Here is a 144,179-nt window from a genome sequence, read left to right on the forward strand (position 1 = left end):
CTTCGAGAAAACTAGTTGAAACAAAACATTATATCAAAGATATTTTGTAGGGAGTAATTTTCCAAACCTCAATAGCTCTAAGCCATTGTGTGTGTCCAAGGCCATACTATTTTTGTATACGCGGTACAGTGGGGATGGCTTTTCCGTTTACCATTTATCATCCCATGTTAATCCAGATAACAAAATGTTCATTTAAAGTCTCATTTCAAATGAATTATGATTTTTACTTTTCGGATTTGGCTTTGAGCAATGGTGACACATACCATGTTTACAGAAAAAAAATGAAAATTCTATTCCAGACATCGTCAAAATGTCAAACTATGTATGTTTTGTATTATATTTAAGTAATTAACTGAAGTTTCTTTATTCAACATCATAACAGGTTCATACTTGACATATTTATGGTGAATGAATAGACTTTCATTAAATATTGAAAAAACACAAAATTACTCATGCCTAATTTACATAAAAATATCATGAATACATAATTACCTGTAATTAGCTAATTTGCATAATTAATTACTTTTTGTGTATTTTTGTTATCAATTGAAATAACTCTGTTTACATATGTGTGCAAAAAAACCCGCACCCTGATATCATGTACGGTTTTCTATTGGCATCAATTTTGCATATTAATTAGCTGAACTTAGTCATTTTTTCACCTTTAATTTGTCTGCAGATTGGCTGAATTTGCTAAAATAGTATATTAATTTTGGTTAATTTATTATAATTATTCAATGATAGATTTTTCAATTTTGTTTTCTTTAACGAAGTTAGGAAAGATAGGCATTTAACCTGTGGTATTTAAATTAACGCTGCTTTTTTAAGGAAGCGTCCAAATAAACCTTCAAAATCTCGAAATGTGCCAATTTTGTCATTATAGCCATTTGTGGCAGGTTTTAATTCCATTTACGAGCATCTTAAAATTGACACTACATCACAATGCATTGACCGATTTCAATTCCGTTTTTTGATTTTTGATGCTTTAATAAAGCTTATTCACGTAGAAACATTAAATAACGTTTTTCTGCTGCGCTTATTTTTGAGGTGATATACCTACTATTATATGCAGTGGAATTTAAGCCACGTTTAACGTTTATTTAACATATTAATTAACACATCCAATGGGTTACTGTGTGTACCCAACATTTGGGTTTTACGGGTTTGCTTGTTAAACACGCATTGAATCACACACACAAATTTACTTTGCCTGATGCGTAAAGAGATGACAGACCCATTCCATGTCAACTCCAGGGATGTGCACCGCATCACCTCTTCAATTTTTTTCTTTTTCTGTGTGGTGGTAGATATTGATGAGAAAGTAAAATTCCGAAAATTTGAGCTTCATACTCCATTTCGTTTTCCCGTGGCATCAATTTGAAATTTAGGGGGATAAGCGTAAAAATGTGTCGCAACGCGAAAGACAACGTTTGGAGGTCCATAAATGTATAAAGGGAACCATTTACTTGAAAAGTATATATTCTGGGGTACTTATTTGTGTAGAATTCAAATCTGGCATCAGAAAACTTGTAACTCCTTTACTTTAAAAGATATAGGGCCCTCAAAATGCAACTTCGTCCATCCAGGACCAACTTTGGGGGGTCAAAACTCCAAAAGTAAAAATAATTTTTTGTCCATTTTTTTTCCAGTCAGAGCCCTTTGGTAGGACATTACTCTTATCCAATATTGAGCCTATTAGAATACTTTTAGCTGAGATATTACCCATGCAAAACCCCAATTGTACATTTTTTGTACATTTTGACCCCCTGAAAACCAATGTCAGACATTTTGCCCCACCATCAACTTCAGGTATGTTGAAGATATGTCCTTGGACAACATTTCTGAGAGATATTGGCTTTGGGACTCGATGGCTTCAACACATCAGTAAGGTTTGCATTCTCCATTTTTGATTTCGCATGTATAATGACTTATGTACAACTCTATGGAGAATGCAAACCTTTAAAGTTTGTAAATCAGCTATATCTAGCTTTTCCGTAGTTAATTTTTTTTTCCGTGATGGAAAACGTTAATAAAGAGTTTATCTTTCGGGTCAAGTTATTTTACCCTTTGCAATCAATGCCACTATTTTGCAAAAGCAATTTTTCTTGCGACCTGTCATTTTCCCCTATACTTTTGCACGGGGAGTTTATGTACATCCGGGTACCTTATATCGTTTAATACGGTATGGCGACTTGTAGATGTCACGTGCGCATTTATATATGCGCATTTATATATACAACCGAAGTCCACTGTATATCATCTAGATTTTCGAATGTTGTGCATAATTGCATAAATTATATTCTTATATATACTTACAAAAAGCTATAGTTGACTCCAAATGACTACACTCTTAAATTTTTTTACACAATAATGGTAACAAAAATACAAATCAGCACGGTTCACAGGGAACAACCAAATTTTGTGGGTAAACTTTAATTTTGAATAGGTAAAACTTTACCCCATTATTGAGTACTATTTTACACAATTAGTTGTTGTAAAAGTTCACACAATTAGCTATGTAAGGTTTTACCCAATAAGTAAGGTTTTACAAAATAAATTTGGTTGTTCCCTGTGAACCGCATTTTTGGGTAAACTTTACAAATTTCAAGAGTGGTAACCATTTTACTCAAGAATTGTGTAAAATTTTTACACAGAAATGGGGTCAAATATTTTACACAATCATGGCTTTGGACGTATTTTGCCATTAAGTTGTGTAATTGACTTTACATATTATGTGTAAAATGTGTGTCATGCTGAAATGCAGAACATCAAGCTGCAAACAATTCAGTGACCAAGAAGATACAGGGTGAAACAATAACATTTAGACGCATATTGCGAGAGTTGCGGGTAAATGGGGCGTGAACGCACCTTGGATCGTCCCCTACCCCCAGTTCGATATTTAGGGTTCGACTCTAGAAATACGATATGCATGTTTTCACTCCAATGAATATGACGTGGCTCCGACCCTGACATCCGTCACATGATCATAATGATAGTCAAGATGAGATTTGGTTAGGCTTAACCATGTTAACGCTATATGGCTATAATTCATGGCTATAAGTCCCGGGCTATAGGTTTAAACTTAACTCTTAAATACAACAACAAATGGCACAAAACAATGCACATGCTTGTTTCTTTTCTTACCTTTAAATGTTTCCAAGAAGTGGCATAAGCCACTTGCTTGCAAACATTTTCGGACCTGATCATATTTGCGAGTGTCCTCCATCATGGTCCCTCGCGCGATGATGTTTTTACACCGCACATTGATAAACTTATCTGGGCTTAACACATCGACTTGGTAACTTTTTCTGGGTTTACACCTCAATTGCCTTATTGCGAATCTTACAGGGGCCCATCAAGATCTGGTACTTTTGGACAAACCCAACCGCTTTTGTGTTTAGTTTCGTTATTTACAGACTTGACATTTAATATGGAATACTTTTTCGCAAAATTCCAAGACTGATCTAGTAATGGTCTGCATAAACGGCATGGTCTAAATATTAATTGGGGTGTGTTGGGAGATGGTGTAAAATAATAGTTTGCCAGAAAATGTGCTTTCCATTAGTTCACATTATGGCGATCATAATGTAGTGAATTAGCCTAAAATGGCGGATATAAGGAGACTGAATTTGATCTTTGTTGGGGTAAAATTTCGGAATTTGAGCAACATTATTCTGATATTATCAAATTTAGTGAGGTTTGAGGCGATTTTACTGAACCTAAATACCAATAAGTGTTCGTTAGAACTGAAATGCACCTGTCATTTACCAGTTTTGAAAGTGGGAGGATCTTTAAAAATATGGCTCTTAAAAGTGGTACGCACTCAGAAAATTTGAATGGTCCCCTGGGCCAGATGTTATAAACTTTCTGTACACAAAGAAACAGTGTGAGTTCATTGGACAACCAGGAATCCGCACAGTTGTTTAGTACCGTAAGTTTATAACATTTGAACCCGGGGGGCATTCAAACTTTCCGAGTACGTACAGCTTTTAAGAGGCATATTTTTAAGCTCCTCCCCTGTTCAAAAACTTGGTACGCTGTAAGTGTATTTCAGCTGTGATGAATGCTAGTTCCTGACTAAGTTTAAGAAATATCACCTCAAACTCCTCTAAATTTGATAATAACAGAACCATGTTGCATAAAGTTCAAAATTGTGTCTCCCACAAAGCTCAAATTCAGACTCCCTAAATCCGCCATTTTAGGCAAATTCTCTACATCATGAGCATCATAATGTAAACGTATGGAAAGCACACTTTCTATCAAACAATTATCTTACACCATCTCCCGACACACCCCAATTAATATTTAGCCCGTGCGGTCTATGCAGACTCCGTCCAGACCAGTCTTGGAATTTTGCGAAAAATATTCCATATTAAATGTCAAGTCTGTAAGTAGTCAATACAATTGAGAATACACTGCACTTAATTAAAGTTACGTGGTTTTTTTCTTTTTCTTTTCCCCTTATTTCATTTTCGCTTTTGCTCAGGGCCCCTAAACCCTCGGGGCCCATGGACTTCGTCCACCCTGTCCCCCGCTTGCTACGCCCCTGGCAACCACCCTCTGAAATTGGGCAAAGTTGTTTTTGGCCCACACTGTAGATGAAGCCAATATCTCTGCTAGGCATGGTAAGAAGACCATACAGACGAGAACAGTTGTTTCATATTGTTTGTAAATAAGCCCCTTCTTATAATTATACAAAGATATATCACGAGCATGTTAGAAAGACCTTAACCCGGTAGTCTTATGTTATTGTGGTCTCATGTCGTTTGTAAAAGAAGCACTCATGCACACAAATATAATTATATCACGGACATGTTAGAAAGACCCTCTCTCATTGGTAGTGTTAACATTGGTAATATACATGTAATAAGAGCGCACAAACTCTCCGGTAGTATCATGTCGTTTGTAGAGGAAGACAACATCTCTGCTAAGCAGGGTAAAAAAAAACCCCATAATGATACCGGTTGTCTCATGTTGTTTCATTTGTGTACTTTGTGAAGAAGCTACATCGCTATATTTCAAGATATATCATGGACATGTAAGAAAGACCCTACCCTGGTTGTTTCATGAAAAGAATATATCACGGACATGATAGAAAGAATCCACATCGCAAGTTAGTCTCCTGTTAATGATATTAAGTGTCTCAAACTCTCCGGTAGTTTCATGTCGTTTGCATATAAGAAGCCCCTATACCACGATATTTCAAAGACCCCCTATCCCCTGGTAGTCTCATGATAATGAAAACTCTCAAACCTCCGGTGGTCTCATGTCTTTTGTAGAAGAAGACATTATATTTGCTAGGAATGGTAAAAATACCCCACATAACACCAGCAGTCTCATATTAATGTCTTATAGAAACCCCCTTATAACAAGGCCATGTTAGACTAAAAACCGCGGTTCCCCTGGTAGTATCAAGTTAATGATAATTAGAGGTCCCGAAACTCTCTGGTTGTCGTTGGTAGAAGATGCCCCCTATACCCCAAGATATATCAAAAACATGCTAGAAAGGCTCCCCATTCCAATGCTAGTCTCATGTTAATAATAATGAATGAACAAACCCTTCGGTAGTCTCATGGCCAAATCACGCCGCAAGTTAAAGCCATAATGTGTGATGTGCTCCACAGCGACGCACTCAATTTTTGTTGAATTTCTACCATTTTGCATGATTGTAATGCGCATTGGTGTACTAAAATACCACGTGAAAGACTATAATTTGGTTCACCTCAAGTTTGGTAGTGACGTCAATGCTTCTTCGCGGTTGCGCTGCAAGCGTGCCAACAAAACGCTCATGTACGCGTGCGTGCACACTCAGGGCGTTTAACTTTACGCGTGCGATTTGATACTGCGGCACGGGAAATACGCACTTACGTCACTACCAAACTTGGGATGAACCAAAGTATAAGCCTGAATTGCTCTAATTGCAATAATATTTTATAATTCAGAGTTCACCGATCGAGAGATGGCTAAACTCATCGCATGGATGTATCATTGAATCAGTGACGTATTAACTGTGTGCATATCGCTATTCGTCTTACGTCTTGACATACAAGTTATGTGCATGTCGCTATTCGTCTTACGTCTTGTTTGTATATCCTAGCTGCGTGAAGCGCCGCTGATAATCATGATAATAATACGATCAGCGATCTAATTGCGTTCAGCGATCTACACTCATTGTAGGCGCTGGAATGAATTAGAAATTTTTTCATTTTACCTCATTAGTTTGACTCGAATTTAAGAATTTTAGGGACAATGTGATCAGTGAAAAGTAACATTTAAATAGGAATCTATTCTTTATGCAAATCATACATTATGGCTTTAATGTCTGATACCCATTTACCATGCCTAGCAAATATGTTAACTTCTTCGGGGGATAGGGTGCCTTTCTAAAGCAGGGCATACACGAGGTAATTTCAATTGCAAGGCCCATTTCTTAGTGGGTGAGTTATGTGCTCACTGACCACGAACCTGAGCAATTGATCAAAATACACGAAGCAATGTGGGGCCTTGCAATTCCTTGAGCATGGTCATAGGTTTGGGGATATACTCAAAACATAAGTAGTGGTTAGTGATTTTCGTAATCATATCAAAATGGCTCATATGTTGTCCTGAAAGCAAAATATTGCCATCCTCTCCTGTATATCTATACAATTTTCCATAAAGAAAAGGCTAAGGAAAACTAAGATCAAAAGGGCTAAACACCACCACCAACTACAACATAGGCCTACAAGTGTATTATAATGTGCATTATCATGTTGTGGATTGTGAATCAAGCTGGTCCCTACACATTCCCAAATGAATGCAGTGACCAGCCGGTGTTCACTCAGCTGATTGGCTGGAGGAGATTAGATTGCATGCAACAACCTTGAAAGTAGAGCATGTCTCTGCTTTTGTGCCTGTTGCTAGGGGGATTAATTTGCCTGATGCTTGGGGGATTAATTCCTTGCAAATCCAAAATACACGGAGCAATCATTTTGCAAGGTGTGTGCAACAGGCAATTGCTTGGAAAATTGCCTCGTGTATGTCGGCCTTAACACATACTGGGCGATAAGGGGTCTCTCTATGATGTCAGTGATATATCTTGGAGTAGGTGGCTTCTTTATAATTAGACTACCTGAGAGTTTGGGACCTCTTATTATCTTATCTTATTATGAGACAACTGGGCGACGATAAGGCGTCTTTCTATGATGATGTCCGTGATATATATAACTGGAACATTATAGCCATTTATCACAAAACTAACGTTTTCACCTATTAAAATAGCATGTCACAGATGAGGGTCCTAACTTATGACCCATGGCCACATACATACAAAGACACGCAAATACAACATTTCGATGTACAGTTCTTGAGTTATAGGCATAAAGATTAAATGTCAATATCGGATATGTGATGCGATCAAGCAAAATCAGTCGGAACTCGGAAATATTGATTTTGAGATATAGCCAAACATAGGGAAACTTTTCTTTTGTTTCCTCTTGTTTTGTTTTGTCTTTAATTGCTTATATCTTTGGAACTGGTTGTTCAAATTTAATGGGGTTTTCTGTCAAATTTAACCTGGTAAATCCTTTTTACTATCCTATAAGAAACCGAAAATTTAATATTTCCGAGTTCCAACTGATTTTGCTTGATCGCATCACATATAGGGCAAACTCTACTTTTGCTCAATTCTATTATAATGAGGGGAATACATTGGGATGGGGTTTTCTCAGAATTGATCAATTTTGAAATTTAAGTCCTGCTTAAGGGAAAGCTGCAGTGGGATTTTTGTGAAATAAGGGTATTTTTGTCATTTTAGAGTTTGGGCTTTCATTTGCTTTTTATTTGAATCAAATCGGACATTTGGTTCAGAAGTTGCAAGTAATCAAAGGGAGCAAAATGACGCGAATTGAATTTGTCCTATACCAATACACGTAATGTTTTTCTTATGTATTGTATTTTTTTCAATGGGCGATATTTAAGGAATTTCCGGATAAAAATTAGTTTCTGCATAATGTGATATGTTTATTGCATAAAAGAGTGCTAATAATTAGTATAAATGTTATTGTTGACAGAAACATGATTTTATAATATTTGATATGCATAATTGCTGCCTAATTAACATATTAAGTATTTCTGGACTTAAAATGTAATTTTCTGCCAGATGTCGTTTCGCGTCATTTTTACCTTGCGCGTCACTTTTCTTGGTAATGGTATATCTGTTTGAGCTTATATTTTAAAAACATCTGCTAACCATGGAAACAACCTGTTTTCGTAAATGTTCCCCAAAATGCGCAAATTTACCAATTTTAATGCACCGTAGCATAACCTTACAACCTTTTTTGAACATTCTGTAAATTTTTTACTAAGACCTAAAAATTAAAAAAACAAAAAAAACAAAGAAAGACCGAAAGAAATGTCGCGCAACGACATCATGTTAAAATCCAACATGGCCGCCGTTACCGTTATAACGACGATCATTTTTTGGTTGGGAATCAACATACACATTCCCACCAATTTACAAGTGCACAGGTCAAATACTTTCCAAAATCACTTTTTTCAGTGCAGCTTCCCTTAAGCGGTCATTTTTATGCAAATTAGCATTTTCTACATACCCTCTTTTGTTATTTTTGATATGTTGATTAGATGGTGATGTCTTTTAGAGATACTTACAACAAAAACATTGATGTTCCACTTTTGTCTGGCTCAAACGTAATTTGACTTGTCTATAAGAGCTACTGTGGCTCAAGAACCACGAATATCAGGTGGTGACATCATCTTGACGTTTTCATGTTTCCTCACATCAAGGATGATTTTTACCAAGAGACAATGTCAACAACTACCGTCCAATTTCTGTTATTCCTGTTGTCATGAAAACTTTAGAACGCCTAATTCATAATCAGTTGTATGCCTTTTTAAGTGAACATAATTTGCTCTCTTCACATCAATCTGGATTCAGACCCAAACATTCCACACTTACCACTTTGATCAATGTTTTAAAAATTGTCCAGAACATTGATGCTGGCCATTTTGTTGGAGGGGTCTTTATTGACCTGAAAATGTCATTCGATTCGGTCAATCATGCCATTCGTCTTCAAAGCTTACATCGTTTGGAATTATGGGTCTGGAGCTAGGTTGGTTTAAATCTTATCTTAGTGATAGAGAGCAGGCAACTAAGATTGGTGATACTATTTCAGGAATGCGTGGAATGCGGATTAAGTACGTAGGTTGTGAACTTGACATTCACAGGTGTACTAATAGAGGGTACAAAGATTATGTCATGAAAAGGATATTTATATTTGTTAACATTAACTTAGATTATTTTCAAAAATCTACATGTAACTTTTTTTGGGACACCCGGTATGTAATGTAATGTAATGTAATGTAATGTAATGTAATGTAATGTAATGTAATGTAATGTAATGTAATGTAATGTAATGTAATGTAATGTAATGTAATGTAATGTAATGTAATGTAATGTAATGTAATGTAATGTAATGTAATGTAATGTAATGTAATGTAATGTAATATTAATTATCAGCTATGCTGGTACATAGGTTGATTTTTAGTGTTTTATATTTTAATCATGCTTTTTGGGTCTCTCCGTAGGCTATGTAATACTAATGTCTATAGGAATGGTTATGTAATATTAATGGTAATTTTATACATATTGTTGTAATGTTACATTGTTATTTGAATTACTTGTAAGTATTGTATCTAAATTTTGAATTAATTTTAATAGTGTCTATTTGAATGTATGTAGTATTTTAAAAACTTTTTGAGTAAATTATGGAAATGTTGTATTGTATTGAAGTGTCGAGTGTCGATTGAGTGTCTCAAGTTAAAGAAGAAATAAAACAACCAAACAAACAAACAAAACCTTGGGTGATTTCAGGTTGACGTTTTACGGTTTCATACTCCCGAAATGTCGGATTATTTTCAGCAAATTACAGCTCGATAGGAGCAACTTCCAATTTGACGTAACCTTTGACCTCGGATGACCTTTGTAGTTTCATACTCCCAAAGTGTCAGAGATCATTTTCCCCGAGTTGCAGACCGATCGGATTCGGAGAAACTTTGAATTTGACCTGACCTTTGACCTCAGATGACCTTTGCGATTTTGTACGCTCCAATTGTCGGGAATTGTTTTCTCGAGTTACAGCCCGATCGGAGCAACTTTAAATTTGAGTTAACCTTTGACCTCGGATGACCTTTACGGTTTCATACTCCCCATGTGTCAGGGATCATTTTCTGCAAGTTACAGCCCGATTGGAGCAACTTAAAATTTGATCTGACCTTTGACCTCAGATGACCTTTGCAAACTCATACTCTGGGGAAGTGCCGGGGATTGTTACCCCCAAGTTACAGCCCAATTGGAGCAACTTTAAATTTAACCTGACCTTTGACCTCGGATAACATGTGCAGTTTTATGCTCCCATATACCACCTGATATAATAAGCACAACAATAAACACAACAGTAACACGCGAGCATAGATACTTTTGTGGTATTATGCATGTCTTCGGTACTTCCGTTTATGAGAAATATGCATACGATAAGAACTCGCCAGTTTACGTCTACACCCAAGGCAAACATATTGATAACATACTATTATTATATACTTTATCATTAAATGCAAACAAGTGTACTAATGATTGTATTTGAGTTAGTTTTCAAAAATTTCATCATGTCGATAGTTTCCTGCTATGTTAAATGTTATTATAGTGCCAATCAGAGGAGGCTTAAAGGCATTCCTACAATACACTATGATTGGGACATTTGATCAATATAACCTAATTTTAAAGGCAAAGTCCCCATTGCCACACACACAAAATAGTAATTTTAAAACTGCAGCCAACGAGCTAATAGTTGAGACTTATAACTCATATTTGACTTTCTTACAGGAAACATTCATATTGTCCCACTGCATTAATTTTATTCATAAGTCTCGATGTTTTGAATGTTAAATAAAAGGATGAAAACACCAGATATTTGCATACAATCCCAATGCAAGGTATGGTCAACTGGGCACATGTATACAAAAGCCAGACATACCAAGGTCAGAAACCCCATTGGGTTATGGGAATGCCTTTAAACATCCTCTGAGTGCCAATTGTTAAGTGAGAAATAAGGATTTGGTAATTTAGCAAAACATACTAGGCTGAATTTATACTCCATCGCTGCGCGACGAGCGATTGCTTTCTAGCACGCTTTTAAAAAGTTGCAAAAAGCGCGCTGGCTCATTAGTCAATCGATTGTCGCTCAGCGATGGAGTATAGACTCAGATTAACTATCAGTACAAGGCGAACATATTGAAACAGGCAGTATTATTCGCCATAGAAGTGATGATGTAACAGGATTAACTACCATAGCAATAGATTAAAAGAATTTTTGAATACATCGCCCTGCACTATACAGCAGATTACACTCAGTACCTGAACATGTCTGCAATCATAAACATCTACCAAAAAGTAATTACCCCCTTAATTCGTAGGCCGTATCACATACTGGCGTATTTGCAAAATACGCATTTCGAGAAAATCGAATTTTGATTTTCATTTGCTGTATAATCAATATTAAATAAAATACGACACTATGAGGAAAGGACTAATAACAATTTCGCCGTTCAAATGATAAATAAGTCGTGCATATACGTCACTATGTGATATAGTTGCGCAAATACGTCACTATGTGAAAAGGACAAAACAGCAATTTTACCGTGCAATGACAAAGTCGCGCAGATATGTCGCGCAAATACGTCACTATGTGAAACGGCAAATTCTTCAAATTGCAGATACGACAAACTGGGCTTGTGCAGTATAGGTGATCGGTAAATACGTCGTTATGTGATGCAGACATTTCAAGGTTTTGCAAATACGACATAATTAAATTAATTAATATCTTACTAATTAAGTCACCATGAGACATGGTATTTGGTGAATATAAAGAGTAGAACATAACAAACTAATGTACCACTTTTCCCAAAAATGTGAAAAATGTCGAATAGTCAGTATGTGATACGGCTGACGAGTTATGACATAATAACTCAAACTCTATGCATCAAAACTTTAAACTGAAATAGCAAAAGGAAACCCAGTCATGCCAGTTTTGTTTTGCCAATTATGATACCTCATTTGTCTTAATAGCCCAAATTGTGTGGCATGGTGACCCTTTGAACGAATATGATCTATACATCTTTGCATGCGCTTAATCTTTCACACAGACGTCATTGGTCAGCCAATGACGTAAATAATTGCACAGTAATCGATGGGACAGGATGCACATGTTCAAGTTAAACTCAGAGGTTAAAATCAACATGAACCCCTCATGATGAGCTTTTCTCTTTGTAAACCACACCCCACTGTCAAAGATTTTTGAATTCCATCCAAATTCAACAGTTTCAATTATTCCAGATCCAGCCATTTGAATCCATAAAAAGTGGTATAAGTATGGAAGATTTTGGAATTCCAAACAATTGTCAAATATGTCTAATTCAACTAAAGTATGCACAAACAGTAACGCAGCTGTTATAAATACGCCCATAGCTTCAGAACTAATAATTGTTTCCACAATATTTCTACATAGAAAGAAGGATGATTTTTTTACCGACATTGTGATACCCCATTTGTCAAATGTCGTTCAATATTAACAACACAGTAGTGCTTAAAAATACCCGAATTTAAAAGTTGCAGTTTACAGCCATCAATGGTTATTACGCAAGCATTGTGGCACGTAAAATCCTCCATTTATCCTCGCACTGAATGCAATTCAATACAAATAGCTGCAACTTTTAAATTCGGGTATTTATCTTTACAAATACTGCTGTGTTGCTAATATTAAACGAAATTGGACGAATGGGGTATCAAAATGCGCGTAAATAAATCATCCTTCTTTCTATGTTGACATAATGTGAACACAATTATTAGTTCTGACGCTATAGGCGTATCTATAACAGCTGCGTTACTTTTTGTGCAGTCTTTAGATTTGTTCAATTTAAAAAAATTTCAAATTTCAAATAGCCCTACTATAGGGCATTTTGACCGTAGCAATCCCTGAAAAAAACCCCGAAATACCCCGAGAACTGCTGAAATCCAGTGGCCGCTCATATTTGGTACCCATGTACAGCTACGAATCTCCTCTATCCAGTGATAAGTACAAACATTCTCCAAATAATGTCACAATGACGTCATAATGTGAGCGCACTCTTGCAAAATTGACAAATTCTGGCTTTGTTTTGTACACAGCTAGAATTTCTCAATTTGATTTTCTAGGAATATGTGATTGCCATCAAATTTTAGATATCAAATGAAATGACCTGTTCAAACAAACAAAAAAGTAAAAAGTCAATTTCTCTTGGAGTAATTTTACAAGTGCGAAATTAAAATTTTACTGTAGGCCTATGTAGAAACCTATTTTGGGCCTCACCAACCTCCCTCTATGGTAATTTTTGATGGTCGGTTCTACCTCCGGGTAAGGTGTTGGGGTAAATATTTTATCACTAAAATGAGCGCAAGGGATGGATCTATACAATTAGCTTAGGTCGTTTGGGCGTTAAGACGAGCATTTTCTTAATGACGGATGGAAAACCTTGGGGTGGGGAATGGGGGTTGGTGCGCCCTTTCTGTATGGCTTATTTCTTTCTGGATTGCCCAAAATGTTCATCTGGAATTAACTCAGACGACAGGTTAAACTTTTGTCAGAATTGTACATTTCCTGACCATATTTGAAATAAGCATGAACAAGAACTGATTTAAAAAAGACCATGCCATACATGAAGACCATGTTTCATAATTTTGCATTGACTTGGAATGCTAGTAATTTTTTGTGTGTGGCACAACTAACCTGGTGGGAAATATCGGTATTTATTGGTAAACACCACCAATGACATACTACGAAATACTCAAGAATTTTCATGTTGAATTGAAGCTAAATAGAAAAATGTGTGCTAAATGGAAAGATGTTTACTCGTAGCCCAATCTCGTACATCATGCAACCAGTTTTGGTTTGTGGTTCGACATAATTGCAATTAAACTTTTGCGCCTCAGAAACCCAAATCTAGAACAATCATTATGTTTATAAAGATACAGTAAACTTTCCATGGTAGAGATTGGAACCAAGACAAATTATACCTTAATTAACCCTAGAACTACGACGGGGGACTGATCCTCTAAGATTTTTTATCCGTCATAAAAAACGCACGTTACGCCCAAACGACCTAAGCTAATCTTAGATACATGCTTTGTGCTCATAGAATTTTACCCCAACACTTTACCCGGGGTAGGACCGGGAAGGGGGCAGGGAGGTGGTTGTTGAGGCCCCAGTGATTTTGGTGATTGTCATTTCGCTCTTGTGAACTTATTTTAAGAGATACTGACTTTTACTTGTTAGTTGTGTCGACTTTTGTGTCGACTTTTTTTAGCCACAAATCAATTTTGCCTGTACTTTAGTACATAGCCAGATTTGTCCAAAACTGCATGGGCGCTCTCACATTATGACGTCATAGCGACATTATGTGGGGAATGTTTGTACTTTTGTTTGGTGTCACTGGATACCATAGCTATACATTAGTACCAAATATAACAGTATATGACGTTTATAATTGAAAATTGAGGGGGTGGGGGTTGCAACAACCCCCACTTCGTAGTTCGTGTTACAACATACGGCCCAGTAGTTCTAGGGCTAAGTGTAAATATAAGGTTAAACCGCTATGGGGATAAATACATTATAAAATAAGTACAAACAAGCCTAGTATTGGTTGAGTGGTTCATGAGATAGATCTTGATATTTTGAGAAAATATCTCAAAGCTTGGACTTCTTATGTTGAAGTCTATGGCTAGCACACAGAGCATTAATTAAGACGGCAGTGAAATGCACAGAGGGAACATGTATTTTAAATAAAATTGCCCAATTAATGACGACTCATAATTATTGATAAAATCAGACCCGTTACCACAAAACCCGGAACATAACTGCAGACCTACTGGGAGACAATGGTCTTTAAGTTTTGAGGTATTTTCTCAAAATCTCAAGAGTTTTCTTAAGAACCACTGAACCAATACTAGGCTTGTTTGTACTCATTTTAATGCATTTTTCATGATGTATCCAAATATGGTCATGAAAATTTAAAATCCACGGGCGATTATACGGGAGTCGAAGGTCAAAGTTTTCCATCCCATTCTTGATACCGATGTATTCCTCTCATCATCAAGGATTCGTAAGAAGAGTTCTCATTGACATTATCCGGGTCTTGCATCAAAATCTTAAAAAGTAATATTGTCACATATTCCGAGTCTTCAACTACACCAAAATCTTGGAAAGTAAATTTTTGACATATTCCGGGATTAAGAGGTACACCAAAATCTTCCACGTTGTGTCGGAATGGGTCAGAAATGGTTTGCCTATCGTGTGAGATCGGATGCAGATGTTCAAGTGGAAGTCATGTTCATGTTCAAGTCAACAATCGCTGATAACCTTATCATGTTTATTAGATGTTATTACTTTTCAATTGGTGTCAAAAAGTATAAAACACCCTGCAACTCAGCTTCTGATCACTTTCTGCTTGGAAAAAAATTCAGCGGACAAGCCCGAAACGGTAAGACAATACAATACTTCTTGTCTCTCTTTTACTTCATTACTTCATTACTTCATTACTTCATTACTTCATTACTTCGTTAATTAATTTTGCTCTGTGTGCTAGCCACAGGCTTCAACATAAATGGTCAAAGTTTTGAGATATTGTTTTCCAAAATATCAAGAGCTATCTTAAGAACTACTGAACCAATACTAGGCTTATTTGTACTCATTTGAATGCATCATCATGCTGATTCCAAATATGGTCATGAATATTTACAATTCTGAACTTTTTTTAAATTAAAAACAAATTGAAACTTGTGACATGCAGTTGAAACGGTAAGGCAATACAATACTTCTTGTATCGCCTTAACTCTATTGCTTTAATACTTATCAAGAGCTACCTCAAGAGCCTCTGGGCCAATACTAGGCTTTATGGTATTCATTATAATGCATTGTTCATGCTGATATCAAAGATGGTCATGGAAATGTACAATTCTGAAATGTTTGAATTATAAAATTGAAACTTGACGTCTGGAGTTACCACCCGCGCGGAGAGAGTGAACGTAAGAAAGGTTCTTTTTCAGATCCAAGTAATACTTTAATTCAGGAATCTTGATCACTCAGTCGTGGTGTTTCTAGATGTTTAGTCTTGATGCTGATTCCAAACTTCCGTGTTGCCGTTTATTAATGAGTTGATCGTAGATTTTGTCCAGTTTGTACGTCCCCTCGTCTTTGTGCATGCAAACTACTTCTAATCCAGATTGCTTCTATCAGCCAACGAGTTTTTTTATTGCTTCGTGGTCTATGATATGAGGCTCTTCCCACCCAATTCCGTGATTTGGGGCTGTTAAATGAACTGCGATGGCCGATTTGTGAATGTCTGTTGTTGAGGTTTTTGTTTGAGCCCTGATAAAACTTTTGACAATAACTGATTCGTTTTCTGCAAGCCTTGTGCAGAACTTCATTACTTTATTGTTATGTTTATAGCTACCAATCACTGGTCGTTTAATCTTGATGGGGTGCAGGTGTAAACTAACTGTCATTAATACTCTCCATACGGGTGTCGAACGCAGACGACAATTTTCAATTTCATTTTCAATGAAGAAATTTCAGAATTGTAAATCATCATGGTATTTGTAATCAGCATTAAAAGCGCCTTAAAATTAGTACAAACAAGCCTAGTATTGGTTCAGTGGTTCTTGAGATAGCTCTTGATATTTTGATAAGATATCTCAAACCTGGACTTCTTCTGTTGAAGCCTATGGCTAACATGCAGAGCATTATTAATAAGGAGTATCTCGGTAATGGATTTATTGAACCCCATTTTGTGTTCTGCATAATGATAAAACGTTTTGCCTATACTGTTTCCTAAAATGACCATAAACATTTCTTCAGAATTTAATTTATGTCAAATACTCTCCTTTTTGACTCAGGGAAATAAGAATAATGTTAAATGCTCTCTTAACACCTTCACTGAATTACTGTCTGTCTTACAACGGTTCTGATTGGTGAATTGTGCGATATTTTCATCTGAGTAACCAATCGCTATGCGGTTACGATACAATACAAAATGTTAACCCATTAGAATTACTACCTTTAAACAGCGTTTCTGATTGGTGAATTGTGCGATAAGCTCATCTGAGTAGCCAATCCCTATCCGGTTACGATACAATGCAAAATGTTAACCCACGTGAACGTCTCTGATTGGTGAAATATGCGATAGGTTTATCTGAGTAACCAATGTTGCTGATGGCTGATTGGCCTAATAAATCATATGTTGCCTTTTTGCATCCAATCATGTCATCTCTTTTATTGCGTACAGAACAAATAGGACCAATCATGAGAGTACTCGTTCTTCTCGCCGTAGTGGCTGTAGCCATGGGAGCCAGGCTCCATAAAACAGCGGAGAGGGTTCCAGGATCCTACATCATTCGTCTTCAGGTACAGCATGACCTCATTTGCTAGGTTTAAGATCAAAAGGGGACACTTTGTGCAAAAAACACAAATCTATTTCTTATGCAAATGTTACAATGTGGCTTTAAGTTAAACCTCTTTGGCAGTGTGGTCTTTGTACTGTAAAAATCATTTTTGGTCGAAGTATTTTACATGCATGTTCAGTTCCGTATCAGGGTCAGTTGTATGAGGGGAAAAGACAAAAAATTAGCAGTGTGCATCAGTCGCGGCAATTGCACCGGAAGTGTGCATAAATTGTCAATTTTTTCCGAAATAAAGATGACATTTTGTGTTTACTGTGGCCAATTTTCAATATTACACTTTTAGTTTCTTTTGGGGGTTGAGTTAATAAATAAACAAAATCATTGGCGATACGAAGAGTAACCTCCAAACCCTGCAAGGACAACACGGCCCTTTGGCGAATTCACAAAATCCATTGAAAACCGAACTCAAAATCCAGTTTAATTCAAACATCAAATGTATGGTAAAAAATTATGGCGCGAATTACATTCTCACATTATCTTTACGAAAAAATCTATAGTCACCAAAGGGATCAAGCTATACTAAATTAAAAATTATAAAAGTGAGATTCTTTGAACATAATTTCACCGGTTTATTGGAATTGAACTGATCTATCACTTACCAGTTAATATCCGACGCCAGCCTTTTGTCACACTTAAACGATAGGCGATTAGGCGCCTCTTCACACCTAACGAATGCTAACTAGCGTTACGTTGGAGATACTTACTATTATTTCCTCTTACTTAAGGGCTGGGGTATGAACGTTTGGACAGTATTTATTGTGGGACATTAGAGTACATCAGACATCGAATTGCATTCTGAATACGAAGAATGTCATTCTGATATCAAATAATTTTGATTTTTGAAATTCGCAATTTAATACACATTTTATGGCAAATCATTAAAAATTGATATTTTTGATATTTAACAGTACTTGAAGTAAATTACATAAATCTAATGATATATTCTTAAAGTGTATGTAGCAGGGAGGAAAAGCCGACGGTCAATTGAACATTTTGACCTTTCATATTGAAGATATGGATTTTTTTCCCAAAAAGACCTAATTTTTTTGGTGTTTTGGGAAAAAATCCATATCTTCAATACGAAAGGTCAAAATTTTCAATTGATCGTCGGCATTTCATCCCACCTACATACACGTTAAGTATAAATCATCAGATTTATTAAGTTTACTTCGAGTACTGTTAAATATCAAAATATCAATTTTTAATGATTTGCCATAAAATGTGTATTAAATTGCGAATTTCAAAAACCAAAATTATTTGATATCAGAATGACATTCTTCGTATTCAGAATGCAATTCGATATGTCTGATGTGCTCTAATGTCCCAAAATAAATACTGTCCAAACGTTCATACCCCAGCCCTTAACAAAAAAAAAAAAAAAACACAAAAACAAACAAACAACGAAATATGTTCGATTTAAAATTCTACCAAGTATTGACCGGGGTTTGAACCAGCAACCTATGGAGCCATATTCCAGATGTTATACCACTGTGCTACGAGTCGTACTTCTAGAAAGCCGTGCTTTTATCATACTCATTTTTACGGAATAAAGCGTATATATACACGATATACTATTACTAGTATTACCAATGAATACGTTTATAATCTCCAATCAATAATGAACCCTAACCCTAACCCCGATAGGTCGAATAGGTACCTTATCATCGCTAGCTAACCCTACAGCGCAAAAATACACTGCGCATATTTCATTAGGCACAATAGGTACCTAATCGACACTACGAAGCGAATCCCACAACACCTATCGATCGCTACGAAGCGTGTTAAAGTGGGACAGCGGGTTGCCGACGCGCAGGCGCAGCTAATTAGCTATTTCAATTGTATCAGGCCACTCCTTTCTACGTCAAAAATAAATAAGCTAGCCCAACTGTCCTTAAAATGAACATTTATCGATCAATCAATTCGCCAGCGAAGTGATACGTGTAATCCGATTATCACTAGAGAGATTGCGATTTCCAAACGTAGGTATCGGACGTACGTCGATCTATTCAAAACCACTCTCTTGTATCGAAGCGAGGTCACGTATTTAGCCAGTTTTGAAGATTTTCCACGTGCGAAATGAACGTAGATACGGATGCTATAACAAAAATTATCTCTCCCGTCACTCGTGTCGATTTTTACTTATGCGTTTAATTTATAGAACACAAATTTCTCCAAGCAAAGTTTGCCTTGCCTCTACACAGTCTGTGTTTACATTACACGGTTGAGTGGATAAAAGCTGTGTAAACCTCTATCTGGGCATGACAAGTGGAAAATGCGGCATATGTGATTGGTTTATGTCAAAACGTCGAATGTTTACTTCATGCAATTAGAAAAGTTTTTGTATCAAACGAAAGGTAACACTTTCCGCTAAACACCCCTTTTTCATTACGTCAACAGATGACGCAATTCAATATTTATAGCAAGGCGAATGTGGTAAATCTGTTGAAAATTACCTATTCACGCACAATTTTTGACCAAGTTTTATATAGGTTTGAAAGTCAAAACCCCGAATGATCCTTACTAATATTTTTAAATTTTATGTCATTAAATGAAAGAACATACCTATATTATTCATATACTGGATTCATTTCAATGAGCAATTGCTATTTCTCTTTCAATTGCAAAACTTTTGCGAAAAGATACCATTTTCGGCTATTTTGTAATATGGTTGTAAATTCAATAAAGAGCGCTTAGAAATTGATATGACAAAAACATTATTCCAGCTTAGCCACTACGAGCAGTCACCATTGACGTATGGGGGAGTTACATCCCGTGGTGATCCTCCACTGTCAGGGCCTTCACAATTGGTATTATGGGGAGTGAAACCCCTGGCAATCATAAAGGTGAACCTCATTGAAAATAAAGTTATATATCAATGGAAAGCTTATGATGTCAGGAAGCAGAAAAGAATATTTTTTATTTGCATAGCGTACCAGGCTAGACATAATCTCCATGCAAAGATTGGATATTGGCACCCCCCTAAATTACAAAACGAAATCGTTCAAATTGGGCGCTTTCGTTGATGACGTCAGCTCAGGGACACACAGTTACTTCCGGGTTTGATTGTAAACACAATGTCCGTGTATTACTGTGGCATGCATCGGGCCAATGCACGAATTCAGTCATTGTCAACTTACTTTACATGAAAACTATCTTCAATAAAATAAGAATAACATGAAGGAAATATCATGATCAAATTAAGAATGAAGTTCCTGAATAAAGTGTGTGGATTTAAAAATGGGAAAAGTGCTGGCCGAGGTGATTTGGGATAGGCCAAGCCATCCACGATATGCATAGGGAATATTACAGTAAAGCACGAAGAGCGAAGATTCGCCGAAGAACCGGAATGAAAACAGATTACAAAAAAATAACTGCTAGTGCTACCAGTACAGATCGTCACACCAAGTTGAGATGAACTTATCACAATGAGAAAATGAAGGAATAGAATAAGGTACATGTACAGGATTTTTTAATGATTTCTTAGCTTTACAACCAGTCATGGCCGGTCATGTATGATAGGCGAACTCGTATAGATACATACGGGATGAGCTCAGTGACTGCACTGAGTCTCACTACGCCGAGTGTTCAGTATCCGCGACTGTACTGCCACTTGCAGACAAAATGACCGATTTGATATTCACATTCTGATATTTCCAACTTATTGCTACTTCATCAGCAAAATTTATTCCTGTAAATGTTCCAAATATAAGGGAACGATTGATCAAATCTGCTGAAACACCCCATGAAACACAGAGGACGAAGCCCCGAAGCGAGTCGCTGTGTCTGTGTGCATATCCACAGTGGTGCATATCCGTCCCTGCAATTCAGCAGCAATTTACGCATCGTATTCGGTAATCCATAAAACATGAATGTTTCACTTTTTCAGTACCGTACACTGATTGTACTATCATTAAAGAATCATGACACAAGTGACAATATTTTAATTTTATTCAGATTTCAGAATTCCATCAAATAACGGCATACTAAGCCTAAATTGTATTTATTTTATAATAAAGTATCTGCCCAGTATCTGTTTCTTTCAATCGCGATTGTGTGGAAAGAATGTATTACCGCCATACGCTAAATATGACAACCTTTTATGGGCTGGATTTGATGAAATCGGAGGTTTTTTATTAATTTTGTAATTACTGCAAGACGATATTTTTTTAAATCAGACATTTTAAAATGGATCAAGAATATATAGGGAATGTCACAAACAACTATTTAATTTGTTATTCGATCATATTTATTCAGTCCATGACATGCACGGTAGCAGCATTTGCGCATGGGATTGATCCCAGCGCGAAATTCAAACTCAATTACCCAGTTATACCCAGCCAGTTATGACTGATTTTGTCAAAAATGTACGGAAAATTTATGTGTTGACAATAATTCTATTATTTCTAATATATATAGAAGGAACCAGCAATTTGAAGATTCCTCTAATTTCAAGCTTTATTGTGAAAATCAGACTTGCCGGGCAGCTTGCAAAGTACAGGAAGCAAGTCTTGTTTACATGTTTCCGAGTAGGATCACGTGACTGCGAACCCTGAGCTTACGTCACGAGCATTCCCAAGGTCATAGACGATTGATTTGGGTGCTTTTTGGGCGCCTTAAAAAAGACCAAAAATTCAATCATTTTTTTAATTTTTCAGCTTTATTAGCCATCAAAAAAATCGGAAAAAATAATTTTTAATATCCTGACATCATAAGCTTTCCATTGATATATAACTTTATTTTCAATGAGGTTCACCTTTAAAACGAGATAGAGAGGGAGACAGAACGTAGTAAATTACTGTATACGCCCTTTTTAGACATGACTTTAATCTCCCACACAGGGGTGTGAATTTCAAACAGAGTTACCCGAATGGGTGTTGGAACTCATACCACAGTGTGGGAGATTAAAGTCATGTCTTGTAGGTATAGTGGGTGTATGGAATTTAACTGGAATAGCCCAATCATGTACATTGTCTATATGATAATAATTTGTTCTTTTTATCTGCCATGCAGGAAGGTGTAAATCAAGACAAGTTTATTTCTTCGGCGGGATTCTCTAAGCTGAATGCAGTAGTAAAATACAAGTACAGTTCCATCAATGGCCTAGCCGTGAATATCCCTGACTTCCTTGTTGAGAAGGTAAGTCAGATGCGTGAATCTCGGTCTACTCCCTTAAATCTTTATCATGTAATGTATACATGGAATAAAATGCAATGTACAGTACACTGCAGGAAATAGGTTATCGCAGTGCGTGCGCAGGAACCTGAATCTCGGTCTATAAACATGGTAAATCAAAATAAAGTCTGCACAAAAAGTAACTCAGCTGTTATATATACGCCTATAGATTCAGAACTAATAATTGTTTTCGCAATATTTCAACATAAAAGAAGGATGATTTATTTACGCGCATTTTGATACCCCATTTGTCCAATTTTGTTCAATATTGACAATACAGCAGTGTTTTGAAAGAAAAATAACCCAATTTAAAAGTTGCAGTTATTTGTATTGATTTGAAGTAAGCGCGAAGATAATGGCGGGCTTTACGTGTTTACAGTGCTGGCATTGTAACCATTGATCGCCGCTGTAAGCTGCAACTTTTAAATTCGGGTATTTTTCTGTAAAAGCACTACTGTGTTGTTAATATTGAACGACATTTGACGAATCGGGTATCAAAACGCGTGTAAATAAATTATCATTCTCTCTATGTTGAAATATTGTGAAAACAATTACTTGTTTTGAATCTATAGGTGTATTTGTAACAGCTGAGTTACTTTTTGTGCAGACTTTATGTAGGTGTCTAGATCGGGTTAGAGGTTATTGCAAAATAGATAAGCATACTGTCAAACTCAATTTATACTTCATTGCTGATCTCAATCGATTGGTTTTTGGCCAATGAAGAAGATACCTCATTGGTTTAGAACGAATCGCTTGTCACTCAGCGATGGCGTTCAAATTCAGCTTCAGTCTTCTATGCAGATATATTCGCTTTTTAATAACTTGCGTGGTAATTTGTTTGATAAATTTAGTGATATATTTGATTTCAATTCAATGTTTGTTAAAAACAAATTTCATTTAATTATGAGTGCTAACGATCATGATACAGTTCATGCAGTTGCTAATTATGTTAAATCTGCATTTGAGCTACGATCATCAATAAATTGATTAATTAGTTTTCAGTGTTACAGTATTATTGTAGTTTATAATAGTAATTTTAAAAATTGTATTAGTTGTAGTATTTAGTGTTGTCTTGTATTTTGACCATACCTGTTATATGGTGAATGTCAATAAATTCTGATTCGGATTCTGATTCTATTCAAGCTACCCAGCAAACACAAAAACGTTTTAAAAACGTTTTTAATAAGTTATATTTTAGCTTTTGGTTTACATAAAAACGTTTTAATAACATTAAAATGTCGGGTTATATAAAGATCATGAAAACGTTTTAAAACGTTTCGTATGAAAACACACTCCAACAATATTTGTAAAATGTTTTCAAAAATGTTATTGTAAACAATTTTTGCAAACATGTTTTGCCAAATATTTTGTCAACATTTAAATAACATTATGTTAAAATATTTGCACCCAGCAAACACAGAAATGTTCTTACAATGTTTTTTTCAAAACGTTTTAATAACATTTAAATGTCGGGTTATATAAAAGTCATGAAAACGTTTTTAAAACGTTATTGTAACTATTTTGGGCAAACATTTTTCGCAAAATATTTTTCAACCCCAAAATAACATTCTGTTTAGAATGTTTTGTATCAAGTTTTCAAAAATGTTTTTGGAATGTTATTAAAACGTTTTTATACCCTTTATATAACCCGACATTTAAACGTTTTCTGTAAAACATTTTTTGTTTGCTGGGCAGTAGATTAGCAAAAAATTATTTTTAATGTTATGAAAATGTTTTATACCCTTAATATACCCTTTATATAACCCGACATTTAAACGTTTTCTGACAACCTTTTATAACCTTTTCCGAATGATGTCGAAAACGTTTTGTGTTTGCTGGGTTATCATTTTTGTTCCGTTCTGGGTGCATTTTTAGGTAAATATTGTGAATCAGTCTATCATCAAAGTAAGAGAGTCAATATCTGCTGGCACGCTTGCACTTAAATGAACTTTTTTTAATTGCCAAAGTTATGTTTACTTGATACAAATCAGCATGTATAAACAAACCTTCGATAAGTCTTACTTAGTGAAATTAATTAAAAGTACTACAGGCTGAGTCAAAAAGAAGTAAACTCATGTTTGAGGGGCTGTAACTCGAGATCTCCAAGGAATCTGCTAAAAATAAAAATACCACTGGAAAGAGCAACTTCTACACGTTTAAATGAAAACAGGAAATGTTTCAATTGCGTACAGCAAACTAAAGTTATACTCATTTAAATACTACCACCCATTTTTGTAGCTGCACACGGCTGATTGATTATTACCCGTTTCAATTACGACGAGTCAGCTAAGTGCTAACCATGCTAACAGGATTTATTGTTGAAAAGACTTTTGCTTTAATTAATATTCAACAAAGTCCATCGCGGTACTATAGTTTGTAGGGATACCAATTCAAGTCTTTACGAACGATCCGGCAGAAGCTTGATTGGGGAATGTTGGGTAAATGATTGAGCTGATCTTTGGTCTTGCTGTAACGCATGTCTGACTCTGGCAATGTTCACTTGTGATCTAGCAGTTTGTGGTCTGCCAGAAGCTTCCGGCTGTCTGTTCCTTAGTGTCCCATGCACATTGAGTTTTTTCACATTCTTATATACTGCTCCCTTACATAAAACCCGGTTAGCTATAGGAAATTGGAGACGAAAAAGACGCTGGACTTCAGTGGGACTCTTAGTTTCATGATACTTCGTCGATAGAAACGTGCGCTCCCGTGCGGTAAATTGTGGTTGCCATGTTGTCATTTGCACGTTTTATTATAATGTAGTGCAATGAATAAAATTCATATTGAAAAGAGCCCGTTAACATGTAGGAATTATTGATCGAAACCACACCTGCCACATAGGCCTAACTTTATTTGAATATCGCCCTAACCAGTCAATATAATAGGTAGGCCCTACTTAAGAAGTGAAACCGTGTGCAGCTACAAAAATGGGTGGTTGTATTCAAATGAGTATAACTTTAGTTTTCTGTAAGCAATTGCAACAATTCTTTTTTATTTAAACGTGTAGAATTTGATCTTTCCAGTGGTGTTTTTATTTTTAGCAGATTCCTTGCAGATCTCGAGTTACAGCCCCTCAAACATGAGTTTACTTCTTTTGACTCAGCCTGTAAATTACTCATTGACAACGCCAAAATATATATTTGGCCAATACGACGGTCACTATGGCATTAAATGCATAGTGACAATTTTGAATACATTTTACTAAAAACATTTTTTCAGATATTTATATAGTGAGTTTTAAATTTAACATTATAAACACATATGATTTTCGATTATTTCTGCCAAAAAGATTAGTTCAGATTAAAAAAATTATCCGCTGTTAACAAAATGACATTACACAGAGATCCACTTGTTTAATGCTCCAAACTTTCTAAATCAGTGAATATTTATATAGTACAATATATTGTACAATATACAGTTTTATTGTATCGCTCAAAAGCCTGATATAAATAATAATCTGACTTACCGCTTGATGTGAAGCCTGAAGTGTGGTCCAGAAATAAACTAGCTTGTCTATACTAATTTAAGTAAATGAGTCTGTGTGTTAAATCGAAAAACCCTTGTTTTTGCCGGTGATTTTGAAGTACACTAGGCCCTATAGAACTTGGCCCAGTTAGTTTTATACTTAAACGGGTAAAGTAATGCATGTACGGATATTTGAGTTTGAAATATCAGTTTTATTTTGAGTTATAAAAGCAGTTCAAGCAAAATCGTTAAGTAGGCCTATGAACTGGCGTACGGCTAATATCTCGGTAATCAGTGCTTAGTTCCGAAGTCACACAAACTTGGACCTTTCCAAACAAACGTCGGCTCCGGGGTTCTTTCGGCAGACTGCAACCCGGGGACTGCGAAGAGAGTACACATTTCAGACAAATTTCACAAAGAAACTTTAAAAGTTCCCATGCATTGATGAACTTCACTGCGTTAGTCCAAAAAATAAGAGAAATTAGTGTCAAGATACCGATAAATGTTTATTATAATATATATATATATATATAATACGTTCAAGAACTGTTTGGAATAACCTCTTTTTTGTACAGGTATCAATTGACTTATCTCGTATTTTGATTTGATTGACAATTGTTGGGAAGTTTGGTATCCCAAATTTTGCCAAGATGGCGCACATCGACTGCCTTTTATTCGGACCCTTTCCGACAAAAATACAGCTTATTTAGCCAAAGTCAACATAGGGGCATCGGTTAAAATATTTTCCTAGCATATTGAGCTAACAACTCAGTTACTTGGCTTTTCAAAATATATATGATAGTAATGGAAAGAAATATTCGTAATTTTCGCCATTTAGATTTTTTTACCGGAACGACAAAAATATGCATCACCTCTTCTACAAGTCAATCTCTTACACAAGACATACTAACACATGCATGATTGGCCATTATTCATTTTCGCAAACGTGTGGCTTATCCTATAGTATATTATTCCTCGAGAATCCTTGGTTATATACTTACCAATAATGCATTAGCTAGTACCTCATCAACATGGACATTTGTCTTTTATTTGAACTCTACAGCTGCTTGCCCTTGAGGGTGTCGAGTATGTTGAAGAAGATGGTGTAGCGCACTCGCAGCAGGTCGCCTCTTGGGGTCTTGACCGTATTGATCAACGATACCTCCCTCTTGATAACAGCTACACTGCACCAAGTAAGTAACAAAAACTAATAATCTAGTACAGAGATAAGACAACTTAATTTAAACAAACTCATTACTCGTGTGCAAAGTTTCCATTTCCCATTTAATACACATTAAATGTATTATTAATGTATTCTATTGTTTTTCAAGCAGTGATATTTATTATGTATTTTATTGTTTTTCAAGTGGCGATATATAACAATTTTACAGTCAAAAATCTGTATCTCAAAAACCAAATAAGCTTTTATCATGTTATCTTCACAACATATTGTAATAAACCAACACCAATTAATTATAGTTGACCAACACAACCACTGACCAATCATGAAATCACTAATTGGTTTATGACTTTATGTGCTTGAATCGACTGCTAACTGATTGTGACCAAAGATATTAGAAGCTCAGTATCTTTGTGGTGACTATCTCTGATAAAAAACATCAGTTCTGGTCAGCAGAGAAAGGAATAAATTCGGAAGACATGACTGTGTTGAAGGTCAGAAGTGTATTTGCAAAAATAATATTCATTGTATAATGCCTAACTGCTGGGAAGGGTTCCTAGCAAGGTTAAGTGAAAGAAACCCCACTGGCTATTTTGTCTGTTTAAAATAGAGTTCTATGACGTAATCTTGTTATTTATTAATTAATTTTTAGCAGAATTAATAACATAAAAATGGGCTGTGCCCGTTTCATGAAGAATAACGATCGATCTTACCCTTGATTTAGCAGGCATGTCAATTTCTTGGTATTGTTTGATATGAAAGGAGGGTATGATTGTTTTGTATTACTGCGTGTTTCTACTGAGGGCCAAATTCCGTGCCATGCCGTGCCGTGCCGGGTCATACCGGGTAACAAGCCCAGTAGAAACGATCTGGGTAATCGGTTGCCGTGTCATGCCGGGTCATGTGCTCGCCTTTCGTGATCCACCTCTTGAGGTGGATCATGCCGGGTCAAAGCGTGTAATCTGCGCAGTAGAAACGAGCCGTGTCATCAGTTGCCGGGTCGAGGTCATGCGTGTTGCAAAAATAACGCGATTTATATTCTACTTGTATAGTCTAGCTTAGGCCTATGATGTAGTAGGTTCCTTCTTTCCGATATTATATATACTGGACACATGTGTGACTCGCATGAACTTGATGAAGTATACAGTAAAATGGATATGACTTTACTTAGTCTAGGCCTAGGCCTACTTCTTTATAGTTAATGAGTTGGTTATATCTTTATAATTAATGAGTTGGTTATATATGAGCTGTAAATTAATTATCATAATAGCCAATTACTAGATCCACTGGTAAATTAATGCAATTTGGATTTTACGAAAATACTATATTGTGATTGTAGGTCATATGCCATGAGCTGCCATCCGTAGACATTTAAATTTAGGATATAATTAACCGTCAAATCTGTTTTCCGTACTTCCGGTTTACAGGAAAAAATGCCGTGCATCGTGCGAGACACGGCTTTCTGGTCTCAGTAGAAACAAGCTGGGTAACGGTGGCCGGATTATGATCGGTATTTTGTGCCCGGAAAATAGCGGGTCAAAAAGCCGTACGCTCAGTATAAAGTATTTCCTAGCCTCTCTTAGCCACATGGTTGGCTACAAAAGACACAGAGTATACCTTAGGATAAACTGGCATGAGTGCACCGACCCCAAGTGTTCAACATTTCAGGATTGTTTCTGGACGGAGGTCGGGTGAAAAACGAACTTACGTTTACATGACTTTGTCGAAATTCGTCGTGTGACAAGAATGAGTGTATAGATGACTAGGGGGAAGCTTACTTATTTGTGTCTTCTAGTTATCCATCATATACCCTAGGCCATGCATAACGAAATTCAACAATATTCAATATCCAAAGCAATATCCTCACTACAATAGGCTCCCAAAACAGAACTCCGACCCCACATAATCGCAAATTGATACGAAAGCTTCATTCCATGAAGCATTTCTCTCATTTGATCATCTTCTACTCTTCCCTAAAAACATCATTATAATACCAAATCTAATCACCATGGAATTCACCATATCCCGTCCAGCTCACATTGGGCGCCACATTCCTTTTTTAAAGGAATTTTTATTTACATGTTGTATTATACTAAATTGCCATCTAATTTGCTAACAAATTTAAAAAGGTGTTTCTAGATGTTTTTTAGGGTTTTTCTCGTTTTTGCATTTTTGCGCCTTCAAAAGAGTAACTTGTGACCAATTTACGACGGATTTGAATGCAATTTTCACAGAATGTAGATTTTTGTAGATTTTTGAATTTTGTTTTTGTTTTGACGCACTGTCACTTTTGTGTAGGTCAAAAAATCGCATTTTTAGGCGTTATCATGTTTCAGACTTTTTTTTCGAAAAATTAAGCATTTTATAAAAAATCTACTTCCACACTTTTATTTTGCTGCTTTTTAACTTTCATTTAAAGAAAAAATTACATCTCTAGCATCTACGGTTGCGTTCCGTTACTATTTTGAAACCCGACACCTAAAATCCAAGATGGCCGCCAATTAAATTTGCAAATGAGATTTTTTTTTTCATTTTTTTTTTTTTTTTGTCTCAAGTGTCATTTACACCAAGTATGAAGTTCCTAGCATGTTTAGTTTAAAAAATGATTTTTGGTGCACTTCTTCCCTTAAATTTCCGAGGAGCATACCCACCAAAATATATGATGTGCCACCCCTCTCCCCACCCGGGATCAGGTCAATAGTCTATGGATATGACGGCAGTGGCATAGCCAGGTTTTCGAAACGGAGGGGGGGGGCAAACTCGGGAATGTACCGACAAAAATATGATATCATCGACCATGATGACGACGAGAGCTATTGTATCAAACATGTCACACAAGTGATAGACTCCTTCCTGGCAATCTATTCCCCTCAACATCTATATATCACATTTTAACAAAAGCAAATTGATTTTATAACATTTGCGACTTTGCTTCTATTTAGTGACATTAAATCACTTCATAACATGACCATAAATTCCAGCATCTATAACATATTTAAGGCACAATGACTTTAATATGGCCCAATAAAAAAGAAACTTTGAGAGATCCGTCTTGTTGGCGACAAAGTATCGAGGAAGGGAAGTTTATTGTCTTATTCTTCTTCCTGCGTAAACTTAAGGTTAGCAACTATTTTAAACTGTTGCGATTAGGTAGTTCACATCATATTGTGAATAGTAGTGAGCTTTGGAAAAAATTGCATTGATCATTTCATAGTGAGCGTGTAGAAGAATTCAAATATCACATGATGCAGTCATGTCTACAGTAGAATTCATCTCGACCTTTGCAGGACTTAAACCCCATTAAAAGCTATTAAACCAAGATAACACTCATTGAAACAGCTCAACTGATTAAATCGGATCTTCTCTGGTTGTGCACATGTGTCTGTTTTATATGTGCGGTATCGCTATGAGGTGCTATAATACAGCTTCAGTTGGGTAACTGATTATAAAGGAAACGCACGGAAACAATGGTATGTGGACCTTTGTTCACGAAATGAGACAACGGCCTGCTTTTTGTTAACCAGCATTCTTGAAAATGAGCAACATAATGATTGTTGACTTAACATGGTTTGGAAATAATTTCTTCATATTTATGGTGTTATCTGTCGTTTACATATTCTTCCTAAAACACAAACACCTAAATTAGCTAAAAATTTAGGACATGTTACAAAACTATATTTTCTAGAATTTCATAGAATAGTTTAAATGTAGCTTGTACCGTTTTTTTGTGGCATCCTTCAGAACGGAGCGGTCCGTTACCAATATAGCTCAAATCTCCATTCAATTAACACGGGGAGTTGGCTAGCTATGAGCTAGCTCTGCTTTGCCCTCACTCATATTCTACGAAAGTGCGACTATTTCTGAACATCTAACCTAGCTGTAATTTTAGGTCATGTTAGAGAAATATATTTGCTAGAAGTTTGGAGAATAGTTTAAATATTGGCCGGTTATTTTTCACACAGTGATGTTAACTAGGTAAATGCAACATACTTCTAACATACACTATTTGTAAAGGTCGCGCGTCAATGGTGTGAGCACTGTGTATTGTGTATAGGAAAACGGACAGTAACTGCAGTATGACAGATATACTTTTAGTATGTCCTGTGGTTCTTGAGTTATGTTTGTAACATAGATTATCTAAGTTATTGATAATCTATGGTTGTAAATAGAGATGAAACAACAACACTTTTGTAAAACGTACATAACTCATTAACAACAATAAATCAAGCAAGTTTTCAAAGTATATGATTTGTAGAATGAACTTTTGCAAGACATAAGAGTGTTATTTTTCAATAATATATTGATTTAGATAATGAAAATCAATTTTGTTCGGTTGCTTCGACCAACAAAAGATCGCGTTGCCGTAATATTGTGATCAATGTTATTAATGTGATCAGTGAATTCTTCCATGTGCGTAGACTTATAGACTTAATCAACACGCACGTATCATCCACGTATCTTTTCCAAATACGCGGCAGGTGGGGGGGGGGGCTGATGTTAATGCCTGACTTCGAAGTATTCCATGTAAGCATCCACGGACAGGGGACTACATAGACTCCTCATAGCACAAGGTAGAACGTCTGTCTCCCGGAATACGCAGTAAGTGAGTAAGAAGTGTCCAGACAAACGCTTAAACAACCAACCACTTGTTCAGGCTCAAGATGTTCTGCTTCACCTTTCTTCTAGCTAGAATCACTTTTCAAAAGTTCACCGACAACTTCAAGTGTCTTGTCTACGGGGATGGCAGTGAACAGTGCAGAAACATCAAATGACACCAAGGATTCATCCAGATCCAAATGTAAATCGCGAATGTTCTCCACGAAGGATTGTGTGTTGGTAATGTGATAACGCCTGCGTTACTTTTTTGAGAAGTCTTTAGTTTGGATAAGTGTGCAATCGCAAATTCTCAAGTTACATTATATTAATTTCAACGTATATATAAACATTGTTTCTTTTTTAACGTCCATATAGGTTGCTCCTACGAAGTAACTGTATACATCATTGATACTGGTCTCCGTCATTCCCATCAAGACTTCGGCGGTCGTGCAGCTTACCATTTTGATTATCAACCAAGTGTAAGTATTGACAGTAAAACAGTAAGGAAAATCCCGCGTGAGTTTTGTGATTACAGCCGTAATATATGATTTAGGTCAAATTTTAATTTTGTTATTCTTTGCTAAAAATATTATGTAATATTAGTAACAACTGTCAAGGAGTTTTTCTGATCATTTTAAGCAGCAATAATGAGGTAAATTGATAGAAAACCAGTTAGCCGCACTGAATTTGACTGTAATTAAAGGACTTCAGGCTTAGTTTTACAAGGTATTAAGTACACCATTGGGCATAACAATGGTGCAAAAATCAGAGGAAATCACACATTATTGGTGTTGAAAAACCCCCCAAACAAACAAGTATATTCTAATGGGAATAAGAGTCTAAATGACCCAGTTGCAGTCCTACGTAAGGCGTATTGAGTAGCCTAAGGGGGAAACCAGACACTAATAGACAAACAATTGTCATTGAAGAGGAGATCGCTCATGTGAAAAACGCTCTGAAGGAACAGCAGCTATAGAGACTGGATTTTCTTCCGCAGCCAGTTCAAAGAAAAAAAACAGCTCTTCTCAGAACCCGGACTCGGGTTTTGTCACCTTGCGTTCATAGAATGCCTTTCTAAGAAGTTACGCAGAGCGTTTAGGACTGTGGGAGTATCCACCAACTTCAAACCGCAAAGTGCGCTCAGGAGCGCTTTTAGCCCCAAAAGACAAGGCGAAACCCATTACCATTAAACAATCTCAATCTGGGATTGTGTATGAGATCACCTGCGCTGTATGAGAATTTGTCAGGAAGCTAGAGAAAAGGATTAAAGAACACAAATCTACTGACTGCGGGAAGTTTCAAACCAGCTGTCAGGGAACACGTTGTAAGATCAAAAGGACATCATATTGACTGGAAAAATGTAGTTCTAGAACGGAAGCAAAAAGAGAATTCCCGTAGAGTTCTGGAAGCAATACACATAAGAACTCAGAAACCGAGACTGAATCGTCACAAAGGACTAGAAATAGACCCTATCTTGGATAACCTGCTGATGCCCGGGGGGGCACTATATTGTAACATCCTATGACGCCATTCTGTCAATGATATGATGTCGTCAGTGAGGGACATCCCGATTGTAGATTGAAAATATCATTCACAGCATCCCCATCCAGGTGAGCGACAAAGAGTGTAGTGTTGAAGTTAAACTCTTTAATTAAAAAAAAAAACAAGATTTTAAAAGGCAAGGTGACAAAACCTATTCATGTAAGTGTCTGAGCATTTGTCTGAGAAATGAGGAATTGTAGTGTGTGGCTTTAAGGTTAGCAACTATTTTAAACTGTTGCGATTTGGTAGTTCACAGTATAATGGTAGTGAGCTTTGGCAAAAATTGCATAGCGAGTGTGTAGAATTGACATATCACATATATACTTTTGTAGGTCCTGTGGTCCTTGAGTTATGTTGTAAAGAGGGCTGAAACAACAACACTTTTGTAAAACGTACATAATTTATCTCATTAACAACAATAAATCAAGCAAGGTTTCAAAGTATATGATTTGTAGAATGAACTTTTGCAAAACATCAAAGTGTTTTTTTTCAATAATATATTGATTTAGATAATGAAAATCGATTTTTGGCTGCTTCGACCAGCAGCAATACATCGTGTGCTCTTAAGGTTCAGACTCAGTTTTAATACATACTTGACATTCAGTATGGAATATTTTTTCGCAAAATTCCACGACTGTATATGGAAGGAATCTGCATAAACCGTATGGGCTAAATATTAATTGCAGTGTGTCGGGAGATGGTGTAAAATAATTGTTTGATAGTAAATGTGCTTTTCATGTAAATGGGCGGATTTAGTGAGGCCGAATTTGAACTTTGTGGGGGACCCAATTTCGGACTCTATGCAACATTATTCTGTTATTTTCAAATTGATTGGGGTTTGAGGCGAAATTTCCTAAACTTCGTCAGCAATTGGCGTTCGTCACAGCTGATGCTTTCAATATTCCAATTTTTTGACAAATGGAGGAGCTTAAAAATATGGCTTTTAAAAGTGATACGTACTCAGAAAGTTTGAAGGCCCTCCTGAGGTCAAATGTTATAAACTTGAGGTACAAAAAACAAATGCGCAGATTCCTGGTTCTCCAATGAACTCACGCTGTTTCTTTGTGTACAGTAAGTTTATTACATTTGACCCACAATGGGCTATTCAAACTCTCTGACTACGTACCACCTTTAATGGACATATTGATAAAGCTCCTCCCGTTTTCAAAACTGATAGATTATAAGTGCATTTCAGTTCTGACGAACACTTACAGGAACGATCCCCTCAAACCTCAATAAATTTGATAATTTCAAAATAATCTTGCTAAAATTAGGAAATTTTGCCCCCACAAAACTCAAATTCGGTCTCCTTAAATCCGTCATTTTAAGCTACTTCACTACATTATCAGCGCCATAATGTAAACTCATGTAAAGCACATTTTATATCAATGAAAAAAATATGAAAAAATATTCCACACTAAATGTCAACCAACCTCCATGAATGGAACAAACTTCGCTGTCAAACTGTACCCTGCTCAGAGTTAAAGGTCATACAGGGATATTCAAAATTGATCTTGTTGAAACCACCATAGTTAGCATCATTAGCAAGTTTTTGTCAAACCTGCATATGTTTGCGATTCAGCCACATACAGTCTTGGCACGAGATTACACCAGGTATTACTCTACCGTAGTCACTATTCAAAAAGGTTTGGTTTGACATATCTGGGACTTAAGGGAAGTGTAATGAGCGTGAACCTGGTTTGGATTCCAGAGGGAGTGTGCCTGTAACAGACACAGCCACCAGAAAAGAACCAGCTCAGATAGCACGCCAAATAAGTTTGCAGTTCAGAAATTGCATTTTTTTCTCAGCCTTGAAAAAAATAGGCAGAGGTGGGAATCGAACCCGGGTCCTCACTTTTATGAACCCCAGTACGTTACCACTAAGCCAACTAAGAAGCTGTGAGAAGCTTGATAGTAATCCTTGATATTCGCTGAATAGAATAAATCAATACTAATAGGCTTATTTATCTAGTGTACGATGCTATTCAAAATTAATAGACGTTCCATAGGGCCTATATATAGGAACATAATGTGAAATGATTATCAATCGAGCAATCAATCAAGTTTTAAGTTATCAACAATCAATAATAAACCGATGAGTCATGGAATATTACTAATTTCTTACTTATATACCAAATAAATAAATAAATAAATAAATAAATAAATAAATAAATAAATAAATAAATAAATAAATAAATAAATAAATAAATAAATAGATAAATAAATAAATAAATAAATAAATAAGTCAGTAAATAAATAAATAAATATTCATAGGCCTAAATAAATAGATAAATACATAATGCAGTTAGCATTTTAGTTAGAAAACTCCAAACATTCTATTACAATTTTCTGCTATGCACGCAAAGGACTTGTGCCTTTAATATCCGCGCCTAATCAATAATGTGACAGGATTTTAAGATACGACCTTGTGAAAAATTATAAGTTTCTTTTTTGGCTTAGTGTATAAGCTCTGACTCGAGATCGAGGGTAGCTTGTGTTCTACATAGCAGCATGTGGTCTACTCTAGTCTGCTAACAAGACTAATCAGTCAGTCAATTATTAATTAATCATACTTATTTACTACAGAACGGTGGCGAAGATTGCAACGGACACGGAACTCACTGCGGTGGTACTACCAGTGGATCGACCTATGGTGTTTCACCCGGTAGTCAGGTTCGAAGTGTTCGTATACTCAGCTGTTTTGGATCTGGTTCCTGGACTAATGTTATTGCTGGTATGTACTCTCATTCCTACTACTACCCGGCTTAGGCCAGACAAATGCGGATATTAGCCAACCTCGTTACCCGGAAGTGATGTCGATTTAAGCAGTGGGTCGTATGCATGATCTAGAAAATATGCACCCTCGTCACGGTTGAGTGCGTTTTTGCCTTTTTTCCTGTTTAGATGGGTTAGGAAGAAATAGCATCAGAAAGTTCGCTACCAAATAATTCACTAGAGTCAACAAAAAGCTTTCTACCACAGAACAGCACAAGTCCACAATAACTGAATAGAAAATCATGTCATCGACTGGGAGGGGACCATATTACTGGATAGAGACTCAAGTGCCTTCTCAAGGAGAGTCAGGAAGGCCATCCAAATCAGAAAAAAGGCGAGAACTCACTCAACCGCGGCTCCATTTGAAATGTGTGGGAGATAACCTTAATTTCACAACTGCAGGCCTAATAGCTCAATAAACACTTTCGCAATTTCACAACAGAGTGCATTGTAGGTAATATCCATAAAAAGAATTAGATATAAACAAAGCGACTCGTGCAGTATATTTCAACGGAAGTGAACTTCGCACTTAAAAAGTCTTCATGTTCTTAGATCCAGATGTCTTCTCAATACTTGCATATACTAGCAAAGTATTAATTGTGATTGTTTAAAATGGTCATGTAAAAGACGCGAAATATCACGGGGATTCCCTTTGAGTCGCAGTTCATTCACACGGTCGTCAGTGGGGGAGACTAGTTCTGTGTATATCCCGTCGAAGAATTAATTGTGTGACGATGTCTGAGAATGCGCAGTTGCAATATTCCGAAATTGCGAAAGGGCGTATTCGCTGTAGAAGTGACATAATAAATCGGATTAACTACCATAGCAATAGATGATTAAAATTTTGACTATATCGCCCTGCACTACAAGCAGGTTGCACTCATCACCTGTGTATGTCTGCAATCATAGATTGAATATAATACCGCTCTTTTCAAATATACTAATCTTACAGGTACGAGTGATTAGCATGATAGGTTCAATGCATAGGTATCTCGTGAACGTTGTAGTGCAGAGCGATATAGACAAAAGTTGTATTCATCTATTGCTATGGTAGTTAATCCAATTATTACGTCACTTCTACAGCGAATTGCAATATTCCCATATTTAGAACACAATGGCCTATTCGATATTAACATTCACACGTCCGATCATCATAATTATATTTCTATTAACTCCCAATATTTTAGGAGTTGACTCTGTCGCCAAAGCTACCGGATTGAGAGTTGGATCCATGTCTCTCGGTGGAGGTGCAACACAGTCCCTTGATGATGCTGTTGTGGCCGCTTTTGATGCAGGAGCTGTTATGGTAGTAGCAGCTGGAAACTCCAACGCCGATGCTTGCAACTACTCACCAGCACGCGTCCTTTTTCCATGGGTGAGGGCTCACTTTTTCTCTTTTTCTAGGGCTTTTGTTTGTTTGTTTGTTTCTTTTTTCATAAAAACATTTTAAAAGGGAGCAAAAAGTCGAAAGTGAATGCTGATGATGTAGATGTAGGTAGTGAATTAAACACGGGAGAAAATTTCGCTAGAAATTGCCCATGAGTAATCATGGTAATGGCTTGGCAGCGTGAGCATTCGAGCAGCACATCCCGTCTTAAAAACCTCTAGATATCATTTCTCAGTACATACTCAATGCACACCATGCATATGTCAGGCATGTTTCTTTTAAATTTATTGTAGGACAAAAGTATGAACGTATACATGAAGTTTATTAAGAGCTCGGTCACCCAACTTTGCACAGTATTTTTTTGTAGAACCTGGTGTTAAACTTAGGTATGTAATTTAGGCTTCCAGTGTAAGATTTGTGATTTTCACATGCTTCAACTTTTTGGGGGGTCAACGTTTTTGCTTTTCAAAGTAACATAATTGAATGTTTTAAAGTACATCATACAGGGCTATATTACATTGTCTTGTGAGCATTTTTTGATTGCACCATTTTTCAATTTCTGCTGTCCTGTCTCATAGACAGTAAATAATTATTTACCTGCCGTGGACGCTGTGTACTGCTGTCCTGTCTCATAGACAGTAAAATAATACTGCTGTCCTGTCTCATAGACATATTATGTAGTCTGTCAGTAAGGACCACGCTATTAGCACGATAATCCATCTACGCTGACGGCGTGGATTATCGTACTATTGAGCGTGGTCCTACTTGACGGACTTGGCAAAGATGGTATATCTAGAAGCGCCTATGCTGGCTCAAGATACTCTAAAATAGTTTTACATTTACTCTCTGACATTATCTTCCTGTATTCTCTCCCACTTCAATGAACACGGTGAATAGAAATGAATCGTTGCGAGTACGTCACAACAGGAATTAACACAACATAAATTATCATCTCATTAATGCGTAAACAATCTTTAGAAATCTTTCTGAAAATTGTTTGCCATTTTCTGCTAATCTTACTCTTCGAATAAAACATACATAAATCAATCTTCCTTTTACGCGCTACTAAGCAATCACGGGCTGTCACAGGGAATCGAGTTGATTGTCGGATATTTGTTTATTTCTGGCTCATATTATGTACAGGGTGTAACAATAAAATTTGTATAATTGTGAAAATAGAATGACACAAGGATGGTTTGATATTTATATGTCTATCAAGATAATTTCTTTAGCCACCAGATAAGCTTTGTTCCAATAAAATCGATGGTATACAAGTGAAGATATGGTCAATTATGTAACCTAATCTGAAAACTGCCTGGGCCACTTTTGTCTAAGTGTTACAAAAGTGACTGAATAGAGTTGAACCATGGACCAACCTGGACGGTGCTCTTACAATAGGTAGTGTTAAACAATGGGGTATTCGAAGTGGTAGGAATGATTACATAATAGAATATCTTCTTTGAAAGTCACAACTGGCTAGCTGCAGTTCAACAACTTCAACCCCAATTCTCGTTGGAAGAGCACATTTTTATGGTTGTGACATTCGATAGCACATGGAGTCAAGCAGAAACCATAAGATCACGCCTTCCATCAAGGCACACAATTTCATATAACTATGAGAAGTATGTAAAAAGTATGATGCTGGCAATAGTGGTCGCCCCAGAACAGCTAGAAGCCCAGCTGAACTTAATTTCAAAATTTTATTGTTTTATACTTATGGATGCAAAAACTGTTCAGGCATATATGAAATTACTTTATCTATAAGACAATTTGAAAGAAATTTCATTTATAGAGTTTAAAGAAATATATTATTATTATTAAGTTGATGTTAATTATACGAAGAAACACCACTTATAATTCTTTTGTGTCAGTTCTTTGATGTTTAATGCACGATAAGCATATCTACGCGTTCAAACTTGATATACGCAAACATGACAAAAGTGGCCCAACACGTTTATTGGACGATTTAATTAACCGGACATAACTTTTGAACCCAAGCTAGTAAAGAAACCAACTAAACGTCCCCTTTTAGCCAAGATATTACTATTTGTATTGCATATAACATTTATGCCATAACTCTTTTAGTTTATTCCTGAGAAGTCAAAATGCAATTGTATAAATTTTATTGTTACACCCTGTATATCCTCTTGTGGATGGTACTTTAAATGTTTCTTATCAAACATCCTTTTACTACTCCAAATCGTTCATTTGAAATTATTCAGGCTATTACTGTAGCAGCAACTGATAGTTTTGATAACCGAGCATCATTCTCCAACTACGGGTCTTGCATCGATATCTTCGCCCCTGGAGTCAGCATCACCAGTGCATGGTATACCAGTGACACGGCCAGTAATACGATCAGCGGAACTTCAATGGCTTGCCCACACGTCGCAGGTAAAATAACTGTATTTCTTTCATTCGTTCATACTTTCTGACTTTATCTATTTATTTGTGTTTTTATGATTGTGTGTTTTGCGTGTGGGTGGGTGTGTGTATGTGGGGTGGGTGGGGTTGAGTTTGAAAATAGGTGTTCATGTCTCCATGCACAGTGTCATCGCCCCGATATCTTCATGGCAGAAATCGCCATGGTAGGTTGAATCCACAGCCACGCATGGCCATTGTGTTCCGACCTGTTTAATAGTTTTGAAACGCATAATGGGCTGAGGGACATCCGACTAAGGCTATTGATAATAGCCTGTGACTGACCTCTGTACGGTCAGTGAGCATACATACGCCATGAGGTCCGCTGCTTTTAGACTGCCTCCACGATAGTCTCCTACACAGCCAGTTTGTGTCGGTCTGACACTCGTCGATCCTGTATGTTCGTGATACCCATATACAGTGTGGCCCGAGACTACCTCAACGAGTGCTACGCTGCGCTATAGTTCGGCACATATAAAATCAGAATTATTGTCAGTTTTTGAGCTCAATACGTACGGTTCTTTCTCAGTACGCAAGCTAACGACTATCATATCCTTTCAACACATATATTCAACTGCAAGCATAAAAATATGCCTTCTTTAGAATAAAAAGATACGGGAGATATTCATCATTTTCTACCCCGGTATCCAAAGATTTATCGTCTGAATATCAAATCGTGCATAGCACATTCACGTGTATCGATCCCGTGTATTCATTTTAGTGTCTCTGCTGTACAATGTAATTATTAACCAGGCGATGTCGGTGTGCCATGTACATCGCGGTCGATCTGTTATCATGGTTATCATTTCGATTCACTTTCATTTTGGGCTAAAATCACTTGGAATTGAACGATTTTCTCGTAGTTGTCCAAGTAAAACCGGACCAATATGCTAGTCCCAATTTTATTGTTTTCGCCGTTTATAATAGAGCATTAGCCACCCGTTCTTTTATCACGGTTTGAGCCCAGGCCCGGATACAGGGGGCCCCAATGATCGGAATCGTCGCCCCCCTTCAGAAAAAACAAAGAAGAAAGAAAAGACAGGGATAATTTTAGCTCGGTAAGGAAAAATGTGATAAAAGTAAAGGGGAGAAAAGGTAGAAGAAACGAGACGCAACACTATAGAATTGCGTCAAGTGAGTAGGTCCGTACCTAAAAGTCGAGACTTAATTAACTGGAAAGATGTTAATATGATGTGGTCGGAAAATAACCAATAGTAGTGTAATAATGGTGCATCCAATGGCTTTCTTTCGTTGAGGATCACTAGAGAATGTGTGAAATGAAGTTAACAAATTTACTTTAACTTCCACGGCTACCTCAAATATATCGATTGAATTTCTTGCTCAGATTTACTTCATCGCAAACGTCTGATTGGTTACGGCACAAACAGCGCCTTATCGCTTAAACTCGGGACATGTGTATCAATGGGCGATCAAAAGAAGGACATGTGTAAGCGACTGCATCCCAGGACTGCATTACGTGTTTCCTCTTTTTTTGGTCAAGTGGGCTATTGGTGACACTTCAAGACAAAAGACTCTAGCTTAGGCGTTTCGTTTGAATAAGCATGAATGAACTTGCAAGGCGATGAGCCTCTTAACAGGAATTATCGGCAGAGTGCCGAATACGCAAAATTGCTGTTCTGAGTAAACGACGTTTAAAAATCTTGGTACCATTCCATTGGCCCTTCTAAAAATTTAGAACATTCGTGAGCACTCATTTGAAATGTATTATAAAAGTGAATGTACACGAATTATTTGCAATACTTGCATGACGTTTTGAAACAATCGATAATACCTCAAAACGCGTTTTAACAGCTAGTCGGTTTTATGCTGTAGCCAAAATGTCTCAACCACTGCGCAGACAGTCGTATTCGGGGTCGAATACGCATTTAACTAAGTGTAGGCCTAAACCATAGCACGTATCCTTGTTTGAGGGCTTTTTTGTAGAAATTACTGGTTGTCCTAAGGCTATGTACACTCAACTTGGTATATAAGTTATTTTCCAATTTCACGGAGGCACACTCACATTATTTAGCCATAGCGATATCATGTGGGGAATGTTTGTACTTATTTTGGTATCACTGGATAGAAGATACCTACAACTATACGTTGGTATCAAATATCAGTATATGGCATTCGGGATTTTCACCAATACAAAACTATAGATCAACCTGATTTGTACAGCTAAGTATACGATTCGTCTCTTTGCCGAATCAATTTATTGCACTTAGGCGCGATTCGTCCAAATTAAAATTTCAATAAGTACGTCGGGGAGTAAGATTTGCCATTATTTTTTGGTGCAAATAAAAGATAATCTGAAACATAATCCTAAGCATACAAAAACTCAATTTGCTCAAAATTCTCGATTCGTCACTCTGCCGAATTCCCAACGATATTATTTTAAAGCTAACAGAATGTTGTACGTCATGAGCACACACAAAACTATACACCAAGCTTATGAGGAAATATGGAAACTATTGTTCTTAAATTGACGTATTTTCGTTCATACTTTACGGCTCAATATAGATATTTGTGTTCAGAGTGGTTTTGAATACATAATCCTCTTTAATTCTCTAGACGTTGAAGTTTGTGCTTTTGAACCGCATTTCGCAAACTCTCTACTACTGTCCTACCGCTCCCCCTCCTTCAAATCCTGGATCAGCCTCTAAACAGTTATTTAATCAAACCACTCTGCTGTGAAACCGCCCACAACTGTGGGGGTGGGGGGTCTAAAGCAATATCGCCATTTTTGACATCACCATTGAACAAACACGTAATCAGCGGCGGCGGAACGATTTTGAAAGTGGGGGGGCAGTCAGGGTGACGTAAGAAATCGAAATAATGGCCGCGAAGCGTGGCGCTTGCGCAACGCAGGTGGGGGGGGGGGGGTGTCTGAGGGGGGGGTGTGCCGCCCTCAGAAGTGAGAAACTTTTGCAAAATGAAAGCCCAGTTGAAACCATTTGATGGACTATTTTGGTACTATTTTGAGTTCGAAAAAGCCGAGAATTGGTGAAATTAAGCTATTAAAGCCATTCTTGGACAAGTTCTCACTATTAATATTCACTGAATAAATAAACATTAAGTGTCAGGTGTCCAAAGCAGATAAAATGGCGAAAGCAGTGGGTGTCTGAGGGGGGATGTGCCCCGCTCGGAAGCGAGAAACTTCAGCAAACTGAAGGCCCATTGAAGCTATGTGGTGGACCATTTTGACTATTTCATGAACAATACTAAACTTAGTTCTGTTAAATCCATTAAAGATCTTGGAATTGAAATATCTTCAAAAAAGAATAGTCATATCAACAATGTAGTCAAAAAGTGCAATAGAATTTTGGGTCTGATTAAGCGCACTGTAGGTTTTAATGCACCTGTGTAAGTCACCAAAGCCCTGTATGTTGCCCTGATCAGGAGTGATCTTGAGTTTGGTAGCTGCCTATGGAGTGGTACCTCCAGACACAATGTTGAGTGCCTGGAAGGTGTCCAGAGGCGAGCTACCAAATTCATTATGCACTACCCTGATCTGGACTATCGGGAGCGCTTGTGCCAATTAAACTTGCTCCCTCTTAGAATGCGAAGGGAACAGCTTGACCTTTCATTGTTTTTAAGTGTATTACAGGTGCGTATGACCTGGACATTAACAAACATGTCAAATTTTGCAACTCTGGGTCTGAACAAGGGCATCCCACCACGAGATCATCTACTGCTCCTCTTCTTCTTAAGGTTCCTTTTTGTAGGACTGAGGCATTCAAGTCATCTTTTTTCAACTGCATTGTATCTTTGTGGAATCAGCTTCCTCCTAGTACTAGGTCTTCTTTAGCTTTTTCTATTTTTAAAACTAATGCGGTTCTTTTTTAAACTCAAAATTTGAATCAAATTTCGAAGCCAACAGTACTTGCACATGGTTTTCTTCATGTAGCTGCACTATGTGCAGATCTACTTAAAGGGGGGAGGGTGAGGGTGGCTTATTTTTTGGTCTTGAGGTGGGATGGTCTTAGAGGTGATACGCACCTGTTCGTCCCATTCTCAGCACTGGTATCAATTCGTATTTTAAACCATTTTAGACATGTATATTATTGTAATATTTTCAAAATGTATTTGGCTATTATATATTTAACTGTTATTATGATATTGTGCAATCTCCAGTGTATAGAGTCTAATAAATAAATAAATAAATAAATTCTGGCACTAATATTGTGTACAATTTTAGTTTGAAAAATCCGAAAATGGGTTAAATGAAGGTCCAAATTGAAGCCATTCGTGGATGAGTTTTCACTATTATTGTATAAATTATTGCTTTTATTGTTGGGTGTCCAAAGCAGAAGCGAAAAAGGGGAATTTTGTTTATCCATAGGCCTACACACTGTATATTAACACAGGGGAGTTGGAAAATTTTGCAAAATGAAAGTCCAATTGAAGCCATTTGGTGCATCATTTTTACACTTTCATTAGAATAGAGATTTTGTTATTTATTTTCACCCAGACATGTTACACATAGCACATTATAGGTTAAAATTGGGGGAGACACCCGGTGAAAAAAAAGTGGAGGGGCCACTATGAGTAACCTTTTTGCCGTCTATCTTGCTGGAGAACTCATTGTCCTGATTTGTTGCCAAAGCATGGAATGGTCTACAACAACACATCAAGGGAGCCTCAATTACAAACAGTTTCAAGAAACTCTTAAAAACATACTTGTTTTGAGTTTTGGTCGTTGTTGCTTTTTAATTGCTTAGGCTGGACAAAATACTTGTTTCCGGTCACCCGACCGTGTCCTTCTGAAACCACCCGATTTTTTTAAGTGTTAGAGGAAACAAAGTTTTGGATTCCGGCCTTCCCGACCAACCCTGTTTCAGACCCGTGATTCAAAATATTTTGTGTAAAATAAAATATTTTACCGACCAACCGACCCAATTTTTTGGGAGCATGTGACCGGAATTTTTTTTTTTTTTGTAAAATAAAATTATGCCGACCGACCGACCGACCGACTCTTCCTGCCGGGACCAATGTTACCGAAAACACGTATATATTTTGTTTCAGCCTAATGTTATTTTTGTAAACGCAATGAAAAGGACTTTTCTAGAAAAAGATTTAATCTTACTTATGTTTACCGAGTACCAAGTAATTTCTAATCGCAATGTTACTTTGTCGGATTGCGTTCTAAGAAACTGTTGAATGATTGTATATGTATGTTTATATGATATGCGTCCTTATTCGTAACACACGGCATTTCATGACATGATTATGTAATTTTTCATATTTTGTAAAAGTATGTACTTTTACACAGCGATGGGTTTAATTGCCGTTATATAGTATCAAATAATAATTATTTCAACATTTCAATAATCACAGGATGTGCGGCCTCACACCTTTGCATAGGTGAGCAGCCCAGTACTGTTCCTTCTGCCATTGTAAATGAGGCAACAGAAGGCGTGGTTGGCAACCCAGGTAGAAACAGTCCAAATCTCTTGCTCTGCTGCTTATGCTAATAAAAAGCAAATGGTAAGTCAACATGTATATATATTTGATACCGCAGTTATTGATCATCATCACACCACCACCGTCAACACTCACCACCACCGTTAAGACTCACCACCACCACCGTTAACACTTACCAACACCAACACCACCGTTAACACTCCTCCTCACCACCACCACCACTATTACCAATCACCACCACCACCACCATTACCAATCACCACCACCACCATTAACATTCACTACCACCACCATTAACACTCACCACCACCACCACCGTTAACACTAACCACCACCACCATTACAAATCACCACCACCACCACCATTACCACCCACTACCACCACCACTAACACTCGCCACCACCACCGTTAACACTCACCACCACCACCACAATTACCACTCACCAACACCGTTAACACTCACACCACCACCGTTAACACTAACCACCACCACCGTTAACACTCACCGGTTCCATCGTTAATACTCACCACCACCACCAGCATTAACAATCACCACTATTAACACTAACCAGCACCAGCACCACCGTTAACACTCACCGGTTCCATCGTTAATACTCACCACCACCAGCATTAACAATCACCACTATTAACACTCACCAGCACCAGCACCACCGTTAACACTCACCGGTTCCATCGTTAATACTCACCACCACCACCATTAACAATCACCACTATTAACACTAACCAGCACCAGCACCACCGATAACACTCACCACCACCATTGACCAGGTCCATTACCACCGGTAATCAGTAACACTGATTTGGCACATAATGGGGTTGGAGTCAGTCCCTTCATTTAGATACGCTAGAAGTATATGAATTAATAAGATAAAGAAGTATGTCATAGATGAAGATGAAAAGTTCATGAGTGATTCATAGATTGGATTTTGTTGGAATAGGTAGGTAAATAATATGGTATTTTTATGTTGAGCGTATCTAGGCATTAACAGCTGAGATAACGCTGACGAAACGTCGGCCAGGCACAAGTGACAAAGGTGGTCGCCATAGATAGATGGTCGGGGTTTTTGAACCCGGCACCTCTCGCACCAAATGCAAAGACCTTAACCAGTGTGCCCCTTGGAAAATTGAAATAGTATCAAGTATAAAGGATGTGTAAAAAGTGAATGAAATAGGAGATAAAAGAATTGATACTTAAGAAAAGGTTTAATACCGAATCTCCATAATTTAAGATTTGTGTTATGTCATTTTGAGTGTTAGATTCATTCAGTTTGACGTTTCATAAGAATTTGAGACCCTTGGCTAATGCTATGATTTGTAAATCGGAGAGTTATATTAATATAGTTGGAGATCAATGGGCTATAGGTGTTTGATAGTTAGAATAATCTAAAGAGGTTTTAAGTATTTTGAAATAGCTTCTACAATTGTTTATAGAACGTGTTTTATTTGATTTATTAATAGTCTGACTGACTCCCCACGCCATTATGATATTGTTCCCTAACCCTGCACCACTGAGTCGCGGGTTTAAACTCCATCCATGCCCAAGGGCTGTATGTGAATTTGGTTTATCCCAATCCATGCTCGCCCAGCAAATACAAAAATGTTCTTAAAACGTTTTTAATGTTGGGTTATATAAAGATCATAAATACGTTTTTAAAACGTTAATTGTAAAATAACTTTTTGAAAGATATTTTGTCAATAGTTATATAACATTCTTAATATTCTTGACTGTTTTGCATCACGTTTTCAAACATTCTTTTATGAATGTTTATTTATCAAAATGTCTTTAATACGCTTGATATAGCACGACATTTAAACCTTGCCGTGTGGTTTCCTCTGAATTTCCAAAATCGGTGATTAGTTGTCTGGATGCGATCTGATTGTGATGATTCACCAGTGCGAATCCTCTGAAAAAATGCGCTATATAAATCCATAAATGTATTATTTATTTTATTCAACACTCGCCAGCATCACACAGGTCCACCCCACCATCACTACCATTAATACTCTTTTTTATTTTCAATTTATTTTCAGATTTGCGTTTGAGAAACAGACAACGATGAAATATTGCAACAAACTATAAATCTTTTCTGATTGTAAATGAATTAAGACCGGAATTATTTTACCTGATAAATGAGCGCTATTAATAACACTTTGTGTTTACCGTAATATTCCCAAATTCACCTGTTACATCTTATCAATTTTATTGTCATTTCTATAAGCTGAAAATAATTATGTAATACCTTTAAAGATCAATACGTTTTACTATAACCATAATGAAGCTCGGCAGGAAATGCGACGGTCTCCCCAGTGACGATACTCATGGCACGGCATGGCACGCAATGCAAACAACTTGATAAGTACGACAGATCACGAAATCGTAGAAAAATTGCATGTATACTATCCTTGTGTATTTATCTATGAAAACCAACATGTCTGCCATAATAATTCTCACCATACAATCTATCAGGACACAGTTCTTTAACCTCGTATCTGTACGTTCAACAAATGACCTTTATTGTATCGGGGTACAAAAACTCATACTCTGAGGTCAAATTTCATCTAGGATTAGATTATGGAAGTCATTGAACTCTGCCACTGATAGATGAGACTATTTTGGCTCGTATGTCTTGATAATTTCTGTCACGGGGCGTGGTTGCTTTCCTGCCGCGGGAGGCAGAGGTCAATAGCATATGACATCCTGTCCTGCCACGGCAAGCAGAGGTCAAAAGTATATAGATGATGAGTCACTGACATCATTTTCTGCCGCGGCAAGCAGAGCTTAAGAGTATATCGTATGCCAAGTCACTGAAATCATTTCCTGCCGCGGCAAGCAGAGGTTAAACTATAAAGATGCTGAGTCACTGACATCATTTTCCAGCGAGTTAGGAAGACCATCAATCAGATATTATGATCGAAAAAAATTAAAACACATTGAAATCTAGTAATAGTCTGTTTCCATCGATTTATTTCAAGTAATTGTATATCTTTCCATTTGGGTGTCAGCTGCAGACGATAAATGTCCATCTCCATATATTTGAATCAGCATGAAACATGCATTAAAATGAGTACAAACAAGAGTAGTATTCCCCCTTTGCATGGATCCGCCATCATGCTATCTAAACCTCCTTGCAAACGCATGGGCAAAAAGTGTATTTTTGTTTCTCGTCCTTTTCTAGCAACTCGCCATAAGACTTTTGCAAAGCGTGCGCGGAAATTAAAGCACGCGCTTGACAGGCGTACACACACGCAACACGCACTTTCGCGTAGAATCTGGTCGCGTAGAATCTGGTTTTTGAGATAACATAGCTCTTGATATTTTGAAAAAATAATTATGTCCAAACTTTTATTTTGAAGTCCACATAGACGTAGCGCCGTATTATCACTTGTTTCAGTCGTCTGGCCGCATCCAGGACCACTACAAAGGACTACTTTTCGATAGATTGTCAAGAACTGGCCACTTTCTTGACATTCTATTTGACAATACAAATAATCAAGGTACCAGTTATGTTCACCCCAGTATATCCTAAACCAGAGGATGATTTAAGCACTTCCCACCACGCCACTGTGTTGACTTGCGGTTAGCACAGCTGTGTGAGTGAACATAACACCACTGCTCGCACATTGCATTGACGGGCATGGTTAAATTTGAATTTGGACTGATATATTTACAATAAAAACGCATTCAAAATGCTAGTCGATTTCACATTTTATGTTACCTACAGAAGGTGTGAATTATCCTTTATGCATACATCACTTTTGTTCTGAAATCGACCAACTAATAATGACACACGCACAATTCTTAAACAACATCTTTTGCATAGAATTCAATGGGATTTGAAAAGTAAAGTGGCAGTTGAAACTCTAGTGATAACACGTTTGCAGTGCATGATGGGGCTTCTTTAAATCATCCTCTGATCCTAAACAAAGATAATTATGTCAAAATTAAAAGCAGTAGCCAATACCTGTATCCTTTAGCTCTTTAAGACCTCACTTGTTGAAATTGGTTGAGAATTAAACGGTGATCTGAAACCCCAGGAAGTAACGAAATCAAAAGCACTTTTATGTTCTGGAAAAAACGTCGCTATTAATGTCCTAATCAATGGAAGCACGGCGCTCTCTTGTTCGAGAACACTTTGTGTACAAAATCAATAGGGCATGTAATGGAGCAAAACTGCAACTTTTGAATTTGCATCGTCCTTGGGCTTTATTAATTGACCGATTTTAAATAATGGGGCCTTAAATCCGAGCTGAAAGATGCATCTATTGGATTCTGTAGGATATACAGTGATAACAATAACTGGTACATGTACCTTAAGGGCTGGGGTATGAACGTTTGGACAGTATTTATTGTGGGACATTAGAGCACATCAGACATATCGAATTGCATTCTGAATACGAAGAATGTCCTTCTGATATCAAATAATTTTCATTTTTGAAATTCGCATTGTAATACACATTTTATGGCAAATCATTAAAAATTGATATTTTTGATATTTAACAGTACTCGAAGTAAACTTTATAAATCTGATGATTTATATTTGAAGTGTATGTAGGTGGGATGAAAAGCCGACGATGAATTGAAAATGTTGACCTTTCGTATCGAAGATATGGATTTTTTTTCCCAAAACACCCAACAAATTAGGTCTTTTGGCAAAAAAAATCCATATCTTCAATATCAAAGGTTAAAATTTTCAATTGACCGTCGGCTTTTCCTCCCTGCTACATACGCTTTAAGAATATATCATTAGATTTATATAATTTACTTCGAGGACTGTTATAATATCAAAAATTTGAAAAACATCAAATTTTTATAATTTGTCATAAAATTTGCATTATATTGTGATTTTCAAAAAATGAAAATTATTTGATATCAGAAAGACATGCTTCGTATTCAGAATGCAATTCGATAGGTCTGAGGTGCTCTCATATCCCACAAAAAATACTGTCGAAACGCAATAAACGCTCATTTTAGATCCCTTAATGTTTTGCAGACTAAATATACCCCATCTATAATTAAGAAATTGCCACATGTGATGGGTATAACTTTTTAATCCCCTGTGTGTCTTAACCATCTCTAACAAAGCAAACAGAATCATTTCATGGTTATCACCCTGACTAAATTGTATTAACCACAGAGGGAAATATAGAAACACAGACTAGAAAAATAATCAAGAACTGCTACGTTTATTGACATCTCTGCTGCATGGGATATTTGTGGAGGGATCACACCATAAAAACAAATAAGTACAGTTAATTGTTTTTAAGTTTTTTTAAGGCCATTCATTAACTATAGCAACTACAAATGTTATAATTGATGGTCCTCCCATCGATCAAAACACATCCATTTGTTGGAAAGGTATAAACAAAAACACATGGTAAGACCAGAATAAACAACCACATGACCCCGAAAGACCCATGACCCAGCAAACATCGCCAAAGGTCCGCCCCGGGGTCGGTCAGTCAAGTCACCATGGGTAAATAGCAAGCACACTCTAGGCGCCTTATCGGACGCCCGATGGATAAGGCGTCCGTCTAGATATCGGAAGGTCGTGGGTTCAATCCCCGTGCCGGCACATTCCCTTGCTTTTTTTTTCAAGTTGTGTTTTGTGCCGGTCAGGATTTGTGTTTATTTGTTGTCATGTTTAATTGTAACACTTTGGGTTGGTAAACTGTTCATTCATTAAATATATTAAGTTTCCTCTTGTAGCGAGCAATCGTTCCCCACTGTGTTCATTTGTTCTTGTGCAGGATGCGTACCCCCATTACTTACTTTAGTAAAACAACTCAATTGATGCAAATATTGATAAAAATAGTAATCGATGGGACAGGATGCATTATGTTCAAGTTAAACTCCGGAGGTTAAAATTAACATGAACCACTCATGATGAGCTTTTTCTTTTGAGAACCATACCCCCACTGTCGCAGATTGTTTAATTACATCCATTTATTCTAAATCCAGAGGGGGGGGGGGGTGGTGCGCCCTTCGGTATGACTTATTTCTTTCTGAATTGCCCAAAAGGTGCAACTACGTGGGTGTCGACTGCAGACGACAGGTTTTAATTTTTTAATCCAAAAATGTAAGAATTGTACATTTTCATGACGATATTTGATATCAGCATGAACAAGAACTATCTTTAAAAAGAACAACCACATGGATGAATATCATGTTTCATAATTTTGGAATGCTAGTAATTCTTTGTGTGTGGCGCAACTAACCTGGTGGGAAATATCGGTATTTATTGGTAAATACCAACGATGTTCATGTTGAATTGAAGCTCAATAGAAAAATGTGTGCTAAATGGGTCTTCATTTAAAATCCATGCTGGTAACAAACTGGTCAATGAAAATTAGTCCTGGCCTTGTCTTACAGACCCGTATACAATTTTCCAATAGGAAAGTAGGGTATGCATAGGTCTTCCAAATTATACTAGGTGGAAAATTCCAAATCCGGGAAAACTCTGTATATAGCCTGATTGAACAGATTCATCAGGATCGGTATAGTAAACTGGTTAACAAAGTTCTTTGTATCTGATCCAGAATGTTCACTTACTTGTGTACGTTTCAACAACAGCTGTTGTCTTTATCAACACTTGATGGGTAGTGACTGCTATTGGCAACCGACGCTAGAAGTAGTTCCAGCGTTGATCATGTCGTCGACAAGAATCACGTCATAGGATGGGGGGAAGCTGAGGTCATCGGCACAGAGCAAAATAGATACACTCGCTGGATAAAGGAGGCTATAGAAATAAGAAAGCGGAGGGCACCACCATGAACAGAGATGAAGGACAGTACCAACTCTCTCACATTTTTGATGAGTTCCTGACTCAGGGATCAAGAAAATCCCTTGAAGGAAAACAGACTGGCAACTCCAAGATCAACGCTGGAACTACTTCTAGCGTCGGTTGCCAATAGCAGTCACTACCCATCAAGTGTTGATAAAGACAACAGCTGTTGTTGAAACGTACACAAGTAAGTGAACATTCTGGATCAGATACAAAGAACTTTGTTAACCAGTCTGTATATAGCCATTTTTCAAAATGGCCGCCAAAATGTACTTAAAATGACAATAACTCTGAAACTATTTGACCTAGAGGGGTGATTGAGGTGTGTATCCCCACTAAATCAAGGCTGTCTGATTGAATGAAGGGGGTTTCATGGTTGTTTGAGGTCTAGGACACCTGAAATCCAAGATAGCAACCATAATCATCATATTAGCCAGATGAAATGACAATAATTCGGAATCTGCTTGACCTACAAGGGTCATTGAGGTCTTATCCCTACTAAATCAAGACTGTCTTATTGAATGAAGAAGGTATCATGGTTGTCTTATGTTTAGGACACCCACAATCTAAGATGGCAGCCCATAGCAACCATATGATATTCACATTAACCAGGTGAAATGACAATATCTCAGTACCTATTTGATCCAGAGGAGCAATTAAGGTGTGTAACTTCGCTAAATCAAGACTGTTTGATTAAATGAATGTAAATGAATCAACCACTATTAACCAAGTGAAATGTCATCGATTAAAACCTATGTGACCTAGAGGCTGGATTAATGTGCTTACCCTCAGAAATTCAAGGCTAATTGATGAGTAAAATGTTTCTATGGTTATCTGAGGTCTTGGACATCTAAAATACAAGATGGCTACCCATAGCAACCACATGCATATTTTCACAGTGATAACTCTTGCAAATGATATTTAACTGGAGGTCATAAGCAAGATTAGGCCTACCAATTCGTCGGCTGTATTCCATAGTGGCGTATAGTGGGGCGCCGCGAATAAACAACTTTTCGAAAAAATCGGGTTTGACGAAATGCCAATTTAAATTCCGAGTTGTGTAAATCAGATTTTCACTATATTTTGTAAATGATGTGAATTTTCTGTAGTAAACTAAACAGATTTTATATTTATATATTTTTCAAAAGAAATAAATACATAATATTGCTGGCAAACTGAAAACAAAAAGCACAATACTATACGTCACTATGGAAAACAAGCAAAACGCAATACCCTAACCTAACGTTAACCTTACGCCACCTCGGTCGCCGTGTAATCCCTATGGCGTTACTTTTCGTCGGCTTGTATTCCATAGTGGTCCGATACGTCACTATGACATGTAAAGAGCTGTACACCACTATGACATACAATGTTGTTCATTTTTGCCGATATTTCATAATCATAAAATGTGTATAAAAAGTGGCGTATGGTCGATACGCCACTATGGAAAACACAAAATTTCACTTTGTAACTATACGCCACATTTAATTAATTAATTACTAATTAATTAGCTTATTTTGAATAATGAGACTTAGAAAAATTAAAGAGAACCTATTAAAGAGAAAAACATATGTGCCAATTTTCAAAAACATGACCAAAAATCACTGTACGCCACTATGGAATACAGCCGACGAATTGCAATGTGTACCCACCACTGATCTTTTAATTGGTAGAATTCAGCCTAAACTATTATTAACATCAATCTAATTGTTTCTTTTTATGAATAAGATATTAAGGTATATATTTCAGCCAAAACAAATAAAAATAAATGTCTTCATTAACTGCTTAATTAGCACTTAATTTGTTAAAGATGCACTCATATTGGCCTGTAATGCGTAACAACCGAGCTCATGTAGCCTCACTTATTTTGAATTTTCTAAGAGAATTTGAAGATAATTCCTAACAAATAGGGTATTACAGAAAAGCTAAGACTATAAGCAATGTCCCGAAGGCAAAGATTAAGTTGTGTAAGGATCTATTTTTTGTGAATGAAGTTTTTGATTTTGAGTAATGTTATGTAATGGTTTTCTAAGAAAGTGAATGGAAGTTTGTTAAACTCACCCCTGGATGTGAAAAGTGTAAAAATTCGGCCAAAACCCTATCGTATAAAATAAACAAATGATATAGTTCAAAATAAACATCTTTAGGATGACCAAAAAAATGCACCAAGAGCTCAGAGGAGATGATTTTCATGATCAGTCCACTTCTCAAGATTGTCTTTAACAGTGATTACAAGCTTTGTTTCTGCTTAAATTAACCCCTGTAGTAGCAGTTATATTTCTCCTCTCCTCTCCTCTTCTCTCCTGTCCTCTCCTCCACCAGATCATCTCCTCGTCTCTTCATCCCCACTTTCTCAAATAATATACATTTAAATTAGATTTGAGTCTGGTAATTTTGCCTGAAGCAATTATCAGATTACCAATTCCAATGAAAGAAATCATATTAGTTTCACTTTAACGCACTTCTCTGGTGTTGCATATTACCAAGTTTTAAGGTGTATTTGGGACGAGAATAATTCCTTGCGTGATTGCCCGAACAAGTATACGTAATTCTTGGAAACACTGATTACTATTGATTAATTTATATTATTATTATTACGACCGTAAAATTTAGACACTTCTTTTGTTTAGATTAGCATCAACCCTCTCATCTTACGTTTTTCATGTCAGAAATTAACATAACTCCCGAAACCGAAACAGAAGTTATCTTCGTTCAACTTTTCTGTAGTCAACAAAAGACTAGAATAAAAGGATTGTTCACACGTACCATGCTAACACTTCAAAATAACGATGAGATCCGAAACCGAAACCGGAAACAGAAACAGAAACAGAAAAGATAAAACGACGGTTAGTGTATCTGCACACAAGGTCACACTTGCACAATCCCAATAGGCATATACAAAAGAATTTGACCATTTCTTTTGTGCTTACCTACACACAAACATGGTGTGTTATTTCTTGTTACTTTTGGTTGTTACACATTTGGTAGGTCTGATCTTGCTTATGACCTGGAGGGTATATGAAATGTTGCCCGCTTAAACAATGTTAGATTATTGATTGTTAAATTTTGTGTATTAATGTTACAGGTAAGTAGATTTTGACAGACATGATAGAGGAAACAAAAGAAAGTACATCGCAGATCAAGGGTTCAATCTCCTTATTTCCAAGCCTGCTTCTGCTCCTCCAGACAAATTCGAAATTTTTCCCGCACCCTTGTTTCTTTTACTCGTACCCTATCAGATCAACATATCGCACAGTTAATGTAAATAGGTTTGGTTTGGCTGCTAAGCCCTGCCCTGGACGGAGAACGACGGTGCTGCGCGTGGGTGACACGTGGTCGGCATCTGGACCCTCATCTACCTGAGGTTACTCTGGTGGTATGGGGAAGTTTCGTGTATCTGTGTGCCCTTTATAACATGCATTCGTGTTATGGTACTTGAATGTACAGTCAGGTCCATGAACATTTTGTGAACATGATCATCTTTGAGTTCAGCTACCTCTCGTACACGTTTACTTCCAGTTTCACCACACTGAAGTGACTGGGATTTCTTGCCCTTCTTTTGACAAAATGATACATTTTTCAGGGTCTGGAGGAGCAGGAGCCGGCTTGGAAATAAGGAGATTAAGTCCCTTCATCTGCGATGTACTTTCTTTTGTTTCCTCTATCATGTCTGTCAGAGTATCTCTACTCACCTGCAACATTAACAAACAACATTTAACATATACCCTCCAGTTAAATTTCATTTGAAAGAGTTATAACTGTGGAAATATGCACGTGGTTGCTATGGGTAGCCATCTTGTATTTTAGGTATACAAGACCTCAGATAACCATGGAAACATATTTACTAGTTCAACTATCCTTGATTGTCTGGGGATAAGCACATTAATCCAGCCTCTAGGTTATATAGGTTCTAATTGATGACATTTCACTTGGTTAATAGTGGTTGATATGGCTCTATGGAAGTATTCTCAACGCTGACACCGCAACGTCAATGGGTCACGAATGTAATCATTCCTCTACCAAAGGCAACCTCTCTCTCATGACAAACTACCTTGGTATTTCGCTTATGTCCATTGCCGCAAAAGTATACATCAAGATCCTTCTGAACAGGATCCGACCTCACATTGATCCTTTACTGAGAAGCAACCAGACTGGCTTTAGATCAGGTCGCAGCTGTGCTCAGCAAATACACATTTTAAGGAGGATCATGGAAGGCTTCAAGAAGTACCAACTTCCATTGACAGACACTTTTGTGGACTTCACAACCCCCCCCCTGACTCCATCAATAGACATATACGTCATGTTTTCAGTGCTGCTGCATTATGGAATACCAATGGTTGTGGTTCATTATCCTGGTAGACTACCTTCTGAAGAAATCAACTTCTGGAATTGATGCTGGAATTGTTACCTACCCACGTCGGTCAAGCAGGCATCCTGCTACGATGCTGAATGACCTAGATTTTGCTGGTGATATTGCCCTGTTGAAATCTTCCATAGCCCGGGCCCAGTCACAGCTTACTAGGACTGCAACTGTAGCAGCAGATCTAGACCTTATCATCAGCGCACCTAAGACAGAATATACAGGCTGAGTCAAAAAGAAGTAAACTCATGTTTGAGGGGCTGTAACTAGAGATCTGTAAGGAATCTGCTAAAAATGAAAATATCATTGAAAAGAACAAATTCTAAACGTCACAATAAAAAATGAATTGTTGCAATTGCTTACAGCAAACTCAAGTTATACTCATTTGAATACAACCACCCTTTTTTTGGGAAGCTGCACACGGTTTCACTTCCCAAGTACCTATTATATAGATTGGTAAGGCGCAATATTCAAATGCAAACAGTAAAGTTACGGGGCAGGTGTGGTTTCTATCAATAATTCCTACATGTTAAAAGTTTCTTTTCAATATGAACTTTACCTCATTGCACTACATTATAATGAAATGGGCCAAATGACAACATGGCACCACAATTTACCGGACGTTTTTGTCGACGAAGTATCATGAAACTAAGAGTCCTACTGAAGTTCAGGGTCTTTTCGTCCCCAATTTCCCACAGCTAATCGAATTCCATGTAAGGGAGCAGTATATAAGAATGTGAACAAGCTCAATGTGCATGGGACACTAAGGGACAGACAGCCGGAAGCTTCAGGCAGACCACGAACTGCCAGATTACAAGTGAACATGGCTATAGAGTTAGACATGCGTTACAGCAAGACCCAAAGATCAGCTCAAGACGCAATCCTTCCCAACATTCTCCAATCAAGCTTCTGCCGGATCGTTCGTAAACACTTGGTATTGGTATTCCTACAACCCCACCGACTACAGAACTGTCATGGACTTTGTTGAATATTTATTAAAAAGCGAAAGTTGTCATTTCAACTGACAACTATAAATCCTGTTAGCACTTTGCTGATTCGTCAAAATTGAAATGGATGAAAATCAATCAGCCGTGTGCAGCTACAAAAATGGGTGGTTGTATTCAAATGAGTATAACTTTAGTTTGCTGTAAGCAATTGCAACAATTCTTGGTTTTATTTAGACGTGTAAAGGTTGCTCTTTCCAATGATATTTTCATTTATAGCAGAGTCCTTGCAGATCTCTAGTTACAGCCCCTTAAACACGAGTTCACTTCTTTTTGACTCAGCCTGTATGACTGCAAACTGTAACGCCTAGCCAGCACTTGAAGTTTATGTAGTGCCATCAACCATGTCACAAACTTCAAGTACTTGGGTTTCAAGATGGGCTCTAATGGAAACTGGAAACATTAAGAGTGTGGATCGGATTCCAAATGAAACCATCTGACCAACGCCACTCCAATGGTTGCCAGAGTCAAGATTCATCAACTCAAATTTCTCGGCCATATACTGCGTCTTGAAGACGACAAGCCTGTGAAAGAATATGCCCGTTATATTCACCACATGGGAAGAGGAAACAGGGACTGTATTTGCAGTATGCCCAGCACGTCCTGGGAGATACTGAAGAGATGCTTGCCCAAAGATCGCAATAGTTGGAGAAAGCTAGTAGTCGCCTGCTCAGCAGCCGACTGATGATGATGCTATGACTGCCATCTGCATTTGGTGTGACATCGACTTTAGACAACCATGATATCACATTCATTTAATCAAACAGACTTGATTCAACGAACCTTAATTGCTCTTCTAGGTCATTTCACCTGGTTAATGTAAAAATTTAATGGTTGCTATGGGCGGCCATCTTAGATTGTGGGTGTCCTAGACATGAGACAACCATGACACCCTTTTCATTCAATTGGATTTAGTAGTGATTTAGACCTCAATGACCCTTGCAGGTCAAGCAGATTCTGAATTATTGTCATTTCATCTGGCTAAAGTGATGGTTATTGTTGCTACGGGCGGCCATCGTGGATTTCAGGTGTCCTAGACCTCAGACAACCATGAAACCTCCTTCATTCAATCAGACAGCCTTGATTTAGTGGGGATAGACACATCAATCACCCCTCTAGGTCAAATAGTTTCAGAGTTATAGTCATTTTATCTGGTTCGTACGTGCATTTTGGCGGTCATTTAAAAATACAGAGTTTGCCTAGGTTTGGGAAGACCTATGGATACCATACTCGAATCAACATTCAAACTTTCCTCTTGAAAAATTGTGTACGGTTCTATAGGACAGGTTCTGGACTAAATCACATCAAACGAGTTTCACGACAAACAAACAATATATATTCAGACGAACATTTAAGTTCTTAAAAGAATGCTTGCCGTTCAAGGGTGATCATATCAACCAAGTTCGGAAATAATCCAACTATTTATTATCAGTAACTGTTAACCTTGATATTATCATGATAGTTTTGACGCTTAATTGTGATTACAAGAACCCCGTTTAATGGCAATCTGACAATCAATGCTCAGTTGACATCAATAAAATATATAAACATGACTTGATCTCAAAATATGATTAATTAATGAGCATTGTGTTTCTCGTTTGTTTGTTATGCTTCGTTTTGTTTTTACTTCTTTTTATGGTAACATTTTCTTTGTTAAAGGGGGTGACTTCCTCTGGCCTTATTGACCTTCTGGTCATCCCCTCCATAATTCGTTTGTTTGATATTGCCTTTGTTTATTTGTTTTTTAAAATTCATACTTGTGTGATTTCATGTGAATTATGGGAAAATAAAATATCTTGTATCTTGTATAATGACCGTGAGACGACTTTGAACATTCTGACAAACCCGACATTTATAGTTAGTCGACCTCAGATGACATTTAACAATTTTGGCGCAGCATTGGGATCGACAATCTATGCTCAATTGACCTCGGATGACCTTGACCTGACCTTGAACATTTTTGCGCTTACATCCATCATGTCCATAACAATCTAACTCCTCAACTCCAATCTTCTGTCTATGGCTCCTGCAAAAGCTTGGTATTTTATTTAAAATATCACCAAACAGTCACCAAACAGGTCACCAAAGACATTTCTAAACTAGCTTTGTTGGGCTCATACAGCATTTGGAATTGTAGGAAAGAGCCCTTGTGGGATGACCTCGAATACCTCAAATTGAACATTGTTTAATCATGTTTGTTGGCTCTTTTAAATGATTTTCTGCATTTCTGGTATGTAATTGTTTGTTTTTGCTTCGTTTTCCCTGCATTGGTCCATGCTGTTGTTTTGCACTTGCATGTTGGCCATGTCCTGGGTTTTGTGTGTGCTTTTTAACCTTGTTTGTTAATAAAGTAATTTGATGATGATTCGCAATGTATGATTTACTGTTAGTTACAAGCACATTACAATCAAAATGAGTGATTACTTAATCAAATCTTGTATATTCTGAAGGTATTGATTGCTAGGACTATAATAGTTCTGTGAAGTTATTTTGCAAAAGTAGAGCTTAATGTCAATTCATAACCTCATTAATATTCGCGATGCGTGTGATCCAATCATATCTTATTATTCTTAAAATGCGAACGCACATCGAGGTCATCAATATCTCGCAGTTGACCACAATGATCACAATGTCGCACACATTTGACCCGCATTTGAGTATTATTTCTTAACGTGCAAACAAACACGAGTAATCACTGCGAGTAAGCCCGCGTACTTGTTGATCCCGGAATTAAAACAGTGAACGGAAGATACATTTGCAATCGTATTTTAAGCAAACAAAGTTGTTCTTTTCATGTGGAAATTTGTAAATAGGCGGTAATGAATGGCAATAATAACTTTGCAACCTCTGTTTTACGGTCATTGCGTGAAATCTTCGGGGTTTGTGTTGGGCCTCGGTCCAAAACGAAGCCTTCCGATTTCCCGCAATGAGCTCAAAACAGATAGCGCGCAGTTATTATTGTCTAAATATTATAGGTCTTAAAAACTTTATTTGTGAACGGATTTTCATCGTTGACAAAACAAAAAGTATGTTATTTATTGCTAGCATTTGTGGCAGAAATCCTTTTAAAACGTATTTGGCCCTATACTGGAAATGCCCTTTTATACGACATTTGACCCAAAATATCATATACCCTATATGCACTGCCTATAACGAATTCAGTTATCAGTACTAGCTGGTAGGGTGTCTCGATAAAAACATCGTGATCTTACTAATATTTACATTGTTACGAGGGGCGGTCAATAAGTTCGTAGAACAAGGTACGTGAAAGAGTACTAGCGATTGCTACTTGAGCCACTCTTCAGTAAAGGCTCACCAGCATTGATCACCAGCAAACCTGATATTATGAAGGTAGGACTTAAAATTCAAAATAGGTTTCACTAACTGGAGGCAATGCCTGAACCACAATGTGGTTACTTTAGTTAACTGACCCCTCTGTAGTGAATGGCAGCTTGACAAACTAAGAATAGCGTACATGACACAATCCGAGAACAGTCGCATTCTTATCACCAACCTTCTTCACATGATGGCTTGCCTCAAGTTTGCTATCAAAAGTGTATGATATATGCATATGATTGCACTTTAATTTTGCAAATGATCTGTCATCAAGACTCTTCCTGAATCTCAGAAAACAGCGATGAAGACCTTGCACTATGGTGATCGAGTGATGATCTTCTTAGGGGTGGATGATCCAGGTCCTTCCACTGAATGGACTCAGTGATTAATGTACGTCTTATCACCTTTAGCCAAATATAGATTAAACTTTCCTCGGTCGTCATTCTAAGTGTTTAGACCTGAATATGTCAGCTGGTATAAATTTTATACATGAAGATTCTGGGACCTATCTAGAAGACACCCTGGAATACCCAAACGTTAATGGATTAATGTTGAAAACACTTTCATCAGAGTTGTCATATTTTATGGCTATCTCATCTTTCTTGTTTGGTTCTTTACATACTGCAGTTACTGTCCATTTTCCTATATACAATACACAATGCTCTCACCATTGACGTATGACCTCTATAAGCAGTGTATGTTAGAGGTATAGAGCATTGCCTAGTTAACGTCACTGTGTGAAAACTAACCGGCCAATATTTTTTGTACTGAAATTCTAGAAAATATAGTTTTATAACATGTCCTAAATTTTAGGCTAATTTAGATGTTTGGAAATATTCGCACTTTTGTGTTTTAGTAAGAAAGGGCACGTCATGGCCTGCAAAATTCTCTGTGTAAATCGAATGCAACTTTTAGTGACTATCACTCATTTTGTGGACCGCTCTCTTCCGAAGAGCATTAAAACTAAACCACTTGACGGATATTTTTTGTACTTAATGTCAATCAAGAATAATGTATACATTACCTGTAGGCTAAAAACTGAGTAGGTGGGGGATCTGCAAATGGTCGTACCTCCCTAATATATAATTAACAGATAACAGCAAAAACAACTCCCAAATCTGTCCATAACTTTGGTCAGTGGAGAGAGCCAGGGGATTTCATGTGGGTGATTATTGAAGCCACATGTTTCTCATTTACTTGTGTGATACAATTACAATTACTTTGACAAGTTTGACATGAGTTGTACCATCAACAAAGTTGGTTAACAATATGCAGACTATTGTTGTCATTTGAGAAACAAAGGCCAGGCACAGAATTGTTACCGTGCGTTTGCTTTGTAATGGTGCATCCAGCTGAAATTATGATACCTATTTCATCACAGCCCATTGCGATATCGCATAGGTAAATCAGAAACATGTGTTTGTGGATTTAAGTAGGGATATGAGACACATCCCTGATTTAATATAGTTGAGCTGTTTTCAATGAGTTTTCATCTTGGTTTAATGGGGTTTAAGTCCTGCAAAGGTCGCGTCGTGGTGAAATCTGCTGTAGACATAACTACATAATGATTCATTATCAATGCCACTGTACAAGCACATATAATTTTCATGGTGACTTCAGCAAGTCTTTTGGAACTTGTATGATCTTCAAGGACGCTCATTCCATCCTTGAACTCTAAAGACCATTCAAGGACTTTGTCACCATTTACAGTGCCTATTCATTGTTAAATTTCATTTGAGTTTTCAGCACCATCAGGAGAAATTTCCGTGAAGACCCTGTGTTCACTTCTGGTAGTACATGTGAACTCAAGCAGGTAGGCTTCCTCTGCAGAGTTTCCTGTCCGTATGCAATGATACAAAAAACGAATATTTAGCATTTGGTTGCTACGGTAAGAACAAGTAGACAAGTGTTAATCCAAAGGAAAATGTCATATTTTTGTCAAAATTTAACTAATTTAAATATGTAATTGACACTTTTGTGTGTGGAACGATTATAGAAACATGATTCATTGTAACAGGTATAGAATTAAATGTAGAAAAACAGGTTCAATTCAAATTTTATGCATACTAATTAGCTAATTTGGATATTTAATTACCGAATATTAGCCGTGTAAAAAAAGTAGCTCCACTATACAATGTCCTATTGAGACACTTGATGTGTCAAAATAAAGCTCTGGCAAAGATCTAGTGCATGAGCCTATTTCCAGTAACATCAGAGGGGGTAGGAGGTGTAGCACCTATGATTTTGGGATAAAATGACATCTTGCGTGTACCAATTTTGGTATATTTGGTCATCTGATTTTATCAATATCCAAGAAACATTTCAAATTAGGTTCTTGCACTGCACTAGATAATGGTCTAAAGAACATAAATGCCAACTTTCAGGTCTTTATGGGGTATACTTTAGGAGCTGCATTTTCTTAAATGTCGAATTTTGGTGAAAAAATGAAATGCATGAAAAACATCATGCAACAAGGTCGTAAACAAAGAAAATAATAAGATTCTTGTTGTAATTAGCACGCCTTTTGAAAGTAATTAAGGTGTTCCATCAAAGCTTTCGTCGGTGCTGCCACCTAGCGGTGGTTCCGGGAACGATGCGTCCAGGGCCGATTATACAGGAGTCGAAGGTCAAAGTTTATCCCAATCTTGCTACCAATGTATTCCTCTTATCACTAGGATTCAGAAAAAGTGGAGTTCTCATTTACATACGGGCGTATTATACAATGACCAAGTGTCACATTTTGGGCTTCATATAGGCCAACAATTGATTTCTTTGTAGTTGGTCTCAAGTTGTTCCCCTTGAAAAAAACAACAACAACAAACAAACAACAACAAACAAACAAAAACAAAACAAGAACAAAAAACATTTAAACAAAGATCAGTTGTCATATACAGATATCATTATCGTCATCAGTCGGCTGCGGAGCGGTTAGCGAAACAATTTTGTTTGACGTCCCTTCAGTATCTCCCAGGAGGTTCCGAACATACCACAAGTACTGTGCCCGCGTCAATCCTGATTTCCTCACCACATACAGGTAGCAAGGCAACAATGGTATGTGGCCGTACACGACGAATAAGCCGCAAATTCCTCCCCCGGTCCATTTTGTTTTATTTTGAGTTTAGAATTACATAAGCTTCAAATGGTATATCATTTGACTTCAAGCGATATCCAGAAGAGGGGTTACGGTTTGTTCCTTCAACAAAATGGCAACTTTTTCGGTTCTACATGTGCCTCTTTTTCCACATTGCTGGTAATAAATATCAAACAGTCATAATTGGCTGCCATTTCAAATCATCCCAAGTCAACGAGGTTCAGGAATGTCCTCTCAATGTTAATTGTTGGTTATACATACCTAGACAAAATACAATGGTTTGTAACCCACCACCTGAACAGGATTTAGCTAACGATAGACCAGAGCTATTTAAAAATCCTTATTATCCTCTTCAACATAGGATTATTGATTAGTTTAAAAGGCGTTTGACTAGCGCTATAAATGAGATACATGTCGCTACCTATGAGCTACCCATGAATAAGACCTTCATGCATATTTTACACTGTAACTCAGAATACAATTTAGGACATTTAGGGCTCATTCGTCGTGTACGGTCACACATTACTTACACATTCGTTATAGGCAGTGCATATAGGGTATATGATATTTGGGGTCAAATGTCGTATAAAAGGGCATTTCCAGTATAGGGCCAAATACGTTTTAAAATGATTTCTGCCACAAATTCCATAGCAAAATGAGATCTCTTTCTGGTATATATTGCAAATAATGTGCATGTTGGTATTGATCAGTCCTGATGAAGTCAGAGCCACATCTGACGAAAGCTTGACCAATTTCACACAGTGACTGGCTGCACCAGTACTGCAGTTTTCACACATTGACCGGGTGCACCGGTAATGTGATATCCGACGGCGCACCCGAAAAAAAATCAATTGTTATGGAATCTCTTCGTGAAAGCCTACCCATTTACTTGTTTAGATTTATATTTACAATCACGGTAATATTTATATTTTTAATATCAAATCAATAATTTTTAAAGCAACAGGTACAGAGATGGACAAAAGAGACAAAGACAGTGGACAAAGACAACATTCATGATGAGAATCTTGAATACATTTTGTTACGAGTCGTACTTGACTCAAGGCCAAAATCACCTTTTACCCAAATTCACTAGGCTATTACTACCTTCACACTATTCTGCAGTCTGGAAATTCCCAAGTCTTAATTATAACATTAACCTTTCACATTTCATCACTTCCTGAGGGTAATTCCCTGACATCACTTCCTGAGGGGAATCCCGTGACATCATCTTCATTTACAATCTTTATGGGTATTCCCATATGATCCAAAATTAGAAATGATTCAATTTGTTTTGCTCAATTTGAGAGGGGAATTCCCCCAAAATGTCATCACTCTTGTAACTTTGTAAACAAAGATAAATCATCAAACTAAATTACTCAGGGCACATCACAACGTATACTATCTGAATAATTGGGCAAACATGAAACACGGTGAAGAATAGATAACTGCATGTTCTACATACAGATATCCGACAATAAATGAGCCTCTATTAATAGTATAAATGCACAATACATTATATCGATTTTGAGTCTGCACGTGCCCTACTCATAGTGGTATAATTCATGTGGGTCAGTATATGGAGCCTACCATTTTTCTTGTATACACGTCGATGTTTTTATCATTTCTATATAAAATCCACATTAGACCTCATATTTTATTTGCTTAGATTACCATAAAAACGAAACAGTAATCTTTGGCGGGTCTAATTCTTTTTTTCTATCGTCATTCACACTAAATTTCAAAAAGATATATTTGGCTATACAAAATTGAAATAAAATTATCTGCTTCTTAAACGATATCAAATGTGCCACAATTGGGTATCAGGAATCGTTTATTATATGATGTGCAGTTAATATTCAGATTTTCTTTTATACAGAGGATGCTTCAGTTTTGACACTTTTGAAAATATTTTATTGAAAACCTTCTCACTCGGTTATTTCATAAAGGTAACCACGCTTCCCTAGAATGTGGAATTAATTAGCATTAAAATTTTTCTTATTTTAACAGCATTCTAGAAACTCTTGGCGTTTGGCGAAAAGAGGAGTAATCGCCTTGCTCGCTACCATTGGATTTTTACGCGAGTTTGATATTAATGCTGAAAACAGCTCCACCAAGGATTCCGTGTAATCAATAGATCGAAAATGGATCTAATACAATTATTGCTGTTTAGTGTGCATTCGGCGTGTAACATGATTATATTGACATTTAAACACATAATTTTCCTGTGTTACGGCTTATTTGTGACAACTAAATGCGAAATTACGTGCAAGTGCTTGGTGATATCTACATCCGGGTCTGGATTGTCAACCAATTTCCCACAATTCAGCGCGCTATGACGACTGTTGCATTTAAACCGAATGGTGGCGCATAGATTGCGAAATGCGAGAATTTTTGTCAAACAATATAAAAAGTCCTGCAGCTCAGCTTCTAGCCATTTTCTGTCTGGAACGAATTCAGTGGACAAGCAAGCCCGAAACGGTAAGGCAATGCAATGATTCTTGTATCTCTTTATTACTTCATTTATACTTCATTACTTTATTACTTCATTTATTCTCTGCGTGCTAGCAATATGTTTCAACATAAGTGGTCAAAGTTTTGAGATATTTTTTCTTAAAAAACTGGACCAATACTTATTGTACTCATCTGAAAGCATCATCCTGCTGATTCCAAATATGGTCATGAAAATTTACAATTCTTAATTTTTTTAATTAAAAACAAATTGAATGGAACTTGTAATCTGCAGTCAAAACGGAAAGGCAATACAATACTTCTTGTATCTCCTTTACTATATTACTTTAATGCACTGTGTGCCATAGCCAGAAGGCTTCAAAACAAAATGTCTTGAGATATTTTATCAAGAGCTACCTCAAAAGCCTCTTAGCTAATACATCGTAATTCATTTGTCATGCTGATCCAAAATATGGCCATGAAAATGTACAATTCTGAATTTTTTGAATTAAAAAAATTAAACTTAAAAATTAAAGTTAAAGTAAGAATGGTTTTATTTCAGATTCAAGTAATACTACATTTCTGGAATCTTGATCACTCAGTTGTGGTGTTTAAGTCTTGATGCTGGGCCAAAACTTCCTTGTTGTCGTTTATTGATGAGTTGATCGTAGATTTTGTCCAGTTTGTATGTCCCCTCGTCTAAATGATCTACGATGGCTGATTTGTGAATTTCTGTTGTTGAAGTTTTTGTTTGAGCCCTGAAAAACTTTTGACATTAACTGATTCGTTTTCTGCAAGTCAAAGTGCTACTTGATTTCTTTATTGTTATGTATTTAATATAGCTACCAATCACTGGTCGTATAATCTTGGTGAGATGCAGGTGTATACTAACATTTGCATGGGCTATTTATGAAGAAAAAAGTCACTACACGTTAGCAAACATAAGATCTAAATTCAGCTAGCGGAGACAAGCTTGAGGGGAAGGAGTTGCTGGCAGGGGGGTTGTCTCCCCTCAAGTTCTGTAAACTTTTTTTTTATAAATCACGCGTTAAAATCACGCATTTTAGTGACTCATTTTTGACATTAAGGGCTGAGAGCTGAGAACACATCACTCAGACATACCAAATTGCATATATTCTTGCATTTTTCCGCCATGGAGAGTTAATTCTGAATTGACACTTAATTTAGGTGTACCTTGTCTTGGGTCCAAACTCTACCATGGAAAGTTTGCTATATTTATCTTTATAAATATAATGATTGATTGTTCTGGGTTTTAGTTTTAGCAGCGTTTAGCGTTTCATATTTGAAAGAACTAACGTTTAATTACAATATTTCGAAACCACAAACCAAAACTGGGTGCTAAGATGTACGAGATTGGGCTACGAGTATTCATTTTACCAAGTTGGCAATAGGAAAATGCTTCATTTTACATATGTATGACTTTCTTGTGATGACCTTCAAATTGTGAGTTTTTTTTTTTCAGAAAAAGGATGAGGTTGTTCAAAAGTTTAGGTAGATATGAAATGTGCTTAATAAGTTGTTTGTTTTTGAATGAAATTTGCTGTAATCAACGAAATCTGGCGAATGGCTCATTTTCAGTCCAAATTGACACCTAACACATTCAAATAGGTTAAAATTTGACGAAAATATGATATTTTCTTTTGAATTAATACTTGTCCAATTGATTTTGTCATATCGACGGACTGGTAATAAAATTCCCAGAAGCCAAAGTTCCATAATACCAGTTATACCACATCCATCTATCCCTGGTATACTCAGAAACGGATTTTACTATCAATGCATAGTATCTGTTTTTGACTATAACAATGTAAACATGGGCAAGGTCATGTTTTTGTAGCATCAGCAGGCAGTACCGATAATGAAATTGCACGCTAATTGAATCTGAACATACAATTAAAAGCGCTTAATTTGCAAACAGATAAACACTCTGTGATTATTTATGGAAGAAATTGAAAGGAAATGCTCTCAATGAAATAATTAATATATTAAACATACATTTTGTTTTGTCAACGATGAAAACCCGTTCAAAAATAAAGTTTTTAGGACATTAGGACAAAATGCAAGATTGTAATCATGCAGTCTTTTTAATTATAATGTGCTTGTAACTAAATCCTGTTATCTACCCAGCAATGTTTGCTTATCTTAATTGGAACCCTATTGATGTGGTGTAATCTGTGATTAAATAGGCATATGATAGTGATAGGGATTTGAAAGCATATATTTCCACGAGTTACCTGCTGGCGAGTTATATAAGCCAGAGTCAGGATGTTGGTATCATTATGCCTCAGTGCAGAGTAGATTAGATACGAAAATGGAAAGTTAAAAAATTACTATACAACTGATCCGTGTCTTTTTTAAAGCCTCTTCTTGTTTCAGTTTTAGCCATTTAATTAACACAAAAAACTATAGTGTACTAAATGGTAAAAGACAGAAAAGGCAAACAGACAGAAGTTTAGAGTTATGAATTAGAGAGTTGACAGAAAGTTGTAAGAGTTAAATTGGGGTCAAAGGTCATTAAGCGACGAAGCTTTAAATCCGCGGTCGACTAAGTATTATATTGTTGGATTGTCAGAATGTTCAAAGTCGTGTCATAAAACGTAATCACAATTAAGCATTAAAACCATCAAGGTCATATCAAAGTTAACAGTTACTGATAATAGATATTTGGATTGTCATGGCTGGTTATGATCACCGGCAACATACATTCTTAAGGTCGTCTGAATATAGATTGTTGGATTGATGCGAAACTCGGTGGATGTGTTTTCCATTGATCCTTTTGTTGTACAAGTATAAATTGAATTTAGCACACATTTTTCAATTTAGCTTTCAACTTAAAAATTCACGAGAATTTCCTATAGTATGTCATTGGTGGTAACAACATTTCCCACCCGGTTAGTTGTGCATGTGCTACACACAAAAAATTACTAGCATTCCAAGTACAAATTATGAAACATGATTTTCATCCATGGCGTTGTCTTTTTAAAAACATTTCTTGTTTATTAGTGCAATTTGTAGCACTTCAGGCTCTTTATCTTGTATTGTTGTATGTGCAATGTGGAGATACCGAATAAAATCTAATCAAATCAGGAACCACTCATTTACGTTTTATATATCAACATTATTTCTCTAATGTGTTAGCAACGCGTATCTACATTTTTAAAGAAATACGTTGATATTAAGCTTTCAAATAAAGTGAATTAAAAAAAGGTTCGGTGCTTGCGCTTGAGTGTAGTATAACCGGGCTAAATGAGGTGTGTTGATGATTGGTCTGGGAACTAACTCAGGTACAGATTTGAGGAATTTACGATGAAAATACAAAGTTAATGTTCCTTTTGTTTGACTATGATATTGATTTGGTGATCCTCCTTCTTTAACTTCCAAAACTCACTTTAAAAACACATTTCTTAACCCACATCACTCACATCCAACTTAACCATCCAATCAGCATGCAGGAAACACTTATTTTCGTAGAACTCATCTCTATGAGCGGTAGCTTCCTTAAAGAAATCATGCAAAACAACCTTATGAATGATATACAATTTTATATTCGGAAAGTGGTGAAAGTAACATTTGTTCTCTCGACGTCATCAGGGCGATGGAGTAGATGGTGGTTGTTCTTAATCACTTAAAGAATTCCTAATTACTGAAAGAGTGTCATAATTATGCCAGGTAATTTAGTCATGAGAACCAAAGTTGACTGACCATCGTGATTATTACTCATCCATCATCAAGGTTGCAAACATAGGAAAACATATACCTTTCTAAAACATGTTAATGTCAATGTTAATGTTTAATACTATACATTTGCAATTTTGAAAAAAGTCACTGCACGTTAGCAAACCTAAAATCTGAAAGATCAGCTAGCGGAGACAAGCTTGAGGGGAAGGGGTTGCTTGCAGAGGGGTTGTCTCCCCTCGAGTTCTGTAAACTTTTACAAATCACGCATTTTAGTTACTCATTTTTGACCGTTAAGGGCTATGAGCTGAGAGCACATCACTTAGACATACCAAATTGCATTACGAGGAATAGCCTTAACTGACATCAAATAATTTTGAATTTTTTGAAATTTGCGATTAAATACAAATTGTTTGACAAATTATTAAACTGATATTTTGACATTTACCAGTCCTCGAAGTAAAGTTTATCAATATAATGATATGCACTTAAAGTTGAAAATTGATACATGTCTGGTTCATTTAATTGACTTGTCGTTATTTTTAATTACCTACAGCTCCATGAAAGTACACACTAGGATCATTAATGTCATTAAGTTTATGGTATTGATGGTATTGATATGCAAAAACGAATACAAACTCTGCAAAAATGTATAAAATGCACACAGGTGCCTACAATTGCACGAAAAACATCTGTAAAATGTCATAATAATTAAAAAAAAATCCTTTTAATTTACCGAGAAAATGTCATTCGATTTAATTGAATTATCATTTTTGATAACTCCATAAAAGTACACAGAACCTCTTTATTGAAATGCACACGTGTCCCTAACATCTCTGAACCTGTCGCACAGTAGCGTAATGTTCTCAAAATGTGATAAGATTTCTGTAACTTAAGTGATGCAAAGGTGCATGAGTTGTCGGGAAATTGCATAATAACGTTGCATATAAATTTCATTACAAAAGATTAAACACACTCTTCATGAACTAAATGTCTATATATCTGAACTTAAACCCGTCCATAACAGGGTATTTATTTTCTACAAGCATATAGAGGGTGAGTCAAAAATAGTGTAAAGAATCCTTCGTTATTTTATAACCATTTTCTTAACCTCATTAGCACTGAAGTAGAATGGAGCATCCAAAGTTGTATTGTCCCTGGTCTTGTATAATTAAGTAGAGGAAATATTACTTTTATTTGAAGAGCTTTGTTGCAGAAGCCCTTACATCCACTTTTTGACTTTTTGAGACAAACAGGTTTTTTTTAATTGTGCAAGTATTACTCGATTTGATTCAATTTGGGTTCGGATAAAGTGTTGATGAGGATAGAAACTAAAAGAATAAGTTTGGTACAATTTTCAAGCCTTCCTATCTATTTTATTATTTCTTTTATATCGCGCATTTTGTGGATGTAAGGGCTTTTGTAACAAAATAAATTTACCCCTTTTCTAGAAACCACCTTTGCAATCAAATTTCAGCCCATTTGTTTGCACTTCTGTGCAAATTGTGTATTTTTACCCACACTATAATGTCATGCCAATAACTCAATTTCAGTCAAAAGTGGATGTAAGGGCTTTTGCAACAGAGCTCTTTATTTGTTGTTATTTTCATATTTACCCTTACATTAAAAATGTTCATTCTCTATAAAAGAAACATGGGCGGATTTCTCAAATGTCGAAAGTAATGCGTGCAAATTGAAGTGGTGTGAATTACAAAATATCCAGTATAAGCTGGACACATTGTAGGGAATTGGAAAATCGGAGTTGAAGTTGGAGTTGGGTGAGGTATGAAGAACTTAAGTAATATTAGAAAGTTAGTTTGAAGGAAGGAAAAAGCAATTGAAAGAACGACAAAAATCAACCTTGATTTAAGTTAAAGCCAGTTTCAGATTTGGTGTCTTTATTTCACATTGTGTGCTATCATTCAAATTACATGGTGCCTCGTGGACAAAGAGTTAAAATGGGTATCGCCGTAAAATGACTCATAAAAGTTAAAGGGTTCACTTTCTTTTTTCACAAAAGGTGAATATTGAGTGTGGCATTTATAAAAAGTTTCAATTTGGGAAAGTTCAACTTGGTTCTTACATGAATATTGCTTCGTTGACCTATTGCGCTTTTTTACTCACCCTGTATACGTTTAATACCTAAATGATTTGATGTGTTCATCATTAAAGGGCAGGTCTAATGCAAAAACAAGTTTATCTTTATTCGAAGAGAATAATTATTACATTGCAAGTTGACACTCGTTGCATTTTTTATGCGTATTTCTCCTGAAAAAAGAGAAATTGTGTGGGTAACGTTCGGGCTCGTACGTGTTCTTCCCCCTTTGAAGCGAAATAAATGGACGGGGTGATGACGTAAGTAAATGAATCGGACAATATATCATGGTCTCATTTAATTTTCTGACACAATCACAATTACTTTGACAAGTTTGACATTAGCAACAATGAGTTGTACTATTATTTACCATAACAATGCTGCATAACAATATGCAGACTATTGTTCTCATTTGGGAAACAGAGCCTCACAGAGTATTGTTACTATGCGTTTGCTTTGCAATATTCCATCCAACTGCAACTATAATAACTATAGCATTGCAATTTCGCACAGGGAAATCAGATACATGAGTTTGAAATTATTTTTTTATTTTTTAGCCCAAATATTTCTTATGATATTGATCACAATTTACTAATATATAAATATGTTTAAAAACCATTAAATTTGTAATACTTAATTCAGAGGTTTTTTTCTGTGAACAAGAACAGTATACGTTCTGTGCATTTAGTCTCTTCTCGCAAAGCAGGCACAGTCATTTCATGACATCAACTTTTTCTAGGTCAAATCTGTCGCGTTCGAAGGAACTCATCGCTTAAGTTGTTTTAACCTTAACCGTCTGATTTAACATGCATTTAGCAAAAAATGAAAAAAAAAAACCCAATAATTTTTTAAATAATTATCATCTGGTTAAGCAGTGTTTTTTCACTGATCTGGACTCTTCTCTACTAATATATCGCAAATAAATAATTATAATATGGTAATTAAAGGGTTCATTGAGCATGCTGTGGAAAGCCGCGCTTTTAGCTTTTTTCACACTAATTTGGCCATAAATTTTGATTATGAAAAAGTCCCGATATTGAGCCAGAGGGATTATCAAGCTGCCCCCCGTTACCAGGTCTGAATGCCATACAGGCTGCGCACTTGCTTTTTTATTGGTGCCCCCGTTGGCATATCAGCGGTGAGCGCAGTGGCGCAACTAGACATTTTCAGGGGGGGGGGGTAAGCGGGGGAAACATAATAAATGAGGGGGCAGGCATCGTTCATGTTGTTTGGGTTTGTAAGCGCAACAACACCCTCGTCACATTGAGCATGGTGAGGAAAGCCGCGGTTTTAGCTTTTTGGCGCCCTCTACGGAGGCGCCAAAATATAGGCATGACTTTGTGATTCTTTGTGAAAAGCTTCTAATGTCACTCTTGCTAGATTGACTTCGCAATTGTTTTGCTAAAATTATGCCCAGCTCAGAAATAAAACCACAATTTGCTTGGATTTTATTTTATTATTGTTTTCTGATATGCACAGGATAAAATGGTGAGCGTATATTCTTTGTTTAAAATACAAAATTAGGATTTATAAAAACACCAAATAAATCCTGACCTTTGTATGGGTTCAACCAGTTTACCGTGTGCCTTAGAAACCCGATAGACGGTGACATTTGACCATACACTAGGATCCACAACATGCTCATCTATCATGGGAACAGTTCTTAAGCCCTAATACATTTGTAGCCTACTTTCATCCTTTGAAAATTTGGGTACACAAACTCATACTCTGCAACTTGAGGTCAAATTTTGCACTATGATTATGTAATTGAGGTTATTGGACTATGCCATTGGGATGAGACTATTGTGGTCCATAGTGATAAGATCAATTAACGAGGACTCTACTGATGGCTTTTGTTTGCTAATTACCATAGAATCTATATAGCGGTTATTGCCAAAGTTGCAATATGGTGGCACAATTGGGCGGAAAACTGTATGCAAACAACACGGCATATTAATTATACATGTTCTACATTGTTGTATTTTAAAACACTGAAGACCAAAATTGACGTTATTGCCATGATTGGATCATGGAGGTAGTAAGCCTACTACAACTCTGGCGGAAATTCGTTGCCACACCAGGGCCACACCAGCACGTTCTGGTGTTAAAAGCACGCAATCGAAGCTAAATATGGGATAGTTCCGTACTATTTTGTATAATAGTTGCAAATGCACATTCAGATTACACTTGCCCCTTCCCCACCCCCATTTTCCAATGTTGGGAGACTGTAATGTAGAAATGATGACGATTTTGTCCAAATCAACATTGCAATAGGGGAGCGGGGAAGGATATTGGCCAATTAACGCTCAGGTGTGGCAACATTTTTCGCCAAGGTTGTAGCTATACTACCTCCATGATTGGATTAAGTAAATAACTAAATCCTGTTATCTACCCAGCAATGTTTGCTTATCATAATAATTGTAACAAACTGTAGACAGAAAAGGCAAACAGACAGAAATTTAGAGTTTTAAATTAGAGAGTTGACAGGAAGTTGTAAGAGTTAAATTGTTATGGATATGATTGAATGTCAGATCAAAGTCATCCGAGGTGAATTAAGTAATGTCAATCACAAATTGTTACAGGTCATTTGAGGTGGACTAAGTTTATATTTGGATTGTCAGAACACCTTCCCCAATCAGACACATTTCTCTTGTTTGGCTTGACTTTGCAAAGAGCGTCTAATTTCGGTCTTGCTAGATTTACTTCGCAACTGTATTGCTTAAAAGTATGCCCAGCTTAGAAATAAAACAACAATTTGCTTGGATTTTATTTTATTATTGTTTTCTGATATGTTCGGGATAAAATGTTGTGCGTATATTCTTTGTTTAAAATACAAAATTAATGGACTTCTTTCTATGCTAATATTACATTATTGTTTTAAAGAGAAAAAAAGTATCCAAACAGTTGGGCGCCCATTCCTTTTTTAAAGGAATTTTTATTTCACACTAATTTGGCCATAAGTATTGTTAATTTTGATTATAAAAAAGTCCCGATATTGAGCCAGAGGGATTATCAAGCTGTCCCCCTTTACCAGGTCTGAATGCCAAACAGGCTGTGCACTTGCTTTTTATTGGTGCCCCCGTTGGCATATCAGCGGTGACCGCAGTGGCATAACTAGACATTTTCATGGGGGGGGGCAAGCGGAGAAAACATAATACATGAGAGGGCAGGCATCGTTCATGTTGTTTGGGTTTGTAAGCGCGTCAACACCCTCGTCGCACTGTGCGACACGGGGGTCTAAGGAGTCTTTGGATCTGCTTGGAATGTGTACCAGGAACAGTGGCGTAGATTTCTTTTTGACATGGGGGGGGTAGGGTTTGAAAAATTGTATGGAAGTATATTGAATCCAGCACCTTTTGGCTACAAATGAAGTTTATGTTACAAATGTGCGCTAAGCGCGCCAAAAATGTTGGCATATTAAAGCTAAACTGGTAACATATGGTACAAAAGTGGAATAAATGCGCGCGCAAAATTTGGGTTTTTTAGGTTAAAATGACCAAATATGAGGCTAATTAATAACTCTCAGAAGTAGGCCTACTTTACCTTTTTCATTTGGGGGGGGGGCAAGCAGGGGGTAAGAGTTCAAATCTGGGGGGGCTCCCGCCCTCTCCCACCCCCGCTAGTTACGCCACTGTGTGAGCGGCGATGAATATGTTCCTGATTGTCATTTTGACGTACTATCATCGTAAGGACAATTTGTTGGTGGTTCATGGTAGGTTTCATATGTACAGCGCATTGGTCCATGGGAAATGCGCTATATAAGTTCTTTGAAATAATAATAATAATAATAATAATAATAATAATAATAATAATAATAATAATAATAATAATAATAATAATAATAATAATAATAATAATAATAAAGCTACACTAATTTGGCCGAAATCAAGATGACATTTTGTGTTTACCGGGGCCAATTTTCAATTTTACACTTGGGGGTTTGGTTTTAGGGGAGGGGTGGAAATTTCTTTTGGGAGTTGAGTTAACAACTTAACAAACTAAATCATAGGTCGGGGAGGGGGACCAAGGACAACACGGCCCTTTGACGAATTCACAAAATTAGAATTAAAATATCAAATGTATGGTAAAAAAATTATAGCGTCATTTACATTGCCACATTATCTTTACGAAAAAAAATATAATAATAATATTTACTTACTTGAATTACTTGCAAAATACAGAAATAACAACAAAATTTATCCAGAATCTACATTTCTTACACATGACAAAAGCAAGTAATTCAGGATGAGTAATTCATGGAGCACCACAACGTTCAGTAATAGGACCGATGCGTTTCTCGTTCTATTCGTCCCCTATTGATGATATTATTGAAGCTGTGATGTGCCCTGAGTAATTTAATTTAATTATTTAACATTGTTTACAATACTTGGATTGGGTGGACTCCATGCTCTATATCATAATGATTTCTTTTATCTTCCATGCAGGAAGGTATGAATGAAGACAATTTTGTTGCTTCGGCGGGATTCGCTAGGCTGAATGCAGTCGTAAAATACAAATACAGTTCCATCAATGGCCTAGCCGTGAATATCCCTGACGTCCTTGTTGACAGGGTAAGTCAGATGCAGGAACATGAATCCCCCCCCCCCCCCCCGACCTATGATTTAGCTACGGTAACCGTATAATTATGTTTAGGTAAATCCGGTATTGTGAACCAGTTTACCACTAAAAGTAAGTAAGTATCTGCTGGGATGCTGGCACTTCAAGGAATAAAAACTTTTTTAAAGTAAAAAAAAATGTCAAAATATTTGTCTTCATCCAATGACCTTCAAAACCACCTGTAACTCAATTTCGTCAAAGGTGGACTTACAGTCTTCTTGCGCTCAGGTCGTCAAGTGTAAAAAATATGGGGTCGTTGGGTGAAAGCATGAATTTTGGCATTCGATGAGAGCAAAATGTAAAAAATATGGGGTCATTGTGTGAGAACGTGACATTTTTTTCAAATGGAACCTTTGGGTGAGAGCCGAACCAGCGCCACAGAAACCTCGAACATCGAATTTCTAGTTCTAAATGGCTTCAAATTTCATTGTTTTTTTCAAAATAAGTAACAAAATCAGTGATAAATGAAAGTTGCTGTTCAAATTGAAAAATATGGGTCTTTGGGTGACAGATCAAATGGAAAAATAGGGGGTCTTTGGGTGACAGAGCATGTGTTCGTAAAAAATATGGGGTCTATGGGTGACAGCGACGCTGAAAAAGCGGGTCTTTTAAGACCCGCTTTTGAAAGACCCGCTTTTTGTTTTTGTTTTTTGTTAAAATAGCCCTACTAACGCGTCATCTCCAAAGTGGGAGTACCCAGGGCGCTCGCAACATATCGTTATGAACACGGCAGAGTGCCGAATACGCAAAATTGATGTTCTGAGTAAACGGCGTTTGAAAATATTGGTAATTCCATTGGTCCTTCCAAAAATTGAGAACATTCTTGAGCACTCATTTGAAATGTATATTATAGCAGTGATTGTGCACGAATTATTTGCAATAATTAGATGTTCTGAAACAATCGATATCATCCCTCAAAATGGGTATTTACAGCTATTCGGCTTTATGCTGAATCCAAAATGTCTGTACCGCTGCGCAAATAGTTGTATACGAGGTCGAATACGCAGTCAACTACGTGTAAACCATAGCACGCATTCTTGATTTGGAGCTTTCGTGTAGAAATTACTGATTTTACAAAAGCTGTAGACTTTACATTTGATATATAAGTTATAAAATAGTCGTCCCTGTATTATTTAGCAAAACCCGAGAATTTTAAACCAGAAATAACAATATTGGCCTATATTTTGCATACAATTTTGGGGATTTTACGAGGGCGCACTCACATTATTAAGCCATAGCGATATCATGTGGAGAATATTTGTACTTATATTGGTATCACTGGATAGAAGATACCTATAGCTATCCATTGGTATCAAATATAATAGTATAGGACACTTAATATAGAACATTCGGGGTTTTCAGCTATACAATACTACAGATCAACCTGATTTGTACAGCTAAGTATACGATTCGTCTTTTGGTCGAATTCATTAATTGCACTCAGGCGCGATTCGTCCAAATCAAAATTTCGATATCTACGTCAGGGATTAACATTTGCCATTAATTTTTGGTGGAAATAAAAGATCATCTGAAACATAATCACAAGCATACAATAACTCAATTTACTCAAAATTCTCAATTCGTCACTCTGCCGAATTCATAACGATATATAATATCTAGACCATTACAGGTTTCCAATTTGAGATCCTAAATATTTGGCATGTGCAAATGGGGGCAGATTTTTTTTGGCAGGCCGAGATTGAGGCCGTAATTATTACATAGCCCTTAAATTACGTTTAACCTAGTTCGAACGATAGTGGACATCCAAGGCCCTTTAAACTTTTCCCAAAGCTCCAGTTTATTATTAATCTATTTTAACCATTATAATTCAGGTACTATCGAAGATGTAACTGTAAGCTGCCATGTTTTCGTCCCAGACATCCATGTGGACGTTATATACATCATATTTATAGAACCTTATATCTCATCAACATCATGAACATTGACATTTGTCTTTTACTTTGACTCTACAGCTGCTTGCCCTAGATGGTGTCGAGTATGTCGAAGAAGATGGTGTTGCCCACATACAGACAGTATCCTCATGGGGTCTCGACCGTGTTGATCAACGAAACCTCCCTCTTGATGACACCTACACTCCACCACGTGAGTTACAAAAGTAGTAACATAACAAAGTAAGAAAAACCTAATAAAATATCAGAGGCAAAGAGACGTGAGAGAAAACTTAATAAACAAACTCAGTGTTAAAGTTTCTATTTCCCTCAATACACACTCTACTGGTTCCCCCGATTCACCGTAGAAGCAGTGATGTAACATGAGTAATTACCAATTACCATAGCGATAGTTGAAAACCATTTTTGAATGTATTGCCCTACACTATAAGAAGGCTGCACTCATCACCTGTCACGTACATGGACTCTGTATGTGAAATTTCCATATAATTACGATCCAGGTCTTTATGCCTATTCTTTGATAACCAACGAGTTAGAGCGTATGCCTAGTGCAGGCCAATACATTCAAAATAATAGTTTTTGAACCACTGCTTCCCAACTAAACCAATTATATTTATAATTAACTGCTATTTATGACATTAGGGTTCCTCTCTACACCTTGAAGTCGAAAATCTTTTAAATATTTTTTAAGGGTACTCTAGGGGTTAAAAATAGCCTGACCAGAGTTATCTCATCTATACTTTGTCACATTTTAAACCAAACAATGGGATTTTATGACATGTGCAATGTCGCTTCTATTTAGTGACCTTTAATCGCGTCATAACATGACCAATAACTTGAGATTTGATGAATTTTCCAATGCTTTCTTTGTCATTTTGCAACGTCAGTCCTTTAAACTGCAAAGGAATCACCGTAAGGGAATTCCACGATTGGGCGATTCAGAATAAATTTCACTATCTACACATGTATACCTTTAATAAGGCATACTAACTTTATAATAAGGCATACTAACTTTATAATAAGGCATACTAACTTTAATAAAGACTTCACAAAATGTAATGCAGCCGTTACAAGTATACACCTATAGCTTCAGAACTACAGTAAGCAAAAGAATTAAGGTACCAGTTGTGTTCACCCCTGTATATTCTAAATAAAGACAAATGTGGCAAAATTGGTTGAGAATTAAAGAAACGGTGATTCAAAACCTAATGAAGATACGGAAATAAAAAGTTGCACTTTTGTGTTCTAATCAATGAAAGCACGACGCTAGTTTTTCGTGCTAATCAATGAAAGCACGGCGCTAGTTCTCTTGTACGCCAACGCGTTGTGTACAAATCAATAGGGCATGTAATGTGGCAAACTGCAACTTTTATATTTGCATCTTCCTTGGGTTTTTGGATCGTCGTGTCTTTATTTCTTGAACAATGTCAACGAATGAGGTCTTAAATTCGTGCCAAAAGATGTAGCTATTGGCTGTTAATTTGGTTCCAGTTATGACATTTCTGTCTTTGTTTAGGATATACAGGGGGTGAACTGGTACCTTAATTATTTGGCTTACTGTATTAATCGTTTTTATAATATTTTAACATAATTGAAGAGCTTATTTCCAAACCGTGTTAAGTCCACAAGATTCACTTTGAAGAAAATCAGGAATTTTCTTTATGGCAATGAAAAAAAGTTTGATTTCTATAAAATTTCAGTGGAGTGAAGGTGACATATATAGGACCATAAAAACATGTTAAGTTAAAATCTAGAGACGTTTGATTTTTTTTAATGAATTAATTTGTTTTAAAAATAGCATGGACTTAACACGTTTTGACACAAAACGCAATTTCTGGCTTGGACTTAACACATTTTGACACAAAACATAGTATCTGTAACACAGAACTAACCATATTTTTCTCAAACTAGTCTTAAAAGATAACAAATTTATTAAAAACATACAAAATGTGATTCTCTCTACTATAAAATGCAATTTTGCCACAAAACACCTTGCATCTCGAACCCCCTCCTGCTGCCCATTTTTACCAAAATTCGACGTTTAAAATAGTTCAAAATTCAAAACTTAGTTGAATTGCATTTCTCAGAATTGAATAAACATCATTTCCCTGACAATAAGTGATGACCTGAAATATCCACTTGTTTTATCACAAATATTTCCCCCTCCCCCCATGCTGCCACCCTAATCTCATATTGACAGTCGTAAGTTTTAAGTCCTAAGTTTTTTATACCTTTAACTTTAAAATTATACCTTGAATTTAGTAGCACATTTTGATAATCATACAAAATAATAATATCAAAAACTAACTCTACCAGCATCCTCTAACATAAATTTTACCATCACAGCCTCTCCCTCTCCCCCTTCCCACCCTATTCATGTCTTTCTGGAGGTATCTATCAAATATTTCAGAAATCCCATACAAACTAAGCCTACTAATATAAAACAAAAACAAAAACAACAACTTTTTATGCAGACCAAATTCATGTATACTAGTCTCAGGACCAAACAAGAACTTTGGCGATTAACTATTGGAAGCCCTATGCCGTGCTACTTGCCTACAAGCTGCCCACAAGGGCAGTGTTCGTGGACTTAACACAGTTTGCTACAAAACTGGATTGGACTTAACACGTTTTGGAAAAAATCGATACTTTGTGTGTCAATATTTCGGAACTTGACTAATTTTGGGAAAAAACAAACACATTGCTGGATAGCCCTAGTTACTCACTACCCATTTTCATCAAAATCTCAATTTTGAAGGTGGGTGGACTTAACACGGTTTGGAAATAAGCTCTTCATATATAGAAAGGTGGTTTATGTACACGCATTTTGATACCACAGTCGCCCAATTTTGTTTAATATTAACAACACATCTTTTTAAAGAAAAAAAAACACACCAAATTTAAAAGTTGCAGTAATGATGTAATGATTTGAAATCATCGCGAAGATAATAACGGTTTTACAATCCACGTGCTTATTCCGTTTATAACCATTTGTCGTTGTAAATGCAACTTTTAAATTGCTTTTTTCTTTTAAATACTGCTGTGTTAGTTGTTAATATTGAACGAAATTAGGCGACTGTGGTATCAAAATACGCATACATAAACCACTTGTCTCTATATGTTAAAATACATATCAATTTGTAAGTGCCCTTTAGCAAAGTCATAGTTCATTGAATTTACAACCGTATGACAAAATGTATGACGAAACAGGCGAAAATAGTAACCTTTTGCACATGATTTGCAATTTAAAGAGAATTGGCCATTGGTCATTCTAATGACGCTAGTATATGGACAATATAAGTGTGCTTTTTCATTTGACATAAAATTTAAAAAATATGCGAGGAACACTAGATGTTTTGACTTTTAAAACCTACATGTTGGTCAAAACTGTGCCAGGATAGGTCGTTTTCAACAGATTTACCACAGTCGCCTTACTATAAACATTGAATTGCGTTATCTGTTGACCTAATGAGAGAAATTGCTTTTAGGGCGAAGTGTTAGCTTTCGTTCGATATAAAAAAAAATTGATTGGATGAGGGGAACATTTGAGGTTTTGACAAAAACCAATCACAGAGGCCCTATTTTCCAGCTAGCAGCTCCACAGCTCGTACGATGCTATGCACTCAACAGTGTAGTGTAATCAAAGACTGTGTAGAGACAATTCACTGCTTGCTTGGAAGCTCTTGAACGAAAATGTGTGTTCAGGTGTATCGAGGTGGAAACTGTGCATAGATGGTTTATACGAGAATAGTTTTTGTATAGAAACCTTTCCATATGTTGTGAATACGATTATTAGTTCTGTAGCTTTTGGCTATAGGCGTCGTTACTCTTTGTGAAGTCCTGTTAGTGTGGACAAGTGTACAATGCCGTTGCTGTTCAAATCGTAAACTAGAGTAGCAACTATGATTATACTAATTTCAACGTGCATTGATTATAGGTAACGGCTCCGGAGTAGATGTATACATCATTGATACTGGTCTCCGTCATTCTCACAACGACTTCGGTGGTCGTGCAGCTTACCATTGGGATTACCAACCAGATGTAAGTATTGACAGTAAGCAGTGAGCATAAATCCCGTGCGAGTTTTGTGATCAAAGCCACAATTTATGATTTCGGTCAAAATGTATTTCTGTTATTCTTAGTCAAAAATATAACGTAATAGTAGTTACAATTGAATATATGAATACACAACCCACCCAAGTCCATACTTTGGCCAAATTGAGTTAAGCATGGGATATTGTTGCTATACATAGGCCTGTCATGTGTATGAAAGAACAACTCAAATTCATCCTCTGTGTCTATTGAGCATGTGAAAAATAGCATGTATGAAAGAACCACCAAAGTCCATGATTTGAGTCTTGTAACACATTTATTGAAATCCAGTATGTATAAAAGTCCACTTGTAACACATTCATTACTGGAGAGTGACTTTTGGAAAAAAATGGGTTTAATCAAGGAAAGTGTGTGGTTTATATTACATGGCAGAATGCTTATCAACATTATACATACCTGTGTGCTTTATTTTGTATTATCTTACTGTGATTCAAGCACTTCAGGCTTAGTATTTCACATGAGTATTCAAGTACACCATTGGGTATTAAAATCGTTTAAAAAATAGAAATTTTAAATAAAATGAGGGTGTCCCTGTATGAGCAAATTACACATTTTTGCTTTAAGGATAGACAAGGTATTGTTGGTCGAAGCAACAAAAAAAAATCGATTTTCATTATCTAGATCAATATATTATTGAAAAATAACACCTTGATGTTTTGCAAAAGTTCATTCTACAAATTCTATACATTGCAAACTTGCTTAATTTATTGTTGTTAATAAGTTGTGTACGTTTTACGGGTTTGGGTAAAAACATGCGACATGCTGCTGAAACTTACTGATTGAATTAGATTGAAATGATTTTCTCTTCCAAACGTCACGCTTGGTATAAACTTTTGTGTGTGCTCATGACGTACACAAATTCATCTTGATTCCAACGCCGAGATATTATTATTAGAGATAGCAGTGTAGCAAACGTCTGCGAAGTGTAGCAACGGTGAACAATATGTTACGTTGCCTGTCTTAATTACACCTCTATATAACTAGTCACTCAAAACGCCCTGGCTACTGCGTTGGTGTTCACTCACCTGTTAAAGCCACTAAGTAAGTATGTCTGTATGTACTAGATCGACAGGCTCAGATTTATTTTTTGCTAGCCCTAGTTCTTTGGATATATAACTTACACCCACCCACCCACCCACCCACCCACCACTGTAACATGATTTGTTTTCAAGAATTCTTGCTTTAAGTTTGCTTGAGTGTTCTAGTTTCAGCTAAATTCTTTTTTGATGTTTAGTGAGGTATGGAGAGTGTGGCCTTCAACACGTAAAATTGAGAAGGCTATTTAGCATAATAAAGGGTTAGCAACGGTGAGCAAGAAAAGTGGTTATTTGCATAGTAAATACACTATTAAATCACGGCGAGATGTAAATTGGGTGATGATGTCACAGCTCATTAGAGTTTGTCACTCGGCTTATTGTAGCTTGTTGTAATGGTAAAGCTCGGGCTCGAGGAGGCGTGGCGTCAGTCAATCAATTAATTAATGAGAAATCTTTGACAATCGTTTGTACTTTCATACTTTCTTGCAACAGAATGAGGGCATAGATTGCAACGGGCACGGAACTCACTGCGGTGGTACTTCCAGTGGAACGACCTATGGTGTTGCACCAGGTTCTAATGTGTTTAGTGTTCGTGTGCTCAGTTGTTTTGGAGTTGGTTCCTGGACTAATGTTATCGCTGGTATGTACTCTCATCCCTATACACGACTAAGGCCAGAAAAATTCACTGATTGTACATAATTCCCTTCTAAGGGGCAGGGTCGGTCGATCGGATTTTTTTAAAAACGGAGTGGCACTCATAATATGGAATTTGCACTTAAAAAGAGACCACTTGGGAGCTATGTGGGTCTCTTATCTTTTAACTACTTTTTTTCATTACACCCAATGTTGTTGGAATTTATGTCTAATAACATCTTTGAATTGGGCTCATACTTACATTGTGGTCAGGTTGACATGGGAATTTGCCTTATTTGTATATTCACATGTTTGTTCCCACTCCTCCTTACGTCATACATACATTCGCCCAGTCCCATTTCCCTAATATGAAATTAAAACCAAAATAGGAAATTCAACTCAGCAGAGGTGGGCTTCGAACCCACGCTGCATACAGAATAGTCAAGTCCAGCGCGCTAATCCATTGGTCCACATGACTTATCGGTAGCCAAATCAAACATATAGGCTACAGGCAACTCCAACATTTATCGGGCATAGAATAGAAATACAACAATATGTGTACCGTGGTGCGCACAATACATATGTGACCCGTTACAGCAAACGGTACCTTAAGTCGGATGCTACATATACGAGAGTCATTCAAAAAAGTTTTACCTCCACCATCATATCTCAGTCATCTAACGTGCCAGTCAATTGAAATTACCTATACTTATACTCTTAAATCTAGGCTACAAAATAAAAAGTATTTGATAAAAATGTGATATTTGGTTATTAAGATATGTTGGTTTAAAGCGAATACATATTTGGTACATCGGAAACGGTTAAAAACTGAAGCCACAAGTTTAGTAAGCAATAGCATCATATTGTAGCTTTGGATAATGTCAATAAAAATGTTTTCAAGATGCGGTTGTCCGACTGCTTTACTCGGGATAAGCATTTTGGTAGTGTTTGAGCTCCCTGACATACTTTGGGACTTCAAATCAAAATGAAATATGTGTTATAATTATGAGAAGAAAACATCAAAAGGTTCAACAGACACACAAATGTTAGTGAAATTTTGACTAACGTTTAAGGGTAATTCGTAATTACGTCCTATTTTAAGCAATGGATGCATCTGAACGTGGAAATAAGATGTTTGTTAATATTAAAACTGTTTGTTAATATTAATACAAAAACTGTGCATAAGACTTATTTGATTTTAACTTTTGAACCAATTCATATGACTTGAACCAACAAGTGCTGACCCGATTGAAGTCAACCACCTATGGAAAAGGGTCAATACGAATGCTAGCTGAACATGTATCGGTTTTGTTGTGCAAAATTCATGATACCCAGTAATACTGTACTATCTACAAGCATTAGATATTGATCAAATTATTTTAACAAAAATAAAGCAATTTAATCATTTTCAGAAATAAATCTGATAAATAATGATTTTCACATAGACCTTTTTAATAGCCTTTCTTTTCAGACCATTTCCGATGTTTTTATCAAATAACCTTTATTTTATAGCCAAGATTAAAGAGTATAACCATTGGTAAAATTACATAGATTTTCATCATTTTGTGAGCGTTTATTTTCACTAAATTTATAAAATATTTTGAGGTATATAAAATTGAAATAAAAGTCTCTGCATCCTGAACGACACCAACAGTACCACAAATTGGTTATACATGTTGTACAGTTAATATTCATATATTAATTTATACATAGGATGCTTCAGTTTATACACAAAAAATATTTCAGCGAAAACCCACCCACTCGGCTATTTCAAAAAGATAATCAGACTTATAGAATGTGCAATAATTAGCATTAAAAACAAGTCGATTTTTACGCATTTTAAAAACGCCGTGGCCCGATGACGAATGCCGCTGTGGTTTGTGCCTGTGCTTCGTCCTGAGTTCTATTCAACTGCATGCATGCACACAAGACCATGGAATCACTGACTAATGTATTAAATTCACTCACTGTGCTAGAATGCATGACTTATTAAATGGTTTGACTAAAAAACGATTCTCTTATAAATACATCTACGCACAGTTTCCACCTCGATACACCCGAGTACACAGATATTTCCAGCACAGCGGGCCTAGTCTCCACGCAGTCTGTGTTATACTACACGGTTGAGTGCATAGCATCATAAGAGCTCTGTGAGATCTAGTGGAAAATAAACATCTGTGATTGGTTTTTTATCAAAACCTCAAGTGTTCCTATCGTCCAATCAGAATTTTTTTATATCGAACGAAAGCTACCACGTCCCCCTAAAACACCTTTTTTCATTAGGTCAACAGATAACGCAATTCAATGTTATAGCAAAGCGAATGTGGTAAATCTGTTTTAAACTACCTATCCAAGCACATTTTTTAACCAAAAATGTAGATTTTAAAAGTCAAAACCTCAAGTGTTCCTTACAATAATTTTATGTCATTAATGAAAGAGCACACTTATAATGTCCATAATCACTAGCTTCATTTTAATGAGCAATGGGCAATTCTCTTTTACTTGCAAATCTTGTGCAAAACGTTAATGTTTTCGCCTGTTTTGTCATACGGTAGTAAATACAATGAACTATGATTTTGCTAAAGAGCACTCACAAATTGATATGTGACCATTAGAGACAAACAATTTTACTATCATGACCTCATTATGATAGAACATTCATGTGATTCGGTTGGTTAAAAGTAGTTCAAAATGTAATAAATTGAACTAAATAATATTTTTAAAACTAATTTTGTCTTTTAAAAAAAAAAAAAAAAACGGGTTTGAAATAAAGTTTTTCCTAGGACTTTTTTTTCTAGCATAATAACATGTAGGCATATTTGACAAGTTTGTACATAGACAATTGAATGGCCTATTATTTATTTTAGGTTTAATTCTCTTTTGCCATGTTTGTTTTAAAATAATATTCCTACATTGCTCTCTTTCCTTTTGAAATAATGTTCGAGGGGATCACCTAACACAATAACCATACGGCTATGCTTTTGTATCCTAGAGAGACCCCAGCTTTTGGACAGCGCAGCTCCCACAGACCCCTGAATTTTACCAAAGCAGCGCGCCGAATGAACCATCAAAAATGTATGATATGCACCCCCTAATGCTCATGACGGCAAATGTAGAAATCAAACTGTAAATTACACATTGCGAATAATATATTACAACTAATTCTATTACCCCCACGACCCATTATTCAAAATCGCGCACTGTGATTTGTTGAAACGCGTCACGTGACAGACCATTAATTAGCGATAAAGTGTCAAGGGCAACGAACTTTATGTTCTTCTATCATCACAGCGCACAGCAGAGCGCACAGCACACCTGCTTATGTAGGGGAGAATAGAATGTCAGGGGTGTGTTATTGTATGTACATACCTGCTTATGGGGGAGAATGGGATGTTAGGTTGTGTTATCATGTACATACGCTTTGGCTACGCTTATGCGCTCCACCTTGAGGTAAACAACTTGAAATATTTGGGCAAAAATTTTTATATTTTCTCTTTAAATCACACTATTTTGTGGTAATAGAATAGAAATAAAGGGTGCAGCATTATCCTTTACACGCAAATAATGTGTCCTCGGCAGTAAAACGTTTAAATAATGGGTTCGGCTGCGCCTCACCCATTATTTACGTTTTTACTGCCTCGGACACATTATTTTCGTGTAAAGGATCATGCATTACCCTTTATTTCTTAAATAAAAGGACATGAATCTAATGCGAGACATTTTTTAGCTATTCACAAACTAAAAAAGTGCAGTGTACTTCCTAATATTAAAACTATTACACATTAGTAAAAGTCCTAGCGACGCTGTATTTTCCTGGCATATGGAGTACACCGGGGTATATATTATGAATCGTGACATGATTTCACTCACCCTTCCCATATTCAATGAACTTCTCTGGAAACCCGTTTATTTCTTCGTTTGGACACACTTGTCTTATTATCCGTATGAAAAAAAGAGCATTATGCAGTTACTGTCCTTTTTTCCTATTCAGTGCACACACAGCACTCCAATTGATGATTGACCTCTAGCTCACTCACTGTACTGTAGGCATAGGCAATGGGCTAGTTAGTGGGCTGGTGGGAAAACCCTTCACCCAATAATAGCCATAGAAGCTCACATGTGAATTATAATGTTCAACATAATAACATACTACCATTTGAAGTAAAAAATGTCAGGGGAAAGCTGTTGTCGAGCTGTTTTCCCGAAGAGAGTCTTCCAAAATTTCACAACAGTCGGACATGTAATTTAAATGGCAAATTGAATACATGAATACAAAACCCACCCAAGTCCATGGGAGGTGATTTTGAGAGAAAAACCTGTGTATCATTTTAATTCCTTCAGTTAGATTTACCTGGTCAATATGGTAAGTTTTACGTGCAAATGAGTGGATTAACCTGTTTTAGGTATGACGATTAGCATTTCAGGGACTTCGTGGGGTTCATTTTAAATTTTGGACTTGGGTGGTTGTTTGAATCATATACAAAGACAACAATGTTAGAATGAGATTACCACTAGTAAGATAATACAAAATAAAGCACACAGGTATGTATAATGTTGATAAGCATGTAATATAAACCACACACTTTCCTTTATTAAATCCATTTTTTTTTCAAAAGTCACTCTCTAGCAATGAATGTGTTACAAGTGGACTTTTATACATACTGGATTTCAATGAATGTGTTACAAGACTCAAATCATGGAATTGGGTGGTTCTTTCATACATGCTATTTTTCACATGCTCAATAGACACAGAGGATGAATTTGAGTTGTTCTTTCATACATATGAAAGGCCTATGTATAGCAACAATGTCCCATGCTTAACTCAATTTAGCCAACGTATGGACTTGGGTGGGTTTTGTATTCATATATTCAATTGTGCTCAACAGCTGACTCGTGATAGCTCCAACTTCGAACGAGCACCATCGTGTGATCGGTTTGATCAATTTTCGCCATAGAAGCTGTAAATAAACTTCAATTCTTTCCCTCTATGGTCATCTAAAAATGATTAAAATGCGATTTTGGAAAGATTGTTGTCGAGCCCTCCCATATATGGAGTTCTGACTGCCTGATAGGGAGCTAAAAAATGGAAAAACTTTTTCCAAACCGTGTTAAGTCTAAAATCACATGTTTCTCATTTACGTGTGTTGACATGAGTTGTACCATCCACATGGCTGGAGAACAATACGCAGACTATTGTTCTCTTTTCGGAAACAAAGGCCACGCTCAGTATTGTTAACTGTGCGTTTGCTTTGTAATGGTGCATCCAACTGAAATTATAATACCTATTTCATCACAGCACATTAAATATCGCACATGTCAGAAACATATGTTTATGAATTTAACCAGGGCTATGAGACCCATCCTTGATTTAACATAGTTGAGCTGTTTTCAATGAGGTTTATCTTGGTTTAATGGGGTTTAAGTCCTGCAAAGGTCGTGGTGAATTCTGCTGTAGACATGACTGCATAATGATATGTTTCTATACATGATATATCCTACTAAATCAACAAGAATGCATGAAGTGTTTGATCTGTACTAGGCATATCTAAGATGGAAGCGCTGTCCACTTATATGTTAAAATTCATAACCAGTGGCAGTGAATGCCGCCAATCTTATGCTTCCTCTTAAAAGTTATAATGATGTATATTCATACGTAGCGGTAAACGTAAATAGGAAGCAATTTAAGGGATCTGGAATGAGCGTTTTGAGCGTTTCGGCAGTATTTTTTGTGGGACATGAGAGCACATCAGACATATCGAATTGCATTCTGAATACGAAGAATGTCTTTCTAATATCAAATAATTTTCATTTTTTGAAATTCACGATATAATACAAATTTTATGACAAATGATTAAAATTTGATATTTTTCACATTTTTGATATATAACAGTCCTCGATGTATATTTTATAAATCTAATGACATATTCTTAAAGTGTATGTAGCTGGGAGGAAAAGCCGACGATCAATTGAAAAATTTTGACCTTTCATATTGAAGATATGGATTTTTTCCCAAAAGACCTAATTTTTTTGGTGTTTTGGGGAAAAAAATCCATATCTTCAATACGAAAGGTCAAAATTTTCAATTGATCGTCGGCTTTTCATCCCACCTACATACACTTTAAGTATAAATCATCAGATTTATAAAGTTTACTTCAAGTACTGTTAAGTATCAAAAATATAAATTTTGAATCATTTGCCATAAAATGTGTATTACATTGCGAATTTAAAAAAATCAAAATTATTTGATATCAGAAGGACATTCTTCGTATTCAGAATGCAATTCGTAATGTCTGATGTGCTCTAATGTCCCACAATAAATACTGTCCAAACGTTCATACCCCACCCCTTAAGACTTCTACGCTACTCAAATTTCACTCACCGGAGCGCTTTCACCGGGTCAACCGGCGTCTTCAGTGGATGATATTGCTCTGAAGATTTGTTGTTGCTAGTGATGTTATTGGAACACCTCCGTTGGAACAACTACCTGACTCTCCGGAACAAAGGGGGCGCCACCACATCTTCAAGTTTGACAACATCTACATCTGAGGTGTTCCAATAACATCACTAGCAACAACAAATCTTCAGAGCAATAACATCCGCTGAAGACGCAGGTTGACCCGGTGAAAGCGCTCCGGTGAGTGAAATTTGAGTAGCGTAGAAGTATTAAATTGCTTCCTACTCTTAAACGTTATTTTCAAACAGCCTGCAATATACGCATCATCCTGCATCAATGTGAGTGGCCCTGGATTTTTGGGGCATTGGACCGAAACGTTCATTATTTAGGTTATTATTATTACATATACGGAAGACATGACCTTAATCTTCCACACAGTATAAATTTCAAACTCAGTTAAATGGGTGGCTGCATTTGAAATCTACACCCCTTGTGTGGGAGACTAAGGTGATGTCACATTAATGTAGGCCTAATAGCCCAATTGCACATTCCCGAATTTGGAGCATGTGGCCTATTCGATATTAACATTCACATGTTGTCATCCTATATATATATATATATATATTATTAACTCCAACATGATAGGAGTTGACTCAGTCACCAGTGCTAGCGGAAACAGAGTTGGATCCATGTCTCTCGCTGGAAGTGGAGCACAGTCTGTTGATGATGCCGTTTCGGCCGCTGTTGCTGCAGGAGCTGTTATGTCCGTAGCTGCAGGGAACGACAACGTCAATGCTTGCAACTACTCACCAGCACGTGAACCAACGGTGAGTGCTCGCTTTTCTTCGGCCTTTAAAAAAAATTTATCAAATTGAATGCTGAATGTAAAATGGGCAAGGCCTCGGCACCTTGAGCCGCACCGTTTGGGCACATCACGTAAAATAATACTTTTAGAAATCATTTACTCAGTCTTAAGGTTCGTTCATACTACGCCGCAATTGCGTTGCGATGCATTGCGATGCGGTGCGATGCCGCATCGCATTGTACTGAAAATACTGCAATTGCGATATCGCAATAAAGTTAAATACATTTTAACTTGGAAATGCGACGAGTTGCGTCGAGTTGCGGCAAAAGTAATCGATATATCGGTATCGCAAAGCAACGCATCGCAAATGCGGTGGTGGTATGAACGAACCTTTAGCGTGCACAAAGTGCGATAAAGTAATATAATAAGCGTGCATGAATTGCATGTATTTATAGGTTTTCCTGGTCAATTTCGCAACTTGTGCGTTTAATTTAATAAAAGTGTCATTCGTTTTCGCGCAAGATTGAATGATTGCAACGAATCCCGATTTCTTTTTCGCATTATGAGCAATCGATTTCATTTTAGATCAATCGAATTAATATATGATCAGAACAATTCATTAAATTGTGAATTCAATTTCGTTCTCGAATGTTTCAATTTCACCATTAGACGTCTAATTTAAAGAAATAGGCAATCAATTTCGCCAAAGATGCACGGGGGACTGCGAAACGTGGTTAATCCTATTTTCAATTTCATGCATTGACAATCTAATTAGCGAAAAGAAATTCAATTTGAAATTATGCGCATTTTCTAGTATACTGACATAGGCCTATAGGCCCTACGTCTACGTTGCAGCAGAAAAAAGTGAGTAGCCCTATGTAACACAGAATAAACACACAAATGTTTTAATGGGTAATGCTTGTAATGAGAGTATACTTTAGGTACAGTCTGACAGTGTTCATTTATAAACACATTAATGCTTGCAAATACGAATGTAACATGTTTTAAACACACGAACGCATTAAAATGTTTAAAACATCGCTTAACACGTTCGGGTGTTAGCAGTTTAAACACTTTAACATGTCAGTTAATCCAGTGGCGTAGCGTCATAGGGGCACGGGGGGGGGGGGGGGGGGGGCATGTGCCCCAATCGATCTGAAATTTTTTAAATCCCACAGGAAAATGGCCGAAAATTGCCCCCCAATCAGACCCGGTGCCCCCAATCATGGTCGGTGCCCCCGAATAAAAATTAATAAAATGTTATACTATAGGCCTATATATAGTACAGATTTTCACACAATGAAATGGACACGAAATGGGTCTAATTAAACAGGTTGTGATGTGAAGGATATGTTTATAAGTCGACTGCAAAATATGCTCAGCTATTTAATTTCTGGATGTTGTTTTGACTGTGTTCATTCAGTTTTTAGTCTTATACGATACATATTATACAATTAAAAATACGAAGATTTAAAAAAGACCTATCGTAAGAAGAAGTAGCATTAACGTAAAGGAAGAGATTCATTATATTTTTACACAGCCGTGACGTTAGTTTTTTGCTCTAGCACTCACATGCTTACATCGATTTTGACCTAACTTAGTCACAATGATCATTAACCGTGCACCTACAAGTTACATGAAACTCATGGGGTCAAAGGTCACGCAGAGGTCATAGGGGTCAAAAACGTGATTTCAACTAAAAATGCATCTTCTCCCACAACTTACGTAGGACAGCGGCGCCACTAGCACACATGCATTGATATTACCCAGTGTCTATGTGGTATACACAGATTTGGGGTCAAAGGTCATTAAGGGGTCATTTCCGGTATAAAATGAAATACTTTCAAAAAATTTTATTAGCTAAACAAAACATAGGCCAGTAACGGTATGTTGACATATGAGTTGTAGTAACCCAGTGTATATGTGATATTTTTTATATGAAGTCAAAGGTCATTAAGGGGTCACTTCCGGTATAAAAACGAAATACCTTTAAAATGCATCTTCTCCCACAAATTACGTAGGACAGTGACGCCACTTGCACACATGTATTATAATTACCTAGTGTCTATGGGGTGTACACAGATTTGGGGTCAAAGGTCATTAAGGGGTCACTTCCGGTATAAAACAAAATATCTTCAAAAATTTTTATTAGCTAAGAAAAACGTAGAACAGTAACGGTATATGCACACATAAATTGTGGTTACCCAGTGTATATGTGGTATTTTTTAATTTGGGGTCAAAGGTCATTAAGGGGTCACTTCCGGTATAAATAGATATACTTATAAAATGCATCTTCTTCCACAAATTACGTAGGACAGTGACGCCACTTGCACACATGCATTGGTGTTACCCAGTGTATATGGGGTGTACACAGATTTGGGGTCAAAGGTCATTAAGGGGTCACTTCCGGTATAAAACGAAATACCTTCAAAAATTTATTAGCTAAGAAAAACGAAGGACAGTGACGGTATGTTCATATATGAATTGTGGTTACTCAGTGTATATGTGGTATTTTTTTATTTTGGGTCAAACGTCATTAAGGGGTCACTTCCGGTCTGAGACGAAAACCCTTCAAAATGTCCCTTCTGCCACAAATAACATGGCATAGTGATGCCACGTGCAAATGTGCATTGACATTAGCCAATGTCTATGGGGTTTTCATATATTTTGGGGTCAAAGGTCATTAAGGGGTCACAACACGGCTGTGTTCGTGGTCTTAGACCACAGCTAAGTCTAGTTTATAATTATGATTAACTACACTGAGCTTGATTGAACTATGGGACATACATCACTTTATGGTTTCTGAACTAAACCGGGAAAAATGCTTTTGAATATTATAATTAGTTATAATTACACAGCCGTGACGTTAGTGCACCACAAGTTACATGAAACTCATGGGGTCAAAGGTCACGCAGAGGTCATAGGGGTCAAAAACGAAAAAAAAAAAAAAAATGCATCTTCTCCCACAACTTACGTAGGACAGCGACGCCACTAGCACACATGCATTGATATCACCCAGTGTCTATGTGGTGTACACAGATTTGGGGTCAAAGATCATTAAGGGGTCACTTCCGGTATAAAATGAAATACCTTCAAAAATTTTTATTAGCTAAACAAAACATAGGCCAGTAACGGTATGTTGACATATGAGTTGTAGTAACCCAGTGTATATGTGATATTTTTTTATATGGAGTCAAAGGTCATTAAGGGGTCACTTCCGGTATAAAAACGAAATACCTTTAAAATGCATCTTCTCCCACAAATTACGTAGGACAGTGACGCCACTTGCACACATGTATTATAATTACCTAGTGTCTATGGGGTGTACACAGATTTGGGGTCAAAGGTCATTAAGGGGTCACTTCCGGTATAAAACAAAATATCTTCAAACATTTTTATTAGCTAAGAAAAACGTAGAACAGTAACGGTATATGCACACATAAATTGTGGTTACCCAGTGTATATGTGGTATTTTTTATTTTGGGTCAAAGGTCATCAAGGGGTCACTTCCGGTCTGAGACGAAAAACCTTCAAAATGCCCCCTTCTGCCACAAATAACATGGCATAGTGATGCCTAATGCAAATGTGCATTGACATTAGCCAATGTCTATGGGGCTTTCATATATTTTGGGGTCAAAGGTCATTAAGGGGTCATAACACGGCTGTGTTCGTGGTCTTAGACCACAGCTAAGTCTAGTTCTTTCTTCTTCTTCTGTCAACCATTACATTTGCTCTAGCACTCACACACTTACATCTATTTTGACCTAACTTGGTCACAATGATCATTTACCATGCCCCTACATGTCACATGAAACTTGTGGGGTCAAAGGTTACGCAGGGGTGATTTCAACTAAAAATGCATCTTCTCCCACAACTTACGTAGGACAGTGACGCCACTAGCACACATGCATTGTTATCATCCAGTGTCTATATGGTGTACACAGATTTGGGGTCAAAGGTCATTAAGGGGTCACTTCCGGTATAAAACGAAATATCTTCAAAAATTTTTATTAGCTAAGACAAACGTAGGACAGTAACGGTATATGCACACATAAATTGTGGTTGCCCAGTGTATATGTGGTATTTTTTAATTTGGGGTCAAAGGACATTAAGGGGTCACTTCCGGTATAAAACGAAATACTTATAAAATGCATCTTCTTCCACAAATTACGTAGGACAGTGATACCACTTGCACACATGCATTGGTGTTACCCAGTGTATATGGGGTGTACACAGATTTGGGGTCAAATGTCATTAAGGGGTCACTTCCGGTATAAAACGAAATATCTTCAAAAATTTTTATTAGCTAAGACAAACGTAGGACAGTAACGGTATATGCACACATAAATTGTGGTTGCCCAGTGTATATGTGGTATTTTTTAATTTGGGGTCAAAGGACATTAAGGGGTCACTTCCGGTATAAAACGAAATACTTATAAAATGCATCTTCTTCCACAAATTACGTAGGACAGTTATACCACTTGCACACATGCATTGGTGTTACCCAGTGTATATGGGGTGTACACAGATTTGGGGTCAAAGGTCATTAAGGGGTCACTTCCGGTATAAAACGAAATACCTTCAAAATTTGTTTATTAGCTAAGAAAAACAAAGGACAGTAACGGTATGTTCATATATGAATTGTGGTTACCCAGTGTATATGTGGTATTTTTTTATTTTGGGTCAAAGGTCATCAAGGGGTCACTTCCGGTCTGAAACGAAAAACCTTCAAAATGCCCCTTCTGCCACAAGTAACATGGGATAGTGATGCCACATGCAAATGTACATTGACACTAGCCAATGTCTATGGGACTTTCATATATTTTGGGCTCAAAGGTCAATAAGGGGTCACAACACGGCTGTGTTCGTGGTCTTAGACCACAGCTAAGTCTAGTTCATTTTCTTTCTTACTAGGCCTATCCATACGGCAATTTTAAACATTACTTAAAATATGTTTTCCCTTCACAATTAATATAGCAACGTGCTTGTTTGAACAATGTTGACGATACATGTAGGCCTATCTAATGTTCAATATAAACACGATAAATAGCATTTTTATATTTGAACCATTGTAAAATATTTAAGAACTTCTGGATTTGATTCTGCACTTTGCAAATTCGATTGAACATTTTTCCATTTTGTTTCCGCATATATGAATTTGTATTTCCAAATAGGCTCTGAATTCAAGGCCACGTGAATTTGGCTGCACAATTTGCGAAATTTGCTGCACAATGTGCGAAATTGGGTGCACTATTTAGAATTTTGAATGCGTATTAATGAAATAGATTGCACATTTGCTAAATTGAAATCGAGAATGTAAGCGTTCATTCAATTTCGCGCGAAAAGGAATTTAACTTATACTAAACTGAACGCCCAAAGTTTAAAACTGGACGGGAAAACCTATATTATATAACGACATTAAAAATAAGCGTAATGAGCATCTTTTATAAGATACTTTCTTGGGTTTTTTCCCCCGCTGGATAGTAGACGAGTGAATATACGTTTAGACAAAATTACAAAATCAATGTTTTTTGTTCAAAATATCTCGAAAAGACCTCCTCAACAACATTATCAAATAAGGAAAAAATAGGAACTAGGGAAAAATCGCTTATTTGCATAAAACAAAAACGGCCGCTTATGCAGGGCAAAATTTCAAAATTGACCGATTCTGTGAAAACCCATGTACAGCCTGTCTAAAAAAAATGTGCAAGTAAAGAGCGCCCTCTCTGGCAATTAGAAAATACCGTTGTGACATAATGCTTACATCAACGTCAAGGGTGTAGTCTTAGCTCTCAAAGAGGGCGCTTTTCACTTGCACAATTTTTTTGGAGACAGGCTGTATACCTCTTATTATTAGGATTCGGAAAAGGTATAGTTTGACCCACCTCCGATGTACTCTTGGGGGGGTAGAAATCCCAGTTTGCATCATTTTGACCCGGTGTTATCAGTGGGATATAATACATACATATACCGGTCTTTTTTTAGAGAGAGACTGTAGGCCTACATGTAAAGTCTTCGAGCTTCCACAAAAGGACTTTATTGGGAGAATGTGGGAAAAGGGTTCCTTTCCCCTTTTCTTTTCCTTTGCCTTGCCGATTTCCTCTTTCATTTTTGTCATAGGGGTACTTGTCTCTTTCATTTTTTTTATCAGGAGGGGTGTCACTCCTTCCCCTACTACCCCACACCCCACTGGCTCCGTTACTGTTCTCTTGCTACGTGGATGGCAGTATGAAACATGCCTATTCTAAATCGTCCTTTTGAAATTTTTCAGGCTATTACTGTAGGAGCAACTGATAGTACTGATACTCGAGCATCATTCTCCAACTACGGGTCTTGCCTCGATATCTTCGCCCCTGGAGTCAGCATCACCAGTGCATGGCATACCAGTGACACTGCCAGCCATACGAAGCATGGAACTTCGATGGCTTGCCCGCACGTCTCAGGTAAAATAACTTTATTTATTTCATTCGTTCATTCGTTCATACTTTATTACTGATTTATTTATCTATTTTTGTTTGTTTTATGGCTGGATATTTTGTGTGTATACAGTAGGTTGTGAGGGTGAGTGGGACGGACCAAAATATGCTAGTCCCAATTGTATTGCTTCTGCCGCTATTATAGATCAAGCACCCATCCCCTTCTTGATAACGCTTCGAGCCTAGGGGTGGATACAGGGGGCCCAAATGATTGGAATGATTGCATTCTGAAGACGAAGAATGTCCTTCTGATATCAAATAATTTTGATTTTTTGAAATTCGCAACACATTTTATGGCAAATGATTAAAAATTGATATTTTTGATATTTAACAGTACTCGAAGTAAACTTTATAAATCTGATGATTTATGCTCTGCCATGCGCTTCAACGGAAAAGGTTGAAGTTCTGAGATATTTTCTCAAAATATCAAGAGAATATCACAATATCTTAAGAACTACTGAACCAATACTGAGCTTGTTTGTACTCATTTTAATGCATTTTTCATGCTGATTCCAAATATGGTCATGAAAATTTACATTTCTGAAATTTTTGAATTTTTAAAACAATTTTGAAACATGTCGTCTGCAGTCGACACCCGCGTGAAGAGAGTTAAAGTGTATGTAGGTGGGATAAAAAGCCGACGATCAATTGAAAATGTTGACCTTTCGTATTGAAGATATGTACTTTTTCCCCAAAACACCAAAAAATGAGACGAGTTGATTCTATGGCCATTTTGGCTGCTGAAACTGAATCTGGAAAGCCTTTTGATATAACATGAATTTTTATATTGGTTCAGTGAACTTTTTCAAAATGTGCACCAAAAACCACCTTTTCCTGACATTTTGCTGAAAATTTACCAATAATATTAAAAAAACATAGCTTTTATAGGTTTTGAGGTCACTGAATTAAAAAATACATTAATTTAGAGTGATTCAAGCATTTGTATTGCCATTTGTATTGCCAGTTAGCTGCAAAAAGTTTTAAAAATCTTCAAGTTGATGTGTGTGTTTTACACGTCTATAACACTTTGGGCCTATAGTAGCTGTCTATGTACATTGTAGTGTACAACAAGAAGCAAAAATATAATTATGTATATTCATACGTAGCGGTAAACGTAAATAGAAAGCTAAATTATACTTCTACGCTACTCAAATTTGAAGCAACAACTTTGAAATCTTTGTTGAAAAGAAAATGTAGATTTCTACACGAAGAAACTCTCTGCCAGGTAATACAGTGAAACTGAACTGTCAAAGGCGCGTTCACTAATCAATATCAAAGACCGTCATTGCGTCGTTTCATTAAAGAGAATCCAAAGTCTGTATACCCCATTGTTGACGCCTGTATATGGGGTTTTGACCAAATTAACCTCATATTTAATGTTCATTTTAACCTAATAATTGCCAATTTTTCCCCCTTTTATTACACTTTTTACCATATTTAACCAGTTTAGTTTCAATATTGTATTTTTTACTCGCGCTTGGCGTGCATTTGTACCATAAACTTATTTTATCGCCAAAATATGCTGGATTCACTAGACGTCAAGAATTTTTTCCAACCCCATCCCCCCATATCGAAAAAAATCCACGCCACTGGTGGCAGACACCTCATACGTATGGACAAAGAAATCGTTGTTTTATCTTCCGTTTTAGACACCCATACACTAACAATAATGGAAAATGATCAACGAATGGCTTCAATTGGTTTTTCATTTGTGGGTCAATTTTAGTTTATACATTAGTTTTAGATACATTTGTACCCGGCACCTTACCATCATAATATGCAAACCACACTTTGGAATTTTTTTTAAATATTTTGCTAACGTATGTAGTTTTTCACACAACGCGCGGCTTAATTGTCATTCAATAATATCCTGACAGTGTTAATAATAAGTAATTATAATAATGATAATTTATAACATTCCAATAATTACAGGAGCAGCCGCCCTACTCCTTGCCAGAGGTGTATCGGCCGGTAATGTTACTTCTACCATGGTTGCTGAGGCAACTACAGGCGTAGTTGGCAACCCAGGAAATGGCAGTCCAAACCTCCTTCTTTATGTCCAATAAAAACAAATAGTAAGTAGGCATGTAGTAAGTAGGCATGTGTACATTTACCTGTAACACTCACCACCACCATCGTTAACACTCACCACTACATGCCGTACAGCAAAAATATTTTATGTGACGATAATATATAAAATATTTTCATCATTACACCACCACCACCATCACCACCAGGTCCACCACCACCGTTAACACTCACCATCACCATTAACACTCACCACCACCACCGATAACACTCACCACCACCACCGTTAACACTCACCACCACCACCGTTAACACTCACTACCACTACCGTTAACACTCACCACCACCACCGATAACACTTACCACCCCCACCATTAACACGCACCACCACTACCGTTAACACTCACCACCACCACAGATAACACTCACCACCACCACCACCGTTAACACTCACCACCACCGATAACACTTACCACCCCCACCATTAACACTCACCACCACTACCGTTAACACTCACCACCACCACAGATACCGCTCACCACCACCATCACCACCAATTAACACTCACCCCTACCATTAACACTCACCACCACTACCGTTAACACTCACCACCACCACAGATAACGCTCACCACCACCACCACCGTTAACACTCACCACCACCGCCGGTAACACTCACCAACACTACCGTTAACACTCACCATCACCACCGTTAACACTCACCAGTACCGTTAACACTTACCACCACCACCATTAACACTCACTACCACTACCGTTAACATTCACCACCACCGATAACACTCACCACCACGCCGTTAACATTCACCACCATCAACATTTACACTCACCACCACCACCGTTAACACTCACAACCACTACCGTTAACACTCACCACCACTGCCGTTAATACTCACCACCACCACCGTTAACACTCAGAACCACTACCGTTAACACTCACCACCACTACCGTTAACACTCACCACCACCACCCTTAACACTCACCATTACCACCGTTAACACTCACAACCACTACCGTTAACACTCACCACCACTACCGTTAACACTCACCACCATCGCCGTTAACACTCACCACCACCACCATTAACACTCACCACCACCACCGATAACGGTCACAACCACCACATTAACACTCACCATCACCACCGTTAACACTCACCACCACTGCCGTTGACACTCACAACCACTGCCGTTGACACTCACCACCACCACCACCGTTAACACTCACCACCACCACCACCGTTAACACTCACCACCACTACCGTTAACACTCACCACCACCGCCGTTAACACTCACCACCACCGCCGTTAACACTCACCACCACCGCCGTTAACACTCACCACCACCGCCGTTAACACTCACCACCACTACCGTTTACACTCACCACCACCACCGTTAACACTCACCACCACCACCACCATTAACACTCACCACCACCACCACCGTTAACACTCGCAACCACCACCGATAACGGTCACCACCACCACCACCACAGACAACACTCACCACCACTGCCGTTGACACTCACCACCACCACCACCACCGTTAACACTCACCACCACTACCGTTAACACTAACCACCACCGCCGTTAACACTCACCACCACCGCCGTTAACACTCACCACCACTACCGTTAACACTCACCAACACCACCGTTAACACTCACCACCACCACCATTAACACTCACCACCACCACCGTTAACACTCGCAACCACCACCGATAACGGTCACCACCACCACCACCGACAACACTCACCTCCACTGCCGTTGACACTCACCACCACTACCGTTAACACTCACCACTACCACCGTTAACACTCACCACCACCATCGTTAACACTCACCACCACCGTTAACACTCTTAACACTCACCACCACCACCATTAACACTCACCACTTTGCTGGCAGTTACCTCCTGATTTCTAAATAGCTGCACATAATAATTTGTGGAGTCGATCTAAGTGTACATAGGCGACAGGTTCAGCTGCAACCAGCCTAGGTGATGGGACCTGATTGTGATGTGTCATCAGTGTCAGCGGAATTACAGTGTGTTGGATTCTCTGTAAAAATATACGCTACGCTATAAATCCATAAATGTATGATTTATTTATTCAACACACACCAGCACCACCCAGGTCCATCATCACCCCTACCATTAACACTCTTTTCTTATTCTTATTTTAATTTCAGATTTGCGTATGAGAGCCAGACAACGATATAATGTAAAAGCAACTTTGTTAATCATTTAAACGCGGAATTATTTTACCAAATTAAGGAGCGCTTAACGCTTTGTGTTTACCGTAATATGCGGAAATCCACCTGTTAAATCTTATCAATTTCATTGTCATTCCTAAAAGCTGCAAATAATTACGTAATATTGTATTAAGATCAATACGTTTTACTATGACCACACGGCACCTCGGCAGGAAATGCGACGGTCTCCACAGTGACGATACTTTAATACAGAGGGTGACCAGCATGGCACGCAATGAAAACGACAGATCACAAAATCATAGACAAATTGCATGTTTATTATCCTTGTGTATTTTTCTATGAACCAACATGTCCGCCATAATTGTTCTCACTATCGGATCTAAAACATGCTCATCTATCAGGACACAGATCTTGAACCTTAATTAGTTTGTACATTCATCAAATGACCTTTAATGTGCATGTGTCGTGGTACAAAAACGCATACTTTGAGGTCAAATTTTATCTTTGATTAGTGAATGGAGATTAATGAACTATGCCACTGATATATATAATGAGACTATTTTGCCTCGTAGAGGGCGTGGTCGCTTTCCTGCCACGGTATGCACATATCAAAAGTATATAGATGTTAAATCACTGACATCATTTTCCAGCGATCTGATATTATGATCGAAATAAATTAAAACACGTTGAAATCTCGATATAGTCTGTTTCCATCGATTTATTTCAAGTTTTAAAGCTATTGAGGGTGTCTGGTGGAGCACAAGAGAGTGAGAGTCTGGTGGGGTGTTAGAGAGATAAGATTGTCGATATAGTACTTATATTGTGATCCTTCAGAAGACAGACACTGACGCTTTCTTTTAATACATAAACTGACAGAACCCCCTTTATGTAGTTCCCCTCTGAACCAGAAGTTGATATCTGTCTTGCCTAGATATCACGTGGAAAGAAGACGATTCCCTTGAGGTTACTTTACAGAAAACCCGCCCATACAGATCAATATCTGGATTTTGTCACTGATCAACAAGAAAGGACAAAAGAAATAGAATATAGGCCTAGGTGGTCTGGGCAAGTACGGGTATCGTCAATGGGTTTTTGACTTAGCCAATAGTCGGAATAAGCCCCTGAAATGCAACAATCTAGCCACCGACCACACACCGTTTATGAGGTTAATGTTTGCACAGAGAGAGTGAAATGCGGTAAATTTTAGTCTCAGAAAAGCTTGACGTGCAGAATAAAACATTTTTGACCAAGGTTGGTCTTAACCCTAGAATTATGAAAACGTATGAAATCATAACTGCTAAATACAGTAAGCCCAAAAATTAAGGTACCAGTTGTGTTCACCCCTGTATCTCCTAAACAAAGACAAATATGTAAGATTAAAACAAGCCATCAATACCTATATTCTTTAGCTCTGATTTAAGACCTTATTTGTTGAAATTGGTTGAGAATTAAAGAAACATTGATATAAAACGTGATGAAAAAGCGAAATCAAAAGTTGCACTTTTGTGTTCTAATCAATGAAAGCACGACGCTAGTTTTACCGTGCTGATCAATGGAAGCACGGCGCTAGTTCGCTTGTTCGCGAACGCGTTGTGTACAAATCAATAGGGCATCATATGGAGCAAACTGCAACTTTTAAAATAAAATTGGCATCTTCCTTCGGTTTTTGGATCGTCGTGTGTTTATTTCTTGAACGATTTAAACAAATTTTTTAATTCGAGCTATAAGATGTAGCTATCGGCTGCTGGTTCCAACAATGGCATATATATCTTAGGATATACAAGGGGTGAACATAACTGGTACCTTAATTATTTGGCTTACTGTAGTTTGAAGTATATAAAGTATGTAAACATATTTAGAAAAGGATAACGTGACGTTTGGTACAAATGCTATTTTTTGGGGGAGGGGAGGCATAACGTAACAAGTTTGTAATAGAGTAGAGTTTATTTCAACAAAATATGTATCTGTAATACTTGGTGGTGACATTTGTAAGTTCCGTCCTGGTTAGAGCCCTCATTCCATGTGGAGACTTTTTCAACATAGAAATGTAACTAGCGGTCACCCGTTTTTCGCGGTTCACAAAATAATGATACCAATGTTTTTTGGATTTTTGTGCGGCGGTTAAAATGGAACGATTGAAGAATTGCGATATCCATTGAGTATGTTGGACTGAGATTTAAATACATGAGTTGACTTTTGTATTGCTCTCAAGCATTATGTGAGTAATCAGATACGGAGATGATGGGATATGTTGGATTTTTATAGTTTAATTAGTTTAATTAGACCAGTGCAAGCTGGTGTATGTTGCGTAAATTTCAAGAATACAATTTGCAAATGCATCACTACCCTCCGAGTTCCATTGCGGAAACATGTATGAAAGATTGGTTAACAAAGTTCTTTGTATCTGATCCAGAATGTTCACTTACTTGTGTACGTTTCAACAACAGCTGTTGTCTTTATCAACACTTGATGGGTAGTGACTGCTATTGGCAACCGACGCTAGAAGTAGTTCCAGCGTTGATCTTGGAGTTGCCAGTCTGTTTTCCTTCAAGGGATTTTCTTGATCCCTGAGTCAGGAACTCATCAAAATGTGAGAGAGTTGGTACTGTCCTTCATCTCTGTTCATGGTGGTGCCCTCCGCTTTCTTATTTCTATAGCCTCCTTTATCCAGCGAGTGTATCTATTTTGCTCTGTGCCGATGACCTCAGCTTCCCCCCATCCTATGACGTGATTCTTGTCGACGACATGATCAGTAATGGCTGACTTGTGTGTAGTTGTTAGCGATTCCTTTCTCCCTGCTCTGGTGGTTACCGTTTTACTCACTTTCTCCGCCTCGCTTTTATGTTCTTCAAGTCTTGTGCCAAACTTTCTGCCAGTTTCCCCTATGTAGGACAAATCGCAGTTCATACAGGGAATCTTATATACTGCATCAGTGGTGTTATTTGGATCGCGTTTGTCTTTTGGGTGTACCAGTTGTTTTCTGAGAGTGTTGTGCGGCTTCATCGCAGTAGAAATGTTGTAATTTTCATAACTCTAGATACTCTTTCTGTGACACCCTTTACATAAGGAAGTACAACCATGCCTTTACTCCTGGTTTTATCATCAGTCTTTTGCTCACTTTCTTGGGCTTGACGCTTTGTATCTGGTCTTTGACCTTTTTAAAGGTCCAGTCAGGATAGCCGCATGTTCTGAGGGCTTCTTGCACTTTCTTCTCTTCCTCCACTTTATCCTCCTCCTCTGTCACAACGCTGTCTTTCCTGTTATACAAAGTGCGTATCACACCAAGCTTTTGATGCAGAGGGTGATGGGACTGATAGTTGAGGTACTGGTCTGTATGTGTTGGCTTGCGGTAGACCAGTAGCTTTACAGTGCCGTCTTCTTTTTTCACGATCAAAGTATCCAGAAATGGAAGGATGCCTTGAGATTCTTGCTCAAAGGTGAATTTTATTGAGCCCGACTTGTCCACTTGGTTGATATGATCGGTAAGACGCTGGACACTGTCTTTGTTTATAACTTCCAACACGTCATCCACATAACGCAACGGTCTACAGTCTAGGGGTGCCGTAGCAATTGCCTGCTGTTCAAGAGCCTCCATGAATATATTGGCTGCAATCAGGGGATACAGGGCTGCCCATCGCAGTACCAAAAAGCTGGCGGTAAATCTTACCTCTAAAGGTAAAATATGTGGTAGTTAGTATGAACTCAAGAAGTTCTACCACATCCTTACTGGTTAGCTTTTTTTTTAGCTCTCACATTTTTGATGAGTTCCTGACTCAGGGATCAAGAAAATCCCTTGAAGGAAAACAGACTGGCAACTCCAAGATCAACGCTGGAACTACTTCTAGCGTCGGTTGCCAATAGCAGTCACTACCCATCAAGTGTTGATAAAGACAACAGCTGTTGTTGAAACGTACACAAGTAAGTGAACATTCTGGATCAGATACAAAGAACTTTGTTAACCAGTTTACTATACCGATCCTGATGAATCTGTTCAATCATGTATGAAAGATTAATCAGCCTGGCGATACGAGAAAACACATCTAGTAGTTGAAGGGATAATTAATCAATGATGAAACAAAATTTTAAAAAAGCAAAGCAAAAAAATGCAAACAAATCAAGAATTATATTTGCCGTGGAAAAAGAAACAGATGTTGCACCCACCCAAGACAGGAAACAACACAGACTGACACAGCAGCAAAAGCCATATCCACTACTAAAAGCAGGTGGTGGTCGCATTGCATTCTCTAAAGTCAGTAAATTTTCATCGTCAACCGTGTAATTGAATGGGATTATTTTGAAATTTTAAAACGCTTGAAATAACACAAACAAATAGTCCTATGTTAATAAATAATATAAATACAAGCTAAAACCATTGGGGTTCGATAATGAACCCCACAAAACTAACCGAGTATATGGACAATTCCATACGGCCGGGCGGTTTCACAAGTTGCCGGCTCTATCATGCCACTCACCGCCTGACTAAAAGCAGAGAAACACAATATACCACTATAAGCTGAAAATAATTACGTAATACCTTTAAAGTTCAATACGTTTTACTATGACCATAATGCAGCTCGACAGGAAATGCGACGGTTTCCACAGTGACGATACTTTAATACAGAGGGTGACCAGCATGGCACGCAATGAAAACGACAGATCACAAAATCATAGACAAATTGCATGTTTATTATCCTTGTGTATTTTTCTATGAACCAACATGTCCGCCATAATTATTCTCACTATCGGATCTAAAACATGTTCATCTATCAGGACACAGATCTTGAACCTTAAATGACCTTTAATGTGCATGTGTCGTGGTACAAAAACACATATTTTGAGGTCAAATTTCATCTTTGATGATTAGTGAATGGAGATCAATGAACTATGCCACTGATATATATAATGAGACTATTTTGGCTCGTTGAGGGCGTGGTCGTTTTCCTACCGCGGTATGCAGAGTATATAGATGTTGAATCACTGACATCATTTTCCAGCGATCTGATATTATGATCGAAATAAATTAAAACACGTTGAAATCTCGATATAGTCTGTTTCCATCGATTTATTTCAAGTTTTAAAGCTATTGAGGGTGTCTGGTGGAGCACAAGAGAGAGTGAGAGTCTGGTGGGGTGTTAGAGAGATAAGATTGTCGATATAGTACTTATATTGTGATCCTTCAGAAGACAGACACTGACGCTTTCTTTTAATACATAAACTGACAGAACCCCCTTTATGTAGTTCCCCTCTGAACCAGAAGTTGATATCTGTCTTGCCTAGATATCACGTGGAAAGAAGACGATTCCCTTGAGGTTACTATACAGAAAACCCGCCCATACAGATCAATATCTGGATTTTGTCACTGATCAACAAGAAAGGACAAAAGAAATAGAATATAGGCCTAGGTGATCTGGGCAAGTACGGGTATCGTCAATGTGTTTTTGACTTAGCCAATAGTCGGAATAAGCCCCTGAAACGCAACAATCTAGCCACCGACCACACACCGTTTATGAGGTTAATTTTTGCACAGAGAGAGTGAAATGCGGTAAATTTTAGTCTCAGAAAAGCTTGACGTGCAGAATAAAACATTTTTTACCAAGGTTTGTCTTAACCCTAGAATTATGTAAACGTATGAAATCATAACTGCTAAATACAGTAAGCCCAAAAATTAAGGTACCAGTTGTGTTCACACCTGTATCTCCTAAACAAAGACAAATATGTAAGATTAAAACAAGCAGTCAATACCTATACTCTTTAGCTCTGATTTAAGACCTTATTTGTTGAAATTGGTTGAGAATTAAAGAAACATCGATATAAAACGTGATGAAAAAGCGAAATCAAAAGTTGCACTTTTGTGTTCTAATCAATGAAAGCACGACGCTAGTTTTACCGTGCTGATCAATGGAAGCACGGCGCTAGTTCGCTTGTTCGCGAACGCGTTGTGTACAAATCAGTAGGGCATCATATGGAGCAAACTGCAACTTTTAAATTGGCATCTTCCTTCGGTTTTTGGATCGTCGTGTGTTTATTTCTTGAACGATTTCAACTAATTTTTTAATTCGAGCTATAAGATGTAGCTATCGGCTGCTGTTTCCAATAATGGCATATATATCTTAGGATATACAAGGGGTGAACATAACTGGTACCTTAATTATTTGGCTTACTGTAGTTTGAAGTATATAAAGTATGTAAACATATTTAGAAAAGGATAACGTGACGTTTGGTACAAATGCTATTTTTTGGGGAGGGAGGCATAACGTAACAAGTTTGTAATAGAGTAGAGTTTATTTCAACAAAATATGTATCTGTAATACTTGGTGGTGACATTTGTAAGTTCCGTCCTGGCTAGAGCCTTCATTCCATGTGGAGACTTTTTCAACATAGAAATGTAACTAGCGGTCACCCGTTTTTCGCGGTTCACAAAATAATGATACCAATGTTTTTTGGATTTTTGTGCGGCGGTTAAAATGGAACGATTGAAGAATTGCGATATCCATTGAGTATGTTGGACTGAGATTTAAATACATGAGTTGACTTTTGTATTGCTCTAAAGCATTATATGAGTAATCAGATACGGAGATGATGGGATATGTTGGATTTTTATAGTTTAATTAGTTTAATTAGACCAGTGCAAGCTGGTGTATGTTGCGTAAATTTCAAGAATACAATTTGCAAATGCATCACTACCCTCCGAGTTCCATTGCGGAAACATGTATGAAAGATTGGTTAACAAAGTTCTTTGTATCTGATCCAGAATGTTCACTTACTTGTGTACGTTTCAACAACAGCTGTTGTCTTTATCAACACTTGATGGGTAGTGACTGCTATTGGCAACCGACGCTAGAAGTAGTTCCAGCGTTGATCTTGGAGTTGCCAGTCTGTTTTCCTTCAAGGGATTTTCTTGATCCCTGAGTCAGGAACTCATCAAAAATGTGAGAGAGTTGGTACTGTCCTTCATCTCTGTTCATGGTGGTACCCCTCCGCTTTCTTATTTCTATAGCCTCCTTTATCCAGCGAGTGTATCTATTTTGCTCTGTGCCGATGACCTCAGCTTCCCCCCATCCTATGACGTGATTCTTGTCGACGACATGATCAGTAATGGCTGACTTGTGTGTAGTTGTTAGCGATTCCTTTCTCCCTGCTCTGGTGGTTACCGTTTTACTCACTTTCTCCGCCTCGCTTTTATGTTCTTCAAGTCTTGTGCCAAACTTTCTGCCAGTTTCCCCTATGTAGGACAAATCGCAGTTCATACAGGGAATCTTATATACTGCATCAGTGGTGTTATTTGGATCGCGTTTGTCTTTTGGGTGTACCAGTTGTTTTCTGAGAGTGTTGTGCGGCTTCATCGCAGTAGAAATGTTGTAATTTTTCATAACTCTAGATACTCTTTCTGTGACACCCTTTACATAAGGAAGTACAACCATGCCTTTACTCCTGGTTTTATCATCAGTCTTTTTGCTCACTTTCTTGGGCTTGACGCTTTGTATCTGGTCTTTGACCTTTTTAAAGGTCCAGTCAGGATAGCCGCATGTTCTGAGGGCTTCTTGCACTTTCTTCTCTTCCTCCACTTTATCCTCCTCCTCTGTCACAACGCTGTCTTTCCTGTTATACAAAGTGCGTATCACACCAAGCTTTTGATGCAGAGGGTGATGGGACTGATAGTTGAGGTACTGGTCTGTATGTGTTGGCTTGCGGTAGACCAGTAGCTTTACAGTGCCGTCTTCTTTTTTCACGATCAAAGTATCCAGAAATGGAAGGATGCCTTGAGATTCTTGCTCAAAGGTGAATTTTATTGAGCCCGACTTGTCCACTTGGTTGATATGATCGGTAAGACGCTGGACACTGTCTTTGTTTATAACTTCCAACACGTTATCCACATAACGCAACGGTCTACAGTCTAGGGGTGCCGTAGCAATTGCCTGCTGTTCAAGAGCCTCCATGAATATATTGGCTGCAATCGGGGATACAGGGCTGCCCATCGCAGTACCAAAAAGCTGGCGGTAAATCTTACCTCTAAAGGTAAAATATGTGGTAGTTAGTATGAACTCAAGAAGTTCTACCACATCCTTACTGGTTAGCTTTTTTTTTAGCTCTCACATTTTGATGAGTTCCTGACTCAGGGATCAAGAAAATCCCTTGAAGGAAAACAGACTGGCAACTCCAAGATCAACGCTGGAACTACTTCTAGCGTCGGTTGCCAATAGCAGTCACTACCCATCAAGTGTTGATAAAGACAACAGCTGTTGTTGAAACGTACACAAGTAAGTGAACATTCTGGATCAGATACAAAGAACTTTGTTAACCAGTTTACTATACCGATCCTGATGAATCTGTTCAATCATGTATGAAAGATTAATCAGCCTGGCGATACGAGAAAACACATCTAGTAGTTGAAGGGATAATTAATCAATGATGAAACAAAATTTAAAAAAAGCAAAGCAAAAAAATGCAAACAAATCAAAAATTATATTTGCCGTGGAAAAAGAAACAGATGTTGCACCCACCCAAGACAGGAAACAACACAGACTGACACAGCAGCAAAAGCCATATCCACTACTAAAAGCAGGTGGTGGTCGCATTGCATTCTCTAAAGTCAGTAAATTTTCATCGTCAACCGTGTAATTGAATGGGATTATTTTGAAATTTTAAAACGCTTGAAATAACACAAACAAATAGTCCTATGTTAATAAATAATATAAATACAAGCTAAAACCATTGGGGTTCGATAATGAACCCCACAAAACTAACCGAGTATATGGACAATTCCATACGGCCGGGCGGTTTCACAAGTTGCCGGCTCTATCATGCCACTCACCGCCTGACTAAAAGCAGAGAAACACAATATACCACTAATTACAGGCTGATTAACCACCACGCGTGGGCAATCATTTACTGTTTAAAAATGGCTAGTCAACTCTGATTGTGTGAGAAGTTGTTTATACTCGGGGAGCTAGGACCACTTTCTGTGCACCCCCACAGGACCAAACCAAACCAACTTTTTTAGGTTCCTGAGATGACCCCAAAACATAATCAGGATGTTCCCAAAAATATAAACTGGCCCCAAGGGGGGTAAAAGGTCATCGAACTTTGCATAGGGTCAAAATTTCAAACTTGCTCAAATTGTGTTGAATTCCAATGTATTCCCCTAGTCACACAGATTCAGAAAATGTATAGTTTGACCTATCTAGGATGTACCATTCTTGAGTTATAACCAAACAGGTCAAAGGTCACGTTTTTGCCTCTATGGGGGGTCGAAAACATCAAAGTGCTCCGATTTTGCCAAAAGAGGTGTCAAAATGTTCGTTTTGGTTAAACATTTGGTTATAACATTTGCATGACGCCCTCAATATTTGTCAAAATTCTGTTTTTTTCATGGTTGTAATAAACTTCTTTAAACTAACATGCCCTGCAAAATTCAAGACTTTCGGTGCTGTAGTTTTGTCAAACTGCGCGATTTTGAATAAAAACAGGAACCGTCGTTTTATTATTATTATTTTAATATTAGTCGAACACGTACACGATGTTCACATCACAGTACGTACACGGCGTGCGGGATGGTACACACACATGCAGCAGCACAGTGACATGCATTGGCGACATCTGCGCTTGTAGAAAATTTCAGTTTTTGGGCGGGTGCGGCGTGCCGCACCCGCCCTGTATTCACTGACTATTGACCTACTTTTTCACATGCCGCAGTGTTGAGAAAATATTCGTGCCGGTTATATCCCAAACACCCACAGAGGTGATAGTTTACGGCGAGTTTTGTAATTATTACTTGATTTTGATATGTAAGTAATACGATAAAATCATCATAGGCAGTAATGTGTTTGTATTAAAAGAAATAACAAAAATAATTATTTTAGTAATAGAAATACTATTTGGAAATTGCAGCAAGATTTGCAGATGTTTTTATTTGAACAGTACCAGTTCACCAGTTTTGCTAGTTTTCCTAATCTTTGGGCTAAATTAATAGCATCGTGAAGGTCATATATATCATTTTATACTGATAGCTTCGGCATGTACTTAAATACAGCTTGTATGTGCATTGTGTTCAGTGTGTACAGTGTACATAGGCTATTTACTTTTCAAATCTTGTGACAAATAGTGCTAATTGCTGATGCTTGTATAAGGTATTATAGACAAGTTATTAGAATGCATGTGCCCCAGTAGAAATGGCCCAGGTTGAATAAAATAAATAAACATATGAATGAATATTTTATTCCCTGGATTATTTTTGTTGGGACAAAATAATGATATAGTTTGACGCTTTGAAATACATTTATGTTAATCATAATAAAGTTACAAAGTTAAAAAATAATATCGAAATATTGTAAAATCAAACTTTTCCCCTCATAAGTTGTATCAAAACAACATATTGAGGAAATTGATATGACAGATTTTTAAACTTTGATATGGAAAGATACCCCAGCCCTGTTGTCTCACCAGAGAAGATGAGCAGAAGTCTTTCTATCTGATGATAAAAAAACTCTAGGTATGATTACGAAAATGTTTTAAATAACTATTATCTACAAAAGTTTTATAACAATGTTTTATATAAAATGTTAACATAAAACGTCTTCTGTTATGATGTGAAGGGTTAATATAAAAACAGGGAAAATCTGTTCCAACTGACCAGCAGAGAACAAAGGATAAGCAATAGATAAGATTAAAATCAAAGAAAATATGACACAACCTCCAATGGGGGAATAACAAACGTATAAACATATAAAGTTAAAACTCTTTTAACTTTCTTTATACGTTTTGTGTTATTCCCCATTGGAAATCGATGTTGTGTCATATTTTCCTATTTTAATTGTGAACTTGACTTACTCATTCTTTCATTTCTCTTGACAATTTTTCATTTGCCCGCCCTATTCCTTTTAAAGGAATTTTATCTTTACTTTACATCAGTTGTCCGGCTCAAAATGAACAGGGGTCATATTTGATAGTAAACGTTAACATGTTATGGAAAAGAAATACTAATCTATGTTTTATGGAAATGTTATAACATGGCTTTAAGTGCCTAAAACGGCCTAAAATGAGGCTATAACGCCCTTTCCAGCCTTCTCTAATATTAATCTCCATAGACTTTAAGTAAAATGAAAAGGTCCATAAAAAGAACAGCATCGAATTGTGTAATAAAATTTTCACAAAATCCTAATTGAGCAAGTACGTATGCAATGCACTAGTTTTCGAGAGGGGGCTATACGAAATGTTTTTAAACATCTGAAAGATATTTTGATTTGATTTGTGAAATCTTTATTGAGGGGTTTAAACTACTTCAGTGGCTAGCACTGCTTTCCAAGCAGGCCCTCATGCATAAAGTAAAATGATATTTACAATGTGCATGATTTACAGAATATCTACACAAATGATATTTACAAGATTACACAAAAATATAGATACATATTTACTTGTACTTGTACAATATAATAAATATAAAAATACATACAATAATACATACATACAATAATAAAAAATGATTATAATTCAGGATAAATGATTCTTGTCTTGAATTTATGCAATGACAGAGTTTCAAGGTACATCTAGTAAAGTTGTTGTTGTGGAATGATTGGATCTAAAACCAGATTGTGAATCAGAAAGGATATTTCTACTACAAAGATAATCATATTATTGGTTATGAACAGTTCTTTCTTTAATCTATGAAATAATTGGCAAGATTGAAATTGGTCTATAATTATAACTAGATTTAAAAATTGGAGTAACTTTAGCTTTCTTCCACTCATCAGGAAATTGGAACGGCTTAAAGAATGATTTCATATAATATGAGCAACTGATTTAGACACATAAGGTGCAGCCAATTTGAGTAGAATTACATTGAATTTATCTAAACCTGGTGACTTAGACCATCAATACAAGCATTTTGAGACCATCAGTAATGTTGTGGCTTTAAAAAAAACCTTGCCCCCTTGAAAATCAAAATTTGCCCCCAAAACACCCAAAAACTGTATAGATTAGTACAGGAGTCAATAGGATAACGCATTAATGAAATCGGATAAGGTAATTATGTATACATAATACTTGACCTCACATGAACAGATTTGTATTTTAAACAGATTTGGGGGTCTTCAGGCCTCACTACTTCCCTAAGACCTCAAAATTTCAGAATATATGTCCATTTTATGGGGGTCATTGGGTCAACACCACTCTCATGTGCCCATAGGTCTGCAAATACAGAAAGTGTATAGTTTGTAATATTACATGAGGACTTCAAACATACTGATAAGTAGGTGTACTTCAAATAAACTGATAAGTAGGGTCACCTTGTTAAATGATATTCACTTCTTGATATAAACAATTGCTCTAACAGGCCAGCTTGTCGAGGGTCTGCTGAAAGTTCTCATAATATAATAGTGTCCTGCCACTTCTCCTCCAGAGGTAGGTCATGAGGGCATCCCCAAACTCCTGCGCAAATTTTAATTTCCGCTTTCCACTCGACAGTGTTACCATTATTCTGAAAATGGGGTCTACCTTAGGAAGGAGAGTGGTACTCTCTCTGGCAAACTGTATCTCAAGCTTCATCCTCTGTTGCTTTGTACCACCATCCATACTTGGGTCTGCTAGAAAGGTCTCAACGTCCACACTGTCCGTGAAGGGACCACCGTGCGACTGTCCAGCATATATGTTCAACCTCTTCCTTCCCTTTGATCCATTTCTTGTCTCTGTTCTGCACCTACTTCAAATTTGTCCTTCATGTATATATTCCAGTTGAGTTCAAGCTCCCGCTTATCTTCTGCTGCTGCCTTGAAGCCGCGGAAGGAAGGAACTTGCCCTGCTCTCAGTTCCTGGCTCTTATGAAGTATGACTGACCTGCTGACTGCATTCAATGTGTGTAGCTTTCTCTACCTGTAATCTACTGTCCTACGTTCATGCCAATATTGTAAACCGGTGTTGCATCAATGTCACTTTTTGGTCACTCACAGGATATCCCCAATGGGAATGCTTCCACGTCAATCCCGTAGTCCTTATTCTGCCTTGCTAGGACAGTCTGCAGGTAGGTGGGGTAGCATTAAGTGGGTCAGCTTCTTCACTTCTTCAATGTGTTCCTCAGCAAGCTCAGAGACAGCGTAGAGGGCTTCCTCATTATAGGTCTTCTTCACACCGGAGAATAGATCATCAGATACCCCAGGGTATTCAGGCTTGATGAATCTTGTAAAGTCTTCACTGATAGACTGACCCAAACCTGTATGCAGTCCTTTTGGAGTTGAGTATGGGTAGCATCTTTCTCTATTGTTCTAGCATAGAATGGCTACACCAAGTGCACACCCAGGCAGGCAAACACCACAAGAGCTACTTTAAGATAAGGAAGCTCCATAACTTCTCTGACAAGGCAGGCTAAGCGGTTGTTGATGTGAGGATTCTGACTAATGAACTATGTCAAGTGGTCATAACTATAGATTAGGACTACAGACTGCTGCCCTGTAGAGGCATCCCAATCTACTATCTTTGTAGGCAACAGTACACTGGATACACGCCTTTGTTCCAGGAAGAGAAGGAATTCCTTTTAGCGGTTCCAAGGTTTTTGAGAGTATTCAGGAGCTACCGTACCAGCTTGAGGCACATGTACACTGGACATTGTCCAGTGCTTGCCCTGCTAGACTGACATTCTTACTGTCTAACTCTAGATCTACCATGAAACCCTTCAACACCTGTTCCATCTTCGTATCTGCATCTACCAACCTCATGACCTTATTCATTGCACTGCTGAAGCCCAGTGTAGTGTGAATGCCACAAAAGAGCTGACCTGCTGGTGTTTCCAGGGAGTACATCTACATAGTACAGTGGAATTAACCCATTATCTTTAGTGGGATGCTACATAAGGGGAGGGGGGGGTCTTTATTACATAATATACATTATAATGATGTTTCCAACCTGGTTCAGGACACGAACAAATCACTCCCATCAAATATGTTAGAACACATATGTTGCTAGCACTTTGCAACCAGATTAAATAGCAGTACATTGTGTAATATAGATTCGTGCAATGGGGATTTTGTGTGTAAGTCATAGTGTAAATTGCATATTTCGTTTTTTGGCAGGGGGCAAGGTTTTTTTTCATGCAATATGCCCAAATTTGGTATGTAGGTTTCTCAAATTACCCAATGCACCACCCCTGAAGTGGGTGTAATTAAATTCCAAAAAATGTGTTTTTACCCCTATTATCCCCCTACCCTAATATAGGGACCAAATAAAAGAGATTTCAGTCTGTGTGGCAGTAGAGCAAGTGATGGTATCAGTCTGTATTCCAATACTAGAGTAAGTGTCCAAAGGTTGTGTTGAAACATTTGCTTGCAGCTGAGGTTGAGAAGATGTGGTAACCGGCGCGGCGTAGATGTCAGGAGGGGTATAGCTAAACTTGAGGAACCAAGGTACGCTTTAAGTTTCAGGCCAAGTTCGTGTAGTACTGTCTCTACCCAAGTTTCTTGGAGAGTTCCAAGTTGTTGGGTAACAAGTAATGGTTACCTGTGCAATGGTGCCATCATTATTGTTCATTAAACATCTGTATAATTTTCCATGCTGGGTTCCTTTGTCTAATGGGGGGCCATAAAGTTCACATAATTCGTTCAGAAGGTATTCAAGGATATCTGGTTTTATCATAATTGTAGTTGATCTTGACCTGGGTTTGATAGTCCATAGAGAATGTACATAGATGTCATCATGAGAAAATCCATTGAAGTACATAATAGTACTTGAGTCTTTGTGACAGGAAGTATCAAATGCACCCATTGTTGTTATTGATGAACATAGAATATAGATGCAAAAATCAATACTAGTAAAGATGAAATATACTAGTCTATTGGTAGATAAACAACAAAAATTACAACAAAATATGCAATTTTCTTGATAAATATAACACAGTCAAAGATGAAATTAGTATCAGTAGAATCCTGGTGAAAAACTCTGGATGATGATACATAAAATAATGTATAAAAGTCCACAATTCAACTAAAATGATGATGTAAATACAGAGCTCTGCTTTTGTATGTACATTGCTCATGTGACACTGTCTGCCATAGGTGCGTAATCCTTGCACCCGTTCTTTCAGGTAGCGATGTTCCATTTGCCGTACCTAGTGTCTAGTGTCTGTTGTTCCATACACTGTACCTTTTGCACCTGGCGATGGTGATGGTGGACATCGCAGTTCAAGACATTGCACATATTTATGGTCAGGTCAATTAATAATAATAATAATAATAATAATAATAATAATAATAATAATAATAATAATAATAATAATAATAATAATAATAATAATAATAATAATAATAATAATAATAATAATAATAATAACAATTATTAAAAAATAATAATAATAATGGGGCGTAGGTAATTAGAAAAACAAATGGTTGAAAAAAAAAAAAAAAAATATTACGGTAAATGTAAAGACCAAAAACGTGCCTATAATAATGACGTTATGATCAAAATTACACTTTTTCGTGGAGAAATAATATAGTCACGTTGCATCAATCGCGCCCTGGCGTAAAATTCAGCGCATGCGGTACACATCAACCTATTGTTCTACGCCTGGGGTAGACAGGAATCTCCTGATCCCTATATTGGACTGAACATTTCTAATATTATTTAAGAAGGAACCACCACCTTATGGCTCAGTACCACTACTTCTCTATAATACAGTTTTCAATGGAAACTTAAGAAATTTTCAGGTATGTTTGAAACCACTGAGGTTTAAATACCACAATTGTACAATGAACCTTCCTTTTTTCAGATGGTGTAGGAAGTGATATCGCCAATTTTGAGGTCGCCATTGGATTAACACATAGGCTAATCATGAAATCTTCACAAACAATTCTAAATTTTTTATGTGGTGTCAAAGCAAAATTATCTTACTCTAAAACCGTCGGGGTACGACAGTGTATACCACACTGCAAGTATGTTAATTGTCCATTTGTAATTGCTAACCGTGTATTTTGAATGGGGCTGTCAGCCCTGTATCTTCGCTAGCCTCGTACGTCACGTGTTGCGCTTCCTACGCCGCATGCCTTTTTTGGAACCAGATAGGAGCACACCCTCTGGGTGGTAAAAATCGATATGCAGCAGATGAATTTGGGGGCATTTTCCATCAAGACTTTTAAATAATGGTAGAAAAGGTAATTTCTGCATGTTACTCTGACATTTGTAGAACTACTCACCCATATTTTGTAACACGGACTGCGAAGGGGGTGGCTAATTTTTAATTATAAACGTCATATCGTAAATTTTTGTACCAATGTATAGCTATGGGTCGCCTCTATACCAACAAAATTACAAACATTCCTCTCATAATACCGTTATGACGTCATAATGTGATGGCGCCGATGCATATTGGGAAATACTGTCTATGTGCAAACGTATGTATAATGTATAGGCAACATTGATTTTCGGCTAAAATTTGTACAAAAATGCGATTTTCTCTGCATTTATCCTCAATATAAAATAAAATGACTATTTCAACCTGACTAACAAGTAAAAAGTCAATAGCTCTTGGTATAATTTTACAGGAGCCAAATGAAAAGAATTGATTTTACTGTAGAAACCAATGGTGGCCATCATCAACCCCCCTTCTATGTTCATCTTTGACGACCAGTCCTACCCCCGGGTAAAGTACTGGGGTAAACATTTTCTCACTAAATCGGAGCATTTATAAGACACAGATTTGACATTTGACCTTTATGCTCTAGAATGGATATCGAAGATATTTTTTCTGAACCTTAATAATGAGAGGAACACAATTATATTTCATCGGAGGGATGGAGCTAGATTGTGAGCCCGTTTTTTTTTTTTTTTTTATTCTCGCACACTCCTCAACAATTCGTTGATAATAAATATTGGCACACAGATTCAGCTTACTGGGTACGTGATACATAGTGAATGTGTAAAACCTGTCTTGTATATATTTTTCAATTAACTTAATTGTTTGTTGCGACCACCTGTTGCTGATTTTGCTGATTTGAATGTCCTATTACTGGTTTAGCATGTCCATGGTTTAGCATAAGTTCATCATGATGTAGTTATTATACTTAGCTAATGGGGTATAAAAATGTAAAAGACACAGAGAAAAAAGAAAAAAAAGAAGGTTATATGAGATTTTAACATTTGGCCTTTGACGTAAGCCAACCCATACAGCCAATTAAAGCCTACAATTTGTAATCATTAGTGTGCTTGAAGGTCTAGTCAATTTCAGTCTTTTGTAATAGTAGGCTATAAATTACTCTGCCTAGAAGAACAAATCATCAGTTATATCACCATCTTTAAGACAGGCAAATATGGCGTGGAGTGTTAATGTCATTCTTTTCCTGCTACAGTTGGTCGGGATCTCTGGGGCTCAAGGAATGCATCGTAAGTATCGATTTTAATAACTTTAAGTATTTCTTGAATTTACTGATTTACTGTATATCAATAAAAACTATAAACCAGGGATAGGCAACCTTTTTACTGTATTTTACATCCTATTTGCTGTAATGAGTAGCTACACTTGTCGCATGTTGAGTATTGATTAAAGAGAATCTTCTAGACCAAAACGAAGGTTTCAAAATGTCACGAATATTTATTGTCGATGGTTTGTGTACCTATATAGAGTTAGCAAAATAATTAATGTTCATACATGTATATCCTAAACAAAGACAATAGGTCAAAATAAGCAGCCAATACCTGTACTCTTTAGCCCTGATTTAAGGATTATTTAAAAAAAAATTGGTTGAGAATTAAAGAAATGGTGATCTAAAACCTAAGGAAAAAAAACAAATCAAAAGTTACACTTTTGGGCTAATCAATGAAAGCACGACGCCAGCCTGCAACTTTTGAATTTTCCGCGGCATCTTCCGCGGCTTTTTGGGTCGTCGAGTCTTTATTTCTTGAACGGTTTCAATGAATGCGGTTTTTAATTTTTTTTAATATGACATACTCATCCAGATTCTCATTCACGGTGTACCACCGCGGCAGATTACCTTCGTGGCTACACATGGTGTAACCATGAAGCTACAACTTGAAGGAGAAGAAGCTACTCCTTAGCAAATCCATAGTTGATAATCTGTATCAGAGCTACTTCACGGTTAATCCGTCCCCTGTCCGTCTTGGTGCCAACTCCGGTGTTACACCAGCGCCATAATCGGAGCTACTTCAAATGTACTCTGACGAAAGCTAATCTGAAGTACATCTGATAGATGCCAGCCACGAACCAACACTGGAGTAACAACGAAGTCAGCTCCGGTGTACAACCGCAGTCAAATGGGTCATTGACCGGCAGCGGTAAACAACTCACTGAACGCGTAATCGGCTGCGTACCAGTGCGCGTACTTACCTATAGACCTTTTTCTCAGATGTCACCAATCAATCGATATTGGGTCCAGCATTCGAGTCAGCACCCAAACGCAAATACCGCGCCGGTGCGTGCGATCAACTTTGCGCCACGCTAGCGCCAACTTTGCGCCACGCGGAATTGCCAGCACGCAGTACGCGTTTAATTAGTCACGGTGTAAAAAGTAACAAAGATTAATTTTCAAATAGCATGGCGGTTTTTACGTATCTTTTGTATTATGTGGTATCAAAACAATCTCATCTTTCACAGTGTGAAAACACCAAATACCGCGTATTTTCTCCTCTGTTTTGTCATCTTTCACTTCAGCTTCAATTAAAAAAAATTTAAGGGAACTGTATACTGGTTACCTTTGTTTCAGATTGTTTCAAAAATAAATAAGTAAAATAAATAATTACTTAAAGAAATTAAAAAAAATATCAAATTAATAATAAATTTAATCAAGCGTAAAAGATAAATGAATACAAGTGGGGTCCTTAAATAAATATTAGCTATAAAATGACCAATCAATCAAGTGTAATATGCAAAGACAAATGTTTAAAATCATAGAAATACAGGCCTGCTCAAATAAACGAAAAAAACAACAACACAAAACAAGTAAACAAATAGGGTTCGAAGTAGAAAAGTTATTTACAACTAAGTCAACATGGTCAGTGTTATTGATTGTTTTATACGAGTAGGCCTACTTTTATTTTTTATTTAGGCATAGTTGTTTACTTTTACTTTCTTATTTAGGCATACTTGTTTATTTCTACTTTCTTATTTGATATTTTCTTGTTAATTTGCTTATTTATTTACTTGATTATTTGAAAAGAGAAAAAAAACACTGTCAAAATGTTTTTTCTAGAAAGACTCATAATGACTGAAAAGGATTTACTGGGTCAATATAAAGTAATTCTATAACAAAAACATGCACCTAAAACCCATAATTTGCTTTAAAAATAACCAGAGCCCAATACGTAACACAAAATTCTATGTCTAGAGAAAAAACACTGTCGAAAAATGTTTTCTAGAAAGACTCAAAATGACTCACAATGAGTTACTGAGTCAATATAAAGTAATTCTATAACAAAAACATGCACCTAATCATGATAATTTCCTTTTAAAATAACCAATAGGCCAATACGTAACAAATAAATTCCAAGTCTAGAGATAAAACACTGTCAAATATTTTGTTCTAGAAAGACTCAAAATGGGTTACTGAGTCAATATAAAGTACTTCTATAAAAACACATGCACATAATATCCATAATTTGCTTGAAAAACAACCGGAGCCCAATACGTAACAAAAAAAATGTATAGAGCCCAATACGTAACAAAAACCACTACAGAGGGAGGGAGTATGAATAAAGTAATTTTAATTACATTTTAGTGTTGTTACGTATTGGGCGGGATGATTTATTTTTTTGCCATTTTTTGTTCCAGGTAGAAGTGGTTGAGCCCAATACGTATCAAATTGTTACGTACTGGGCTTTTGTTACGTATTGGGCTCTTACACACGTTCAGACATGTTGAAATGGGAATTAAAAGTAGAAGCTGATCAGCGTGTTAATTAGACCAACGCTATTGTGTTCTATTACCCTCATACCAGAACTCTAAATAATAGACGGTGATAGAAAGGATGTGACGTGAATTTTACCCATTTCCTAAACGGCAAGGAACAATATTGTCATTAGAACCATTAACTGATTCTTAATGGAAATCTACCAATACCTTAATGTATTTTGAACTCAGGCTTGATATTAAATTCCTTTTTGCTTAATTGCCTGAATTACTTAAAGCCTTAATGTTCAAAATATACCTTTATTTTTTTCAAAACTGATTTTTTGGCATATTTGTAATACTTGCACATGTTCCAACTTAAATCTATGAGCAAACTGTCAAATTCACCCTATCGCCCTCTTTGTAGTAAAACGTGATGATTGTCTGTTGGTCCGACATATTATCATAATTTTCAGATTATGATAATATGTGACCCATCACATCGAAACACACCTCTTCCATTAATGTCGCATGTAGAATGGCGAATTTATGTGACAAATAAAGTTCAAATTTCTTTTTATTGTCTTTATTTTTTCAGGGCACATTTTCTTTATTATCTTTAAATGCGTGTTTCCGACAACTACCGTGTTTCGATGTGATGGGTCACATATGTCAGAACGATCGTAAATTGCAGTCTCTCCCGGCACTCTCAGCAGTAACACGTGTAGAAGTTACTGGTACAAGTGACATGTTTAGATGATGTTACATGCAGCAGTGATATCTGAACAGTCTCTGCAATTCACACATATTGGGGCTAAATAACAATATGTATCATGTCAGTAAGTGACTGTTGTGTGTCTGGATGAAGAGAATAGTATCTTCCCAAGTAAACATAGGACACTGACCAAGGTCAGATGGACTTGTGGTTTGTAAAGTGTTGAAACATAGTTGAAATCAGTCATAATTGGGTGTGGTAATGCTCCTCTTTGGGGGTCTATTACATCAAAAGAAATCAAATGATTGTAATTGTATCTGAATAATCTGTTACCTTGGTACATTGAGATCATGTTTACATAGTTAATTTCTTTGCGACTCTCATTTCTGTAGGTGCGACGGTCAATTAAAAACTGGAAGTTATGGTCAATATTTTCCAAGTGTTTCTTGGTAGGGTAGCACTCTTGGCAGCCATGTTTTTAATTATTTTAGATGTTACTGCATGCAGTAACATTGTAAAATGTGAACTTAAATGGACCTCATTGGAAGTCGCCGCCAAGATATAGACTAGTGTGTGTTACTTGTAGCAGTAAAAAAAGTTTGTTACTGTTGTAAGTGCTGCTACGAAGCCAGTTTGGTTACGCTCCCTCCACACGTGGAGGGAGCGTAACCAAACTGTTTGCGTAGGACACTAACTCTGAGGCCGCACTCGCCGTCCTAATCCAAAAAGTGCGAGATATTTCGAGTGATAGAGGTGACGTTTATGATGTTGTTTCTTTGCAAATTTCCAATGTTTTTTGCTTTCAAATGTATTGAGAACTTTTATAATGATAGCATATTAACTATTTTATCATTTTGGAAGAAAAAAAGAAAAATCTAAGAATTAAAAAAGATCGTACATTAAGGCTTTTTAAATTACCTTGACAAAAAGTATATTTACTGCCTAAAAGCTGTCAATGTGCTTTTTGTTTGTGTCTAATGTAATTGCAACTACATATTCTGCTCACACAAATTCACATTTAAGTTCAACCCCACTAAAATGTTGAGGTGATGTGTGCACAATATCTCGGAGAACAACATACCAAAAGCCACTAAAATCCACCTTATGGAATCCTTTTGTGAGGAGAATAAGTTTATAAAGTGCTCCGATTGTGCTAAAATATAACAACGTATTAATTACGTTAATTGGGGTTCAAACCAAGGTATAGTTTATCCTAATTAAATCCTATAGGTATATAATAAATTCCTCAAAAAAGTTTGGAAACTGTCAAAAACGGATGTATATCAGAAAGTTTTGAAATCTATTTCCATATTGTTTCATATCAGTGAAAACATTGTTCTTTCCTGCCACTTATGACACCTCATTTGTGACGATAACTTATTCCACGACTTAGTAACTTTCTTTGAAAGACAGATAGGTCTAAAAGAAAATGTGCCAAACAGACTCATTACCTAGAATTAATAAATTAAAAATTGTTTGCATATCATTTTGAATGAAAAGTGCTGGCCATTTCTTCATAGTGGTCATTTGCAAGAAAGTTCTAACCAACCATGGTTCGATTATCAGATCTAGATAAGGCTCGAGCTAATGGTCAGCTTGAGGCTGGCATACCTCAGAATCAAGTTGCGTCAACCTTTGGAGTTCCCCGCAGTATGGTAACCAAGCTAAGAGCTAATTCTCGTCAGACCGGATCTTACAATTTAAAACAACACTAACAATAATAATGCCCTTCATACCTAAAAAATCAACTTTCCCGGTATAGATCATTCTGGGACATCCTGTAACATTACACAGATTTTCTTCCATTATACTGAATACAAATCAATAGAATTTACTGCAACTTTCAAAGCTTGGGTTCAATTAATTTAAATGTACGCTGTGACGTCATTATTTAGTCAATTGCTACAAACGAGATGTCAAAATATGTAGAAATAAATTCTGCTTCCAACGCATTTTACAGATTTGTAATACAATAGCCCGGTTTTTTTTTATAATGGTCATTAATTAAATGGGGTCATTACTTTTTTGAGATGTTTACATCAACTGACACACAGGCTTAAACCTAAATAGTTCTCTACATGTACTATAGAGCCTTATACCCTTCTACAAAGCACCATGGTACAGTAAAGCCATTTCAGACCTGAAAAGGCTACAGCAAAAGAAACGCATCGCAACATCGGGTCCGAATGATCAAGTTAACAACACTCTTTGAAAAAAGCTAAATGCTGAACTTTGAACCTGAAGGGTTCTGCATTTAAAACCTTAAATGATAAAAAGTGTAAAGGGTTGTGGAACGCTATAAAGCCTTTCTTATGGTAACAATGTTCAAGTCCTACTTACAGGACAGCCAATAATTAATTTTAGTGAGATATTCACATGCAGTAAAACGTTGTTTGCATGGGTAACGCATCAACCTGAGACATTCATACACAAAAATGCAAATTGTTATTAATTATTTAGTTGTTTTTATGGTAGTATTGGAGTTATAAAGCTATAGCTCAGAAACCTGCCATCCTTCACTTAGGCAAACTTCATTTTGTGTAGCACTTAGGCCTATTATTATTAAATATATATACAGTCACCATGGTGACTAATGTCGCTTTTCAGTTCGCATCTGTTCGCAGGTCCAATAAATAATTCCTGTTAAAGGCAGGGATTTCAATTACTTTTGATCAAATATAACAAAGTGAATGGGTTTTACCAATTTAATTGACAAGAATGTTTTATTTATGTTATTTCGATATGCAGCGTCTATGTAGAGCCGTGCTCTCTATATAGTAGGGTCATTAGTTAGTGTAAAAAAAACCCATCCAGCTCCAAGAACACCCGGAACAAGTCGCCAAAGACCAAATGTTGGAATTCTTAAGTTCATGTTATGTGACTGTGGGACTAGGTGGACTTTCATATCCTTGGAAGTACTTATTAAAAAGAGGTTTATTTAATCAATAAATAACAGTTGAATAGGGTTCTGTTTCATTCAATGGGCCACCATGGCAACAGATTTTGGGTTATTAAGACATATGAGGCATCAAAATGTGTAACACAAACCTGGGTTCCTTTTGCTATTTCAGATTTGAATTTTGATGCAGAGATTTTGAGTTATTATCTAATAATAAGGGGGATTGCTTTTTGCTAGATGTTTACAATGTTTCACAATAGAATATAATGTGACCTGATCTGATCCACGTTAGCCAATGTTGGAAATGTTGAACATTGAGCGACTGCCATAAGTAACTTGAATGCTTAGTACCTATACTTACTGATGTTGAATCTCCGGGTATCTTGTGTACTTCGTTGCAAAGATATGAACCTGTTTAAATGTCCATTATCTTACTGTTTTATTGTTTGTCTCCTCACTTTGTGCCTATAGTACGTCTCTAGTACAGTTGAAACGATCTTTAAAAACTCATTTAATGAAACAAGTATTTTCCTGATGTACAATAGTATGTATTATAAATTCACATTATCATTATTATTATCATTATTATTATTATTATTATTATTATTATCATCATCATCATCATCATCATCATCATCATCATCATCATCATTATTATTATTATTATTATTATTATTATTATTATTATTATTATTATTATTATTATTATTATTATTATTATTATTATTCTTATTCTTGTTGTTGTTGTTGTTGTTGTTGTTGTTGTTGTTGTTGTTGTTGTTGTTGTTGTTGTTGTTGTTGTTATTATTATTATTATTATTATTATTATTATTATTATTATTATTATTATTATTATTATTATTAATAATATTATTCAAGGAGTACCAACTTCCCTTAACAGTCACTTTTGTGGACTTCAAAAAAGCCTTCGACTCCATCAACAGGTCCGTCATGTTTTCAGTGCTGCGGCATTATGGAATACCAAAGGTTGTGGTCAATGCCATCTAGGTGTTCTACAAAGACTCCAATAGTGCCGTTATGGTAGATGGCAGTATCTCAGAGCCTTTCCAAGTAACAACTGCAGTGCTTCAGGGTGATGTGTTGGCACCATTCCTGTTCATTATCCTGGTAGACTACCTTCTGATGAAATCAACTTCTGGAATTGACGCTGGAATTGTTACCTACCCACGTCGGTCAAGCAGGTATCCTGCCAAGATGCTGAATGACCTGGATTTTGCTGATGATATTGCCCTGCTGGAATCTTCCATAGACCGGGCCCAGTCACAGCTTACTAGGACTGCAACTGCAGCAGCAGATCTAGGCCTTGTCATCAGCGCACCTAAGACAGAATATATGACTGCAAACTGCAACGCCCAACCAGCAATTGAAGTCAATGGTAGTACCATCAACCATGTCACAGACTTCAAGTATTTGGGTTCCAAGATGGGCTCTAGTGTTTGAGACCTAAAAAGAAGAAAAGCACTAGCCTGTGCAGTTTTCTGGAAACTGGAACGCCTTTGGAGAAGCCCGTCCCTGACAATCGAAACAAAACTCAAGCTGTTTCAGACAACGTGTGTTATTGTCTTTCTGTACGGGTGCGAGTCATGGGTAATTACCAAGGACATGGAAAACAAGATCAATGCATTTGCAACATCTTGCTACAGAGTCATGTTAAACATCAAGCGTGTGGATCGGATTCCAAGTGAAACCATCTACAACCTGACCAACACCACTCCACTGGTTACCAGAGTCAAGATTCATCAACTCAAATTTCTCGGCCATATACTGCGTCTTGAAGATGGCGAGCCTGTGAAAGAATATGCGCTTTATATGCCACCACATGGGAAGAGGAAACCGGGACGGCCGCGCACACTGTACTTTCAGTATGTCCAGCACCTCCTGGGAGATACTGAAGGGATGCTGCAGCCAAACAAAATTGTTTCGCTTGCCCAAGATCGCATTAGTTGGAGAAAGCTTGTAGTCGCCTGCTCCGCAGCCGACTGATGATGATGATGATATTATTATTATTATCATTATTATTAGACCTTAAGTTTTCACAATTTTTTTAAAATTTTATATTGCTGTTACAGGTGTTAATAGTATGATGTCGCACTTATCTTAATCTATCATTTATCATACCAGTTTGTATGTTAAAAAACAAAGATAATTTTAAGAACGCACAACTTTCTGACATTTATGCAGACCAGAAAGTTTTAAAACAATTTACCGATGTTTTTTCTTCATACTGTCGCTACTATACTATAATAATCTTGCTGCAAATATGTCTTAAACCAGTTAAGGCAGGTTAGAATGAGAATTTTAACAAGTAATTAAGCTTTGTATTTAAGTAGGTAAAAAGCTTTTTTTTCTGATACTATCCACCAGATCTCTGAATAATAGATGCTACAAATAAAAGACGTGACATTTAGTAAGCATGGTATTAAACGTATTTTTAGATACCATCAACCAGCTCTCTAAATAATAGATGCTAGAATACAGAGGATGTGAAATGCACTTTTTCCATTTTCTATGGCAACGCGTAAGAATTATTGTTGTAATTAGAAATCACTAAAATCTACATTTGCCTTAATGTATTTCGAATCATATGCCTGCTCGTTAAAATTAAATTTGGTTTTAACCAAATTTAAAGTGAAATTGAAATTTCAGGCACAACTTTTATTGGCCAAGGTAACCTCAAGTCAGTCAATTAGTACAAAGAATTTGCCAAAAATAATAATAATCAATGATCTATATTCAGAGTGCTAAGGTCATCTTGATTTAATAATTCGTGTCAAAGCCCCCGCGCGCATTATGAAAACAGCCCGTTTATTCGCGGTTTTTTTTTCTCGATCTTGTGACTATTGTCAGACGTCAAAATAGATTAAGTTTTAATAAATAATATTCATCTTGACAACAGTAGCTTTGTTTTTTTAAACCAAGTTCGAGAGGAAAAACAAATTTCTCAGGGACCGTCTTGCTTATCTGCTTTCGGAATGGGTTTACTGGGATTAATGTATGCATAGCGAGCGAGGAAATTGGGCATTTTAATGTTAAATGGGCCAAAAGGGGTTTGAATTTTTGGTCTAGGATAGAGAATAGACCTAGAATATAGAATAGGCCAAACAAGAAGACGCATATCGCAAATTTGGTCCCAATATTCCTGTCGACTGAGCAGGGGAGGGGAACGTGCCCCATTGGTGCTGATGAAGGGGCGGTACGGAGAAGTAACATTTTTGTTTTCAATTTTGCAGAGTCATTAGTTCTTTGCCTATTTGGTACAATAAAGAAAATGGATGCACCTATCTTGGGTTACATCACCCAAACACACATGGCCAAGACCATTGTAGGCCCAATATGGCCTATAAGATCAACTAATTGTGGTTGATTATAGTTCTAATATCTTACCCCATCAAGCATGATGCGAGAGGCAATCTTCATCTCACCCTTCCTCTTCCTTTCTCTTTCTCTCCCTTTCTTTCTCTCACTTCCTTTTTCGGGATTGCCAGTACCAATATGAAAGTTTGACGCTGAAATCACACTGAAAATCATTTTCAGCGTTACTCTTGCCATTTCCATTGTTACTCTGGGTATTTCCAGTGTGGCTACTGTTTAGGGATTATTTTTCATAACAATTGCATGGCCCAATACATGTCAGCGAGATTAGGATCATTTCTGTGGGATTAATGAATGGCCTATCATTTTGAGAAGCGTTGCGGTCATATATTAGACAGTAATTTATGATAACAAAAAACTCATTTCAGTGGTATTATCTATTGTATATTTTTTCAGCGTTTAGCCTGCAGCTTTCAATGTGACATCCCATGCACTGTTTCCTCCATTCTTTTCAGTTGCTATGTCTTGAGTCCTGTACAAAACATCACATAGTCAATAGGACTCCGACCTTTTAAGGTTATTAATTATTTTAAACTGTTGTGATTTGGTAGTTCACAGCATCTTACGAATGGTAGTGAGCTTTGGCAAAAACTGCATTGCTCAATTCATAGCGAACGTGTAGAAGAATTAAAATATCACAGATACACTTTTATAGGTGCTGCGGTTCTTGAGTTACGTTGTAAAGAGGGCTAAAACAACAACACTTTTGTAAAACGTACATAACTCATTAACAACAATAAATTAAGCAAGTTTGCAAAGTATACGATTTGAAGAATGAACTTTTGCAAAACATCAAGGTGTTAATTTTCAATAATATATTGATCTAGATAATGAAAATCGATTTTTAGTTTTCTTTGACCAACAATACCTCGTCTATCCTTAAATGCTCTTGTTATTTGAAAAAGGTCTATATTCGACGTCATTTTGTATCCTGTTTTCTCAAATTATATCATCTCTCCTTCCCTGTTTCCTCTTTTGGTGGCGTAGAGTGAGTCATTTAATTAGGGGACTGATCCTGATTTAGGAGGGGGGGTTCTAATAGTTGCACTTCTTTTGTGGTGCCCAAAAATTCGTTTTAAATCTGGGTAAAAAATGGGGAGGGGGTTCAATTGACAGGCAATTGGACGTTGGTGCATGAACGTTGTCATTGCAATAATTATTGTTTTTGCACCTGTTCTATAATAGCATATAGGACTGATATTGTTTTTTCCTCAAAATCTGGGTGTCACACGGGAATGGTTATACATGTACATAAACATATCTAAGCGACTGCATCAGATTATTAAATAAACAGGGTTTGCATGCTACTCCATTGTTATAAAACAAATTAAAAAAGAATTTGAAATTGTAAAAGAATATCGAATTCACATTTGTTATGACGAATTCATAGAGTGTGACAAGCAATGTGACAAGCGCATGAGCTTACTTTATTATAAAGGTATTGTTGCCAAAACAGCATTTTACTACGTACGGTTTGCGACACTGACAATACGCCCAATTACTGTCATGTCATTGGTATTTAGGGAAACAATTACCAAGACCTGACAGAAATCATTTTACAAGCAGCCCAATTTGGGTTCCGCAAACCATTAATGGCATAACCGATGCTCATGAATTATTTGAATGATTGGCAAGCCCCCAGCTAGCTGAGCATTCGGTAGCTGTTATTCCAGTTTTCTCCGTTTCTATTTCAACACCTCTCCTTACGACGTTGGCGTAACGTGCGGTATAGCTAGGTGAGTAAAGTATTAATATAAGTGAAGTGATTTAAAGCCATAAATGTATGATGTTATAATATGAAATTGTTTTTTTTTTTTCAAACCTGATTTTTTTTGCATATTTGTAATGTTTACACATGTCCCAACTTGCACCTAAATGGAATCGGCCAAATTTGTTGTCTTTGTAGGTCAACAGAGCAAAGTTCGACATATTATCATAATTTAAAAATTATGATAATATGTCCTCCCATAGAACTGCATGTTAAATGGCCAAAATAAACAGTGGGGTTTCTTTCACTTTAACCTTGTTATTTCAGCTTAACATTTTGAATAAAGAATAACAAAATTAAAATTTGACAGAAATCGTACATCAAGGCTTTAACTCTTGTATGTACTTCTAGGGTGTGCTCTCAAAGTTAAGGTAAGGGGTGGCTGTCACCAAGAGATTCAAGACATTGCTCTACTGAAAATTATATTACGGTGGTACTACACCCCCCCCCCCTGATTAATTTTGTGACTAATTGTGCATTTTTCTCAAAAAATAACTAGACACTGGAAACAAAAGTTATATATAGTAAGCAATATAATAAATATTTAAGTACCAATTATGTTATATCTTAAACAAAGATAGATATGTCATAATTGGAACCAGCAGCCAATAGCTCATTCGTTGAACTCGTTCAAGAGATAAAGACAAAACGATCGAAAAACCCAAGGTAGATGCAACTTTAAAAGTTGCAGTTTGCTCCATTGCATGCCCCATTGATTTGTACACAAAGCGTTCTCGAACAAGAAAACTAGCGCCGTGCTTCCATTGATTAGCACGTTAAAACTAGCGTCGTGCTTTCATTTATTAGAACACAAAAGTGCAACTTTTGATTTTGTTTCTTTCTTATGTTTTAGATCACCGCTTCTTTAATTCTCATCCAATTTCAACAAATGAGGTTTTAAATCAGAGCTAAAGAGTACAGGTATTTGCTGCTTGTTTACATGTTGACATATTTGTCTTTATTTAGGATATACGGGGGTGAACGTAACCGATACCTTATTTTTGGGCTTACTGTATATTATAAGGGAAATGAATCCAATTACTTCATTGAAATTTTAGTGATTCAAGACAAGTGGTTCATTAATATGTTATGAAATCAGATACATTCTCACGGTACCTCTTTTCTTATCATAAATAACGTACCGCTTTCTTGAGTCACTGAAATTCCAGTGTAGTAACTGGCTTCCTTGTCCTTCCTAATATACATAACTTACAGGTGTACTATTATTTTTTGAGAAAAATGCAAAATTGGTCGAAATTTAATAAGCAGACAAGAACGTATCATAATGAAGTGCGTGATGACATTTTATTTCATTTCAGGTCAGCATGTGGTCATTTTTGTTGGGAATGAATCACGTACAACGCGTGACTTTACTTCTTTTAAGCATACAAGGTATTAATATAGTAGTTGAAGTATCAAAGAATCTACAATTATTCATATAAAACTGAACACAACTTGCATGTGGTCGTTTTTGTTGTGGTCGTTTTTGTTGGGAATGAATCACGTACAACGCATGGCTTTACTTCTTTTAAGCATACAGTAGTTGAAGTAAGAATTAACAATTATTTATATAAAACTGAACACAAATTGCATTTTGTATTGAATAAAATCGCATTTTCTAGACAGTTGGCAATGGTTAGTGTTTATACTTTAACCTGGGCCGAATTACCGAATGCACATTATTATGCTTAGTGTCGTAGCCGGATTTGTTTAATGGGCGGGAGGGGGGTGTGGGTGGATGTACTTATGAATGTACCGACGGAAATATTTTTGTTGCCTTAAATTGGGAGTTGTTGATCTCATTTGAATTTGCACCGGATGCTCTGGAATCTTACAAGAGGGGATGTGTTGACAAAAGTTTTTAACACTCATATAGAAATATTAATCAGTCAATGCGGCAAATTTTTAACATGAACATGCGAAAGGGAAGACGCACGTCGCATATGTTACCAATATGAGGCATGGTTTTCCTTCCTGGACAAAAGGTAATCACAAGATTGTTGTTGACCACAATTGTTTTTGACCAGAAACTCATGTGCACGACCTGCTGTTCCGAAAGTCCATGCTTCCTCAAGTTCTGATACAATTGATAACTTGATAATTCAATTACGGACATCTGACAATATTTCAAAAATATAGAGTATAACAAAAGTAAATGTACGTAAGCGGCACAAATGTTTTAGGCATCACCTATTAACCTTAATAATTTTTATTCATCAGTGTTGATATCAATAGTGTCTAGCTACGTGTGCGTGCTAGAGGAACGACCGGATCCATCACGAGGGGGTGCCTTGAGATGGTCACTGCCGTATAAAGAAAGATGTCATTGCCAAGGAGTGGTAGCCCCTCGGAAGTCTACCCAGGCATGTAGTTCTTATCAAGACGATATCGATGATATGAAACTATGGTTTGTGGATGATCCTAGACCACTAACCAACCGTATGAATTGGAATAAAGATGCACTCGACATCTTACTTGAGCGAACTCAATACTGCGGTAAGTACATTTTGTCACAATGATTATAGCCAGTTCCTCAGTTAATGGTATTCAACATGACTCACTATTCATAGAAGCTTTATGCGGAACGAACGAAGCGTAGTCTGAGGTCCACTTTTATATACACACAAAGAATGGCGGATTGTTTGCCTTGGGACATTTTTGTGCGAGAGGATCTCTTGAATTATGATAGCAGTCACTTTCATGTTACGGGATTAGTGCCCATCCGGCTTGAAATATGGGTTTTTTTTGCCGAAAGGTAGGGGAACATGACATGTTGTCCCTCCCCCCTTATTAGACGGGGATGCGGGCAAGTATTAAGTAGTCAAAGATAATTTAACGTCATGAATGTCCAGTTATCAACCCTTACATTTCGTCTGTCACAACAGAAAGTTGCGTTTGGTAATGTTGGTAATATTTATGCAATTTGGCTCAATGGCTTCAAATATTAAGTTCTTCAAGTACAATGACATCATTGTACTTCGTCGTTCCTTGCGAACATAAATATAACGTATTATTTTTTTAGGGTTAAATGAATGTTCATCGAATCCTTGTAAATATGGTGGGATTTGTTATGACAGAATTGGGGAATACATCTGTGCATGCCAAGACGGATTCTCTGGATCTCGATGCGAGAAGGGTAAGTCTTAAACGTTGCTCAGTAGTTCCTGTATTAAAGAGTTAAAAGAATATGCAAGTCTCCTTTAAGAAAACAAGTTCCGAGTTTTTGACTAGAAATACATTAGCATAACTAACTAGAAAGTATACGTCTGAGTCATATAGTTTTAGCCCTTTTAAATGTTAACTGGAAAGTTTGAAAGTTACTGTGTTAAGCACTATGAGATGGTTTTGAGAATCCAACCCATTCAAATATAATGTTTCATTACCGAGATATGCTTTGGAAATGATACAAACAACTTACATTTGAGAAAATCCGAAAACAATCTCAATTAAATAAAGAAATAGATAGGATTACTTATGTCAGATGTGTCTCTCACTGTCATGATGGAGTCCGAGACACAAACACTAAACTAGAAATGCCTTATTTGCATAATATGTTAAGTGTATTTTTTTTTTATAAACCATATTAAGTATCTGCTTAGTTTGTAGACCTTATCAATATAAAGGTATGTAGTGGCAATATTGCTTCAAGCAAATATACAGTGATACGGGAAGAGGTAAAGTTCAATACAAGTATACAAAGTTACTAATTGCTCGTTTTACGTTGATGTCAAGGGTAAGAGTTCTTTTTTATAACAGTTAATTGACTGCCAATTATATCATTGTGTGAATATGTTATTGTTGTGTTGGCAGTAAACACAACAAATAAAACGGTTTTTAAACACTTTCAGTTTACCCTATTTCATTTGTGTTATTGTTTATTATCAGACAATGAAGACCCTGTTTTGGAGTCCTGCCCTGCAAACCAAACAATCAACACAGATCCAGGTCGACCAACCGCAATGGTTGTATGGCAAGGGCCTATTGCTACCGATAACTCAGGTGTTAACCCTACAGTTATGTGCGATCCTGCATCGGGAACTGACTTTATTATTGGTAAAGCAAATGTAACGTGCTCAGCTTTGGATGGATTCGGGAATGTCAATAATTGCTCATTTTACGTTGATATCAAGGGTAAGAGTTCTGTTTTTCTTACAACCTCAAATTGACTGACAGTATATCATTGTGTGAATATGCTATTGTTGTGTCGGCAAAAAAACACAACACACAAAACCGTATTTAAACACTTTCAATTAAGGCAAGTCCATTTGTGTTAATGTTTATTATCAGACAATGAAAACCCTGTTTTGGAGTCCTGCCCTGCAAACCAAACAACCAACACAGATCCAGGTCAACCAACCGCAATGATTGAATGGCAAGAGCCCATTGCCACCGATAACTCCGGCCTTAAGCCTACAGTTATGTGTGATCCGGCATCAGGAACTGACTTTGTTATTGGGAAAAGAAATGTAACATGCACAGCTTTGGATGGATTCGGAAATGCCAATAATTGTTCCTTTTACATTGATATCAAGGGTAAGAGCTTTGTTTTTCTTATACAATCAAATTGACTGATCAATAACAACATCAATCGCTTTGAGAAAGCCAGAAGTTTTTCCTTTGGTCTTGGCAAAGAACTTTTTTTAGCAGTAAACAGGACAAACACACCAGTATTTAAACACTTTCAATTTACTTCATTCCATTTGTGTTATTGTTTATTATCAGACAATGAAGACCCTGTTGTTGCGTCCTGCCCTGCAAACCAAACAACCAACACAGATCCAGGTCAACCGATCGCAATGGTTGTATGGCAAGGGCCTATTGCTACAGACAACTCCGGCCTTAACCCTACAGTTATGTGCGAGCCGGCATCGGGAACTGACTTTGTTATTGGGATAACAATTGTAACGTGCACAGCTGTGGATGGATTCGGGAATGTCAATATTTGCTCATTTTACGTTGATGTCAAGGGTAAGAGTTCTTTTTTTCTTATAACATAAAATTGACTGACAATATATCATTGCGTGAATATGCTATTGTTGTGTCGGCAGTAAACAGAACAAATAAAACCGTATTTAGATACTTTCAATTTACCCAATTCTATTTGTGTTTTAGTTTATTATAAGGCAATGAAGACCCTGTTTATCCGATACTATCTGTATTAATGTTTATTATCAGACAATGGAGACCCTGTTTTGGAGTCCTGTCCTGCAAACCAAACAACCAACACAGATCCAGGTCAACCAACCGCAATGATTGTATGGCAAGAGCCTATTGCCACCGATAACTCCGGCCTTAACCCTACAGTTAAGTGTGATCCGGCATCTGGAACTGACTTTGTTATTGGGAAAACAAATGTAACGTGCACAGCTTTGGATGGATTCGGAAATGCCAATAATTGCTCATTTTACGTTCATGTCAAGGGTAAGAGTTCAGTTTTTCTTTTGATTTTGTTTGATATGTTTCTCGTTTACAAAAAATAAAGATAAGCGTTCTTTCGTTCGTTCCAAAATTGTCTCAATATGATAAACACAAAATGTGTATGCTATAGGCTTTGAAAAAACAATGACCAACAACCAGTGTGCGAAATTCATAAAGATTTTCATAAATCTGCCTGCCATGGCCAAACAACCTCTTCCTGCTAGTGTTTCAATTTTCAAACAGATTATTTCTTAACATTTGCTTTTTTACACTTGTATATTAATAATGTATTGTTGTATTTTGCTTTATTTCTCTATCTACTTTTAAGAATTTGTATATTTCATATGTAATGTTTTAACTTTTTGATGCATTTTGTTTGACCCCTGGGCACCCATGGAAAACAGTGTTTCACTGATTGGGTATCCCCAGGCTAAAGATGATGTAATAAATGTAATATGCTATAGGCTTTGAAAAAACAATGACCACCAACCAGTGTGTGAAATTCATAAAGATTACTATATAGTCCGAAAGACAGGCTGCCCCTAAAGGTAACCTGTCTGGCCTGAACGTAACCTGTCTGCTCGGACGCTGTCTGTCTAATTATCAGTGTATACATTTAAAAGGTGGGCAAAATATGTAATTGACCCTCTACCAAAATTGTTTTACCGGGAAGTGTGCACGCAAAACGCGTTAAAAGTTGCAATTCAAATGCTAAAATGGACAGACATGGTAATATATGTGAGGCCTAAAAAGGCCAATCGGAAGATAAGTGGAAAATAAATATCACAAATTTGGTCAATTTTGGTATTTCGGTTGTTGGTACGCCACTTCTAGTTAGAGTGAGAACAATTCAGTGCATCAGTTGGAAGAACTGGTTTTCAACATAGCTGGTCCAAAGACAAAGTAGTCCGTCTGGGACGTGCGGACGAGCTCTGTTTTATACACTGCCATCAACCATGTAACTTACAATCACCTTTGTGCAAACGCTTGTAGCGTACATGGCTTTCGATAGATTATAGTATTAAATAATAACAGTTGCTTTAATACAGGGCGCAATGTCGAAATATTTGAGTTAGCATTTTGTCTTACTACATTAGTGGAACCAATGATTTTTGGGATCCTTACACCTCAAATGATAAAACTAGTATTGGTTCCATTTTTTTCATGCCCTATGGGATAAAAAAAAAAAGTCAATTGTTATATTACACTTGGATTCTTAGTTGATGAGTTGTGGAATAAATTAGGTCAAATGTCAAATATCTCAAACACAGAGGCCTAATTTTCAAAATGATCCGGTTCAATCGAGCTACGAGTTTTAAACTATTTGGCGAGTTGTAGTCGAATCCAATATTTTAAAACACATAGCGAGACCAATAAATATTGGCCGTGAAGCTGCTTCCACTTCCACTATCAGTATTATGTTTTGGATCCAATATTTCACAATACATGGATTCATCAAAACATAACAATAAATCAAAATGGTTTCATTGGTAAGAAACATGTCTGGCGCTTATATATCTTGTAAGTGCCTTTTCAATCTCTTAAATGTCGAGTTCTCTAAATCATTAACAAGACATCTTTCCACCTTTACTTGGTCATTTCATGTATTTTACCCTTTCAGATATCCATACAAATTCTGGCAGTGAGTCTTTACATTTGATATGAAATATATCTTTGACATGTTTCTCATGTAGATGATTGGTGTGTAAACGTTGTACACGTGGGACCCGACATTCAAGATCACAGTGGAACCCTAAGAAATGGAATAGTTTTTATTATGCCTCGTCATGTGATAGAATGTGTGGGAGTTGTATCGAGCTGGGAGTTTTGGACAGGCGTGTCAGCTACATTTCGAGCAATGGTATTCAGACCAGAATCTGGAGGCGACCCTACTAAATGGACAATTGTTGGTATAAATGATATCCCCGCATCAGATGTGATTGCTAACCAAAGGTCTATTTATGTCGTACCAAGTAATGACCAAATAGCAGTTCAAATTGGCGATGTCATCGGAGTAGCCGTTGGACAAGTCAGTCCAGGTATTCAACACTTTTATATCAGCGGGACTGACCTTACTCGTTACACAATTATGTCAGACCCTTCTACTTTAATGGCAGGTGAAACATTTGTCACCAACCACGGCCCGACTACAGCCGAAATTACACTTGCCGCCAAAATATCAGCTCCATGATAAGATCATAGTAGTACCAATAGGGTACATTCACGTTGATCTATTTGCGCAAATGGACCCTTTCAATTATTTCAGCATAATATCCGACCAGTTATTTGGAAATTGGTGTCATATAAAAGGCACCGACATGGGTACGCCTACCTGGACTAGATCTACTATAGGACCGTTTAACCGTGGTACCCCCAAAAAAAACAAAACAAAACAACAACCAACACCACCGCGTTATATCCAGAGAACTACTGAACCCAGTCACCGCTCTCCTCGAGAGTGTGGAGCGGTCACTGGGTTTTAGCAGTTTCGTAGTATTGCGTGTCTCGGTAGGGCTAATCTTCACATTTATCAGTATATCGAATATAAGGCCATATAAAATTAATATTTTGGTTCTCGTTCAGAGGATTTTCATGAATTGATGAGGGAGGGAGGTTTTTTTTTTTTTTTTTTTTTTTTTAATGTAAAATCAGCATTGTCAGTAGTTTTCGGTCTTTTCCAACAGTGCTCGAGGAGACGATGAGGCACTTTTTTTCAAATGTCAGATTCTGAGAGATAAACCCCCTAGAGTACCACAAAAAGACTTGGAAGTGATCCTTGTTCTCTAATAAACTTATTTATATGTATGAAAAATTCATAAATCATTCCAAAGTCTAAAATAATTAAAAAAATCTATAAAAAAATCAAAAAAAAATCTGACAAATCCCAGAAATTGAGGAGGGAGGGGACGAGAACCAAAACATTAATTTTATACGGCCTAAATGTACTGTTTCATGATCTACTAACCATTGAGGAACGAGGATCTATAAGCGTGCCGCCATTGCGTGTCGGCGCTTACTGTCTTATATCCACTATCGTGTCATAATGGATAGGTGAAAACCAATTGCGTGTATTCTTGATAAGACACACCAACTGAATTTATAACTAGAGGGCCTTATATTTGTACACAAATACGGCTATACCCGCATGTTATCAGTCCTTATTTGCTGAGGACTTAAAAAATCAAAAATGGGCTATTCCAGCTGTTTTAATGGCGGTATTAATCACCTAGCCCTTGCAAATAAAGAAATATGATTTAGGATATGATTTAGGATAAATAGCGCAATATATAGTTTGCATTTAGTTACGAATGAAGCCAATTCTATATACATCAAACAGCCGTCCCATAGGTTGCTCTTGTGAGTCTCTCTTATTCACAGCGAAGCTATCCAATTTGATCTAGATTGAAATTCACAATATGCAATTTGGGGAAAAGATATTCCAGAGAGTATGTAAATTAAATGGAACAGCCATTTCACAGGGAATATGTAAATTAAATGGAATAGTCTTAATGTTTATGTCATCTATATTACAATTACGCTATAAAATCTCTGTGGATATGTCTGTTGAAAAATCTTACGTCTATGTGGTTTGTTAGGATTGGTGTTAGTAACAATATAATGCTCAGGTGTAATCTGTGTACAAACTGAAGCCCTGAAGACCTAATGATATTATAAGCAATTGATCTAATAGTATCTAATACTAATTTGTAATTTTCTGCTAACCATATGGTGTTTCTTTCTTTCTTTCTTTCTTTTTTTTTCATTTATTCTTTCTTTCTTTCTTTCTTTCTTTCTTTCTTTCTTTCTTTCTTTCTTTCTTTCTTTCTTTCTTTCTTTCTTTCTTTCTTTCTTTCTTTCTTTCTTTCTTTCTTTCTTTCTTTCTTTATTTATTTATTTATTTATTTATTTTTTTATTTATTTTTTTATTTATTTATTTATTTGTTTATTTATTTATTATTTTATAAAATGAAATGCTGTCCTGCCAATTTATGCAATCTTGCAATAATAATAAGAATGGAAAACCAAGCGTAAAATTGGTTTTATACATTTGTATTCTTATGCTAATTTCATACAGCTTTTATCAACATTATTACAACTCATGCTGTTATTGTGATACTTTTTAGAGAACCAGTTAAAACTTCCACGTTTCATGCTGAAATTTTTTATGCATGCATTTCTAAATGATGCGATAAGGGTTTTCTTTATCTCTTGCATCTAACAATAATCACTTAAAATCAATCTAAAATAGGGATAAAGGAACTTGTTGTCTATAACTGAACCCCTTTATTTTCCCCTTTTTATTAACGTAATAAATATAACATTAGCATGTATTATCATACTACGTATTGAGTTTGTGGTTTATTTCGTTATCGGTTGTGTTTAGTGAAAACACATCTAGATTTGTCCCATAGTCCCACGGTGTGATAAGAAATTCACACTTATAGTTAGGTCCAAAGCATCCTCTGGCTAGTAAGGTTTGACGATTGACTATGGACCATTTAGAAAAAAAAAGCACCCATGTCCAATTCGGTAGAGCGTAAACGTAACCTTTGAATCAGAGCACCTAGGATCATGCATTAAAACCTTTTTTGTGGTTAATTATAATATGCTCACTGCTGTGCAAGTGTGTTATTTCCGCTTTATCTGGGGTTTATGTCCCTTATCTGGGGTATCTGTTGTATCTGGGGTATACGTTCCTTGCCTGGGGCTAAGGTGCCTTAACTTTAGGATAGCGCAGTCTAACCCCAGATAAAGAATCTAAATTCCATATAAGGTACCCTAACCCCAGATAAGAAACGTAAACCTCAGATAAGTCAGTCTAAACCCCAGATAAGGTGCCTTAACCCCAGATAAGGGACTTTAACCCTTGATAATGTAGTCCAAACCCCAGATTATGGCATCTAAACCCCAAATAAGGCATGATTGAACAAATTAATCAGGATCGGTAGAGTAACATCAGTAACCAAAGTTCTTTATATCTTTATGCCTTTGTCAACACTTGATGAGGAGTAATTACACCTGGCAACGGAAGCTAGTTGTATATCCAGCATAAGTCTTGGTGTTGCCAGTTGATTTCCATCAGGGGACTTTCTTGATCCCAGTTATAGAAACTCACCAACTTACCATCTATTTTACATTCAAAGGCAAAATGTATAGTCAGCTCTTTGGTACGGCGATGGGCAGCCCCGTAAACCCTATAGCGGACACGCTTGACTGCAGACCAAACATATCACTCCGAAATGTCGACGACATTCTTGAAATTATTCAAAGAGATAGTGTTCAGCAGCTCACAGAACACATCAACGAAGTTGACAGGTCAGGCTCCATCAAGGTCACCTTTGAACAATAATTGCGAGGTCTGCGTCCTTTTATGGATACCAAAATTGTTACGACGGAACAATGAAGTTGTTGGTCTATCGCAAGCCTAGATGAGGTGCCTTAACCCCAGATAAGGGACGTTAACCGGTGATAACGAAGTTTAAACCCCAGATAAGGCATCTGAACCCCACATAAGGCGACTTAACCCCAGATAAGGGACGTAAGCCCATAAAGGCAGTCTAACCCCCAAATAAGGCGCCTTAGCCTCAGATAGGGAGCGTAAATCAAGATATGGTGCCTGAAGCATCTAAACCCAGATAAGGCGCTCTAACCTCAGATAAGGATCGTAGACATAGAATAATGCAGCCTAAACCCCAGGTAAGGCACCAAGCTAGCTTTATTATCCTTGGTGTCCTTAATGACTTTAAAGATGGTGTTTTATGTAATCACACTTCACTTCGTCAAGTTGTCACTTTTCCGACCCATGAAAACAACTGTCTTGACAAAATAATGAGTGATATCCATGATCAATTTGAGAAACCTGAAAAACATGCTCCCATTGGTAAAAGTAAACACTGCGTTGTCGTGTGGAAACCTACGACCCAGATCTGTAAGACAATTTCTAAAAGAGTAACCACGAGGCATTTAAAAGATTCTTGTATGCGTACGTTTGGCCAAAGGATTTGTAGTGAAAAATGGGTGAGTGTTTAAGAGGGTTCATCATGTGATACTATTGCTCAATCACTTGAAATTGTACTTTGAGAAAAGTAAACTGGTCTTGGAAACTTGCAATTTTTCACAAGGTCATATCTTCAATTCCTGTCCAAAAAATGAACAAAAAATTGCACAAAGGATTACTTAAATTCTCTACTCTAAACACATGTCAGTAACCAAGCAGCTGTTCAACAGCTGAGCAAGTTTCTGGACTACATTCACTTCCTTCAAGAAACAGGTCTTGTTCCACGCTATTCCACGTACTGACAAAGTCAAAATCCACGGCCATGACACTTTCTTGTTGACAATTAGGAGGGAATGAGATTGAAGAAGATGACACTCATGTACAAGAAGATTGGGAGGGTAAGTCTAATTTTGATGCAAGTCGAGAAAAAAGACCGATACCAAGGTGAAATAGTGTCTTTTGCAGATGAGAAGCACAGAATAAAGGTAAATGTCAAATAAAGTCAAGCAAGATTTGGGGAAAATCCCGGGGCAAACCGATGAAGTCATATGAAGAAAACATCATCAAAAGTATTGGGTTTCCAATTCCTACAGGCTACAGGATAGAGGTACAGCACATTTACTTTCGAAAAGCTTGTTGTAATTTACAGGTTTTGAATGTACCCTAGTCGTGGTCCAAATTATCTGGACTCCACATTATGTTTAATACAATTTGGGGGTACGGTCTCTGCCTCGCAATCGGAGAATTGCGAGTTCAAGCCACGGCCGTACCATCGTATTGTGAACTTGGACAAGGCGCTTTACATCACTTGCCTCTCTACCCAGGGGTGAAATGAGGAGCTGTTAGGAATATTGTCTATTTAGCGCCGCCCGAGGGTATGAGCATGCCTTATGCATTATATGGCAGCTGGCATATTCTAGTACGTACGGTGTTGATTGACGCTATTTAAAAGTTAATTGTAACATTGGGCATTCATTGATTGCCTAAATCCGTTTAAAAATATGTCATTTGTAACAGTCCAGATAATAAAAGGAAATCAAGCGATAGTTCACACTTACATTGACGTCACGTAGCCTACTAATTTTTGTTTGCAAGAAAATTTGTATATAATTAAAGAAACTAAGATTTAATGACATCTTGACATTTGTTACAAGTTTAAAATATAAGGTTATTAAAATGTTTAAGGGTTCACAGGCTCGAAGTCCCCCCAAATACCCAGCAAACACAAAACGTTTTCAACATCATTCGGAAAATGTTATAAAAGGTTGTCAGAAAACGTTTAAATTTCGGGTTATATAAAGTGTACATTAATGGTATGAAACGTTTTCATAACATTGAAAAACATTTTTTGATAATCTACTGCCCAACAAAACACAAAATGTTTTACAGAAAACGTTAAAAGGGTATAAAAACGTTTTAATAACATTCCAAAATATTCTAAACAGAATGTTATTTTGGGGTTGAAAAAATATTTTGCGAAAAATGTTTGCCCAAAATATTTGCAATAACGTTTTAAAAACGTTTTTATGACCTTTATATAACCCGACATTTAAATGTTACTAAAAGGATTTGAAGAAAACATTTTAAG

At 36.9% G+C, this 144,179-nt stretch overlaps 3 protein-coding genes across 3 annotated transcripts; all 3 read left to right on the forward strand.

The window, feature by feature from the left end:
- The first annotated feature begins 17,345 nt into the window (after positions 1-17,345).
- LOC140161976 (aqualysin-1-like) lies at positions 17,346-103,235 on the forward strand. Its single transcript, XM_072185268.1, has 9 exons — positions 17,346-17,489; positions 76,787-76,912; positions 78,932-79,061; positions 82,806-82,909; positions 84,511-84,658; positions 91,691-91,872; positions 98,122-98,293; positions 100,259-100,401; positions 102,564-103,235. The coding sequence occupies exons 1-8, from the start codon at positions 17,346-17,348 to the stop codon at positions 100,390-100,392; spliced, it is 1,140 nt and encodes a 379-aa protein (XP_072041369.1). The 3' UTR covers positions 100,393-100,401; positions 102,564-103,235.
- On the forward strand, positions 20,248-45,557 carry LOC140163281 (extracellular serine proteinase-like). Its single transcript, XM_072186679.1, has 8 exons — positions 20,248-20,352; positions 22,556-22,681; positions 27,243-27,372; positions 32,331-32,434; positions 36,084-36,231; positions 37,460-37,647; positions 39,882-40,053; positions 45,421-45,557. Exons 1-8 carry the CDS (start codon positions 20,248-20,250, stop codon positions 45,555-45,557), a joined length of 1,110 nt encoding a protein of 369 aa, XP_072042780.1.
- A 31,899-nt stretch (positions 103,236-135,134) lies between the features above and the next one.
- On the forward strand, positions 135,135-138,921 carry LOC140161977 (hyalin-like). The gene is made up of 5 exons (XM_072185269.1): positions 135,135-135,306; positions 135,463-135,708; positions 135,898-136,143; positions 136,351-136,596; positions 138,288-138,921. The coding sequence occupies exons 1-5, from the start codon at positions 135,135-135,137 to the stop codon at positions 138,782-138,784; spliced, it is 1,407 nt and encodes a 468-aa protein (XP_072041370.1). The 3' UTR covers positions 138,785-138,921.
- Positions 138,922-144,179: the final 5,258 nt, after the last annotated feature.

The sequence above is a fragment of the Amphiura filiformis genome, chromosome 10, assembly GCF_039555335.1.
Source record: "Amphiura filiformis chromosome 10, Afil_fr2py, whole genome shotgun sequence".
In the NCBI taxonomy this organism is placed as follows: Eukaryota; Metazoa; Echinodermata; class Ophiuroidea; order Amphilepidida; family Amphiuridae; genus Amphiura; species Amphiura filiformis.

Coding starts and splice junctions, on each gene's coding strand:
- LOC140161976 (XM_072185268.1), top strand. CDS start 17,346: ATGTCATCTCTTTTATTGCGTACAGAACAAATAGGACCAATCATGAGA. Junction 79,062..82,805: donor TGACACCTACACTCCACCAC/GTGAGTTACAAA, acceptor CATTGATTATAG/GTAACGGCTCCGGAGTAGAT. Junction 91,873..98,121: donor CACCAGCACGTGAACCAACG/GTGAGTGCTCGC, acceptor GAAATTTTTCAG/GCTATTACTGTAGGAGCAAC.
- LOC140163281 (XM_072186679.1), top strand. CDS start 20,248: ATGACAAAAACATTATTCCAGCTTAGCCACTACGAGCAGTCACCATTG. Junction 20,353..22,555: donor TGTCAGGGCCTTCACAATTG/GTATTATGGGGA, acceptor TCTGCCATGCAG/GAAGGTGTAAATCAAGACAA. Junction 27,373..32,330: donor TAACAGCTACACTGCACCAA/GTAAGTAACAAA, acceptor ACGTCCATATAG/GTTGCTCCTACGAAGTAACT.
- LOC140161977 (XM_072185269.1), top strand. CDS start 135,135: ATGGTTGTATGGCAAGGGCCTATTGCTACCGATAACTCAGGTGTTAAC. Junction 136,144..136,350: donor ATTTTACGTTGATGTCAAGG/GTAAGAGTTCTT, acceptor GTTTATTATCAG/ACAATGGAGACCCTGTTTTG. Junction 136,597..138,287: donor ATTTTACGTTCATGTCAAGG/GTAAGAGTTCAG, acceptor TTTCTCATGTAG/ATGATTGGTGTGTAAACGTT.